A 144,179-nucleotide genomic window follows, 5' to 3' on the forward strand; every position below is an offset into this window, starting at 1 on the left:
ATACGCCATCCCATTTGGTTTTCGCTTAGTGGCACTATCATTTGTTTTTCAACAGGACAATTACCCAAAACACATCTCCAGGCTGTGTAAGGGCTATTTGACCAAGAAGTAGAGTGATGGAGTGCTACATCAGATAACCTGGCCTCCACAATCACCTGACCTCAACCCAATTGAAATGGTTTGGGATGAGTTTGGCCACAGAATGAAGAAAAAGCAGCCAACAAGTGCTCAGCATATGTGGGAACTCGTTCAAGACGGTTGGAAAAGCATTCCAGGTGAAGCTGGTTGGGAGAATGCCAAGAGTGTGCAACGCTGTCATCAAGGCAAAGGGTGGCTACTTTGAAGAATATCAAATATATTTTCATTTGTTGAACACTTTTTGGCTTACTACATGATTCCATATGTGTCATTTCATAGTGTTGATGTCTTCACTATTATTCTACAATGTAGAAAATAGTAAAAATAAAGAAAAACCCTTGAATGAGTAGGTGTGTCCAAAAGTGACTATGCATACATGATGAACAGAGAGTAGCAGCAGCGTAAAAGATGGGTTGGCGGGTGGTGGGTGGAGGGACACAATGCAGATAGCCCGGTTAGCCAATGTGCGGGAGCACTGGTTGGTCGGCCCAATTGAGGTAGTATGTACATGAATATATTTAGTTAAAGTGACTATGCATATGATAAACAGAGAGTAGCAGCAACGTAAAAAAGGGGTTTGGGGGGTTGGGGGCACACAATGCAAATTGTCCGGTGTTAAGGAGACTTAAGGCTTGGGGGTAAAAACTGTTGAGAAGCCTTTTTGTCCTAGACTTGGCACTCCGGTACCGCTTGCCATGCAGAGAGAACAGTCTATGACTGGGGTGGCATGGGTCTTTGACAATTTTTAGGGCCTTCTTCTGACACCGCCTGGTGTAGAGGTCCTGGATGGCAGGCAGCTTAGCCCCAGTGATGTACTGGGCCGTACGCACTACCCTCTGTAGTGCCTTGCGGTCAGAGGCCGAGCAATTGCTGTACCAGGCGGTGATGCAACCAGTCAGGATGCTCTCGATGTTGCAGCTGTAGAATATTTTGAGGATCTCAGGACCCATGCCAAATCTTTTTAGTTTCCTGAGGGGGAATAGGCTTTGTTGTGCCCTCTTCACGACTGTCTTGGTGTGTTTGGACCATTCTAGTTTGTTGTTGATGTGGACACCGAGGAACTTGAAGCTCTCAACCTGCTCCACTACAGCCCCGTCGATGAGAACGGGGGCGTGCTCGGTCCTCCTTTTCCTGTAGTCCATAATCATCTCCTTAGTCTTGGTTACGTTGAGGGATAGGTTGTTACTCTGGCACCACAAGGCCAGGTCTCTGACCTCCTCCCTATAGGCTGTCTCGTCGTTGTCTGTGATCAGACCTACCACTGTTGTGTCGTCTGCAAACTAATACAGTACAGTAATACAGTCCACACTCAAAAAGATTAGCTTGCAAGTGCTTGTTTAATTTACTTACCCAATGGAATGGAACATTTGTAAAATGCAGGGAAAATATTCACCCCTAATATGTAGCTTATTCTTTAGATGTTTGGGGCTGCTGGTGAACCATGATGTTTTGGGGCTGCTGGTGAACCATGATGTGCAGGCATAATCAAAGTGACACTGGACTAGCACACCTGCCACAGTCTTTAGGACGTCTATAGCTATGTTCCCATCAAATTGGCAACAGATTTTTACGTGAATATTCTAAAATCTGCATGTAAACAATATGCGCATTATGAGCAAAAAAATATATAGCTTGTATAAAGAAAGGAAGAGAAGCTTAGGCCTATCCCCAGAGAGATAGAGATATTCCAAGAGCATGCTACCACACTGACTGATATTGCAGCAATTAGCAACAAAGGCAAGTGCCTACCATACCCAACAAATGACAGAAATAGGCTAATGTTATTTATTTTACAACAGACCTACTTAAAACCTATTTTAAACTAAACATGGAGCACACAATTAAAAAGACAGAAGAAATGTAATTTAGCCAATGAAAATGTCTAAACAAAATTAAACAAAACCGGTTTTGCATATTTAAACTGGTTTCAATTAATAAATAGGCTTACAAGAATAACAATTATATACAGTAAAAATAATGCAAAAAAAATTATAAATAAATGTAATTCAAAATTGCATCCTTCCTGAATAGGGAGTTGCACAGTAGCCTGCATTTGGCCTGACCAACCTTCTCATCTTCCACTACAATATTAAAACATATTTTAAATTCCCCTTGTAAGCTATGATAGACAGCCTCTCATGGACAATTTGGCCCACTACACTTTTATTTATTTGCTTTTCATTTTTTTATCAGCCAAAAGCCAGAATTACTAAGGGAAACACTGGAGCATTTTCCAATCAGAGTTGTGTTCCCAATCAGAGTTTTGGTTTTGTTACAAAAAAAATGTTGCATAGGTTTAGAGAATGTGCCCACTCTGGTATTGTCACGGCCGTTTAAAGGAGAGGACCAAGGTGCAGCGTGGTGAGCGTACATTTTCTTTATTAAATCAAAATGACGCCAAACAAAAACAATAAACACTACAAAAACAAACCGTGAAGCTCAAAGGCAAAGTGCCCTAAACAAAGTTAACTTCCAACAAACACAGGTGGAAAAAAGAGCTACCTAAGTATGGTTCTCAATCAGAGACAACGATAGACAGCTGCCTCTGATTGAGAACCACACCCGGCCAAACACAAAGAAAAAGAAAACATAGAAATAAAGAAACTAGAATGCCCACCCTAGTCACACCCTGGCCAACCAAAATAGAGAATAAAAACCTCTGTATGGCCAAGGCGTGACAGGTCTTGGCACGTGTGCTCTAGCCAACAGCTTGCAGATACAGTGCAGGTATAGCCTACTACATGAATTGCTAGATTATTTTTAATTGTCAAATGGCAGCCAAGCATCGATCATCATGTCACCAGAATAAGACCAATTGAAAGGAGCATCAACCTCATCACTGCGCACTTTCACCACCCTCTGAAGTTCATCATCATTTATTTCATCTGTAGCCTAATAAATTCCATGCTTTTTCATGACATCTTGACATTTTCTATCCGACATGTAGGGTACTTTACTGCATAAAACGGTTGGATGGAAACCTGGTTAATGTCAAGCCATTTTGAGGATGCTGAAGTTATTTTTTGGATGAATGTGCGTATGCCTACAGGAGACTTTTGAAGTAGCCTAATCAGATTAAAACACCGTGACTGGTTGTGTTCATGTCACATATAAAAGGTAATACATTTTAAAAGTTAAATGATAAATATTTAGGCTATATTAAAGCATTAGGTTCTCAGTGCGCGAGGAATAGCCATTTGGATTGGAGAGGAGGCAGAGCACATGTTAAGCTTTCCTGAATAACTGGGCCTGCCAGGAGCATATGTGGCACATTACTATGGGAGGACTTGGGATAATGATGATCTGAAACAGACAGTGATTCTTCTGATACTTTTACTTCAGTATCAGAAGTAAAAATACAGTCTTACTGGCCTGCTATAGTGCCTTTCTAGAACTTATAAACGTTTGAGACTAGTCCCACAATTGATCCAAATCGAATTAAACAGACAAATCACACAACTTTTGCGCCATTATTCAAATGACATTTTCACTGCAGCCTAGAGTAGAATGTTGTACTCACTTGAAACAATAACGCAATTATTCATTGTATTGTGGTGTTGTATACTACTATCATAGTCTAGGTAGGATAATTGTATTGTTTCCAAACAAGATCAATAGGGGAGCTGTGTGTTACATGTCTTCACTGCTCTTTCATGCACAATGATGCACCTGGCCTGTCTGCTGCCTATCAGCTATTCCTATTGGTTCTTATCGATTCAAATTGATGCAGCTTTGAATGCTTTTATGTGTGGTATGATTGCTAGTCAGCCTATTGTCACTATGAATGGTGGATAGAGGGCAGGATAGACCTTAGACTGGTAGATTATACTGACCTGTAGTAAAAATTTGCACACAGAAAAGAGTAGTGCATAAGGGAAGTACCAAAACACCTTGATATAGGGGTGGCGCATGCAAGCAGGTGAGAAAATGTGGCTAGGATGGAAGAAATGCTGTAGTAAAACCTGCAAAAGAGCAAATGTTAACCAGGAAAAAAATAGGCACAACCCTCCTCAAAGCAAATAAACAAGTCTGACAACCCTCCCCTGGATCACTTCTCCCCCCGAATAAATTGTGATCTGTCCCTAATTTAGTTCAACCAAGACAGTTCCACGTATTTGACGGTTTTGCCTCTCTGTGACCATGCATTATTGGATCTGCATTCTTGCATGACTGATCTATTAAACATCCTGAGAGTGAGTTGCATAGGCTACGATTTAGCCTGCTTTGATTTATTATCTGCGCAACGACCAGTCAATTATAATCCACCCAGTGCACAAACGTGTGTGCGCGTGTACTTTATCTGCGAGCCTCGTTCTCGCCATGAAGCTGGCCTGAGAGGAAACAGTGCAGCGTCAGAGCCGTGCATCAACACTCCCTCATCCCCAAACTGGACGGTGCAAAAGGTCTCCCCTGAACTCCAACAGCCGCAGCGGCTGTCAACGTTTTCAAATTGGGGTTCGGTCCAATATGGCGACAGACGGATGGAAATACTGATGACAGTCCGAAAGATCGCCTCGATTTGTACGATGGTACGGTATTTTTTCTGTTTAAAATCCGTTATTTTCTATGCGACTAGCTAGTTTGCTAATGCTAGCTAACCTGTCGAACAGGACATGACTGAGGTTTTCCAGAAAGTTGGTTAGCTAGCTAGGCACATCTCTCTAGAGAAGCAAACATAGGTGGCTGTTATTGATGCGTTTAGTTGTTGGGTTTCAAGAAGTCAAAGTATCACTAGACTGCACGGTCTTTAGATATGGGTGGATCAACAGGGGTAGCTAACTTTAGCTAGTTAGCAAATAAGAGCCAGCTAACTAGTTAGCATATAACGTTAGCCTAGCCACAAGCTAATGCTAGTTTTATCAATACCACAAAGTGTTGACAGAGTTAGCTAAATTTGGCGTTACTTGTCTAGCTAACTAACTTAGGTAGTTATGTTGCTTTCTCCGTCATCTTAGGCGTTTTATTTGATAAAGTGTTTTATGCTACTAACATTATCTAGCGAAATCATATTGGTCAACCTTTCAACTTCAACTAGCTAGCTACATTAAGGTAACTAAAATATTAGCCAGCTAATGTTACTGAATAGATGTTTGCCAGCAACATTTATCTGGCAAGTTAGCTACCTACATAGTGAGTTAGCTGTGTTCTGCTAATCTCGCTCTATATGTATCGTTTTCATATACCTCAAGGCAGCAATGAAATGTGAAATCCGTTTCAGAGGTCAGTGCTTGTTAGCTAGCTAACGTTAGCTTGGGCTTCATTGGTTTGTTATGTAGCTATCAGCAGTAACTGAATTCTATGGATTGAAAGAACGCTGGCTGTGTCATTCAATAATTCCTGGAGAGATGCTCCACCTGAAATGCAACTCAACCAATTTCCTCACCTGTCCCTCTGCCAAAACATAAAAGATGCCAGGGAAAGTGCCACCCTGTGTGACATAATCTTACTCTCACGGATCCCCACATTGACAAGTGACAGGTTATCTACTCGCCTACCAGTCGCTGATAAAGAAGTGCATTATCCGGTGACAGATTAATTTTGAACACGCATTTCATCCCTCTGCCGCTGCACCAAGCTGTATCAGACCAACAGCTAGTTGAGATGAATGGCAGGGGTGTATTCATTACGGCGATTCTGTAACAAAGCATTTTGTCTGTTGCACAACCTTTTGCAACAGAGGCCTTTTACTCCAAACAGAGAACATTTTGCGAGTTTCTATTGGACAAATTCAGTTAGTTCTCTCCCAGTGATGTGCATATATACATCATTAGTTCCTCCCCGTTTCTTTCAATTTATACTCGGTTTGCAAGACGTAATGAATGCACCCCAGATGTCAGGGAGAAATCTTTCAAGCAGCCTTTTTTAAAATTAAGAGTGTGCTGAGTGTGTTTAAGCCCTGCTACTGCTAGTCATATTCATAACCTTTGGTTTTCATTCACAGGGGTTAGCTAGTCAGTTCACCGGCATCTTCTGTCTGCATCTTGTAGATCAGTTGTATCGTATGGAAACATCACACATATGAGACACACACACCTTTTTTAGTTATTTTAGTCAGCAGTGGTAATTGTTATATGATGACAGAGCACCATAATGAATTCATAAATGTGTAATCATGGATAAGGACTAGGAGGACCACGCCTTCTGTCCCAAGATGATACTGGACAGGTCTCAGGCAGACGGTGCACTTGATACCGTGTAAAATCATTACATTACGATACGTACCAGACCTAGGGGTCAAATGGGATTGGTGGGGATACAGTCCAAGCAGTGTGTTGGGCAGGCCTTCAGTCAATCTAACTAGGCTATATCACAATATTAATACTAGTAGACCTACTACATGATATGCTAGTAGCCAAGCATACGAAATAGTGAGGGCAGGCCTATAGCCAATCTAACTAGGCTATATCCCAATATTCATACTACATGAAAAGTTATTAGAGCATACTAAAAAGTATTCTAGTGTGGATATTATTGGCACTCTTGGCTAGAATACATGGCTGATGGTATGCACTCCCTTTGACTCTTACTGATTTGTAAGTCACTGGACAATAGATTGTCATTTAGCAGACACTATGTAAATGCAATACTTTACTTTCCAGGGCGCCAATGCCTCAGCTTTGGAGAAGGAGATCGGACCGGAACAGTTTCCAGTTAATGAACACTACTTTGGATTGGTCAACGTAAGTACCAACACAACAATATAAACCATAGCTGTTGGTCAATGTACAGTTGAAGTCGGAAGTTTACATACACCTTAGCCAAATACAGTTAAACTCATTTTTTCACAATTCCTGACATTTAATTCTAGTAAAAATTCCCTGTCTTAGGTCAGTTAGGATCACCACTTTATTTTAAGAATGTGAAATGTTAGAATAATAGTAGAGAGAATGATTTATTTCAGCATTTTTTTTTTTCATCACATTCCCAGTGGGTCAGAAGTTTACATATACTCAATTAGTATTTGGTAGCATTGCCTTTAAATTGTTTAACTCGGGTCAAATGTTTTGGGTAGCCTTCCACAAGCTTCCAACAATGTTGGGTGAATTTTGGCCCATTCCTCCTGACAGAGCCGGTGTAACTGAGTCAGGTTTGTAGGCATCCTTGCTTGTATGCTTGGGGTCATTGTCTATTTGGAAGACCCATTTGCGACCAAGCTTTAACTTCCTGACTGATGTCTTGAGATGTTGCTTCAATATATCCACACTTTTCCTCCCTCATGATGCCATCTATTTTGTGAAGTGCACCAGTCCCTCCTGCAGCAAAGCACCCCCACAACATGATGCTGCCACCCCCGTGCTTCACGGTTGGGATGGTGTTCTTCAGCTTGCAAGACTCCCCCTTTAAACATAACAATGGTCAGTATGGCCAAACAGTTCTATTTTTGTTTCATCAGACCAGAGGCCATTGCTCAAAAGTACCATCTTTGTCCCCATGTGCAGTTGCAAACCGTAGTCTGGCTTTTTTAAGGCGGTTTTGGAGCAGTGGCTTCTTCCTTGCTGAGCGGCGTTTCAGGTTATGTCGATATAGGACTCGTTTTACTGTGGATATAGATACTTTTGTACCTGCTACCTCCAGCATCTTCACAAGGTCCTTTGCTGCTGTTCTGGGATTGATTTGCACTTTTCGCACCAAATTACGTTCATCTCTAGGAGACAGAACGCATCTCCTGAGTGGTATGACGGCTGCGTGGTCCCATGGTGTTTATACTTGCGTACTATTGTTTGTATAGATGAACATTGTACCTTCAGACGTTTGGAAATTGCTCCCAAGGATGAACCAGACTTGTGGAGGTCTACAACTTTTTTCCCAGGTCTTGGCTGATTTCTTTTGATTTTCCCATGACGTCAAGCAAAGAGGCACTGAGTTTGAAGGTAGACCTTGAAATACATGTACACCTCCAATTGACTCAAATGATGTCAATTAGCCTATCAGAAGCTTCTAAAGCCATGACATAATTTTCTGGAATTTCCATCCCTTTAGCGGGATCATTTTCATCAACAACCGCTAAATTGCAGAGCGCCAAATAAATAAAAATTTGCAAAAAATATTTATATTCATGAAATCACAAGTGCAATATAGCAAAACACAGCTTAGCTTGTTGTTAATCCACCTGTCGTGTCAGATTTTGAAAATATGCTTTACAGCGAAAGCAATCCAAGCGTTTGTGAGTTTATCGATCACTAGGCATAACATTAAGAACACCTAGCAGGAGTGTAGATTAGTCACGAAAGCCAGAAAAGCAATACAATTAATCGCTTACCTTTGATCTTCGGATGTTTGCACTCACGAGACTCCCAGTTACACAATAAATGTTCCTTTTGTTCGATAAAGATTATTTTTATATTCAAAAACCTCCATTTGTTTGGCACGTTAGGTTCAGTATTCCACAGCCTTAGACAGGTCATCAAGGCTTGACGAAAATTCCAAAGAGTATCCGTAAAGTTCGTAGAAACATGTAAAACGTTTGTAATAATCAATCCTCAGGTTGTTTTTAACATCAATAAACGATAGTATTTCAACCGGACTGTAAACTATTCAATACTGGAGAGAAAGAAAATGTCGAGCAAACAGTGTCGAGCGCATCAACTAATGGAGGGACATCCGTGTATCCACTGACGCGTTTTGATAAATCTCACTCATTTTTCAAAATAAAAGCTTGAAACTATGTCTAAAGACTGTTCACACCCTGAGGAAGCCACAGGAAAAGGAATCTGGTTCATATCCCTTTAAATGGAGAAAAGGCAGGCAATGGAACAGGGATTTTTCAAAATAAGAGTCACTTCCGGGTTGGATTTCCTCAGGTTTTCGCCTGCAAAATCAGTTCTGTTATACGCACAGACAATATTTTGACAGTTTTGGAAACTTTAGAGTGTTTTCTATCCTACTCTGTCAATTATATGCATATTCTAGCATCTGGACCTGAGAAATAGGCAGCTTACAATGGGAACGTTATTTTTCCAAACATAAAAATTCTGCCCCCTAGCTCTAGAGGCACACTCAACCTAGTGTATGTAAACTTCTGATCCACTGGAATTGTGATACAGTGAAATAATCTGTCTGTAAACAATTGTTGGAAAAATTACTTGTGTCGTGCACAAAGTAGATGTCCTAACCGACTTGCCAAAACTATAGTTTGTTAACAATAAATTTGTGGAGTGGTTGAAAAACGAGTTTTAATGACTCCAACATAAGTGTATGTAAACTTCCGACTTCAACTGTAAGTTTCCCAGCATGCACCTGCACAAACACAATATATAACCATAGCTACAGTACCATGGATTTTAGTGTTAGTGTGTTTGCTTTTGAATTAAGATTGAATTACCTTTTTTCCAACTATCATAACACAAGACTTATCAAATGCTCTCACACTTCTACCTCTCTCTCCTCTCCTTTCGTCTCCTCCCTCTCTCCTCTTCTCTAGTTTGGAAACACCTGCTACTGTAACTCTGTGCTGCAGGCCCTCTACTTCTGCCGTCCTTTTAGGGAAAAGGTCTTGGCCTACAAGGTCCAGCCCAGACGTAAAGAGTCCCTGCTCACCTGTCTGTCTGACCTCTTCAACAGGTAAAGGGGAGAGAATGTGCACATGAACACATGAAATGGTTCTTGGAACCAAAAATAGATCAGAAATGGGGGGGGGGAGGAGAGAGTTACAATTGAAACTTTGTTACAATTTTCTTTAACATGGCAACATGTCCTGTTCAACAGCATCGCTACACAAAAGAAGAAGGTCGGCGTCATCCCTCCTAAGAAGTTCATCTCCCGTCTGAGGAAGGAGAATGGTGAGAAGGATGGGAGGGGTGCAAAAGAGAAAGAAAAGTTAATCTCGCTCCTGAAAAAGAAAGGATAGATGGAGATTGGAGAAAATGTAGCAACTTTAGACAGCTCATTACTCTTCCTTCATCCCCTCTTTCTCTATCCTCTTCTCTCTCCAGAGCTGTTTGACAACTACATGCAGCAAGATGCCCATGAGTTCCTCAACTACCTCCTCAACACTATCGCTGACCTGCTCCAGGAGGAGAAGGGCCAGGAGCGACAGCAGAACGGAAAACTGGTGCAGAACGGAGGAGGTGGGGGGAGCAGCGGGACAGGAGGAGGAGAGGGAGAGGAAGGGGAGAAGATACAGCAGACCTGGGTCCATGAGATCTTCCAGGGAACCCTGACCAATGAGACGCGTTGCCTCAACTGTGAAGCTGTAAGTGGAGGGAGATCCAAGATGGAGACTGTTAATGGGTTCATGAATAGGCCAGAGAGCAGTAATGGATGCCGGGCTGTGCTAGTTTCTCGACACTATTGTAATGGTAAGGGGAGATTCAAAATGGAGACTGTCATTGTTTTTTAAATGAAGGAGAGGAATGGGGCCAGGAGCTGTAATTTATGCCAGTTTCCTATTACTGAACAGTGTTTAAACAGAGGTAGATGTCACCAATGTTGTGCTTGTCCAGGTGAGCAGTAAAGATGAGGACTTCCTGGACCTGTCTGTCGACGTGGAGCAGAACACCTCCATCACGCACTGTCTTAGGTAGGTGTGTGTGTACTGCCAGAGAGAGAGAGAGCCACTGTGGGGATGGAGAAAGGGATAGAGGGGAAAATATAAATTAATGAATGGATGGAGGAAAAACCGAAGAGTTCAGTAGGCCCAAATAGGAGGAAGCGTTATGAAAAAGTCCAAGTCATACATATGCCAAATGACATCACTTTGTGGATGCTCCAGAACTCATCTGTGTGTGTGTGCATCTTCTTTTCTCTCCACAGGGGTTTCAGCAACACTGAGACACTATGTAGTGAATACAAGTACTACTGTGAACAGTGTCGGAGTAAACAGGAGGCACAGAAAAGGTGAGCTGGCTGGTCTCTGTGGAAAAACGTGGCCAAAAAGTGCATTTAAATGGCAGTTGGCGCAAACATACAGTAAGTAGGTGATTAGTAGACAGGATCGAAGCTTGCCGGTGATACACCTAAAGAGGTTTAAATACTAACATTAAAGGCCCAGTGCAGTCAAAAAAAAAACATGATTTCCTGTGTTTTAATGTTTCCCCACTGAGGTTGGAATAATACTTTGTGAAAGTTATAATAATGCCCTTTTTAGTTTAAGAGCTGTTCGAAAAGACCACCTGAAATTTCAGCCTGTTTTGGTGAGAGGGAGTTTTTCCATTCCATGTTGACATCACCATGTGGTAAATTAGTTAACAGACCAATAAGAAAGATTATACAACCCATTGTTTGGATGCTGATTGGACAAGCGGCGTTCCAAGCCGTGCTCTATTGGCCGTCACAGGCACGCTATGCCTGCTAACAGTTCCATCTGAAAATGATCACTCCGCCGCCATAAGAATCTCATGTTGCTGTCTGAACCATCTCTTGTGTTTATCACACATTATTTCCCCTTGCTTCCATCCTAGCATTTAGTTTGGTACAGCAAGGTTAATATACGTCTCCCTGTCTAGACTCGGAAACAATGCTTCACTTTTGAGTGTTCATCTCTGTACCATACATGGAGATTGAATGGTCCCCAGACAAGATGAGACAAAAAAAATTTGAGCCAGGCAAAATCACACATCGACATCATGATCATGGACATATCCAAGTAAATGACGCTGTCGCTTCGGGCCGAACAATGCCTTTTACCTTTGACTGTGTTCATGATACAGCACTGCCTCTTGTGCCTTATTGCTTAAGTGTTCCAAACCTCTCTGCCTATAAAAGCTAATTTTCTTTTACCCAGGAAGTGATTTGTTATTGAGATTAAAAAACGGTTGCGTTGGATCTTTAACCCTACTCCTTCCCTCTCCATATCATATATTATTATGTTCTTTATTATTATTAGGATGCGTGTGAAGAAGCTCCCTATGATCCTGGCGTTACACCTGAAGAGGTTTAAGTACATGGACCAGTTGCATCGCTACACCAAGTTGTCCTATCGCGTCGTCTTCCCCCTGGAGCTCCGCCTCTTCAACACCTCAGGAGACGCCACCAACCCCGACCGCATGTACGACCTGGTCGCCGTGGTCGTCCACTGTGGAAGGTAAAGGGAGAGAGAGAGACTATGTGTGGTCGCTCGCTCAGATTGTGCCAGATCTGTGTGTGTGTCTGTTTTTAGATTGTTTCTCTCTCGCTCTTCCCTTGTCTGTCACCTTTTCAATAGTTCTCTGTTTCTGTCCATCTCTCTTCTCTCCTGCTCAGCATAGACTTTTAGTTGTACCTCCTGTCTATAACGTGTATGTCTGTGTTCCTCTCTCTCCAGTGGTCCAAACCGTGGTCATTACATCACCATAGTGAAGAGTCATGGATTCTGGCTCTTGTTTGATGACGACATAGTAGAGGTAAGGAGAGCTTGTCTATACTCTATTATTTTCTAGTGATAACTCTTATCTCTTTATATTCTAAGGGTTGTTTTTCTTCAATGAGTATATTCCGTATGTTCAAAGAGAAGAGTGAGATGCTGATCGGCTGTGGTACATGGGACCCTCAAACACGCCAGCTGTGTTTTCAAAGACAGTTTTTAGTGGCATTACGGTATGAAAGCTGGAGACGGGCTAAACAGAAAGGCTAAATGAACTGTAGGTACTCGCAAATTCCCAATAAATGTCTCCAACGGCGCCTCCAATAACGACCTGTTGTCAACAAATGACACCATCTATTTTTATGGTATAAACTGTTAGTTTGATTCTACTCACTCATTCACAGCATCCATAGAGACCCATCAGAGACCTATTCCAAGCCGCATTCCAGTCCATCCCCCTACTACATACCAGACATGGGTTCAAATATGATTTGCAATCATTTTAAATATTTGTATCTGTGCTTAATTGAACTTGCCTGGCACAATATAACCAATAGAATACTCTGAAGGAGTCTAAACACCAACCATCTGGCACTCCAGGCAGACTAGAGCAAACGCTAAAAGTATTTGAACCCAGGTCTGATCCCTACTCGCTTCCAATGTTGTTTGGAATTCCATCCCTTGCTCCGCTTCGGTCGACCCAGATAGCTCCAGGTGGCTGTGTTAATAATGTGTTATCTTTATGAATAGGGAGCGGGAGACAGACTGGAAATACCAGTTTTAGAAAAGTTAGTAGGATGAGCCGAAGGGGGGAGATCTTTCTGTCCGTGTATGGTAGTCTAGCTTTCTCTGTCCTCTCTCTCACACTCACCATAATCAACCTGCTTTTCTCAGGAAATAAGAATGCATGTAAACATGGCATAGCACACACTATGAAATACTTGAAAGTCAAGTAGGCCTACTGCGTCTGTTGAAATGTTTTCAGTCCAGATCACATTCGGGGAATGAGTCCACACAGTAGTAATACATGGCTCTGTTTCAAATGTACCCACAGTGTAGAGGTATGTTATAGCAATCGAGGGGCCTGCTTTTTCCACTCCGGGTAGACACTTTCCATAGGCACAGACCTAGAATCAGCATACACTCAGTTTACCCAGTGTAACCATTAGAGTGGAACAATGCAAAACTGATCTTTGATCAGTGTCTAGGGTTTTTCCGCTATGGAAAGAGTCCCATTGTAACATCTGGTGGATGAGCAGAACCTGGCTGAGTGTTGACGTTTCCACTGGGCTTGGAAAGACACTGGTCTCAGATCAGCTGTGGGTTTACCGTCTAATGGTTAAAGGGATAGTTAGACGTTTTGGCAGTTAAGCCCTTTTTTCTACTTACCCATAGTCAGTCTAGATGTCCAGTCATGAGCTTATACTAGGTACAATGGCTCCAGAAACTACCTTGAAACTGCACGTGGAGACATTAAAAGGGTATCCATGAGATAATCTGACTCTGGGTAAGTAGAAAAATTGCCAAAATGGCAAATTATCCCTTTAACACTAGAACTGCTGGGCCTCGAGGGAGCCCCTTCAAGCTAATCATTCTGACTGCAACATTCTAACAGTATAATTAATACATTTAATTGGGGATGTGCATCTTTACCTTTCAAGACTATTTGATACGTATCTAGATACATCGGCTCCGATATGATATAGGAACGATATGTTTTACTTTGAAACGATTTGGTTTGATTGGAGAACGAACCGATGCGATACGATTTGATGCACGAACATTTCTCGCATAAGCACGTTAATTTTCCTTTCCTATACTGAAAAATATATATAAACGCAACATGCAACAATTTCAACAATTTTACCGAGTTACAGTTCATAGAAGGTAATCAGTCAATTGAAATACATTTATTAGACCACTAATCAATGGATTTCACATGACTGTGCAGGGTCACAGCCATGGGTGAGCCTGGGAAGGCATAGGTGCACCCACTTGGGAGCCAGGCCCAGTCAATCAGAATTAGTTTTTCCCCCCCAAAAAGGCTTTATTACGGACAGAAACACTTCTCAGTTTAATCAGCTGTTTGGGTGGCTGGTCTCAGACGATCCCGCAGGTGAAGAATCTGGATGTGGAGGTCTTGGGCTGCCTTGGTTACATGTGGTCTGCGGTTGTGAGGCCGGTTGGACGTACTGACAAATTCTCTTAAACAACGTTGGAGGCAGCTTATGGTAGAGAAATGAACATTCACTTCTCTGGCAACCGCTCTCAACATTCCTGCGGTCCGCATGTCAATTGTACGCTCTCTCAACTTGAGACATCTGCACATTTTAGAGTGGCCTTTTATTGTCCCTAGCACAAGGTGCACCTGTGTAATGATCGTGCTGTTTAATCAGCTTCTTGATATGCCACACCTATCAGGTGGATGGATTATCTTGGCAAAGGGGAAATGCTCACTAACAGGGATGTAAACAATTGTGTGCACAAAATCTATGAGAAATAAGCTTTTTGTGCGTATGGAACATTTCTGGGATCTTTCATTCCAGCTCACGAAACATGGGACCAACACTTTACATGTTGCATTTTCATATTTTTGTGCGGTGTAAATAAAAATCTGATGTAGCCCATGAGCTGGGCCTCTGAGCTGGATCTGTCTAACTATTTTGTGGATATGTCTGAGCTTGTTGAATTATGTATGCCTATGGTGTATGTACCATGTGGGAACCTGATGTGAGCCCTAGGGGAGACTAGGTAGGCATCTACCACCCCACTATAGTGTTATAGGGTATACTACCCTATCAAGCAAAAAGGCAGTAACTAATCATTTGGTCAAAAGTGCGCTATGTCATTTTTGCTACATTAAATACATGTATCCTGCCTCTATTGTGTTTTGGAGAAAATGGACGTCATGTTAGCAGTAACTGCATTAAGTTACTGTGAAACCAAGGTAAATAAAATACATTTTTCTCAGTTCCACGCTTATGAGCAGCAAATTTGACAAACTGACTTGTTGGGAAGGTGGCATCCTATGACGGTGCCATGTTGAAAGTCACCAAGCTCTTCAGTAAGGCTCTTCTTCCGCCAATGCTTGTCTATGGAGATTGTGTGCTCTATTTCATACACCTGTCAGCAACGGGTGTGGCTGAAATAGCCGAATCCACTAATTTGAAGGGTTGTCCACATAGTTTTTTGTATGTGTGTGTGTATATATATATATAGTGAATCGCCCCAAAAAACGTAGATTTCTATGCCATTTCCCCCAGCCCTACCTGCATTGTGCAATAATTGTCCGTTATTCTTTTTAAAATTCTTCAAGCTTTGTCAAGTTGGTTGTTGATCATTGATAGACAGCCATTTTCAAGATGATTTAAGTCAACTGTAATTAGGCCACTCAGGAACATTCAAAGTCGTCTTGGTAAGCAACTCCAGTATAGATTTGGCCTTGTGTTTTTAGGTTATTGTCCTGCAGAAAGATGAATGTGTCTGTTGGAAAGCAGACTAAACCAGGTTTTCCTCTAGGATTTTGTCTGTGGTTAGCTCCGTTCTGTTTCTTTTTATCCCCAAAAACTCCATAGTCCTTGCAGATGACAAGCATACCCATAACGTAATGCATCCACCACCGTGCTTGAAAATATGAACACAATAGTGTTTTCATTAGTTTGGTACTGTAGGCTATGTAAAAAATTATAAACCACAAACACATTCAAGGGCATATGTCTTGGAATGTGGTAACAGCTACAAAATGTAAACTAAACCATCCACCAAGATGCACGCTCAACAAGACGCACGGTCAAATAATAACGTCAGTAGCCTACACATCATTATAAGCGCCAAGTGAGCTTGATAAATAGTGAAAATCAGCACAAAGGCAATGATGGCATTCTATTTAATAGAAATGTCGAATTGACGGCAGTCCAAACTATTAAATTATTGTCAACTCGTGCTTTCATGTGTATACTAGGTTCACAAATCTCTGGGAAATTTCAAGAAATTTAGTTTTTCCCGAAATTCTGGTTGGAAGGTTTGCGGAATAGTTCCCGGAATTTTGCAACTGTAGCGTCTTCGTGCCACGCAATGGCATCAGTTGGAGCATATCCATGTCACATAAACAAACAAACAAAAAATGTGAGTGTGTTGCTGGTGTAGTTTTATTTTTTATTTTTATTATTTTTATTTTTTTTGCTTGATGTCGGGCTTGCTCTCTGTGGTAATCAACCTGTAGCACTGTCACCAGCTTGTTCTATCCAAATGGTGCCATCCCCTCTTCTGTCCCTGCCTCGCAGTTTCATGTGGTGGCATCAACGCCTGTTCAGTGCGCGTTTTTCTGCACTTGGGCCTCGGCGGTGTAGGTCAGGCTAAGGCTCAGAATCAGAAGAATAGTCATCAGAGATGTCATTTTCATTCAGATTTTGTAGCAACTTGAACGCGGCAGCATGTGCATCTGTTTGTCTTAGTCTTCCTGCCATTGTGAATGACGCACGCTCTCGCTGTGTACTCCCAAGTAGGCCGGTGTAGACAGAATCATGGAATCCAGACATTAAAGCGGAGTTCAAACAATATAAAGACATTTATTGAAGTTATTAGAACATTTTATTAATATGCCCAAATTTGATAAGACATTAACAAAATGCATCAGTGATTGACATTTTCCTTCAACTTTCTTTAGAGGCAATGCAGGAATGCCCGGGTCTCTGTGTGTGCGTTCGTCTAGCACTTTGTGTAGCGTCTTCTGGTAAATGGAAAGGCTTTCCTAAAAACCTTCTAATTTAAATGTTAACTACAAAGTAGCTAGTGCCTACTTGATATCATGATTGTTTGCGTCAATGCAGTGGCAATTTTGTTTAGCAAACTCTGCAATCACATGTATGCTACAGAAACCCCACTGATCAAAGAGTCTCTTGCTGCTTTTAACCAGGGCAAGGTGACCGGAAACATGACCGAATACAAACAGTGTAGCTATTCTCTCCGCAAGGCAATCAAACTAGCTAAGTCCCAGTATAGAGACAAAGTAGAGTCGCAATTCAACAGCTCAGACACAAGAGGTATGTGGCAGGGTCTACAGTCAATCACGGATTACAAAAAGAAAACCAGCCCCGTTGCGGACCAGGATGTCTTGCTCCCAGACAGACTAAATAACTTTTTTGCTCGCTTTGAGGACAATACAGTGCCACTGACACGGCCCGCTACCAAAACCTGCGGGCTCTCCTTCACTGCACCCGAGGTGAGTAAAACATTTAAACGTGTTAACCCTCGCAAGGCTGCAGGCCCAGATGGCATTCCCAGCCGCGTCCTCAGAGCATGCGCAGACCAGCTGGCTGGTGTGTTTAAGGACATATTCAATCAATCCTTATCCCAGTCTGCTGTTCCCACATGCTTCAAGAGGGCCACCATTGTTCCTGTTCCCAAGAAAGCTAAGGTAACTGAGCTAAACGACTACCGCCCCGTAGCACTCACTTCCGTCATCATGAAGTGCTTTGAGAGACTAGTCAAGGACCATATCACCTCCACCCTACCTGACACCCTAGACCCACTCCAATTTGCTTACCGACCCAATAGGTCCACAGACGACGCAATCGCAACCACACTGCACACTGCCCTAACCCATCTGGACAAGAGGAATACCTATGTGAGAATGCTGTTCATCGACTACAGCTCAGCATTTAACACCATAGTACCCTCCAAACTCGTCATCAAGCTCGAGACCCTGGGTCTCGAACCCGCCCTGTGCAACTGGGTCCTGGACTTCCTGACGGGCCGCCCCCAGGTGGTGAGGGTAGGTAACAACATCTCCACTCCGCTGATCCTCAACACCGGGGCCCCACAAGGGTGCGTTCTGAGCCCTCTCCTGTACTCCCTGTTCACCCACGACTGCGTGGCCATGCACGCCTCCAACTCAATCATCAAGTTTGCGGACGACACTACAGTGGTAGGCTTGATTACCAACAACGACGAGACGGCCTACAGGGAGGAGGTGAGGGCCCTCGGAGTGTGGTGTCAAGAAAATAACCTCGCACTCAACGTCAACAAAACAAAGGAGATGATTGTGGACTTCAGAAAACAGCAGAGGGAGCACCCCCCTATCCACATCGACGGGACAGTAGTGGAGAAGGTGGAAAGTTTTAAGTTCCTCGGTGTACACATCACGGACAAACTGAATTGGTCCACCCACACAGACAGCGTTGTGAAGAAGGCGCAGCAGCGCCTCTTCAACCTCAGGAGGCTGGAGAAATTTGGCTTGTCACCAAAAGCACTCACAAACTTCTACAGTTGCACAATCGAGAGCATCCTGTCGGGCTGTATCACCGCCTGGTACGGCAACTGCTCCGCCCACAACCGTAAGGCTCTCCAGAGGGTAGTGAGGTCTGCACAACGCATTACCGGGGGAAAACTACCCGCCCTCCAGGACACCTACACCACCCGATGTCACAGGAAGGCCATAAAGATCATCAAGGACAACAACCACCCAAGCCACTGCCTGTTCACCCCGCTATCATCCAGAAGGCGAGGTCAGTACAGGTGCATCAAAGCAGGGACCGAGAGACTGAAAAACAGCTTCTATCTCAAGGCCATCAGACTGTTAAACAGCCACCACTAACATTTAGTGGCCGCTGCCAACATACTGACTCAACTCCAGCCACTTTAATAATGGGAATTGATGGAAATTATGTAAAAATGTACCACTAGCCACTTTAAACAATGCCACTTAATATAATGTTTACATACCCTACATTACTCATCTCATATGTATATACTGTACTCTATACCATCTACTGCATCTTGCCTATGCCGTTCTGTACCATCACTCATTCATATCTTTATGTACATATTCTTTATCCCCTTACACTTGTGTGTATAAGGTAGTAGTTGTGGAATTGTTAGGTTAGATTACTTGTTGGTTATTACTGCATTGTCGGAACTAGAAGCACAAGCATTTCGCTACACTCGCATTAACATCTGCTAACCATGTGTATGTGACAAATAAAATTTGATTTGATTTGCTGGTGTGCAGTTAAATTAAAGGATATCTACACTCATAAATGAAAAGTTCTTCGATTTCTTTTCCAGACCTCAAGTGTTCTCCTTGTGTGGTTTAAGCGTTGTTGAGGACTTAAAACATCCAATTTGGTTGTTTTTCTATTACATTTTTTGGGGGGGCGAGAGCGTAAACCTAAAAAAAACCGGGAGAAACAGAAACCTGGCGAAAACAGCACTTTGGAAAAAATATATATGGAATTAGGCAAAAATACAACTGGGACCTAGATATAGCATATAATCGATTTTGAGATTATAATTAGAACAGATCAATACAAAAGAATGGGCCTCCCTCTTATTCATTCCCAATTGGTGTTTACATCATTTGGCATTGTTTGCTCCCCTCACTCATCAACTCACACATTCTCCTCCATCATACTTTAACTTAATTTATTTAATCTGTTATACTGTATGTGTAAAAAAAAAAAGTAGGTTAAGTTTCAAGGCAGTTATCAACTGGGCACCTTCAACTGTCGGGCGACGGGGGAAAACCATTCAAAAAAAAAAATGACATTCCCTCCTAAAACTGATTTATAACTCCAGTTCTGTTATTGACATTAAGATTCTAGCAACGACCATATGTTATATAGACTTATTTACGAAAAGTCAAGGAAGGAGGGGGCCATAACTTTAAAAATGGCAGTAATAATTTCTGCTGTAGCGGTTCTAGTGTTAAGGTTGGGGTTTTGAGAAGGTAAACTGATCCTAGATCTGTAGCTAAGGGGCAACTTGGAATGGGAGGGGATAGAAGAGTAGACATGGCTGCTGTGGGTTTGTTTGAAATTCTTCTCTTCCTCTTTTCCTCCTCTCGCACGCAGTCCACTCCAATTTCAGTTTCCAGGATAAAGGGAGAAGTACCTTTTTCTCCTGGAAACTGACATTGGAACTGCAAGTAAACGTTGTTGCCTCACTACTCTACCCTCACAACCGGTAGACGCACAACCAATTTATTCTCTCTTTCGTCTGAGGGGATCCACATTTGTTGTACCGCAGACGTATAGTCTTACAGATTTCCAAAATGTATATGACAAGTAACACAGAACACAGTAAAAAGATAGGGCTCTGGCCAAAAGTAGCACGCTATATGGTGAACTCTGTCGCTATATGTTTGTGTCGTGACAGACACAAACATTTGCGATTTAGTAGGATGGGAATAGTAGGATGTCATTTTGAGATTCGGCCTAACCTTTAACTCTTCTCCTTTATAGAAAATCGACGCCCAGGCGATCGAGGAGTTCTACGGTCTAACGTCTGACATTTCTAAGAACTCTGAGTCAGGTTACATCCTGTTCTACCAGTCCCGGGACTGAACCAGCAAATGGCAGCGGCCCAAGGCTGAAACGGGCCATTGGGATTGGGACTCAGCATAGAGGGGAGGGGCTTGGGCAGCCACAGGCCCTGCCTAGCCCACCACCTGTTTTAAATATTCAGGCTTTACAGCGGAAGCTGTGGAGCGCCGAGAGGATACAGGGAGGAGGATCTTCAGCAGACAGGAGCCAACGATGCCCGAGCAACTGATCAGTTGATATGACATCGTAGAACGAAGAGCAGGTACCGGGGATTGTTATGTTTCGTCATCCTCTCTCCTCCGTTTCATCATCATCGTACTGATTGTCTTTTTTGGGGATTTGACAGCAGATTAGCAATATATGGTGTGTTAGCTTGGCTAGCTCTCTGCTTACATGGTGTGCCGTTACTGATGTGGCACCATTTTACTGGTGTTTCATCAATTATTGGTGTCCTTGTCATATTTAGTGCCACTCAGAGGGGCTAAACAGGATTTGGGATTGGTGAAAAGTGGATCTGCCATTTCCTGAATGTTCTCAATACTTTGTTGCCAGTTGTTGTTAGTTTGGAGAGCGGGGTGGAGAGTTGAGTTTGGTCCCTTTGCAGCTCACCGGCCCAGATTTGGCAGTGTTTTATTATATCATGGTGCAGATGCTGAAAGCTGCACATCTATATTACCATCTGTTTTAAAGGGACACACGCATATATGCTCTCTAACTTCCCCCTCTGGCAACGACAGCAAACTACACCACCAACTACAAATAACCTGCCAACCAGATGTTTATCTTATATCTGTCTCCTAAGCAAGCAAGTATCTCACTGGTGTCAATGGCTGTGCTTCAAATGACAGCATGTTCCCTATGTACTGCACTCTATAAGTAGAGCACTATATATGGAGTAGGCTGTCATTTGGGACATAACCCAGCCATCCTCTTTGTGTCGTCTTTAACGCAGTATAAACCTGATTGGCTGCTGCAACATTTCGCTCCTCTTCCTGTCACCTGATATGAACCTTCCAATCAGAGCCTGAGGTATACACGCATTTCCTGTTAATTTTTTTTGACCGTAGAAGTAAACCAAACATAGCGGTTGTTTGGTTTATAATATTAAGTATGTGCTGCATTGCCATTTGGGGTAATAAACCTAACTTCACTCTTTTCAAAAGGCTTTGTCCCAATATCTATTCTAGCACAATACCAAGTATGCAAGTCCCAATACATTCTAAGTAATACGCTGGTGTAGGTATTGGAACAGAGCCTGTACTCTCAACAGAAAGATAAGTTGATTAAGGCCCACTATTCATAAAATGTCTCAGAGCAGGAGTGCTGACCTAGGATCAGTTTAGCCTTTTAAATCTGATCCTAGATCAGCACTCTTACTCTGAGAAGCTTTATGAATACAGGCCCTGATCCATAGCTCTGACACGGGAGGCGTTTATGTTAGCTAGGCCCAGAGTGGGACCTGTATTAAGTTGAATGTAAGACAGTCTGCCGTTTTTGAAATGTACAGTACGAAACTGGCTGCTTATTGGTTGGCCCATATTTAGGGCCTGGAGTTTTGACCAATCCTGACCAGTACTAGATATATAGGTTGTGCCTTAATGGCACCCGATTCTCTAACATATATTGCGCTATTTTTGACCAGGTCTCCTAGGGACTCAGCTGTAGTCTATGACTAGGGCCCAGAGTTTTCTTAAATCTCAAACACACCCCACCAGTTGGAGACCTAGGCACCCTATTCACTACATAGTGCACTACCTTTGTCCAGAGCCCTAGTGGGTATAGAGTGCCATTTTGTGTTTTTAGGCTATACTCTGCAACCATGTATTTTAATGCATAAACCATTCCTTTGTGAGCTCAAATCTAACTGTCTAAGACATGCTGCTTGTTTTTTAGGGTTAACTAATTACTAATATGAGGTTGACATTGGTGAAGGACTAAAACGAAACATTTTACGTTGTGTGTAGAGTTGCAGAACTCCGGTAACTTTCCCAAAATTCCAAGGTCTTCCGGGAAAATCCCGTCTGGAAGATTCGCAGAAATCAAGAAGAAATAAGCTGGAAATCTGGAATCCACCAACCAGGAATTCTGGTTTTGCAAACCATAACTAAACTGATATTGAAGGGGCAATTCAACCACATTTTCATTATCTTCAGCACAATACCATTGTCTACCTATGTGAAAAATGCGCATTTCTACATTTTGTAGGAAAAAATATAAAGTTAAGTTCTACCCAATGACATCATTTAAAAGTTAAAACTGTGATTTTGGCAAGGTAGCCTAGTGGTTAGAGCGTTGGACTAGTAACCGAGCTGACAAGGTGCAGATCTGTCGTTCTGCCCCTGAACAAGGCAGTTAACCCACTGTTCCTAGGCCGTCATTGAAAATAAAAATGTGTTCTTTAATGACTTGCCTAGTTAAATAAAGGTGAAATACATTTCCTAACTCATGAGATTTGCAGTGATGTGGGGAGCAAGAAAATACCCTCCCTCTGGCTAAATCAAAAATATTTGTAACATGCTTGTTTTCCGACAATGCAGAGAGGAGAAAAAGGAGAACCTGATAGAAGAGGAATATAAACACAATGAGTAACGATAACTTGGTACCAGCACCGAGGCTAGAAAGTCTTTGCAGGTTTTGAAAAAAAATGTTTTTGTACTTTAATCCTACCGTGTGATGTCACAGAAGTGTATTTTTCCCCCTTGTTTTTTTAACCAGAGATCATGGAAATGCGCTGTTTTCGCATATGTTGACACTAGTATGATGTTGGAGATATGAGGTTGAAAAGTGGAGGAATTGCCCTTTTTAAATGTTATATTGTGTGACTTGCTACTCTACTTAGAACGTGTTTGGATTGTGGGGGAGCTAAACTCATTAATGATTGAAGTTAGGCTATTACGATCTAGACAATTTACCTAGTACACTCTTCTAGCCTATAGGGTTCACTCTCACTGTGAGTCCCCAATGGAACACTGTATCTTTTGTAGTGCACTACTTTTCACCAGGGCACATAAGGAATAGGGTGCCATTTGGGACGCACACTCTGTCTACCCTGTCTGTCTGCGTCTCTGAACTCCCTAACTTTTGGTGTGTGTGTGTAGTAGGTGAGTGAAGTGAGGCGTCAATTATCACGCTTGGGTTGATTTGTGTTTGAAGTGAGTGATCGTGAGCACACGCCACAGGACACGCATGGCTGGACACAGTACAGAGAAACAGGTGTCACCCAGCTTTCCATAGTGTGCATTCCAGGCTAACTGACAGAGGGACATGTAATGTAGACTCAGTGAAATGATGTTGCCACGAACAGCACTGCCGATATTTGCGACGAGCGAGATGCAAGACATCGCTCCCACAGAGTCAGACGCAGTATTTGCGACTGTGCATGGGTTCGCTTCACGCTGAGATGTTTAGCCTCGCGCTTCAGCGCTCTTAGTTGCGGGAATTGACCCACTATGCTGTTTGCTTTGTGCACCTACGTCATATCCCTGAGTCTACCTTTTAGCAGCAGGAAATGGTGTTTATATCTAGCAGCTTCGTATGTAACTAACAAACTACACTGATCTGCAATGTGTCCCGTTTTGCTTCCTGGGTGCGTATCAATAGTCTTAACGTGGCTTCCTCGCCTCGTCTCCTTTCCTTCATCTATCTGCAGTGATGTGTAAAACCTGGGTAGGGGACAGCAACATTTTCTATCCATTTCTAGGTATTTGGTTTAACCACTCCAGTTCTTTTCACCTCGGTGTAGATCATTGGTAGTTACTAATATTTCAGAGGGAGACACTTTAGTAAAACAAAATCGCTGGGCGAGCCGCATTCCAATCAGAGAATGGGGGTAGGGGGTGGTCACAAAGTAAAATTGTACATTATATTAAATTGATCTACACATGATATTTAAGATACTATTAACAGACCATCAATCTATTTGATTATCTGATTCTCTATTTTTGGACACTTGGTGGTATCAGGAAGGTATTGGAAAGTTCAGGAAAACATCAGGGATGATCATCAAACAATGCTATAAGATCATTTGTGGCGAATCAATTCATTTCCCTCGGTTATTCTGTGCAGATTCATCACTCTCCCTTCTAACAAGCCCTGCACAGCTTTGTAGGTGGTAATCACTCTAACCGTTCAAAATCAACAGCAAAATTTGTAGGAACAACGATTTCAAGATGCGTTAGAAACTATTTTTGCATGTCCCAGCGGTTAATAAGGTTACTCACGCAACCAATGACTATGACCGGTTTAGGCGAAGGAAAGGACACGAGGAGAGATGATGGAGAGGAGGCTGTTCATTTTCTTCTAAAGAAATTCTGTGTATGTACTGACACATACCGGTTGTGTCCCAAATGGCACCCCATTCCCTATGTGTTGTACTACATAGGGAGGAGGGCACCATTTGGGATGCATACACCACCATACTTCCATAAACTTGATGAGGGGTAGTGATGGTTTAGGAGACACGGGTGGGAACAACACAAATTAAAACTAGGGTCTGAAGTTATTTTATTTTTAAGTATTATTATTCACTTTTTCCTAGATGTTCACTTTTTTTATATATATTTTACTAATTTAGACCTACCATTCTTGTGTAGGCAGCTGAGATGAATGGGGTTGTGATTTATTTAGGGTTATATTTGAGAGAACGTTTGTGTCCCAAATGTCACCCTATTCCCTATGTAGTGCACTACTTTTGACCAGGGCCGTCAAAAGTAGTGCACTATATAGGGAATAGGGTGCTGTTCAAAGGTAGTGCACTACATCGGGAATAGGGTGCCATTTGGGATGGAGACATTGAAAATGTGTAAATATAAAGATGTTGTTATTGGAGTATAATTAATTGCTTGCTTGAAATAAGAGGTCTGTACGATTGATCATATTCCATTATGACCAGGACGTTTTTCCTGATCGGGAAAAATCCCTGGTCCTAGAAACATTACCTGGGGTGGTAATTTCATTTCAATCCCAGTCAACTGAACTTGCCATGGGGGATTTGTCCACAGATGTTCATTTCACTTCTTAAACTCGCCAAGAATGTAATAAGAATTGAACCCGGCACTGCTCTTATGTGTAAAGTGATTTAAGTTGAAGTGCACTTTGAGAAGGAGGGGAGTGTTTATTGGGGTGCAGAGTGAGATGTCGTGGCCCGGACGCAGTGAAAATGTGTATGTTTTTGGGGGGGGAATGTTTGTCTAAACTTTCTCCAATAAATAACTGGTTTAAGATGGAAAAAGTGTCTGTCTTTCTCTCTGTGTGTGGTGGTTCTGGTTCTGTTACATTTTCTAAGTAGAACATTTACAGAACTGTACTGGTAAAGCTGATGCTTTTTGTCCATCAGGGGTTGCTGCTGTTCTACACGGCCATGTCTTTTCCATAAGTAGATGACCTTCCAAAAATACAGAACATTACACAAGGGATATACAAGTTTCTTCTTGCTTCAGTAAGCTATGAATCAACAACCCTGTTTTGTGTTGCTAAATCTGTTTTAGCCATACGGGTTTTTCCCCCACTGGATTCAATAAAGGATAACGAAGCAACAATTGTACATTTAATTCAGATCTCGTACATAGATACATTCCAAGAAACACCTGTAAGAAAATAGACAGTTTGAAATCTAGCTACACCTTGAGGGGATATTGCTTGCTTGTTTACAAAGTATAGAAAAGTATTGCCAAGAAAAAATGTCTATACTGTATATCTAATGGTACAAGAGTTAAGTAGAGATTCATATTTACAGGATAGCAAGCACCTCATGGAACAAGTCTTTTGTTGAAGATCAATACTGCAATTCAATAAGGTCCAGAACAAATACAGAGACTGGATGCACACAAGCCTACATATTTTTTATATACATACAAAAAACAGACAATACTGCATTTACATGGTAGGGACAGGTTGACTGTAAGAAGTTGTCTCAATCCTCAGACCAATTGAATTCTCATGTAGTTCTTTTAGTTATTGAATATATGGGCTCTCTATGGCCACATTGTCCCTGGTAGTTAATTAAAATAGTCCTGTGAAGCGTGATAAGTTCCAGACAGAAACGATGTGTGGTTAAACCCCCCCCCCCCCCATGGGGTGACCTTTTACCAGGAAGATGACGCAAACACATTGAACGATTATATACTTTTCTGTACATATGAAAAATGTCACCTTGTCATGGCAACCAATGTTTCAAACCCAAAATATATGAGATTCGAGAAAGCACTTGGGATTGAATTAATTTCCCGATTGAGCCGACATATGAAGCGGTTAACGTGAATGCAGTCTCCGCTAGCATGGCAACGTTGTCTTTAAATGTCAATCGGGCTACAACGCAGAACTTTACGAACTGAATCGAGCCCGTAGTCTTCACGGTTTAAAACACTGATGTATTTACAGAGTGTTGCCCGTCGTCTCCTTGGTCTTCAGCCGCATGAAACATTAAGTGTTCAGTTAGCCAACAGAGGGTTCAGAATATAGATAAAGGATACATCCACTGATGTTTTTTCCTTTCTGTTTGGATGGAGCTCAGCGTAGCATCACGAGAGATCATGGAAAAGTTGAGGGATAGAGGGGATATAGGCTCTATAGTAAAAAATATAAGTTCACACGTTACAACAATGTGTGTCTATGTTTGCACTCGTATGAACACTACTCTACACCAGTGTCCCTCAACATGGTCCAACCACCTCCCAGCCACCCAGAAATGACAATCGGGCAGACCAGACAAAGGCATGGTGGGCCAGTCCAACCATTCCAGTCCACCCCCAGTGTTCTATCCTGTCATACCATGGTCTCAGACCCTGAGCCCTTGCCTGTGAAGAAGTCCCAAAAATGACTTGTATGACTAGGAGAGGGTTTCTCTTTCTCCTCCTGGGGTGTCTGCCTCACCCAGATACTGTTTTCCCCCTGTCCTCCCAGGCTGGAGCATGAGGCAGCCCCCATGGTGAAGCTCAGACCTTCGCCCAGCGGAGCCCTCCGTTCCTGGGAATGGTGTTGGCTGTCCTCTGGGTGGACTCTGGAGCTACTGGAGGGCTGGGCCAGACTCAGTAGGTTGTGGTGGGAGTGGAACTGTCTCATCTGACCAATGGACTTGGACGGGGTCTCGTTGGAACCTGGTGAGGGAGAGGTTTTATTTTTATTAAGATCTCTTTTAGTCCTGAATTGGACTAATCTTCCAAGAGTCCTTAAACATTAAAATACAAGTTATAATACGATCACATTTTCACATAATACACTGTTACAGACATAATACACTGACATATTGACCAGATAAATACTCTAAACAGTCTGAAAATATAGATTGATTCCTTCATCTACCATAGTCCTGCACAACCTTCCAATTTATTATATTTGGGGGAAAAAATGTTTGAAAGTATTTATTGAAAGGTTTCTGGTTTGCTCAGATAAGTGATTCAATTTCTTTATTGAATCCAAATGTTATTTTGCCTATTTTTCTTTTATGTCTAACACAGATGGTGTACAATCTATTCCTAGCATTTACTGAATGACTGTCTCTTACCAACTGAATACTATTGTGAATGGAGTTTGGCTGTTTTAAATGGTGTACATTGTGAAATAAAATAAGCATTTTTTTTCCTCCAATTATCTTGTTGATTGATGACCAACCGAGAGCGTTGTGCACGACTACAACAGAATTACCATATCTCCACCTTAAAACAATCCTTGCTGCTTCTGTTCAGTCTGCATCCTCCTAATTTCACTTGCTGATGAATTTCCCCAGACCACAGAACAGTAGTTCACCTGACTCCCAATTAATGCCTGGGTTGTTTGCTTAAGAATCTTTCCCGGTAAATATTTAGCTATCCTTCTGATCATGCATGCAGTTGTAATATTTTTTTTTTTACATTGAGGTATTTGAGACGACCACGATAAGCAGGTGTCTAGCTGGACCCCTAGTAGTTTGGTTTCTGACACTCAATTTGTACACACTCCATACTTAATTGTATCACATTCTGTGTTGACCTTTTCCTGGTGGAACAGACCAACATAACCTTGGTTTTCTTGGTGTTCAAAACAAGTTTGTTCCAGCAAACCCACTCTCTGATATTTCCCAGATCTACTTGTAGAGCTTGGTGTACCTGTTGAACCGATTATCTTGCTGTATAAATTGTAGTTTCATCTGCAGATATAGTAGCTTGAGTTTCAGATAAGACATAAGGAAGGTCGTTGGTATATATTAAGTAAAGAAGTGGCCCAAGGCAGCTGCCCTGCGGTATTCCACAGTTTAAATCACGAGGGGAAGAAAACGACCCATTGATATAGGTGGACTGTTTCCCATCAGTTAGATATGATTGTACCCAATTCAATAATGCCTCCTTAAACCCATAATGAAATCATTTTGACAAAATTATTTCATGATCCACAAAATGAATTGTCTATTGTCTATAGCATAGAGCCTCTGGTCAGTCATGTCAACCAATTCAGTGGTAGTGGATTTTTTGTTGTTGCAATAAGCATGCTGATTGGCTGTGATCAGATCATTCTTTTCCATGTACTCCCATATGTGTCCACTCACAATACCGTCCAATATCTTACTGAATGAAGGGAGTAGACTAATTGGTCAACTATTGGCAGGAGTAATGGGATCTTTGCTGTCTTTCAGGGTTGTACACAGTTTAGCATGCTTCCATATATTTGGAAATGTCCCCTTTTCCAATGATCCAATTAAATATGTATTTCAAAGGAGCTGCAATCTGGGGAGCAGCATAGCGAAGTAAAAAATTGTCCATAAGATCATAACCAAATTTACCATTGGGTAATAACTTCAATAGGATGATTGGCAAAATCAGCTGGTTTTGTTATTGTTCTGCCCTCACCCTCCACACTAGATGGGCATGATGAGATAGATGTACCAAGTAAGCCTTTAACTGTATTCCATACCTTTTTAGAATCATTTTTACAATCAATAAAAGCATTGTTGTAAAATGTAAAAAAAAATCTTACGATTTAATTTAACTGCATAATTACGTAGTGTTCTACAATTCTGTTAATCAATTTCCAGTTTAGATTTGGCTGCTAAGACTTCTGCCATATTTTTGGAGAAAATGTCTCACCCAATCCATGGAAATGGACAAGCCCCAACTGTACTCTTTCTTACTGGGGCATGATGGTCCAATACCTCAGTGAGCAAATCAATAAAACATTCTGAAGCGTGATTTAAATCATCCTCTAGATAAATCAGCTCCCACGGTACAGCAGCCAAATCCTTTTGAAATAGATTATGATGAAATGTTTTAACATTTCTCTTGACCAAAATCCTTGGGGGTTTCTTTGGAACTGTGGTGTTCATGGTTATGGTCACAATATTATGGTCTGTCCAGCCCACTGGCATTGATCTGGCTCTTAAGATATCTGACCCTTTTTTTCAATTTTCGCCTAAAATGACATACCCAAATCTAAATGCCTGTAGCTCAGGCCCTGAAGCAAGGATATGCATTTTCTTGGTTAAGCATTGCAATGGTATATTACAGAAGATCAGATGAATGCACGTGTCCGAACGGTGACCTAACTTAGTTCATGATACTAATAGTATCATTCACCATTTGTTTCAAACCACAGCTCTCGGGATATCTCATTTTTTTTGTTCTATTTGAACTATTATGATCCTTCCAATTTATATTAATATCACCCAAGATAAATACATCTCTGTTACTATCTGTGGCCTGGTCAAACCCAGTGCATAAGTCATCCAGATGGGACACCTTAGAGCTAGGAGGTCTGTACACACATCCTACCAATATGGGTGCCTGGTGAGGCAGATGTACTTGAGCCCATAGTGCCTCTATTTGACATACATTAAGGTCATCCCTCCTCTTAAAAGGTATATGATTCTGAATGTACAGTGCTACACCCCCACCATTCCTAGTCCTGTCCCTTCTAAGTAGACTATATCCATTAATGTTTATTTGCCCATCATTTACAGATGCATCCTAATGCATTTCGGTCAAAGCTAAAATATGAATATTATTTATGTTGACCAAGTAAAAAAATTGAATGTATTTTGTTAGGAAGACTACATACATTAACCTGAGCTATATGCAGCCCTTTCCTTGTCAAGTGGAGATCAATAGATCATGTATTCGTTATAGTTGAAGTTGTCATGATACACTACAGCACACAAACATGAACATTGGATTAAAATAACCAGGGAGTTACTCTCGAGTCCCGAAACAGTTTCCCATTGATGTAAAGTTTATCCATCACCAAGGAAACGCATTGGTTCAGGCAACGCTTTTCTTTCATGATGGGATACAGTTTTTTTCTCTTTTCATTTATCTCCGGGGGGGAAGTGATCATTCATTCCAAAATCAGTCTTTCTGAGTTCTCTGCCGCTGCTCTTTGCCATTTCCTTAAAATTTTCAAAACCTGAAATAATAGCCTGTGGCCTTTTCCCAGAGGCCTCTGGGAAAAGGCTAAGGACTCTGGAGAGGACTCTGGAGAAAGTGGACATTTTAAGGACTCTGGAGAGGACTCTGGAGAAAGTGGACATTCTAAGGACTCTGGAGAAAGTGACATTATGCACGACATCTGTGGGCAGTTTCAGTTGAGTTAACATAAAGTCTCGGACAGTGTCCTCACAGCATCTGCTGTTGTCATTCTCCGGTCTCCCTGAAAAGATGAGATTGTCCCGCATTGATCGACACTGTACATCAAGCAAGGTTTCTTTAAGTTGTTTGTTCCCCCTTTGCACCACCTCCACCTTGCCATGAATAGAGTCCACAGTACCTTTCAGCACCGTGTTCTCCTTCCTTAGATCAATCTGACATTGGCTGAATTCTAGACTGGCACATAATGCATTGATGTCCTCTCGTAGTATATCCAATATATCAAGTTTGGCAAGCATTTCATTGATGGATTTCAACAAGTCAACATCCATATCTGTAAACCTCTCCCAACTCGCGCCCTTCTTGCTTGGGGATGGTTTGATGCCATCGTTGATACCGCTTGGCCAACTTGGCTTTGGTTTGTTTTGTTGATTGGGTTTGTTGTCCTTAACAGTGCTTGAATTCTCCAAAACCAGCGACATTGTATTATTAGAATGTTACTTTGTTATTACAATGTTATCACGCTCTTACTATACTGATCTTATTATTCTGTTAAGGCCCACCCCCCCACATAATTTTTTAAAATCATAATCATATCACAATCAACTTTTAACAGTTGAATGTACAGAAATATTTAAAAAATATATATATATATTTTATTAGAATATGCAAATTAGTCGATGTTAAGTAAATATGCCTCACCTCAGCTCAACCATAACCCTAACTTTAACCCTAGCTGGATGTTGCATACCAACAGAGCTCATAAAGGTGTAGTGACCCCATAAATATCGATGACTCCTGTCCCGCTAAGTACACTGAACAAAAATATAAATGCAACATGCAACAATTTCAACGATTTTACTGAGTTACAGTTCATATGAAATCAGTCAATTGAAGTAAATTCATTAGATGCTGATGGATTTCACGACTGGGAATACAGACATACATCTGTTGGTCACAGATACCAACAACAACATAAAAGGTAGGGCCATGGATCAGAAAACCAGTCGGTATCTGGTGTGACCACCATGTCTCAAGCAGCGCAACACATCTCCCTCGCAGAGACTTAATCAGGCTGTTGATTGTGGCCTGTGGAATGTTGTCCCACTCCTCTTTAACAGCTGTGCGAAGTTGCTGGATAATGAAGGGAAACAGAACACGCTCTCGTACACGTAGATCCAGAGCATCCCAAACATGCTCAATGGGTGACATGTCTGGTGAGTATGCAGGCCATGGAAGAACTGGGACATTTTCAGCTTCCAGGAATTGTGTACAGATCCTTGCGACATGGGGCCATGCATTATTATGCTGAAACATGGGGGTGATGTCGGCGGATGAATGGCACGACAATGGGCCCCAGAATCTCGTCACGTATCATTGTGCGTTCAAATTGCCATCGATAAAATCCAATTGTGTTCGTTATCCGTAGCTTATGCCTGCCCATACCATAACCCCACCGCTTGCCCACATGACGCCATACATGCCGTCTGCCCAGTACAGTTGAAACCGGGATTCTTCTCGAGCGTGAAGAGCACACTTCTCCAGCGTGCCAGTGGCCATTGATGGTGATCATTTGCCCACTAAAGTTGGTTACAATGCCAAACTGCTGTCAGGTCAAAACCCTGGTGAGAACGACAAGCACGCAGATGAGCTTCCCTGAGACGGTTTCTGAAAGTTTGTGCAGAAATTCTTCGGTTGTGCAAACTCATAGTTTCATCAGCTGTCCGTGTGGCTGGTCTCAGACGATCCCGCAGGTGAAGAAGCCGGATGTTGCGGACCTGGGCTGGCGTGGTTACACAAGGTCTGTAGTTGTGAGACCAAATTTGTACTGCCAAATTCTCTAAAATGACGTTGGAGGCAACTTATGGAAGTTAACATTAAATTCTCTGGCAACAGCTCTGGTGGACATTCCTGCAGTCAGCATGCCAATTGCACACTTCCTCAAAACTTGAGACATCTGTGGCATTGTGTTGTGTGACAAAACTGCACATTTTAGAGTTGCATTTTATTGTCCCCCAGCACAAGGTGCACCTGTGTAATGAACGTGCTGTTTAATCAGCTTCTTGATATGCCACACCTATCAGGTGGATGGATTATCTTGGCAAAGGAGAAATGCTCACTAACAGGGATGTAAACAATTGTGTGCACAAAATCTAAGAGAAATAAGCTTTTCGTGCGTATGGAACATTTCTGGGATCTTTCATTCCAGCTCACGAAACATGGGACCAACACTTTACATGTTGCGTTTATATTTTTGTTCAGTGTAGTATACCTGCTGATGGTATTGTAACTGAAATCCAACCCCTTTATATACCGTATGTGTGACTTAACTTTCCTGTTGTGGTTGTGTCTACCTGCTATGGGTGTAATAAAATAAGTGGGACCCTGTAAGAATAAGTAACTTCCTTTTCCTGTTGTGGTGGTGTCAGAAGACATCCAGGACGCTGTTTAAACCTAATCAAACCTGAACCTTAACCTTAACCTGATCTTAAACCTAAACTCGATGACTTACGTTTCTTGTTGTTATGGTGGCGTTGGAGGATGTCGAGGTTGAGGAACACCTCTGTGGTCAGCCTGCTGTCCCCGGGCTCGTCGGGGTTGAAGAGGGGCGAGGGGGGCTCCAGGGGTGACAGGCTACCACTAGACGCCCCTACAGAGTCCAGAGATGCCCCCGTGTCCCGCCGACTCCCAGCTGTGTCTACCGTCTCCACCGTCAGGTGACTGCCACTGTGGGAGGAGGAGAGTAGGGGAAAGAAAGGAGAGGAACGAGAGAGAGAGAAAAAAAGGGGAAGGAGAGCAAGCAGAGGGAGTAGAGATTAGAGTACTTTGTTATCCACGTTGCAAAAAGTCTTGCAGCGCCACAAATAGAGATATTGAAACACACTCAATAAACACACAACACTAAGACTCAGAGACAACTGAAGTGCTGATCCAGAATCAGTTTAGCCTTTTAGATCATAGTAAATAAGAATATATGGACAGGGGGGGACCTACTCCGAGACTGTATGTAAATATGGGCCCTGAAGTGTACACCTACCTGAGTTTCCTGCGGAGGAGATAGTCGATGATGTCAGGATCTGTCTGGATGAGACTCATCAGCACCTCCTGCTGGAGCTCTGCTGACACCTGGGGAGAGGAGGACAGGAGGGTGACACACACACGCTCGCGCATGCTAACACGCACAGTGGTGTAAAGTACTTTAAAGTGCTACTTAAGTCGATTGTTTTGTGGTATCTGTACTTTGCTATTTATATTTTTGGACAACCTTTACTCCACTACATTCCTAAAGAAAATAATGTACTTTTTACTCCATACATTTTCCCTGACACTCAAAAGTACTCGTTACATTTCGAATGCTTAGCAGGACAGGAAAATGGTCCAATTCACACACTTATCAAGGGAACATCCCTGGTCACCCCTACTTCCTCTGATCTGGCGGACTCACTAAACACAAATGCTTCGTTTGTGAAATATGTTGGAGTGTGCTCCTGGCTATCCGTACATAAAAATTAAAAAAAATGAAATCCCCCCCCCTCCCGACCCACACACTCCAACTACCGTGAACAGTCGCCTGTAGTTCTGTATAAGGTGAAGGGTGACGTTGATGATGGCAGTGCTGTCCTCAATGCCCATGGCGTGGGGACTCATCTCCCTGTCCCCTCCGCCCCTCTCCCCCTGCAGCAGGTTGGGACCAAAGATCACCGCCAGGTTGGTTGCTGTCATCTTATTGCCGGGGAACTGCAGGTAAAGAGAGGGATGAGATGGGGAAAGAGAAGGAGAGAGCGATAGAGAGAGAGAGGTTAGGGGAAAGACCGCATATTAGGTCTACCTACTGTGTAGGCTAGGCTAGTTAGTGTAGAGCTACAGAAAGAGAGAGGCGTTAGGAGACGGTATATAATATAGAAAGGGTCCGGTGAGACAGAGAAACCGAAACAGGAGAGAGAGAGGGTTAAGAAAACCCAAAATCTATTATGTGCTCTCCTCTTGAGAGAGAAGGTAACGTGTTGATGACGGACAGATGAAACAGACAAACTGACAGAAAAAAATATGGACAGATGAACAGAATGATAGACAGTTCCATGACACACAAACACGGACCCCCACTTCCCCCTCACCCCACATTGGGACTAACCTCCTGGTGCTGTGGTCCTGTGGTGTCCTGTGCGTGGCTCTGTACGGTGTGTAACAGGGTGAGGAGGCGGAGCAGGGTATCACAGTTACAGGGGGGTAACAGGTAGAGCAGCTGCTGGAGGTACAGGAGCTGGTCTGTCCCTCGCAGAACTGAGAGGAGAGAGAGAGAGAGAAGAGACCTTGTTGAGCACCGTGTGAATTTACCAGTAGAAAATGATAACGGTTGCATTCGTATGGCTAGTGTGTGTCGTATGGGTTACTGTGCGCGTGCGCCTTACGGTTGGCGTGTAGGAAGGCAGCGTAGAGCTCTCTTGGCAGTAGAGGGTCGGGCATGTCTCTGAGGAACTCCTTCAGTAATGCCGCTACATCGTGGACACTGTGCTCCTCATCCAAACACACGTCTGTCCCTATGTCAAAGTCCTCACGCAGCTAGGTGGGGCAAACACACATCAGCACCATATCAGAACACACACGCACGCACTCACACACACACACACACACTTAAAAGGCAGTGGCAACAGATACACACACAAGAACGCACAGTTCGAGGCAGCACCCATGTGAGAGTCAACACACACACACACACACACACACACACACACACACACACACACACACACACACACACACACACACACACACACACACACACACACACACACACACACATCAAAACCAGACACATACACAAATAAGTTCACATGCACCGGCCACACACACAGTATAAGGTCAGTTTCCCATGTGACGCATTTCTTTTTAAACAGGAAATGACAGGGATCAACGGCCCTGAGTACAAAGTACACAGCTGAAGAGAAGTACACCTGCCACAACATCAACACACTGGCTAGTACTACCGAGTAGGGATAAATGACTACTGTATGAAATGAAGGTAATGCACAATTCTGCTGTAGTTGGGCTAACGTTTGTGTAATATGGAGAGCAAATGTACATCGACACACTGGCTAGTAAATAGGTCTAAACCAGGGGAGAGCTAATTGTAATGTTGAAAACATGAACATTTATGCGTGGAGAGCAAAAAGACTCACCTGCCGAACTCTCTTTTTGGAGCTCCCAACACGAAAGATCCCCACAGTTTGTAGACCTGTGGAGAAGGAGAGAATGCCACTTCAGATTATTGTGAAAGAGCAAGATCTCTCAATATTCTATCCCATATATTTTACACTTTATAATTGTCAGAGAGATGGTTCAATGAACCACACTCGCATGGTGAGTGACCTTGCTTGAGACCGGAAGATTTACGTTGGTTCCCCTGAGCTAATGCCTAAGCTTTAGCTAGATGGGCTAACATAGTCACATCAGCAGACCTCTGTGTCTCACCGTGTCTCTCTATGTGGCAGCAGCACCTCTCCAACACACGGGGAACCTGTCTATAGATGGGGTTGAGGCTCAACTTGGTCTGGGTCCGCCCCCCGGCACCTGCTGCAGTCTTCTTCAGCTCCAGCTCTGCAGGGTGGGACAGCTGCAGCGCCTCCAACAGGCGGGACTGACTCTCGACAAGATCTGAGATGGAGTCCACTGACAGGCCACCCTGTCGGAGGGAGAAGGGGAAGGCAGGAGGAGAGGGAGGGAGAGATTAAGCATTTCAAGTTCAAGTTTCAAAACCTTTAGGAGTTGATTAAAAGGGAGAGTGAAAAACAGAGGTGAGGGGAAAAAGGGTGAGAAAAGAGTAGGAGAGAAACGATAGTAGGAACGAAGAGAGGGAGACAGAAGAGAGTGAGGAGCAGAGGGAAGAGATGAGAGACAGAGGGAAGGAGAGTGGAACATTAGGGAAGTATGGATGAGAAGGAAGGAGAGGGAGTGAAGGAACAGAAGAACGAGGGAGTGAGAGGATAAACAGAAGGGTGATGGAGAAGGGGGTACAAGTAAAGGGAAAGCAAAATGATTTCAACAATATTTTTCCTGGCTTTCAAAAAAGATTTCCATTAGTTGATCATGTAACAAAATTCTGCCAGTTGCTGTGAAAACTTTCTTGCAAAACTATCCAGTTAATCTTGGGATGAGTATGACATTTTTCCTGGGTAACATAATGAGGTAGATTTTATTTTAAGAGAAATTATATAAATGGAGTTTTAAGTTTTCATTTTTGGGCAAAATGTTCTGGTTTTTTTCAGGATAGTTTTCTCATGACTAATTATATGATTTATTTAGTGCATTAGGTCTTTATTACTCCAGTATGAGCACAGAACAATACTTGTCAGTAGAGCGGAGAAAAAGCCTCCCCAACCCAAAACATCTTCCCGCGGACATGATCTCAATAATCCAAAGCAGTTTCCTCTCTACTTCCCTTCCTCTGTTTTGATTTGAAGTTTTTTCAGTTTTCCAAGTAAATCTGAATAAGACGTGTAAAAAGCGTCGCAACACCAAATTATTATTCAACTCAACTTTCTTGTCTCTATCTCTTAGACGTAGAAATTACAATCACACACAAATCTCCCATCAACATCAATAAATCATTTATTACACATAATTCAAGTTATGCATGAGTAACCTGGTCCCAGATTTATGTGTGCTGTCTCTTATTGTCTTTGTCACGTTTGGCAGCACATGCAGTAAATTGCTTATGTTAGGTTCAGGCCCTAATTAATGGGTGCATCTCAAACATGCCTTCTTCCACTAGTCTCCATCCCTTCATTCTGTTCTGACGTGGAATGACTACAGACAAACACTCAGTGAAAACAAATACAGTATCAGGTCCCGCTAACCCTGGCTAGTAATGACAGTGTGTTGGAGCCACCAGCAGAGATGGTGTCTGAGCTCTCACCCAGCAGGACCGCAGGTTAGAGCGCAGCACGATACAGACATTAACACAGCAGGGGCTCAACTTAAATACACACACACGGACTACGCCCCAAATGCATGCACGAACGTGCACACCGTTTTTGCTCTGCTAATATTTTTACTGCGCTGCTGCAGCAAACAACGGTCTGACTCCATACCAGGAAAATGAATTGATTGTGCGAATGATTGTGAATGGAGAGACAGCCAGACAGAGGGCAGACAAATTTAACTGAATGTTCCCTTCGTTCGTGTGTCTCCCGTGGCACCAGATTCCCTATATTGTGCACTACTTTTGCACGATACGGAGCCATTTGGAATGCAGACCTTTTTTTCATTTCCCAATATCAACGTTGATTACCAGGGTCGAGGTTCTGAGAGAGTAACACCGATAGTCATCGTTGAACTTCTACACCCCAGATTTCTGTTGAAGTTGGCTATATTGTTATCGTGTTCAAATAAAACAACTCAAGATGTATTTTTGAACGGATATGTTCGGATCCGTTTCACCTACGTCACAGTATTTCACAGTTCTCAGGGCTGAGGTATGTGCTGGCTAGTACGTTCAAGTGCCAAATGCATACAATAGAAATGTTTGATTGTCTTGGAGGAGATATGCCAGCGTGGTCATGCTTTGAAACCGTAGTTTGAAGTCGACAAGTCATGGTTGACAAATGTTTGTTGGATGTTCGACTGCTCTTTTGATAGCCGAAGAGAGGTCCGCATATTTCAGACCAGAGTAAAGCCCAGACATAGAGACAAGCATCTACATCTACTTGTCTCTATGTGTGTGTGTGTCTCTGTGTCTGTATGTGTGTGTGTGTGTGTGCGTGTCTGCGCTCTCCAACTCACCCGTCTCTGCACTCTAGCTTTCTTATCCAGGAACCTGGGTGAGAGTGGCTTGCTGTGCAACGCCAGTGCTGCCGATGATGATGAGGATGTAGCACCGCTGAAGGGTGATGAAGACGTGCTACAGAGGGGTTTATTCCCGTTGCTCTGCTGTTGTTTCTCAGCCCGGAACCTCAGGACGCTGGCCTCGAGATCAAGGCAGTCTCTCCGACTCTCCTTCAGAGCAAATCAAATCTAACTTTATTTAAAGTGCTTTTATAGTCAATCACAACACACTTTATAGGAAATAGACCTAAAGTAAAAGTGTATTTTCTAGTGTGCGGTTTTTACACTTGTATTTGGATACATGTTGTTTTCTGTATTTTTTTTTTAATACACTTCACAGTAAAAGAATCTAATGAAGTAGATGAACAAAAAAAACCTTCAGAGCATCCTGACGCTGCTTGTATGCCCGGTCGTTGGCTATCGCCTGCGAAAGAGGGATGCCAAACGCCTTGGCGGCTGTCTCTGTGGGATGATGGAAAAGGTAAAAAGAGGTATGGATGGAGGAAAAGAGATTGGGATAGATAGGGAAGGAAAGAGGGAGGAACAGATATTTCATTTCAGTAGCATTTCAACTATCTACTAACCCTAACCCTAACCCTAACCTTAACCCTTATCCTAACTCCAAACTTCAAAATAGACATTTATGACCCATCTACACACAATACCCCATCATGACAAAGTGAAAACATGTTTTTAGAAATGTTTGCAAATTTATTGAAAATTAAATATCTCATTTACATACACATTCACACCCATGAGTCAGTACTTTGTAGAAGCACCTTTAGCGGCGATTACAGCTTTGAGTTTTTGCTTTGCACAATCTGGATTTTCTCCCATTCTTCCTTGCAGATTTTCTCAAGCTCGGTTAACTTAGATGGGGAGCGGCAGTGAACAGGAATCTTCAACTCTTTCCACAGATTTTCAATGGGATTCAAGCCTGGGCTTTGGCTGGGCCACTCAAGGACTTTCACATTCTTGTTCTGAAGCCATTCCAGCGTTGCTTTGGCAGTATACCTTTGGTCATTGTCATGTTGGAATGCAAATCTTTGCCCCAGTCTAAGGTCATTTGCACTCTGAAGCAGGTTCTCAACAAGGATTTGGCTATATTTGGCTCCATCCATTGTTCCCTCTATCCTTACAAGTCTCCAAGTCTCTGCCACTGAAAAGCATCCCCATAGCATGATGCTGCCACCACCATGCTTCATGGTAGGGATGGTGTTAGACAGGTGATGAGCTGTGCCTGGTTTTCTCCATACATATCGCTTTGCATTCAGGCCAGAGAGTTACATTTTTGTCTCATCAGACCACAGCATCTTTTGAATTATGCTCTCAGAGTCTTTTATGTGCCTTTTTGCAAACTTCAGGCGTGCAGTCATGTGCCTTTTTCTCACGAGTGGCTTATGTCTGGCCACTCTCTCCTAAAGCCCAGATTGGTGAAGTGCCGTAGAGACTGTTATTTGGCAGCTTCTCCCATTTCAGCCAAGGAACTCTGTAGTTCTGCCAGAGTGGTCATTGGGTTCTTGTTCACCTCCCTGACCGAGGTCTTCCTTGCCCAGTTGCTCAGTTTGGTCGGATGGCCAGGTCTAGGCAGAGTCTGGGTAGTTCTATATTTTTTCAATTTCCCAATGATGGAGATCACTGTGCTCTTGGAAACTTTCAACACTCTAGACAATGTTTTATACCCTTCCCTAGATATATGCCTCAACACAATTCTATCCCAGAGATCTATGTCCAGTTCCTTGGACTTCATGGTATAGTTTCTGCTCTTATACATGTTATAATCACCTTTGGCAGTGATTACAGCTCACAGAGTCTTTTGGCCAAGTCTCTAAGAGCTCTGCACACCTGGATTGTACAATATATGCCCATTACTCTTTTTAAAGTTCTTCAAGCTCTATCAAGTTGGTTGTTGATCATTGCTAGAAGGCTATTTTCAAAACTAGATATAGATTTTCAAGCCGATTTAACTCATGACTGCAACTAGGCCACTCAGGAACATTGCATGTCATCTTGGCAAGCAACTCCAGTGTAGATTTGGCCTTGTGTTTTAGGTTATTGTCCTGCTGAAAGGTGAATTTGTCTCCCAGTGTGTGTTAGAAAAAAGACTGAAGCAGGTTTTCTTCTAGGATTTTACCTGTGCTTAGCTATATTCCATTGCTTTTTATCCTGAAAAACTCCCTAGTCCTTGCCAATGACAAGCATACCCATTACATGATGCAGTCACCATGCTTTAAAATATGAAGAATGGTACTCAGTGATGTGCTGTGTTGGATTTGCCCCAAACATTACACTTTGTATTCAGGACAAAACATATATTTTTTTGCAGTACTACTAAAGTTCCTGGTTGCAAACAGGATGCGTGTTTTGAAATATTTGTTATTCTGTACAGTCTTCCTTCTTTTCACTCTGTCATTTAGGTTAGTATTGTAGAGTAACTAGAATGTTGTTGATCCATCCTCCGTTCTCATATCACAACCATTAAACTCTGTAACTGTTTTAAAATCACCATTGGCCTCATGGTGAAATCGGTGAGCATATTTCTTCTTCTCTGGCAACTGAGTTAGGAAGGATGCCTGTGTCTTTGTAGTGACTGGGTGTATTAATACACCATCCAAAGCCTTCACCATGCTCAAAGGGATATTCAGAGGGATATTTGTTACACATCTACCAATCGGTTCCCTTCTTTGCAAGGCATTGGATAAACCTCCCTGTTCTTTGTGGTTAGATCTGTGCTTGAAATTCACTACTCAATTAGAGACCTTACAGATAATTGTATGTGTGGGGTATAGAGATGGGGTAGTCATTCAAAAATCAATTATTGAACACAGAATGAGTTCATGCAACTTATTATGTGATTTGTTAAGCATATTTTACTCCTGAACTTATTTAGGCTTGGCATAACAAAGGGGTTGAATAATTATTGACTCAATATATTTCAGCTTTTCATTATTATTTGTTTTTTAATTTCAACAAACAAAATTCCCCTTTGACATTATGGAATATTGTGTGTAGATTGGTGACAAGAAATCTCAATTTAGTCCATTTTAAATTCAAGCTGTCACACAATAAAATGTGGGAAAAAATAAAGGCATATGAATACTTTATGAAAGCACTGTACATGTAAACAGGGGTAATGGTGACCAGTAGCAGTATAAATAGATAGATATAATGGTAATGGAAATCAATAATCAATGAACAGCAGTGTAATGGTAGTAATAAATTGAATCAATGATCATCAGCAGCGTAGCTGTGAGGGGTTGTGTGTGTGTGGGTGTAAGTTTGTGGCGTCAGCAATGAGTGTGTGAGTGAGGATGTATGTGAGTCTGTGTATGTGAGTATGTGTGTGCGAGTAAGAGTGACAGTGAGGGTGTGTGTGTTTGAGTGGGTAGAGAGCTGTGGATGAGCATAGAGCCAGTGTGTGTAGTCTGTGGGAGAGGGAGAGCAGTAGCCATTTAACAGTCTGACGGCCAGGGGATGGAAGCTGTTTAGGAGTCTGTTTGTCTGAGCTTTGATGCACCGGTATTGTCTGCTGGACGGGAGCATGGAGAACAATTTGTCAGTCTTTCTCAGATACCGCCTAGCATGTGCATATGGCTGGGAGCTCACCACCAGGGATGCGCTGACCTGTCCGCACCACCCTCTGTAGGGCCTTCCTGTCGGTGATACAACCAGTCAGAATGCTCTCGATGGTGTAGCTGTAAAGATTCTTGAGGATCTTAGGGGCCATGCTAAATAGTTTCAGCCTCCTGAGGGAGAAGAGGCAATGGTGTGCCTTCTTTGCGACTCTGTTGGTGTGAGAGGACCATGTTAAGTCCTCAGTGATGTGGACACCACGGAACTTGAAGCTCTTGACCCTCCCCATTGCGGCCTACCACCGTCATGTCGTCAGCAAACATGATGATGGAGTTGGAGTTGTGTGTGGCCACACAGTTGTGGGTAAACAGGGAGTACAGGAGGGGGCTGAGCACACACCCCTGGGGGCCCCAGTGTGGAGGTTGAGGGTCAGCGTGGCGGAGGTGTTGTTGCCTACTCTCACCACCTGGGGTAGGCCGGTCAGGAAGTCCAGAATCCAGTTGCAGAGGAAGGTGTTCAGTCCCAGGATCCTGAGCTTTTCCAACAGTCTGACTGTGAACATTTGTACGAAAACCAAATTAAGGAAGACACGCTATTAAAAACAACTGAAATGGCAATATGAAAATAAATGGGTGAAGGAGATTAATCACAATCCCAAATTGAGAACCTTTTGTTTGATTAAGAGTGCATTTGTGTGTGAGAGATATATTATGTGCAACCTACCAAAAGCAAAAGAAAGATCGCTATGTGCACCGGTAAGATCAGCGATATTGCCCCTGCTATTGAAACAGATCGGTATTGTGGTGAAATGGAAGAGGAAAGACTATGTAACTATTGTGACCTCGGAGAGATAGAGAATGATATTCATTTTATCCTCTATTGCCGTTTTTACCACAATATACGCTTGTCCTTATTCCAGAAAGCCCATCAGATATACCCTGGCATTATGTGGCTGAGCGATGAAGGGACAGACATGTTTTTTTTGTCCATTGTGTATTTCCGTTTGCTGAATTTTTTGATAAAGCCCGGAATAAAAGAAAAAGGGCGACCTATAACTATAGTGAACAAAAATATAAACGCCACATGCAACAAACTCAAAGATTTTACTGAGTTACAGTTCATAAAAAGAAATCAGTCAATTGAAATAAATTAGCCTTAATCTATGGATTTCACATGACTGAGCAGTAGCACAGCCAGGGGGGAGCAAGGCCCAGCCAATCCCAATGAGTTGAGGAAGCCGGATGTGGTGGTCCTGGGCTGGCGTGGTTTCACGTGGTCTGCGGTTGGGAGGCCGGTTGGACGTACTGCCAAATTCTCTTAAACGATGTTTGGCAATTTATGGTAGAAAAATGAATATTCAATTCTCTGGCAATATCTCTGGTGGACATTTCTGCTGTCAGCATGCCAATTAGACACTACATCAAAACTTGAGACATTGTGGCATTGCGTTGTGTGACAAAACTGCACATTTTAAAGTGATCTCTTATTGTCCGCAGCACAAGGTGTACCTTTGTAATGATCATGCTGTTTAAACAGCTTATTGATATGCCACACCTGTCAGGTGGATGGATTATCTTGGCAAAGGAGAAATGTTTATTAACAGGGATGTAAACTAATTTGTGCACAAAATTTGAGAGAAATAAGCTTTCTGTGCGTCTGGAAAATTTCTGGGATCTTTTATTTCAGCTCATGAAACATGGGACCAACACTTGACATGTTGCATTCATATTTTTGTTCACCATAAATTATAAAAATATTTATCTCCAGACATAGGCATATGTACACTGAGTATACCAAACATTAGGAACACCTTCCTAATATTGAGTTGCACCCCCTTTTGGCCTCAGAACAGCAATTCGTCGGGACATGGACTCTACATTCCACAGGGATGCTGGCCCATGTTGACTCCAATGCTTCCCACAGTTATGTTAAGTTGGCTGGATATCCTTTGGGTGGTGGACCATTCTTGATACACATAGGAAACTGTTGAGTGTAAAACCCCAGCAGCGTTGCAGTTCTTGACACAAACCAGTGTGCCTGTCACCTACTACCATATCCCGTTCAAAGGTACTTAAATATTTTGTCTTGCCCATTCACCCTCTGAAGGGCACACACACACAATCCATGTCTCAATTGTCTCAAGGCTTAAAAATCATTTTTTAACCTGTCTCCTCCCATTCATTTACAATGATTGAAGAAGATTTAACAAGTCACATCAATAAGGGATCATAGCTTTCACCTGGATTAACCTTGTCAGTCTACGTCATGGAAAGAACAGGTGTTCTTAATGTTTGTATACTCAGTGTATATAAATTGTGTGTGGGCCTACAATATATCTCTCTCACTTGAATCTTCTCTTTGTGACAGACCAGGGTTAAATGCCTTCCATTTCATTTTTATGTATTTATTTATCTGTATTTTAATTGTATTTTTTAAATTATTATTGCTTGGGTAACCTTTTCTACTATTATGTATTTATTTATTTTTCATTCTTTATGCGGTGCCCACTATGCAGAACACCGGAATAATTATCACTGTGTTATCACATTGTTGTCACGTTCTGACCATATTTCTTTTGGTTTTTCTTTGTTTTAGTGTGGTCAGGGCGTGAGTTGGGGTGGGCAGTCTATGTTTTCTGTTTTTATGTGGGGTTTCTTGTTTGGCCTGATATGGTTCTCAATCAGAGGCAGGTGTTAGTCATTGTCTCTGATTGGGAACCATATTTAGGTAGCCTGTTTTCTGTTGGGTTTTGTGGGTGATTGTTCCTGTTCGTGTGTTCCTGTTTTTTCTGTGTTCACTAGTTCGGGACTGTAGCTTCATTGGTTTTCGTCAGTTTATTGTTTTGTTCATTCTTGAAAAGTATTCTAATAAATATGGATACGTACCACACTGCGCATTGGTCCTCCGATCCTTCAAACTTCTCCTCCTCTGACGAGGAGGAAGACGACAGCCGTTACAATTGTAATGTTTGTTTATGTGTCAATTAATCCCGTAAGGAATGGGTTGCCAACTGGCAATTTGACAAAACAATTTTTGTTAATGAATTAATTCATATAAAACACACAAGCACACACACACATCCGCACACACTCCTGCTGTGAAGAGGCCTTAAGACCTAAAGCTGGTCAGACATGGGAGACTGGCAGAGTGCCAAGAGGTAAAGCTCTAAGGATAGGTGGATTGAAACTGAAATACCTCTTAAACCTGAAATACACCTCTCTCTTTCTCTGTCTCTGTCTCTGTTGTTTTGACCCTCCCAGTCTCTCTCTCCGTCTCTCTCTCTCGTCTTTACGCTCTCTCTTTCTCTCCCTCTTTCTTTTTCATCTCTCTTTTAACTCTCTATCTCTCAAACCCTCCTCGCTCTCCTCTATCGTTCTCTCTCTATCCACCACTATTCTCTCTCTCTTGCTAGGTTTCCACCCAATTGGCGTCAGGTTTTCATGCAAATATAAAAAAAATCAGCATAAATAAAATATGTACATTTTCCCACCAGTGACGTTTCCACCAAACTGACTTGTTGTGGATGAAAATCAGTGTGTGATGGCATAGTGCACAATGTTAATTGTGTTTCCATTGCATTTTCAACTCAACCGATAGTTTTGTCACAAAAACTGCTGCTTTAATAGCAAATGTGTCTACTCTGGTCTTGGCACCTGCTCTCTAGCTAACATATCGTAGATACAATGTGGGTAGGCTCTGCGGGTAGGTAAGTCTATATGATGAGATTATTATGGATCAGAGAGATAATATTTTTATTTGTCAAACGGCAGTCAAGCATCGATCATCATGTCACCAGAATAAGACCCTCGACATTTATTGGAAAGGAGCATCAAGCTCATCACTGCACTTTCACCACCCTGTGAAGTTTGTCATAATTTATTTCATCTGTAGCCTAATAAACTGCATGCTTTCCCAAGTCGTTATGGGAGGATCACACACCATGTCATCGCGTGACTCCAAGTTTACTTCGATATGATGGCAGTGGTGTAAAGTACTTAAGTAAAAATACTTTAAAGTACTACTTAATTAAGTCATTTTTTGGGGAATCAGTAATTTACTTTACGATTCATATTTTTGACAACTTTTACTTTTACTTTTACTTCACTACATTCCTAAAGAGAATTATGTACTTTATACTCCATACGTTTTCCCTGACACCCAAAAGTACTCGTTTTGAATGCTTAGCAAGACCGAAAAATTGTCTAATTCACACACGCATCAAGAGAACATCCCTGGTCATCCCTACTGCCTCTGAAAATAAATAAATAAAAAACTACAACATGTGGCCATCTGCTTTGCTTAATATAAGGAATTTGAAATGATCTGTACTTTTACTTTTGATACTTAAGTACATTTTAGCAATTACATTTTCTTTTGATACTTAAGTATATTTAAAACCAAATACTTTTATACTTTTACTCAAGTTGTGTTTTACTTGGTAACTCACTTTTACTTGAGTCATTTCGTATTAAGGTATCTTCACTTTTACTCAAGTATGACAATTGGATACTTTTTCCACCACTGTATGCTGGTTATTATATCAATATTTGCGCATAAAGGCTTCTCCACCACCATTTCTCGCATACTAAATTTTACCGACACAAAAAGACCCCAACATGTCGGGATTTCTAAAATTGTATTGAAACTTCCTGTTTCGGTCACAGCTGTCAAGAATTTGTTTTATACTGTATGACATTACTCACATAAAAACTGTGGATGGGAATGGGGTTTCTGTCTCCCTTTTTCATTCTCTCTCTCGCTCTCTCACCCTCTCCCTCTCCCTCCCTTCTCTCTCACCCCGCCTCTCCCTGTCTCTCAAACCTTCCTTCTCTCTTTCTCCCCCACCCTCTCTCTCTTCCCTTTACTCCTCTTCTTATCCTTTCCTTGAGGCTGGTTCAAGGTACACGAAAGCCGTGGACACGTGTATGTAGGTACATCAACTGACTAAATCCTCCCGCAGATGCCACTGTTTGGTTGCAGGCCAGTGGCTAGCTACAGTAGCTAACAGGCTAACTAGTTAATAGGCTTACTGGCTAATTAGCAAGCATGTAGCTAGCCGACTAGCGTGCTAATAAGCTATATAGTGACCAGCGGACTAAGGTTTAAGAGGTACACTACACTACTAGACCATGTGTGTTGTGGTTTTTCATTATGAGCTCAAGGGGTTTAGTAGGGTAAAGTAGGCCTACACTTTGTCATTGCAGAGCGAGAAGTCAATATTGCATTATGTGAGTATAAATTACTATGTTTCTGGTCACTTAACCCAAAATATTGTGGGACATGGACCATCATGAGAATACATTGTAAACAACTACCATGCTTTCATGTTTCACTAGTATCACTACATGTTGCTAGTACAAAACCATGGTATTATCATGGTATTTTGGTCACTAAAATGGCAGGAAAATACAATAGTAATGCTGCAAATGCCATGGTATTTTCTTGCCATGGTAGTACAATTTAAAAAATTCTATGGTACTATCATGGTGTTTTAGTCACTAGCGTGGGTTGAAAATACCATGGTATTTGCAACAGTACCATGGTATTTTCCTTCCATGGTAGTAACCAAAAAAACACGATAGTACCACAGTATTGTTTTCATTGTACTACCATGGCAGGAAAATACCATGATACATTTTCTTTAAGGATCCTGCACACTTTCTGACTACCATCAGGCGACAAATACAGTTAGCATGAATAAACGATAGAAAGTACACAACAAGACAATTAGCAGAAACACCTGAGTGTTAATGTTATTGCGATTAACAACCATCTAAATGCATTTGCTCCAGATTAGGCTACCCATACCACTTTACCCACTGTGCTACCTTCACAGATAAGAGGCTGAAGCCTTAAAGGAACAAGCACAACTGGCATCCATCCATCCATGGTTGTAGTGGAGGGTAAACAGACACGTAAACACAGTATACACAAACTTTTATTTTGTGAAATGTGCTTTTACACACCCGAATGGTTTGGCCTACAAACTATTATGGAAGGAGGAGACTCTCACGAACACGATGCTGTTCTCCGTTTTGCTCGACGACCCCCACCAGTCGTCTTGGGACTTGTCTGAAGTCGGTATAGCCGATCTTCCAACTTCTGTCTGTAGCGTCCAAACAGTTTAGGCTAGACACTTATATGACCACTCTGTGTAAAGGTGAGACTCCCACAGGCCTCACGTCTGAATGTCCCTCGGTACCAGTCAAAAACATTTACGGAAGTATATTTGGAGACTGTTTACTGACAAAATAAGGGTTTAAATACATGTAAAAAATATGTATATATATTGGATAAATACTTCAGAACAAGCTTCCTTTAGATTTTTTCTGGGGGACTATCTGTTGTTCCATGTAGTGAATCTGTTATTCAATGCAATTATATGGGCTAATATCAGTAATTTTTCATCAAATACAGTGCATTCGAAAAGTATTCAGACCCCTTGACTTTTTCCACATTTTGCTATGTTACAGCCTTATTCTAAATTTGATTTTAGTTGTTTTTTTCATAAATCTACACACAATAACCCTTAATGACAAATTCAAAACTGGTTTTTAGAAATGTTAGCAAATATATATATATATTTTTTAAATAAAACATAAATAAATATACAGTTGAAGTCCGAAGTTTACATACTCTTAGGTTGAAGTCATTAAAACTTGTTTTTCAACCACTCCACACATTTCTTGTTAACAAACTATAGTTTTGGCAAGTTGGTTAGGACATCTACTTTGAGTATGACACAGGTCATTTTTCCAACAATTGTTTACAGACAGATTATTTCACTTACAATTCACTGTATCACAATTCCAGTGGGTCAGAAGTTTACATACACTAAGTTGACTGTGCCTTTAAACAGCTTGAAAAATTCCAGAAAATGATGTCATGGCTTTAGAAGCTTCTGATAGGCTAATTGACATCATTTGAGTCAATTGGAGGTGTACCTGTGGATGTATTTCAAGGCCTACCTTCAAACTCAGTACCTCTTTGCTTGACATCATGGGAAAATCTAAAGAAATCAGCCAAGACCTCAGAAAATAAATTGTAGACCTCCACAAGTCTGGTTCATCCTTGGGAGCAATTTCCAAATGCCTGAAGGTACCATGTTCATCTGTACTAACAATAGTACGCAGGTATAAACACCATGGGAACACGCAGCCACCATAACGCTCAGGAAGGAAACGCGTTCTGTCTCCTAGAGATGAATGTACTTTGGTGCGAAAAGTGCAAATCAATCCCAGAACAACAGCAAAGAACCTTGTGAAGATGCTAGAGGAAACAGGTACAGAAGTGTCTATATCCACAGTAAAACGAGTCCTATATCGACATAACCTGAAAGGCCGCTTAGCAAGGAAGAAGCCAATGCTCCATAAAAAAAGCCAGACTACGGTTTGCAACTGCACATGTGGACAAAGACCGTGCTTTTTGGAGAAATGTCCTCTGGTCTGATGAAACTGTTTGGCCATAATGACCATTGTTATGTTTGGAGGGAAAAGGGGGAGGCTTGCAAGCCAAAGAACACCATCCCAACCATGAAGCACGGGGGTGGCAGCATCATGTTGTTGTGGGGGTGCTTTGCTTCAGGAGGAACTGGTGCACTTCACAAAATAGATGGCATCATGAGGGAGGAAAATTATGTGGATATATTGAAGCAACATCTCAAGACATCAGTCAGGAAGTTAAAGCTTGGTCGCAAAGGGGTCTTCCAAATGGACAATGACCCCAAGCATACTTCCAAAGTTGTGGCAAAATGGCTTAAGGACAACAAAGTCAAGGTATTGAAGTGGCCATCACAAAGCCCTGACCTCAATCCTATAGAAAATTTGTGGGCAGAACTGAAAAAACGTGTGCAAGCAAGGAGGCCTACAAACCTGACTCAGTTACACCAGCTTTGTCAGGAGGAATGGGCCAAAATTGGTGTCACAGGAAGGCCAAAAAGATCATCAAGGACAACAACCACACAAGCCACTGCCTTTTCACCCCGCTATCATCCAGAAGGCGAGGTCAGTACAGGTGCATCAAAGCGGGGACCGAGAGACTGAAAAACAGCTTCTATCTCAAGGCCATCAGACTGTTAAACAGCCATCACTAACAGTGAGTGGCTGCTGCCAACATACTGACTCATCTCTATCCACTTTAATAATGAAAAAAGTTATGTAATAAATGTATCACAAGCCCTGACCTCAATCCCATAGAAAATTTGTGGGCAGAACTGAAAAGCGTGTGCAAGCAAGAAGGCCTACAAACCTGGCTCAGTTACACCAGCTCTGTCAGGAGGAATGGGCCAAAATTCACCAACTGTATTGTTGGAAGCTTGTGGAAGGCTACCTGAAACATTTGACCCAAGTTAAACAATTTAAAGGCAATGCTACCAAATACTAATTGAGTGTATGTAAACTTCTGACCCACTGGGAATGTGATGAAAGAAATAAAAGCTGAAATAAATCATTCTCTCTACTATTATTCTGACATTTTACATTCTTAAAATAAAGTGGGGATCCTAACTGACCTATGACAAGGGGATTTCTACTAGGATTAAATGTCAGGAATTGTGAAAAACTGAGTTTAAATGTATTTGTCTAAAGTGTATGTAAACTTCCGACTTCAACTGTATATGTATTATATTTACATAAATATTCAGACCCTTTTCTCAGTATTTTGTTGAAGCACCTTTGGCAGCGATTACAGCCTCACATTTTCTTGGGTATGATGCTACAAGCTAGGCACACTTGTATTTGGGGAATTTCTCCCACTCTTCTCTGCAGATCCTCTCAAGCTTTGTCAGGTTGGATGGGGAGCGTCACTGCATAGCTGTTTTCAAGTCTCTCCAGAGATGTTTGATCAGGTTCAACTCCAGGCTCTGACTGGGCCACTGAAGGACATTCAGAGACTCGTCCCGAAGCCACTCCTGCGTTCTCTCGGCTGAGTGCTTAGGGTCGTTGTCTTGTTGGAAAGTGAACCTTTGCCCCTGTCTGAGGTCCTGAGCACTCTGGGGCAGGTTTTCATCAAGGATCTCATGTAGTTTTCTCCATTCATCTTTCCCTCGATCCTGACTAGTCTCCCAGTCCCTGCCACTGAAAAACATCCCCCCCAGTATGATGCTGCCACCACCATGCTTCACCGTAGGGATGGTGCCAAGTTTCCTCCAGATAAGACGCTTGGCATTCAGGCAAAAGAGTTCAATCTTTGTTTCAACTGACCAGAGAATATTGTTTCTCATGGTCTGAGAGTCCTTTAGGTGCCTTTTGGCAATCTCCAAGAGGGCTGTCATGTGCCTTTTACTGAGGAGTGGCTTCCATCTGGCCACTCTACCATAAAGGCCTGATTGGTGGAGTGCTGCAGAGATGGTTGTTCTTCTGAAAGGTTCTCCCATCCCCACAGAGGAACTCTGGAGCTCTGTCAGGGTAACCATCGGGTCCTTGGTCACCTCCCTGACAAGGCCCTTCTCCACCGATTGCTCAGTTTGGCCAGGTGGCCAAGTCTAGGAAGAGTCTTGGTGGTTCCAAACTTATTCCATTTAAGAATGATGGAGGCCACTGTGTTCTTGGGGACCTTCAATGCTATATAAGTGTTTTCTTACCCTTCCCCAGATCTGTGCCTCGATACAATCCTGTCTTGGCGCTGTACGGTCAATTCCTTCTACATCATGGCTTGGTTTTTGCTCTGACATGCACTGTCAACTGTGGGACCTTATGTAGACAGGTGTGTGTCTTTCCAAATCATGTCCAATCAATTGATTGTACCACAGGTGGAATCCAATCAAGTTGTTGACACATCTCAAGGATGATCAATGGAAACAGGATGCACTTGAGCTCAAACCTATTTTCGCTTGTCATTGTGCGGTATTGTATGTAGATTGATGAGGATTTTTATTGATTCCATTTTAGAATAAGGCTGTAACGTAACAAATTGTGGAAAAAGTCAAGGGGTCTGAATATTTCTGAAGGCAGTGAATATACAGTATATACCAGTCAAAAGTTTGGACACACCGACTCATTCAAGGGTTATTCTTTATTTTCACTATTTTCTACATTGTGCAATAATAGTGAAGACATCAAAACTATGAAATAACACATATGGAATCATGTAGTAAGCAAAACAGTGTTAAACAAATCAAAATATATTTTATATTTGAGATTCTTCAAATTAGCCACCCTTTGCCTTGATGACAGCTTTGCACACTGTTATTTCATCGTTTTGATGTCTTCACTATTATTATACAATGTAGAAAATAATAAAATAAAGAAAAACCCTTGAATGAGTAGGTGTGTTTTGTCTGGTACTGTATATATTTATCTCTTATAGGCTTCAAGGGGTCATAAAATCCAAAATAAAATAGAAAAATTATCATTGGTATGACCATCTTAAAACAATACCATATAGCTTAGTAGCACCCCCCCCCCCCCCCCCCCCCCTGTCTTAGACAGGGCTTAGAGTCTTATGGGTTAATTAGCATTTGTTGGCATTAGCGTTAGTGACGCTACTCGCCTCTGATCACTTGAGCGTTCGTTTACCCTCGTTTGTTTTCGACCACTCCATCCCTTCATCCATTCATCCATCCCTGCCAAACCCCTAATGTTCTGACTGAGCATTAAGTACTATCATCTTAGGAGATTTACCCAGACACAGACCTGAGAGCACCAAAGGACAGACAGGCAGGCAGGCTGGCCACTGCCCTTCGTCCCACAACAGGCTCTCTAGCTGGCCCTCATGACAGACAGGCTTCCCTAGGTATTGTCCTAGCTTGGCTAGTAGCTAGCTTAATCAACAGGCAGGTTGCCTAACCCCAACCCTAGATAAAACAGCAGGCCTGCTGGTCACTGGCCTAGGTAACAGGCTGGCTAGCTGGCCATAATGCTAACAGGTTGGCCGCTGGCCTGGGTAAAACGTTTGCTAGCTGTTCATAATGCTAACACGTTGGCCAATGGCCTAGGTAACAGGCTAGCTTGCTGGCCATAATTCTAACAAGTTGTCCATTGGCTTGGGTAACAGGGTGGCTAGCTGGCCGTAATGCTAACAAGTAGATTGGCTGGCCACTGTTCTGGGGTAGGCCTAATACAACAGACTGGCTAGCAGACCCTGTCCTGTCACGGGTAGTCTAATCAACCCTAACCCTGGTAAGACAACAGGCTGGCTAGATGGCCCTGCCCTGAAGGCAACCAGCTGGAGGAGAAAGAGAACATCTCTTTATTCTCCCTGATCACACCTCCACATGGTCAGCACTGGGCCAAGGAGAGGATAACAGAGTGTGTGTGTGGGGGGGGGGGGGGGGAGAGACTGTGTACACGTGTGTGCATGTGCCTTTTCGTTATTTGTCAGTGTGTGTGAGAAGGAGAAAAGCGACTGTGAAGTGACTGTGTACGCATATACTTCCGTCAGAGTGTGCGTGCGCATGCCTTTATTTTCTGGGTCAGTTCGTGTGCGCGTGTGAATGTTTATGAGAGTGTATCAGTGTGTACACTCAGGAGGCAGTGTTGAAACCTTCTACAACAGACAACAGTTGCAAAAATGAGTCATCTGCAGTATAAAGAGGCCCTTGCCTCTTGGGGTTGAAACCGAGCTCACTGTCGTGAACACAATGATTTCACAGCCATTAAGCAGCTTTAGTCCCCGTTAAACAATGAAGAGGTAGAAAAGCTACTGGCCTGTAGGTCAACAGTGCTTGATGATTTGACAAGCATTAGTCACTTAATTGTCATTACGGAATAGAGAAGGAGCCCTGGAGCTACTGTACTGTACGTCAACAGTGGTTGATCATTTCACAGGCATTAGTCAATTAGTCAAGAAGGAGTAGAAGCTCCTGTAGACCTACGTCAATAGCGGTTAGTCTGTCTCAGAGCTGTGTATCTAAGTACATGACTCTGGTCTGTCTGACCTTCTGAGGTATGGTATTTGGTCTCCGGTTTTAACAAAGAGTACTGAGTCATAGGTGTGCATCCTTAACAGCACCCTATTCCCTACATAGTGCACTATATAGGGTGCCATTTTGGAAGTGAAAGATTTCGCTTCCAAAATGTGAAAGATTTCGCCCCCACAGTGAAAGATTTCGACACTTCATCATCTAGTTTATGGGGGGGGGGGGGGGGGGGGGGCTTACCTCGCTCTTTCTCTTTCTTTTCTTTGGAGAAGGAGTCAAACTTCCTCCTGAGCGATTTTCTCCTCTTACGGATTTCTGGAAAAAAGTGGACAAAAAAAATAGGTAGTTAATTAAAAAAAGACAAAAAGACAAAAAGAGGTTGTTTGTTCATGAGAGTGAAGAGTAATGTAACGTTTGCCTGGTGACGTTTTAACTGGCTTCTTTATAATCTGCGTCTCACTTGCAGTTTATTTGAATTCACAACCCAAATGACACCCTATTCCCTATATACAGTATAGCGCACTACGCCCTATCGGCCCTGGTCAAAACTCCCCAACCCTGTTCCTGAAGAGCTACGCTCTTGTAGCTTTTTGCTCCAACCCCTGATTCAGATGATCAAACAGCTAATTATTAGAATCAGGTGCACTAGATTAGGTTTGGAGTGAAAACCTACAGGACGGTAGCTCTCCAGGAACAGGGTTGGAGAGCCCTGATACAGGGGATAGGGCGTCATTTGGCACACATCCTCGGTAATGTTGGGTTTTCTCCTACTCCTCCCACCATATCGTCTCCTTGTAAAAAAAGGAACCATAAACGATGCTAAACAAACATACACACATGTAAACCGGGATCGAATATTAGCACAAAATCTCCACCCGTGTGAAGACCAAACAAGAGAAGAAGAAAACACATGTCCGCCCGCACGCCCCGCCAACGCACCGCGGCAAGTTGCTTTCCTGAGAATGACATCTATTCCTCAATTCAGGCGGTACTAAGAATAGACCTTTTTACAACATCAAGTCTTTGCGTGTGTGTTTGTATAGGCCACAGCCTCCTGTACTGCCTTTGTAGCCTTTAGCCAGAGGGTGACACCAGAGAAACTACATGCAGATCAAGGATGTGATTTTACAACCTAAACATCCTCTGACGAGCTTTATCTGGAAGACATCACTGTTTGGGTTTCGGGGCTTTAAAGATCACAGTCGTGTGTACAGTCTGCGTGTGTGTGTGTTTGTAAGGTAGCACGCCTTTGCTGTTTAGGACTGGTTTGTTGCAGAATCCTTGATCTTCCATGACTACAATGTATTTTTCTTCATTTCTCTCAACATGATTGGGCCTGGGCACAGATCTAGGATCAGCTTAAACTCACGGAATCCCAATCCTCACCACTAATGGGGAAACAACAGAACTGACTCCACACCAGTGTCTAGATGCAACTTCATCCTTAAGTGCTGACCGGATAGGAGTTTTGAAGGCCTCGAAATGTAAATGATCCGAGCAGTCAAATCCCCATGTGAAGAGGTTTGTTTGTGTGTGTGTATGTGTGTGCGTGTGTGTGTGTGTGTCAAGGGTTTAAAGGGGGTCAAATTCCCATGACTACAGGAAATTAAAGTTTATTTCCACGGCAATCGTCTCCTCCCACTCGGCACATGCCAGAGCAAGGGTTAATCTTTGAGCAAACTCAACGCTCCGTGTGTGTGTATTCCCACATGCAATGTACTAAGTATGTGTGTGTGTGTGTTTGACAATGGAGTGCACACTTAAGGTTTGGGGATGTGTGTGTGTGTGTGTGTGTGTTTGCCAATGGCTTGCACACTTTAAGATTAGAGGACTGACACACACACACAGAGTGGTGAGAGATAGATTTAGGCAAAGCAAAAAATCTGAAAGAAAGGCCCAATTGGGGCTGAGAGAGAAAGAAACAGAAGGACAGAAATAGCATGCAAGAGAAATAAAGGAAGTAAGAAAATAACGACAGACCCTGTGGGATTGCTTCCTATATCCATGAGAAAATGAGACATAAAAAGTCAGTCTCTAGAGTTGCCAAATAAGCACCACTCTGACTGCTAAGAACAGAGATTTCAGAAAGAATCCATCCATCAAGCGTAGCCAAGGCGTTGCCAGGAAACCAACAACAAACAAACACACACGCATGCACACACACACACACACTGTAAAAATAAACCAGAGGTTCTGGAATTGGCTCAAACAGCGGGATCAGAATAGAAACCTATGGCGACCTCCCTCCATCCCTCAAGCAGATAGCTCCCATAATATGAGTCTTCAGTGTGTGTGGACGTGTTTAACTACCAATAGTAAACAAACAAAAATTTGACCAACTCGGGACATTTTGTTATTCCCCACGAGGACAAATGCTATTTCTAGGGGGTTTAGGGTTAAGGTTAGAATTAGTGTTAGGGTTATAATTACGTTAAGGGTTAGGGTTAGGAGCTAGGGTTAGTTTTAGGGTCAGGAGCTAGGGTTAGGTTTAGGGTTAAGGTTAGGTTTTTGGGTTAAGGTTAGGGTTAGGTTTAAGAGGGTTTATGTTTACGTTGGTATCAAACTTTCCACGGGCCTATTGGAACTTTCTGCCCTGTTTCTGTGTTGGAGAGGTCTGGAGAGGGTGGGAGAACATGAGAGGCCGAGAGCTCCAAGGGGTCACCCACAACAGTTCAAATACAGGAGGAAGATAATTATCAATAAAATCTTGAAAGTAAAAAGGTTTAATCTTAAACCAAATTTCACATAAAATCACAATAAAACATGCATACTGGAATAATTCAATAAATAAATAAATAATTAAGTAAGTACTTAATTGGAAATCCCCCCAAAAAGGATGAAGGGATTACGTGCTATGTTAAAGTGCATAATATAATAAAAATTCAATGCAAAATATAAAAAAGACAAAACCAGATTAAGCAATTAAATACATTATTTTTTTATTGAACTTCCTCCTTGTGTCGGGGGCCCCTCCAGCTCTCTTAATTAGGCCCTCTCTAACTCCCACTATCAGTACTTTATACTACTCCTTAACATTCATACCAAGTGGAGCCAAGGACTTAAGTTTGGATATCCACCTTGATTCAGCTGCTCTTCTCTGGCCTATGGTCCAGGAGGCTTTCATCTCCCGACCGGTAATGCAGAGGGAGGTTGTAGGGTGGATTTGAAAGTGTTTCACCAGGTGTGTTTGTAATGTGTTTTTTTCAATTGTGTAGAGGTGCTGTTTGAGGCGTGTCAAGACTGTGTGACCGGTTTCTCCTCTATAAATGTTGTGGCATAATGTGCATATTATGGCATAAACAGTGTTGGTGCTCTGAATGGTCATGAGTTGTGGGATAGGACTGGAGGTTTGTGCATGTGGATTTTGAACGTGTTGAAGTTGTCTATGGTACTGTTGTTCAATAGGTGGTTTTGGAGTGGGCTTATTGGAACATTTGACAAAAATGAAGAGATCCCTTAGGTTGGGGTTTCTGCGAACAGCTGATAAAGGTCTGAATTCCTGGAGTGGGGGAAATGTACGTCGTGTTTGGGTGAAAGCGACTTTGAGTCTAGAATGAAGGAGACTGTTTATGTCTGAGAAGGTGCTGGTGATGGATATAATCTGGGGTTCTGTATCTGTTGGGGGGATAGGAACAGGGGGTCTGGGAAAGGTCTGAGGGTGGAGGACAGGGATAGGATGGGGGGGATAGGGATACGGACCCAGAATCGGGAAAGGGATAAGAATAGGTGTGGGCTGTTCTCCCAGGTCAGGAGTCAGTGCCTGGTCCAGAGTTCTGCAGGAAGAGTTATGGAGGTTAGGGTTAAGATTAGGGTTAAGGTTAGGGTTAAGGTTAAGGTTAGAGTTAAGGTTAGGGTTAAGGTTAGGGTTAAGGTTAAGGTTAGAGTTAAGGTTAGGGTTAAGGTTAGGGGGGATCAAGCATTCTGTTCTGGGTGAGGCCTGCCAGTGTGTTTGCCTTTATGTACCTCAATGACCGCTTTGAGTATCCCCTCTTCCCCAGTGCACTAAATGGGGTCTGTGTGGCTGAATGAAAGTCTTTCTGTTGTGTACATAGTCTACGGAATCAAATGAGTTGTGATTTGACAATGCCAGTGAATGTATGTTTTGGGTGATAACGGGACTTGTGAAGTAGGGCGTGTGTGTCTGTGTCCTTGAAATATACTTTTGTTTGTGAAGAGACTGTGTGTGTGTGTCAGTCTCTTGAAAAAATTAGTTGTTTCCAAGAAGTTGATTGTTTGTGGGTGGATGACATATTTAACTGTTATGGTAGGATGATGGTTATTGAGTATTTCAATGAATGTTGTGAAATGTACCAGATCGTGTTCCCACACTCCGAAGATATCATCCAGGTATCGTCTATAAAACACGGGATGCAATGGGCATTTATCCATGGCTGTCAATTCCCAGTCTGCCATATAGATATATAGGCTGGGGCAAATGTTTGCTCATCGCCGTCCCATGAATCTGTAAGTAGTGTTTATTATTACATGTGAAATCATTGATTCTTAATCCAAGTTCTAGAAGCTGTAGGAGGTGTGAGTCTGGTCTATCTGAATCTGGATTGCAGATTTCACCGCTGCTAAACCTGACAAAATATCTATGTTGGTGTAGAGAGAATCTACAGTATATCTATAGTGAATAGGTATGCATGTGCTGGGACTGAAATGTTGTGAAGTGTGTCTATGAAATGATATGCATCCTTAAGGTAGTAGCTAGGGTGCCTTTGTGAGATGGGATTGAGGAAGTAGTCAATAAATTTGGCTGCTGGCGAGGACTCGCTCCCACAGATGGAGGTTAGGGTTAAGGTTAGGGTTAAGGTTAAGGTTAGGTTAAGGTTAGGTTAAGGTTAAGGTTAGGTTTGGGGTTAGGTTTGGGGTTAAGGGGATCAGGCAATCTGTTCTGGGTGAGGCCTGGTTAGGATAGGGTTAGGGTTAAGGTTAGGGTTAGGGTAAGGTTAAGAGTACGGGTTAAGGTAAGGTTTAGGGTTAGGGTTAGGGAACATAGAATTTTGAATGGGACTGAATTGTGTGTCTCCACAAGATTAGCTGTACGAGACTGTGTGTGTGTGTGTGTGTGTGTGTGTGTGTGTGTGTGTGTGTGTGTGTGTGTGTGTGTGTGTGTGTGTGTGTGTGTGTGTGTGTGTGTGTGTGTGTGCATGAGTGTGTGCATGCACGCGCGTGCATGTACTGTGCTTTCTCAGACATCAGCTCGCTCCCATATTTTGTACATAAGCCATCACTGAAACAGTAGTGGGCCTGATACACCAGGGGAGTTGGGTGGCTAACTAGTGGAGGTTGTGTCCAAAATGGCAGCCTACTCCCTTTATAGTGCACTACTTTTGATAAGAGCCCTATGGACTTTGGTCAAAAGTAGTGCGCTATAAAATAAATAGGGTGTCATTTGGGACAAAGACACAGCAGTAACACACATGGGAGGTGGCTGGCTAGCTAACAGAGACTCTGTATGAGGTCTCCACCCCAGGGAGAGGGACAGGAATATTCCCAAACATTACGGACTCTGACTGATCCCCCTTCCCTGTGACAGTTATAAACACTGGCCCCCTCCGTTTTATATTTGTATGTGTTTTATTTATTTATACAGTATATTGTATATCGAGTCATGCTGCTATAGAGTTATCTGACCCTGACTGACTGATTTAACTGTTTTCTATTTACGTATTCTGCAGCTCAACAGAGAATGAAATGCAGTAAAAAAAAAAATCTATTTTAGTCTTAATAATATAGTGTTGTCCAATAACTTTGACAATATTTGATTTCAAGATTCTGTAAGGAATGAATTGTTGACATATAATTAGAATGTACTGGAACAGATTAGGTGAAAACTGATTTGAAATGTTTGACAGATTTTCTTTGTTCCATCCATGACTGGTTACATGCTGTAACGGTAACACATTTGAATGCTCTACAATGTACAGTATGGTTGTATAGCAACTGTGTGACAGCGACTATGCCTTACTGAGGGGCAACAAAATAGTGATCAAATTAAGATCCCACATCTGTATTATAGTCTATTCTAATAGACCTCCATTCCTAACAACTGTGAGTGAACCGTTACACTTTTGAACACATGTTTAATTTGTACATTTATACAGTGTGTGGGAGTCCATTCTCCTGTTTTACTTCAGGATAAAAAGTCACCAATGGAGGCAAAAGGAATGGATGAGCTGGATAAAGTACAGTAGGTCTTGATGAAGGTCTTTGTGAGCAAAATGTTGCACTTTCCAATTAGTTTAATTTGTGAGTCGACTCGACACTATTCCTTCTTCTATTTTAGTTCAAGGTAAAAAAATATATATATAATCACACAATAAATCAATAAAAATAGATGTTTTATAATGTCTAAATGTCATCCTCTTGTTTTGACCAATGGACTTGTCAGTCTGCTTATCTTAGGTAGCGTACACTACATAGCACTGACTAGAGAGTGGTCAGGGGTCAAAGGTTGAAAAGTTTGAGAGGTTAACGGTATGAACGTAGACCAAAGATGGTGGATAAATGAAGAGAGTTCACTCAGGCCGTTTACCATGGAAAACATTTGTCAGTTCGGGTCTACTTAATGGGGTGGGTCCCCCATAGACACCAATGCAATAGCAGCTGGGTCTGGTCTCCTTAGTTCATTGACTTTTATTGAACCAGAAAAAAAACAACGAGTGGGGTGACTCGCTTCCTCTTCTGTCTCTGCGTAGACTACATGGAGAAGCACTGAGATCAGACTAATGCCTCTTATGTAACCCAGGGTGACACGAGAGAGGAATGTCGCATGCTAAGACCCCTCAGAATCAGAAGCTTCTTACTCCTACAGTACTCTTCTTACTCTGGGGCGGCAGGTAGTCTAGTGGTTAGAGCGTTGGACTAGTAACTGAAAGGTTGCAAGATCGAATCCCTGAGCTGACAAGATAGAAATCTGTTGTTCTACCCCTGAACAAGGCAGTTAACCCACTGTTCCTTGGCCATCATTGAAAATAAGGATCTGTTCTTACTAACTGACTTGCCTAGTAAAATAAAAAACTCCTACAATACTATTTGTACTCTTCTTACTCCCAAGCTTCTTACTCTTACTATTTTTACTCCTATAGTACTCTTCTTACTCTTACTATTTTTACTCCTATAGCACTCTTCTTACTCTTACTATTTTTACTCCTTTAGTACTCTTCTTACTCCTACTCATCTTACTCCTACTCTTCTTACCCTTCTTACTCCTACTATTGTTGCTTTTAAACTTAAACTTTTATCTTAATGTTGTATCTAATCTTCTGACTCCTACTCTTTCAGCTTAAGTTGTAAGACTATATCTGAGCTGTACTGTAAAATTCACTCAGACTTATTGAGGTAATACAGTCTGGGAGTGGTGGTGGAATGAGCAGAAAACATGTAGTGGGTTTCTATATCATATACAGTTGAAGTTGTAAGTTTACATACACCTTAGCCAAATACATTTAAACTCAGTTTTTCACAATTCCTGACATTTAATCCTAGTAAAAATTCCCTGTCTTAGGTCAGTTAGGATCACCACTTTATGTTAAGAATGTGAAATGTCAGAATAATAGTAGAGAGAATGATTTATTTCAGCTTTTATTTATTTCATCACCTTCCCAGTGGGTCAGAAGTTTACATAGACTCAATTAGTATTTGGTAGCATTGCCTTTAAATTGTTTAACGTGGGTCAAACTTTTTGGGTAGCCTTCCACAAGATTCTCACAAAAAAGTTGGGTGAATTTTGGCACATTCCTCCTGACAAAGCTGGTGTATCCGAGTCAGGTTTGTAGGCCTCCTTGCTCGCACACGCTTTTACAGTTCTGCCCACAAATTTTCGATAGGTTTGAGGTCAGGGCTTTGTGATGGCCACTCCAATATCTTGACTTTGTTGTTCTTAAGCCATTTTGCCACAACTTTGGAAGTATGCTTGGGGTCATTGTCCATTTGGAAGAGCCCTTTGCGACCAAGCTTTAACTTCCTGACGGATGTCTTGAGATGTTGCTTCAATATATCCACATAATTTCCCTGCCTCATGATGCCATCTATTTTGTGAAGTGCACCAGTCCCTCCTGCAGCAAAGCACCCCCACAACATGATGCTGCCACCCCCGTGCTTCAGAGTTGGGATGGTGTTCTTCGGCTTTCTCCAAAAAGTACGACCTTTGTCCCAATGTGCAGTTGCAAACCGTAGTCTGGCTTTTTCATGGCAGTTTTGGAGCAGTGGCTTCTGCCTTGTTGAGCGGCCTTTCAGGTTATGTTGATAAAGGACTCGTTTTACTGTGGATATACATACTTTTGTACCTGTTTCCTCCAGCATCTTCACAAGGTCCTTTGCTGTTGTTCTGGGATTGATTTGCACTTTTCGCACCAAAGTACATTAATCTCTAGGAGAGAACGCGTCTCCATCCTGAGCGGTGTGACGGCTGCGTGGTCCCATGGTGTTTAAACTTGTGTATTATTGTTTGTACAGATGAACGTGGTACCTTCAGGCATTTGGAAATTGCTCCCAAGGATGAACCAGACTTGTGGAGGTCAATTTTTCTTTTCTGAGGTCTTGGCTGATTTATTTAAATTTTCCCATGATGTCAAGCAAAGAGGCACTGAGTTTGAAGGTAGGCATTGAAATACATCCAAAGGTACACCTCCAATTGACTGTAATCTGTAAACAATTGTTGGAAAAATTACTTGAGTCATGCACAAAGTAGATGTCCTAACCGACTTGCAAAAACTATAGTTTGTTAACAAGAAATGTGTGGAGTGGTTGAAAAACGAGTTTTAATGACTCCAACCTAAGTGTATGTAAACTTCGGACTTCAACTGTATCATGTCCCTATTGCTATCATTCTTCACCTTGTTCAATGCCATGTACTGCATAGTGAAGAGCTCTACAATCTAGACCAGGAGGAGCAAAATGTAATAATTTCAGGAATTTTATAAAAAGTGTTATGTTTAAGAAATTAAAGTCACCAAGAAGAGAGATACAATACTTTTTCAGGACGCCGACTATATATTTCAGTCCGTCCTTTCTAACACGGCCATAGTAAATTCTCCTCACTTGCATACCTTTGGGGACTTCAATGTCGTATAGCACTACATATCTATGTCCTTTCTACCATGGCCATACAGTAACTACTACTACTACTTCCTCCATACCTCTGGGGATGCTGATGTTGAATTCGAGGGCCCTCTCCTCCAGATACAAACCCCGATTGAGCTTTGAAGAGCTTTACAATCTAGACAGAGCCCAGCACTGTATACATATCTCTGTCGTCCTTTCTGGCCTGGCCATATAGCAACTAAGTCCTTGTGTACCTCTGGGGATGCTGATGTTGAAGTCAAGGTCCCGCTCCCCGAGATGGTAGCAGGCCACCTCTTGCAGCCTGGCTCTCTCCAGTTCAGATAGGCTCTGGATAGGCACCGGCTGCAGACGCACACTCTGGCCCAGCATGGTCGCCCACGTATGGTCCCCCTGGAGGGAGGGAGGGAGGGAGGGAGGGAGGGAGGGAGGGAGGGAGGGAGGGAGGGAGGGAGGGAGGGAGGGAGGGAGGAGAGAATGGTTAATGTGCTATTACTTGGAGGCATTACACATAGTACCAATCACAGCTAAGAACTGAATTACTTGATATCATTTACAATGTACTCCTAGAAGGGGGAGGGGCCAGAGAGAGAAAAGGGCATGTGGGAGATGAGAGGGAGAGACGGGAAAGAAGGGAGATGAAAGGAGAGAAAGATAGGAAAAGAGATGACTTAAACATGAAAAGGCAATCATAGAAAACATTGCTGAGTAAGTTAAAACATTTCCACAATCAAGACCCTCGTACCCAAACGACATTTGAATTACTATGATGTTTTCTTTAATAGGTTTCCTCAAACCATACAATTTACTGTAGCTAAGTATCAAATGAAGAGTAAACCATGAAGGCGGCTATTTTTATGGAAATCATTATCGCTGGCTTCAACCCATCTCCACGAGGTTACTGCTGTCCTTGGCATGTCCCTACCCTTAACCCTAATCCTAACCCTAACCTCTACCCTACCCTAACCTTAACCCATACCTAACCCTAACCTCCTTAGATTTAATCTTCCATGGAGTAGCGACGTCCCAAGGATCCCAGAAGGACTACCTCAACTATTAACCAACCATCAAATAATCTTTGACTAGGATCTACTCTACAGGGTGCGTCCCAAATGGCACCCTATTCGCTACATAGTTTCCTACTTTACATAGTTTCCTACTTTTGACCACAGCCCATAGGGCTGTGGTCAAAAGTGCACTATAGGAATAGAGTGCCATTTGGGACGCATACATAGCCAAAGGTTAGGCCTACCGAGAGCTTAAAAACATCTTTACTGAATGTCCCTTTCCCAACAACTTGATTATAATTATGCTGTAGCTTGATAGGAATGATGATAGGGAAATTGCCTTGTCCTCTGCAGGTGGTCATTTGAGTTTTCTCTGAGAGTTGAATGGGTCAGACAAATACACACGGGATTGTATGTGCACACTCACATACACACATTTCTTACGGAAAAAGAACCATCCATCTGTTTTCTTTCTATTTTGTTTTGTTTTGTTTTAGTCAGAAGACAAGCTTTCTTTCGACTGCTCAGGGCTATGTCTAGGGGGCCAAAGTCAGGCCATTCTATGTCTGAACAATAGAAGAAGAGAGTTCGCAACCGAAGGACACTGTTTGAGGCCCTTTCCCTCTGGGTTAACACTGGACCCACAAAGCTTGGGAAACAATCATAAAGTGCGTCTCAAATGACACCCTATTCCCTATAGGCCCTGGTCAAATGTAGAAGAACTGTAGGTCTCAGAAAACAGACATAGACTTTGAATGTATCATCTTGCTGTGGGAAGATGCAAGCCATGCTGCCTGTTTACGCTGTTGCCAAACGCTTCATGTTCTTGCCAAACCCCATTTCTGTCGTTGTCACAACAAACATGACAAGTCCATTAGGAGTTGGCAAGGAACAAGAAAGAAACTGGAAGAAAGAGTACCAGACTAGGAAGATGCTGTCCTGAAATCAGAATCAGCTGGTATAGAACCTTAGCCCATACTCCTGCAGTATATATTGATGTTCTGGAATCAGTATCAGCTGCTGCTCTAGAACATTAGAGTAACACATGCTGTTCTAGAATCCTTTATACACTAGAAAAACAGTCTAGGGTACAGTATATTCATATGAAGTAATTTTGTGGAATTTGATGTAATATACTGTAGCTGTACTTAGCCTAATCCTTTGACACTGTAAAGGAATGGATGGAATGGTATGAACATGGTAAAGGGGGGAAGAGAGAAGGACAGATTTAAGTGTTCAGATGGAATCCATTCCTACCTGGTTACAATTTCATTCCTGGGTGATTACCAGGAAGCTAGAACCTTATAAACAACCTCATGTCATTGGAATGGGCACAGGATGAAGGGAATTAAAGAGGTCTAGAATAACAAATGAAAACCAGAAACAAGAAAAAAAAGAGGGAGTAAGAGGAGAGAGAGAGAAAGAAAGAAAAAAAGAGGGAGTAAGATGAGAAAGAAAATGGAGGGAGTAAGAGGTGTTTTCTTTCATGTTGGATTAAGGTGACAACATGGTAAGTAAAAAACAAATACGGTGCTGGGATGAACCCCATCCGTGGTGGTCCACTTTGACGACCCCGTACCCTACTGGCAACAAGGGAATATATGTGTGTATATGTATGTGTGTACGTGTTCTAGAGTCCTGCATCTGGTTGGATATCCGCGGTTCTCCATGGATGACCTGCACATTTTTTAAAACATTTTTTCAACCCGCGGTTAGGTTCTCGGTTTCCGAAGATTTCTTACAAACTCAGGAGCTTGTTGTGTTGTATTCTGTTGCGAATTCCACTCTGTGAACGGTGAGGCAGACAGAAGACCAGCCATGCACCCAGTGGATCAGGGAACTGTTTGTTATTTGTGGGGTGTTGAAACATTTATGTTTCGTCCTCCCACGTGAGAATACGTTGCCAAGTGTACTTTTCCTGGCTAGCCTAGCTCACTCAAAAATGACTAACGTAGGCCTAGGCCTAACCGGAGAAATAAAAATAAAGGTTATGAAATACACCATCATGGAAACAGGTGCTGCGCGAGTTAAATCCCCCGGTTTGGTTTGGAAGGATTTTGGAGGTCATTGTGGACAAGGACAACAACCTGGTAGATGGATACCCAGCCTGCAAAAAGTGCAAGCAGGTATTTGTTTATGATAGGCTGATTCAGTTTGTTATCAGTTAATTATTCCGTTAATTCAGGCTTTTGTTCATTTAGACCATACACAGGCCATATCAAGTTTAAACCGGTGCGGCTGGTAAAAGTTTGAGTAGGCTATAGTCTACTAAAAACATTTATTTTTGCAGCCTATATTCGATTCTGGGAATTGTTTATTTAAGTTTAAATTAAACTATTTGATTATCTAAACAATATTGAATGTAAAGGTCTTGTTTTGTTTTGTCGGCTATAGGCTTTCACTAGAAGGACTTTTTTTTCCAGAGCGATTTGAATTGTCAATGTGCCGCATCTCATTGTGAAAATAAAAAAATGAATGGCATGGTTTATCCAAGTGTTGAATATACCTGCAGACAACCTAACCTAAAGATAGCCTATGCTACTACTCTGGAGTCTGAAAAACAATGAAATAAATAGATGTTTCTTGGCGGGTCACGGATCAATTCTATGCAGGTGGGTCAGGTTGCAAAGAAAAATCCGTCCTTATATCGGGCATCGGGTGGGGCTCGGAATTGATGTGGTCGGCGTGGGGTGGGTGCGGCTCCAAACAACTGACCCATACAGGACTAGTGGGTTGGGACAAAAGCTCATCGAAACCCCCCACTCTACTCTGGTGGTCCATTTTGACAAATCCTTACCCAGACTGGAGCTGAGGAATGTGTGTGTTTATAATGTGTGTGTGTGTGTGTGTGTGTGTGTGTGTGTGTGTGTGTGTGTGTGTGTGTGTGTGTGTGTGTGTGTGTGTGTGTGTGTGTGTGTGTGTGTGTGTGTGTGTGTGTGTACAGTCAGGTCCAAAATTATTGGCACTCCTGATGAAGACTATATGAAATAAATAACACAGATACTGAGCCACAGTATATTGTATGCTGACATTTTTTGAACCCCCCCCCCCCCCCAAAACAATGGCTCAAAGAAAGTTTAAAAAAAATCTAATAAAGATAGGGGTCAAAATGATTGGTACCCCTGTTTTCAGTACCTTTCAATACCTCACCTTGTGAGGATAATGGCACTTTGCCTTTTCTAATATTTTATGAGATTGAAGAACACATTGGGAGGGATATTGCAGATAGATTGTGGCTTTCATGAAAGTTATTGTCTAAATAATTTCCAATCCCCCATATATATATTTTTTAAACAAACAAAACATAACTTTTAAAATACACTGTCCGTAAAATGTATATTGTACGCCTGTGCTGGAAGTAGAAGCCTACGTGTTGTTGTCAATTAGTTTACTCAAATTAGGGTAGGAGTGGTAGTGTTAGGGGTAAATAAAGGAACATATATTTTTTTAAGAATAATAAAAAAAAATATTGTGAAATATATATTATCATTTTGTATTATTATTTTTAAAATATATTTTTCTTTATTATTTTCTCCTAACCCTACCACCCCTCCCCTAATTGGAGGTAACTAATGGAGAATGCCAAGACTCTGTTAAGCTGTCATCAAGGCAACTTTGAAGAATCTCAAATATAAAATATATGTTGGTTTGTTGAACTCTTTTTTGGTCACTACATGATTCCATATGTGTTATTTCATAGTTTTGATGTCTACGCTATTATTCTACAATGTAGAAAATAGTAAAAATAAAGAAAAACTCTTGAATGAGTAGGTGTGTCCAAACTTTTTACTGGTACTGTATGTGTGAAATTAGTTTTGATATACAGTGCATTTGGAAAGTTTTCAGACCCCTTCCGTTTGTCCACATTTTGTCATGTTACTGCCTTATTCTAAAATTGATTAAATAAAACATGTTCCTCATCAATCTACACACAATACACCATAATGGCAAAGCGAAAACAGGTTTGAAAAAAAGAAAATAAATAAATACCATACTTATTTAAGTATTCAGACACTTTGCTATGAGACTTCCATTGACTTCCTTGAGATGTTTCTACAACTTGATTGGAGTCCACCTGTGGTAAATTCAATTGATTGGACATGATTTGGAAAGGCACACACCTGTCTACATAAGGTCCCACAGTTGACAGTGCATGTCAGAGCAAAAACCAAGCCATGATGTTGAAGGAATTGTCCGTAGAGCTCAAAGACAGGATTGTGTTGAGACACAGATCTGGGGAAGGGTACCAAAAAAATTCTGCAACATTGAAGGTCCTCAAGAACACAGTGGCCTCCATCATTCTTAAATGGAAGAAGTTTGAGTGGCCCAGCCAGAGCCCAGACTTGAACCCAATCAATTTTTTGGGGATAGACCTGAAAATAGCTGTGCAGCAACGCTCCCCATCCAATCTGACAGAGTTTGAGAGGATCTGCAGAGAATAATGGGAGAAACTCCCCAAATACAGTTGTGTCAAGCTTGTAGCGTCATACCAAAGAAGACTTGAGGCTTTAATCGCTGCCAAAGGTCCTTCAACAAAGTACTGAGTAAAGGGTCTGATTACTTATGTAAATGTGATATTTCAGTTATCTACACTGCTCCAAAAAATAAAAGGAACACTTAAACAACACAATGTAACTCCAAGTCAATCACACTTCTGTGAAATCAAACTGTCCACTTAAGAAGCAACACTGATTGACAATAAATTTCACATGCTGTTGTGCAAATGGAATAGACAACAGGTGGAAATGATAGGCAATTAGCAAGACACCCCCAATAAAGGAGTGGTTCTGCAGGTGGTGACCACAGACCACTTCTCAGTTCCTATGCTTCCTGGCTGATGTTTTGGTCACTTTTGAATGCTGGCGGTGCTTTCACTCTAGTGGTAGCATGAGACGGAGTCTACAACCCACACAAGTGGCTCAGGTAGTGCAGCTCATCCAGGATGGCACATCAATGCGAGCTGTGGCAAGAAGGTTTGCTGTGTCTGTCAGCGTAGTGTCCAGAGCATGGAGGCGCTACCAGGATACAGGCCAGTACATCAGGAGACGTGGAGGAGGCCGTAGGAGGGCAACAACCCAGCAGCAGGACCGCTACCTCCGCCTTTGTGCAAGGAGGGGCACTGCCAGAGCCCTGCAAAATGACCTCCAGCAGGCCACAAATGTGCATGTGTCTGCTCAAACGGTCAGAAACAGACTCCATGAGGGTGGTATGAGGGCCCGACGTCCACAGGTGGGGGTTGTGCTTACAGCCCAACACCGTGCAGGACGTTTGGCATTTGCCAGAGAACACCAAGATTGGCAAATTCGCCACTGGCGCCCTGTGCTCTTCACAGATGAAAGCAGGTTCACACTGAGCACATGAGCACATGTGACAGAGTCTGGAGACGCCATGGAGAACGTTCTGCTGCCTGCAACATCCTCCAGCATGACCGGTTTGGCGGTGGGTCAGTCATGGTGTGGGGTGGCATTTCTTTGGGGGGCCGCACAGCCCTCCATGTGCTCGCCAGAGGTAGCCTGACTGCCATTAGGTACTGAGATGAGATCCTCAGACCCCTTGTGAGACCATATGCTGGTGCGGTTGGCCCTGGGTTCCTCCTAATGCAAGACAATGCTAGACCTCATGTGGCTGGAGTGTGTCAGCAGTTCCTGCAAGAGGAAGGCATTGATGCTATGGACTGGCCCGCCCGTTCCCCAGACCTGAATCCAATTGAGCACATCTGGGACATCATGTCTCGCTCCATCCACCAACGCCACGTTGCACCACAGACTGTCCAGGAGTTGGCGGATGCTTTAGTCCAGGTCTGGGAGGAGATCCCTCAGGAGACCATCCGCCACCTCATCAGGAGCATGCCCAGGCGTTGTAGGGAGGTCATACAGGCACGTGGAGGCCACACACACTACTGAGCCTCGTTTTGACTTGTTTTAAGGACATTACATCAAAGTTGGATCAGCCTGTAGTGTGGTTTTCCACTTTCATTTTGAGTGTGACTCCAAATCCAGACCTCCATGGGTTGATAAATTTGATTTCCATTGATAATTTTTGTGTGATTTTGTTGTCAGCACATTCAACTATGTAAAGAAAAAAGTATTTAATAAGAATATTTCATTCATTCAGATCTAGGATGTGTTATTTTAGTGTTCCCTTTATTGTTTTGAGCAGTGTATATATTTTTTGTAAAATTTCTAAAAACCTTTTTTTTCTCTGACATTATGTGGTATTGTGTGTAGATTGATGAGAAGAAAAAAACGATTTCATCCATTTTAGAATAAGGCTGTAATGTCACAAAATCTGACTAGTTTCAGGAATCTAAACATATGTCGCGCATCAATACTTCACAGGAGCCATTTGAACATCAACTTTTTTTAAAAATCAAAATGCGTTTTTTGGCAGAAATGCCTTCTGGAAAATGTGAACTTTCATGTACCTTAATAACAAACTTTTATGCCATCTGTAATTACAAGATGGCATTTAGCCACAGAAAAAGCGAGCAACTTTCCCACTAGCCATGATTGGCTGAGATCATGAGTGGGCAGGACATGCCGGGAGATGAGTTCAGATTGGTCTGCCATGTAACACGTTTCTGTCTATTTGAGCTGGTCAGTATGTGTAGGTAATCCTGTCTAACGCAGCTTTAAAAAAAATATTATATCGGAGGTAGAACTGCATAAATGTTGCCCTCCACTTTCTGGAGGGCCGAGTTTTGAAATCAGTGGAATTAGAGTATAATAGCTAAGAGATGGAAAAAACACCTGTCTCTGGATTACATCTTCAAACTAAGCAAGGCTAACCATGGCATCCTCGACAGGGAGAAGTGTCCATTCCATGTATACGGGTAAGAGAGTCGAGCTAGCTACATTTTCAGATATTATATGTTTCTAATTTTGACAGAAAGTCATTTTCATTTCATGTTATAGTGTACTGAATTCGGAGGGCAGAAATTATTACATGTTAAAGCATTAGACCTCTCACTAAAGGCATCAGTCATACAAAAGTTATACTTAAATCTGAACTTGTTCTCTAGCAAATTAGTAAGAATGTCTCACCCCATGTTCAAGAATGGCCTTTTTCACATTATTCAGATTTCGGTTATTTGAAAATGAAATCATCTCCAAAATTGTCACACGCTGATCTGTTTCACCTGTCTTTGTGCTTGTCTCCACCCCCCTCCAGGTGGAGGCCCATCTTCCCCATTATCCCCAGTGTATTTATACCTGTGTTCTCTGTTTGTCTGTTGCCAGTTCGTTTTGTTAGTCAAAATTACCAGTGTTTTTCCCCTTGCCCCTGTCTTCTTCTAGTTCCTGTTTTCTAGTGTTCCCGGTTTTGACCATTCTGCCTGCCCTGACCCTGAGCCTGCCTGCCGTTCTGTACCTTATGGACTCTGATCTGGGTTACTAACCTCTGCTTGTCCTTGACCTGTCATTTTGCCTGCCCCCTGTTCTAGTAATAAACTTGTGTTACTTCAACACTGTCTGCATCTGGGTCTTCTCCTGAAACGTGATAAAAATATAATTATTTTTTTAACAAGTCATAGAAACTTGGTTGCAATTTCAGTTTAATCCACCAGAAAAGACAGAACAAATAATACAACAAATATTGTGGTTAAACTATATCATCTAGTTGATGATCCCTAGCGTAGAGCATCTCAAATAGAACCAAGTTCTATTTTAGGGTTTGGCAACGCAGATACTGGCCGATCTGGTTTCCCTGTTAGGGTAAGTTTGGGGCCGCAGGTACCCTAGTGGTTAGAGCATTGGGCCAGTAACCGAAAGGTTGTTAGATCGAATTCCTGAGCTGACAAGGTAAAAATCTGTCGTTCTAACCCCTGAACAAGGCAGTTAACCCACTGTTCCTAGGCCGTCATTGTAAATAAGAATTTGTTCTTAACTGACTTGCCTAGTTAAATAAAGGTGATATAAAAAGTGTAGAAAGAAAAACAAAGAGCAGTGAGGATTCTGGAACTGTCACGACTTCTGCCGAAGTCGGTCCCTCTCCTTGGTCGACGTCACCGATCTTCTAGCCATCACTGATCCATTTTTCATTTTCCATTGGTTTTGTCTTGTCTTCCTTCACACCTGATTCCAATCCCATCAATTACGTGTTGTGTATTTAACCCTCTGTTTCCCATCATGTCCTTGTCGGAGATTGTTTGTTTGTATGTTCGTGTATTATGTATTGGTGCGCGACGGGTTCTTGTACCCACTTTTATTTATTTTGTAAATTTGGTTTTGGAGTTTTATTAAAGTCTATTAAACGACTCCATTTATACCAAGTTCGATTCTCCTGCGCCTGACTTCCCTGCCACCTACACACACGCTATTGCAGGAACATTTACTATGACTCTAAAAAGGTTGAATACATTCTCATATGATAATATGGTTGCTGTTCTGTTGCAAGAATACACCATGATCAGGGCCAGGAGTTTTTCCTGTCCTCGTGACCTGATGAATCATTGTACACATGACTGGTCGGATATGAATCCTCTAATCTCCATCCCTATGACGCCCGTTCCGTTTATTCTTTCCATTTCATTTATATTTCCCGTTTGTCATGTCCGCACTGGGACAGCTTTCCACTGGAGTCATCATTACTCCATACTGTACATGCCTGACCAGGTCGGGAATCAAAGGTTGAACAGGTCATGTCCTGTTCAAACTATATCAGGACACGATCAAGAGAACATGGTGATACAGACCGCATCAAACTGCATCACCGTCACACTTGTTTTATATGATGGCTGTTTACAGTGTGTGAAAAACGTACCAGAAAATGATTTATGAAAGGGCAGGGAAGGGGGATCTCCTGTCAAATGTTACATCACACTGCTCTTTTGCTATACAGCGTACATACACACACAAACACACACACACACACACACTAGCTGGGATTCAATCAGAGGTGTCAATCAGAGACAATGGGATTCGATCACAGACTTGTTGTCGTCAGACGATTTCCTTGACAATCTAGAAAATCACATTGCGCACGGTTATATGCACACAATAATACAATTGTGGATAGTCAGATGAATATAATAGTTTGTTTATAATGTTTACATGCTTTGCAAGAATAACGATTTCCCTAATAATCCTGTTTACATGGACACATCGGAAATCAGGTTACCTGATGGGACTTTTGATAAATGCAGAAAATCACCAATCAAAATACACAGTGCATTTTCCTCATTTACATAAGTATTCAGACTCTTTACTCAGTACTTTGTTGAAGGACCTTTGGCAGGAATTACAGCCTCAAGTCTTCCTGGGTATGACGCTACAAGCTTAGCACAGCTGTATTTGGGGAGTTTCTTCCATTCTTCTCTGCAGATCCTCTCAAGCTGTCAGGTTGGATGGGGAGTGTCACTGCACAGCTATTTTCAGATCTCTCAGAGATGTTCAATCGGGACTCTGGCTGTGCCACTCAAGGACATTCAAAGACATGTCCCGAAGCCACTCCTTCATTGTCTTTTTTTAAATGTATTTTAATTTGATATTTTTAAATATTTTTTTCTCCTTTATTACCTTCCAACCCTACCACCCCTCCCCCAATTGGAGCAAACTAGTGAACAACAACTCTTAGGCGTGTATTTCCAGCTCATACTGTACATACTATATACATTTTATGGACACAGTCTATTTTACAATAGTTTTATTTTGTTTGTTTTTAACTTGTCCTCCTTCTACCCTCAACCTTTCCCATATATTTATGATGTCCATCCGATTTGATTTCTATGTCTTTCAACTGTGCTCTTTCAAAAAAGTTCCTAACCTGTATATACGTTTTACGGGCACAGTATGTTTTACATTAGTTATCTTGTGGTTATTAGTTGTTATTAGTCCCAACGTTCAGCTCCATTCAGCCCCTCCCATCTGTCTCTTAACACCATCTTAACACGTAAAAAAACTAAATACTGCATAGTTTCCTAGGAACGCGAAGCGAGGCGGCCATCTCTGTCGGCGCCGGAAGAAGGCGCAGCAGCGCCTCTTCAACCTCAGGAGGCTGAAGAAATTCGGCTTGTCACCAAAAGCACTCACAAACTTCTACAGATGCACAATCGAGAGCATCCTGTCGGGCTGTATCACCGCCTGGTACGGCAACTGCTCCGCCCACAACCGTAAGGCTCTCCAGAGGGTAGTGAGGTCTGCACAACGCATCACCGGGGGAAAACTACCTGCCCTCCAGGACACCTACACCACCCGATGTCACAGGAAGGCCATAAAGATCATCAAGGACAACAACCACCCGAGCCACTGCCTGTTCACCCCGCTATCATCCAGAAGGCGAGGTCAGTACAGGTGCATCAAAGCAGGGACCGAGAGACTGAAAAACAGCTTCTATCTCAAGGCCATCAGACTGTTAAACAGCCACCACTAACATTAAATGTAACATTAAAAGGAATGAATAAGAATATGTACATAAAAATATATGAATGTGCGATGGCCGAGCGGCATAGGCAAGATGCAGTAGATGGTGTAGAGTACAGTATATACATATGAGATGAGTAATGCAGGGTATTTTAACATTATATAAAGTGGCATTGTTTAAAGTGGCTAGTGATGCATTTGTTACATACATTTTTTCATTATTAAAGTGGCTAGAGATGAGTCAGTATGTTGGCAGCAGCCACTCAATGTTAGTGATGGCTGTTTAACAGTCTGATGGCCTTGAGATAGAAACTGTTTTTCAGTCTCTCGGTCCCCGCTTTGATGCACCTGTACTGACCTCGCCTTCTGGATGATAGCGGGGTGATTGTTGTCCTTGATGATCTTTTTGGCCTTCCTATGACACCAATATTGGCCCATTCCTCCTGACAGAGCTGGTGTAACGGAGTTAGGTTTGTAGGCCTAGCTTGCACACGCTTTTTCAGTTCTGCCCACAAATTTTCTATAGTATTGAAGTCAGGGCTTTGTGACGGCCACTTCAATACCTTGACTTTGTTGTCCTTAAACCATTTTGCCACAACTTTGGAAGTATGCTTGGGGTCATTGTCCATTTGGAAGACCCCTTTGCGACCAAGCTTTAACTTCTTGACTGATGTCTTGAGATGTTGCTTCAATATATCCACATAATTTTCCTCCCTCATGATGCCATCTATTTTGTGACGTGCACCAGTCCCTCCTGCAGCAAAGCACCCCCACAAGATGATGCTGCCACCCCCGTGCTTCACGGTTGGGATGGTGTTCTTCGGCTTGCAAGCGTCCCCCTTTTTCCTCCAAACAACAATGGCCATTATGGCCAAACAGTTCTATTTTTGTTTCATCAGACCAGAGGACATTTCTCCAAAAAGTACGATCTTTGTCCCCATGTGCAGTTGCAAACCGTAGTCTGGCTTTTTTTATGGCGGTTTTGAAGCAGTGGATTCTTCCTTGCTGAGCGGCCTTTCAGGTTATGTTGATATAGGACTCATTTTACTGTGGATATAGACACTTTTGTACCTGTTTCCTCCAGCATCTTCACAAGGTCCTTTGCTGTTGTTCTGGGATTGATTTGGACTTTTCGCACTAAAGTACGTTCATCTCTAGGAGACAGAACGCGTCTCCTTCCTGAGCGGTATGACGGCTGCGTGGTCCCATGGTGTTTATACTTGCGTACTATTGTTTGTACAGATGAACGTGGTACCTTCAGGCATTTGGAAATTGCTCCCAAGGATGAACCAGACTTGTGGAGGTCTACAATTTATTTTCTGAGGTCTTGGCTGATTTCTTTTGATTTTCCCATGATGTCAAGCAAAGAGGCACTGAGTTTGAAGGTAGGCCTTGACATACATCAACAGGTACATCTCCAATTGACTCAAATGATGTGAATTAGCCTATCAGAAGCTTCTAAAGCCATAACATAATTTTATGGAATTGTCCAAGGTGTTTAAAGGCACAGTCAAATTAGTGTATGTAAACTTCTGACCCACTGGAATTGTGATACAGTGAATTATAAGTGAAATAATCTGTCTGTAAACAATTGTTGGAAAGATTACTTGTGTCATGCACGAAGTAGATGTTCTGTATTATGTATTACTAGCTTGAAGTGAAAGATAAAATTGGTGCACTCCACAGATCATATGGGAACCATGGACAAGAAGTCAGTCCGTATCAGTGTGTGTGTGTGTGTGTGTGTGTGTGTGTGTGTGTGTGCGTGCGTGCGTGCGTGCGTGCGTGCGTGCGTGCGTGCGTGCGTGCGTGCGTGCGTGCGTGCGTGCGTGCGTGCGTGCGTCCATATAATCAGCAGCAGTTACACTACCACAACAGCCCTATTGAGTTTCAGTGTAATAATGAGTTGTGTTGGCATCATTCCTGATCCCTAGGGTATACTTGTTTATCATCAGGCTTGATTAAATAACAGACACATGAAAAGCTGTCCTGATCACTTCAAATGTCACCAGAAGGGGAAAGAAGCCAAAGGAAAGTAGCCATTTTGAATAGAATAACTCAAATAATCCAACCTGCATTGTCCCAGATTTGTTTGTACTTTAGCAATCTTGTCTGACTATCATTGTTAGGCCATGTAAGACAACAACAGTCAGGAGTTAGATCAGAGGGGTAAGATCAATGCAATACAAAGAGGAGGAAATGAAAGAGAACATTTTAAATAGAAAAACACCTCAGAACCCAGTTTGTTCTTTAGCCAACTACTCTGACTGTAGTTGTTATGCCATACTCCCGATTATTGCCCTAGCTATATCTGTTGTTTTTATCTGTGCCTGAAACAAAAAATGAAAAGTGTTATGGCAATAGTCATGTTAGGAATTAGATCAAGTTCACACAGATCTGGAACCAGGCTACCAGAGTGTGTGTGTTCCAATGATAAAAAATGATGTAAATGTTCTAAACTGACACTTTTTAGAGGTACCGGAGGAGAGCACAGGCAATGTTTTATAGGTTTATGCACTACGCTTGGTGGAAGAAAAACAAACTAACATACTAATTGATTAAAAAAAACATTATTTTAAAAGAAGTTTTCAAAAGTTATCTTTTGAATTATATCATGAATAGGACTGGTGGAGTTATGTCACACATGCAGCTAACACAAATATATGGAAAAGCTGCTCTACCCAAAATTACAACCAACTAATTGCAGCATTACCACAAAAATGGAAGAGGCAAGTAGAAGGGGGAAAAAGTAAGGAACTTGTCTGTCGGCCCTGCATTAAAGATCAAAATTGGTTAAAGAAAATTGTGCTAAATATAAAAGTATACCAGTTTCATTTAAGGTACAAAAAATTGACAGCTGTGCCATATATATTGCAAAAATATTGCAGTCCGGGAATGGTTGAAGAAGTGCAACATTTACCTGGACCTAACTCTGTAAATAGCACTATTGGGTGATTTGAAAAGTCATAGTCAGTCGATCAATAATATAATACTTTTAGCAAAAATATGTAATTTACAATCTATAGAAACTATGAGCATAGACAGGTTCAGAACTTTTGTGAAACATAACAGTACAGTTGAAAAATATATATATTTTGATTTAACCTTTATTTAACTAGGCAAGTCAGTTAAGAACAAATTCTTATTTACAATGACGGCCTAGGAACACTGGGTTAACTGCCTTGTTCAGGGGCAGAATGACAGATTTATACCTTGTAAACTCATGGATTTGATCCACCAACCTTTCAATTACTGGCCCAACACTCTAACCACTAGGCTACCTCATAATCAATGTCAAAAATGGATGGTGTTAAGAGACAGATGGGAGGGGTTGATGGTAGCTGAAGGGTGAGATTAAAAACAAACAAAATATAACTATTGTAAAATACCTTGTGTCCGTAAAATGAATATAGAATGTATAAGCTGGAAGTAGAAGCCTAAGTGTTGTTGTCCATTAGTTTACTCCAATTAGGGGTAAAATACATATATTTTACCCCTAATAGTACATATAAAAATACATATATTTTTAAATATAGGTATATATACAGTAGATATTTACAAAAATAAATATGGGGGATTGGAAATGATGCAGACAATTACAGTGATGGAAGCTACAATCTATCTGCAATATTAAAGCTGATCTACCCCCTAAAAAAATGTAATACAAAAATACAAACATCTGATCACTAAAATAAATGGAGGTTACTAACTTGAGAAAGTAAGTAAGTATTTAAGTAAGTTTCTACTACTTTAGTCTGTATTTTAGGGTGTTTTCACACTTGGTACCTTTCAGACAATTCTTGTGAACTCAGTGCAGTTCGCTTAATTGCTTGAACACGCCAAAGGGACTCACAGCCCTCAAAAGAGACCCAGAAGCGAACTAAACTGAGATCATCTAGAGAGTTTGGTTCGCTTGAATTCCGCTGTCCGGTTCCCTTTGTTTAGGGCAATGTGAAGACGAAGCTCAGCAGGTTTTGCTTGACCCTTTTCCCGTAGTACACACTAGACTATTGCAACACCGTTTCCCCAGCCATAACCCCTGACATTGGTGCCACAAAAGAGAAAAGATGATGATGTCCAGGTTGGTGGAAAAAACGTTTGCTGTTTTTAGATATTGATTAGCCATTGTCAAGGATGCACAGAAATGCCAAAATATGAGTTTTGTACCCTGTAGAAGTTGACATTTAAAATGGCTAAGGTAAGGGTTAAAGTTAGGGTTAAGGTTAGGTAAGGTTTATGGTTTATGGTTAAGGTTAGGGTTAGGCTAGGGGTTGAGTTTAGGATTTAGGGTAGGGACAACACAAAGATTCCGGATAGCGCTAACCACAAAAGCGATGCTAACACTTAAAGGGCCAGTATCCTACATTTAGGGTCTCATCTATTACAGCATTATTTAATCTGCAGTATTCTTCTGCTATTTATTCTGTTACCAATAATATTTAGATGTTAATATTGTCTACTGATTATAATTATTAGGTCTCATCTTTTAACAAAATGCAATATAGTAACTTCCAAAATGTAAGTAGGTATATCTTGCTGTTGATAACACAATCTGATGGAATGGCTTGTACTGCTCTTTGTGAAAACCCAGAGTTCATTGAGTAAATTTTGGAAAAAGATCTTGGTTCCTTTCTAAACATGGCAATGTGAATGCAAAGAGGACTCCGACCACAAAATAGGTTAAGTGAAATGGCAAAAGAGTTGGGGTCCTCATTCAAAGGCATGGGCAGTGTGAATACAAAGAGAACTGAGTTATTTTGCTTTTCTTTTACCCAAGAGTTCACTTTAAAGAGGACTGAGATCGGTTATTTTGAAGAGGACTATATGTGAAAATAGTCACACGCAGGAGTATTTGCTTTGCACAAAGTAAAATCATTTTCCATATGTGCATTTTACTTTATTCGTTTCATCTATTGTTGAAGAAGTCAGATTGAATTCAGACTATAAATGCAACCCTTGACAATACACATTCACAGAAGGCACACATTCACAGAAGGCACAAATTCACAGAAGGCACACGTTCCGATTGTTCAAGCGGATTGATTGAATACTTCACAGATAAATGACAGCAACCAGAGCAGAGCACTTAAGGAGACTGAGAGAACCTACTGTACAACACATGCATTGAAACACACACACATTATCTAGCTTTATTCAATACTTGACAGAGCAAGCCTTGAGACATAGCGCACATTCTCTGTGGCACTCCAAGATATGGAGACAGTAGCAAACGCACAATACCTTTTGACGACAAATACCTATTGAACACAAACACACTCGCTACCGGACAGAACTTATCGACACAACAAGAGTCTCAACAATTGTCACACTTTGTGACTAACAAACCGTTCTAGAGACAGTAGCAACAAACTCACACCTATTGAAGACTTAGAGAGACCACAAACGCACATTATTAAGCACACATTGACTGACTTGCCTGGTTAAATAAAGGTTGAATAAAATGTTTCAAAAACAATCTATACCTGTACGTAGGGAGTCAGCTGTAGACGAATAAAGGCCTTTATGCAGTGAGTGAGTCCACTCAGATAAGTCCTGTAGTCTGCACAGCCACTTCTCACGCTCACACTCAAACTCACACACTCACAGCAGAGACGCAGACCAGGCTTGTGTGCCCAGTCCAAATGGGGCATGAGGGAACACACTCGGGTGTAAGGAGAGCGAGACAGAGCGAGCAACAGAAGGAGAGAGAGAGATCTGCTCCCTCCATCTGCTGGTGTAAATCAGTGAGCTGAGTCTCGCTGCCAAGAGATCACTTCACGTAAACACTGGGATGGAAGGGGGGGGGGGGGGGGGGGGGGGCTGAATCTGTGAGGGGAGGGGAGAAGGGGGATAGAAGGGAAAGAGGAGGAAATAAGCGTGGATGAAAGGGTTGGAAACGGGAGAGATGTAGGGGAGAGAACTGAAAGGGAGAGAATGAGAGGAAGGGAGGGGGGAAGTGGGATGTAAGATGAACAGGGGATGAAAGGGAAGGTGGGGGGATAAGTCTGAACTAACTAAGCTGTCCTGGCTTGATTTAATAAGTGATTTTCACTATCCCCTCCTCCCTCTCCTTTCTCTCTGCTCTTCTCCTCTCTCCCTCTCTTTTCTTTCTATCACACACTTCTCTCTGATCTGCTCTTCCCCTCTCCCTCTCTTTTCTTTCTATCAAGTACTTCTCTCTGATCTGCTCAGAGAGAGAAAAAAGAGAGGGAGAGGAGAAGGGGGATAGAAGGGAAAGAGAAGGAAATAAGCGTGGATGAATGGGTTGGAAACTGGAGCGATGCATGGGGAGAGAACTGAAAGGGAGAGAATGAGAGGAAGGGAGGGGGAAGTGGGATGTAAGATGAACAGGGGATGAAAGGGAAGGAGGGGGGGATAAGTCTGTGAACTAACTAAGCTGTCCTGGCTTGATTTAATAAGTGATTTTCCCTATCCCCTCCTCCCTCTCCTTTCTCTCTGCTCTTCTCCTCTCTCCCTCTCTTTTTTCCTCTCTATCACATACTTCTCTCCGATCTGCCCTTCTCCCCTCCCTCTCTTTTCTCTCTGGCCTTATCCTCTCACTCTCTTTCCTGTATATCAGTACTTCACTTTCTCCCACTCTCATCCTCTACCCCTGGCTTTATTCCCCTTCAGCACAGAAAAGAGAATCACAGGGAGATCTAGCTCAGCTATTTCTTCTAACGCCGTCCCTCCTTTAAAGGAGAAATAGGATAATAGGTATTTCTAGACTTTCTGCACTCTCTGGTTGTTGGAATGTATTTTACTGTGTAAATAACTCATTTGGAAGCGTGTTCGAGTCTCTTTTACTCCTTTCTTGGTTCAATTATCTGTGGCTGATTGCACAATTAGAACCAAGTGCATGTTGAGTAAGAAAATATCCAACTACCAACAACTAAATCACTCATGATAAGTGCAATTATACTTGTACTGTTTTGCCTTTCTTTAACCAGGCAAGTCATTCAGAACATATAGTATTATTTTATGAAAAATGACTATTTTAGAGCTATCTGGCTAAATCTGGCGCATTTATAGAAATGTTGATTGATGTGCTCTATCCCTGTCAAATAATTGTAATGGAAACAGTTAATGCAAAGGAAGTGAAACCAGTTGGTTCAGGGTGGAAGGTGTTTTTGGAGACTGACATATGATTCAACTGAGCTAGTTCAGGGATACAACAAAAATGTGAAACGTCCGGGGGAGTCCCAGAGGATACGTTTGAAACCCACTGAACGAACCCCCTGTGAAAACCAACATTGTGAAGAAGAAATGTTTCCTAAACCGCATCCTGTACAGGTCCTAAACTCAAACGCATGGCGAACACTACATAGTGTATCTCCTTACATTTTTACATTTACATTTTAGTCATTTAGCAGACGCTCTTATTCAGAGCGACTTACAGTAGTGAGTACATTTTAATACTTTTTTCGTACTGGTTCCCCGCATTGTTCGTACTGGTACTTGGTGTATCTCTTAGTACTAAGATACTAATACTTACTAGTACTAATACTCTTAGTACTTGGTACTAAGAGATGTATCTCTTAGTAGTATTTGTTGTGTGTTAGTATGATTATTGTGGCATCAGTAGCCTCTGAAACATTAGAAAACTGTACACCCATCTGAGACCACACTGGTCCCCTACACAAGCATATGATTTAAACCATACGTGCAAGTACATGACTTAAAATATGTTTCCTGTATTCTCTTAAGATGTAGTGTGAGTATGTAGGAAAAACTCAAAATGAGAAACAAACCTTCTGAGCCTGAGCTAGAGGTGTTTTTGTAAGTGTCACAAAAACGCAACATTGGGCTACAAACATATATTGATGGACACGTTTTAAAGTTAGGGAAAGATTGAAATGTACATGGGGGAGGGGTGGTCCAAGATAGGGGAGGGTTATCAAACTTTTGATTTTGCTTTGGGGAGGGTTGTGTGGTTTTTTATTGGGCACGGGGAGGGTACTGCACACTTGCTCTTCTGCTCATATTTTCTCAATAAACAATGGCTTGACTTACTTCTAATATTACCCTAATAAAGTTTAGAAACTTCTGTGAAGATTAGGTATGGCGTGGTTATTATTAAGTGTGGAAGGACCACCAGGGGGCAGGCTGGTCCCACGGATAGTAGCCCAGCCCGGCATGTGAGTAAAGGCGATCAGAGGGAGTTAAGCACAGCTGACGGTACTAATCACCTATTTTCTTCCCCCTACAAGAGAGAGGAGGGAACCGGCAGTGGGGGAGACTGGAGGTGAAAAAAGTGATTGATTCACCAAAGGAGAGGATTTACCTGACGAAAGGGAGAAGAAGAGGATAAACTACCTCTGGGAAGGGCAACCACGGATCCGCACCACCTCCCGAAAGGAGCTCTCCACGAACGGATATTTGAGGCAGTGACACACCCGTGATTTATGTCACAGTTAAAAGTTACTCACCTTGTGTTCCTTATCCCTGTAAAGAATACGATTTGTGTTATCCTTGTGAGATCATCCTTGATTGTGTAAGATTGTTTAACTTCTTGCGAATATAGGGGGTGCTGTTTCGACTTAGCATTAATTGGTCTCCAGATTAAACTGCCTAGTACTCAATTCTTGCTCGTACAATATGCATATTATTATTATTATTGGATAGAAAACACTCTCTAGTTTCTATAGCCGTTGGAATTATGTCTCTGAGTGAAACAGAACTCCTTCTACAGCACTTTTCATGACAGGGAGTGAGATTTCAGAAATCTTGGCCCCTGTTCCCAGGTCAGTTGTAATGTCCCTGTAAATGCTATGGGGAAACAAACACTGCCTACGTCTTCCTCTAGATGTCAGTAAGTGGTGACGCTTTGAATGGAGTCGATTGCACAATCAGGGCCTGTATAAAAGACCAATGACCGGAAGTAGCTTTCTTTTCGTCTCTGCGCCTGACGCACGATGGACGTCGGACTTGCCTCCTTCCAAGCTGTTGTTTAGCCAGTAATATTTCTCCGGTCATGTTTTTACTCGTTATAGGTGTTAAAAACATCATAAGGTAGTTAATTTAAACCGTTTTATAGCAATTTATATCCGTTTAGGGCGATTTTATGGCATTTCTGTGTGAAGCACCTCGAGGAGCTGGGCACTTTTCGAGTGCATGGTGAACGTTAGTGGCCATTTCAACGGGACAAGAGGACATCTTTCGACCAAAAGACGATTAGACCGGAGAAAGGATTCATTGCCCAAGATTCTGATGGAAGAACAGCTCATAGTAAGAACTATTTATGATGATAAATCGTGTTTCTGTCGAAAAATGTTAAACGCTTATGCCGCCATTTTCTTTGGTGTAGCTTCGCTTTGGCGCAACCTGTATTGAAAAGTAAGGATAATTTTAAAAATGTAATTCAGCGATTGCATTAAGAACTAAATTGTCTATCAATCGCTGTCCACCCTGTATTTTTTAGTCAAGTTTATGAGTATTTATGTATAAGACTAGATCACTGTCTAATATGGCGCCCGACATTTTCTGACCAGCTTGGCTACTAAACTCATTGTATAACCACGATTTTGGTGGCTAAATATCCACATTTTCGAACAAACTCTATATGTATGTTGTAATATGATGTTACAGGAGTGTCATCTGAAGAATTCTGAGAAGGTTAGTGAAAAAATTAATACATTTTGGTGGTGATAATGCTATCGCTCTTTTTGCCGTGAATCAATGCTGGGGTAATGTTTGCACATGTGCTATGCTAATATAACGATTTATTGTGTTTTCGCTGTAAGACACTTAGAAAATCTGAAATATTGTCTGGATTCACAGGATCTGTGTCTTTCAATTAGTGTACGCTGTGTATTTTTAAGAAATGTTTTATGATTAGTAATTAGGTAATACACGTTGCTCTCTGTATTTATTCTAGTCGAGTTGTGATGGTGGGTGCAATTGTAAACTATGATTTCTACCTGAAATATGCACATTTTTCTAACAAAACCTATCCTATACAATACATATGTTATCAGACTGTCATCTGATGAGGTTTTTTCTTGGTTAGTGGCTATCAATATCTTTATTTGGCCGAATTGGTGATAGCTACTGATGCAGTAAGAAAATGGTGGAGTAAGAAAATTGTTGTCTTTTGCTAACAGTGGTTAGCTAATAGATTTACATATTGTGTCTTCCCTGTAAAACATTTTACAAATCAGAGATGATGGCTTGAATCACAAGATCTGTATCTTTCATTTGGTGTCTTGGACTTGTGATTTCATGAACATTTTATTTTATGATATCCCTGTAACTTTAGGCTAGGCTATGCTAGTCAGCTTTTGTGTTGGGGGGATCCCGGATCCGGGTTAGGGAGGCGTTAGAGGTTAAGAAGAAAAAAAAATACATCAATAGAGAACTTTGTTCAATGTAAGAATACCTGCTCCTGACTCGTTTATTCTACCTTCCCGCTGTAGAGCAACCTAAAAATACTTGGTCCGCTCACATTGGTAGAGAATGTGGGCATTAGGTGGATGAGTTACCCAAGGATAAGTAAGGAAAAGGAAAATCTACCTGTAGACACAGAGGAACCATACAAGAAGGATGGATAACGCTCTCCTACAACAGTTGATCACGGCACAGCAGACCACCGTAGAACTCATGCAACAAGAGCTGAGCCCGGCGAGAAGAACCGAGAGTGAAGCCGAGAGCGGCTGCTCACGCCGTCTTACCTCGCCTCTCAAAGGAGGATGATATTGAGGCTTTTATCATGCCTTTCGAAAGGACGGCCACCTTGGAAGAGTGGCCCCCAACAGAATGGGCGAGCGCGTTAGCCCCTCTTTTGACCAGGATAACCCAGGAAGCCTACTATGACCTGCACCCTCGCAAAGCTGCTGACTATGGGCGACTAAAAACCGAGATTCTGTCCCGGTACCAGCTGACTGCCCGAGATAGAGCCGGTAAGTTCCATCAATGGACCTATATGGCCAGCGAACCCGTGCGGGCCCAGATCTTCGCACCCATACGACTAACAAAACAGTGGCTGGAACCCAGAAAGGGAGTACGACATGTTGTAGAGACTCTCGTAGTGGACACGATTTTAAGGGAAATACCTATGGACTTAAAAAGGGTTGTGGGGCAAACAAACCCCTCGTCAGCAGACGACATAGCCCAGGCCGTGGAAACGTACCGATCTACATGGGAGTTGTTAAAAGGGGACAAGGAGGACCAGAAGGACTCTGCCAAGACCTTTCCCCGGTTAACCACGGCACGACCGAACCCGCTCCGGATGTGAAGAGAAGTCATCACCCACACAACAGGGTTGGTGCTATAAATGCCAGTCGCTGGACCATTACGCCCCACAAGGTCCCAGAAAGGACGAGTCCATGGCCACCGAGTCATCGCTGCCCGTCCCCACACATCCCTGTTCGAGAGGGCAGGATTGCCCCTGTTGGTTAGCAGAAATAGCCCCAGCCCCAGAGATTCATGTTCGAATAGAAGGACAAGACGTGGTAGCCATTCTCGATTCCGGAAGTATGGTCAAATTAGTGGAGGAGCAGATGGTGACCACAGCGACACTGCTACCAGACAAAGTAGCCGTATCCTGTATCCATGGAGACACCCACTATTACCCCACCGTGAGTCTGTCCATTCTCACCCCGAAAGGAAGGTGTACAGTCAGGGCAGGGAAAGTACCCCAGCTGAAGGTGCCATTATTGATCGGGAGAGCCTGTCCCCTGTATAAGGAGCTTCGGCAGACAACTTTACGCACCGAACAAAGGGGATCAGGTCTCTCTATCACACGCCAAGGTCCGGCCCACCACAGGGGGGCAGGAAAGCAGAGAAAGAAAAAACCCAAGTCCAAGCCCGAGGTAGTAGCTCTACAAGGAAACGTAGCCTCGGCCTCTACCTCTGGAGCAGAGGAAGAAATACAGACCCAACGCCTCCGACAGCTATTCCAGGAAACATCAGATGAAGACACCTGCGAAGGGTTGTACATGACAGAGGAAGGAAGGCGCGACCAGAGGCTACAGGATATGTTTGAAGCCCAGTCAGAGGAGGGAACATGGAAGGGATTCTCCTCGGGCACCCCCAACAGGGATGGGGAACAACCTCCACACCCTTCTACAGAGGTCGACTTGCCCCAAGAATTAAAGGGACAGTTCTCCACAGCTCAGCATAGAGACCCAGACTTACGGGACGCCATGAGGAAGGTGAAGGTGATCGACAGGAGAAATGTCGACGGGTCAGGTGAGCCCTCTCTTCCCTACTATGCAGTCAGGCATGCTCTTGTATTGGGTCGTGCAATGAAGGGGGAAAACAGGAATTACTAATGGTGCGTAGACCATACAGTACAGAGATACTGTCCTACAGCTAGCCCATTCCCATGTCCTAGGAGGACACCTGGCAAGGGACAAAATGATCGACAGAATGATGCAGAGGTTCTATTGGCCCCGTGTCACCCGAGATGTGGCCAGGTATTGTAGGACGTGTGATCAATGTCAGTGTATTGCCCCACGGCCACACCGGCGTAATCCTTTGATTCCTCTTCCCATTATAGAGACCTGCTTCGAACGCATAGCTATGGACCTCGTGGGACCCCTTCCGGGGTGGGACCCCTCGCTGGTCGACGATAGAACATGTTATCCTGATGCGGGACCGACTGTCGGCAGTCTGGCCCATAGTAAAGGAGCATATGGAGAAGGCGCAACAGACTCAAGGTCGGGCCTACAATAAGTCAGCGACACCCAGGGAGTTCACCGTGAGAGAGAAAGTTATGGTACTCGTGCCCATGGCCGAATACCAATTGCTGGCACAGTGGAGGGGGCCCTACGGAGTAACGGAGAGGGTCTCACCGGTCACTTACCGCATCAAGCAACCTGACAGGAGGAAGAAGGTCCAACTCTATCATATCAATCTGCTGAAGAAGTACAAGAGAGGAGGGTGTGGCTTTGATGGCAGTGGAGGACAAGGAAAAAGAGGAGGCCCCGCTACAGGTACGCCGTGGCCGAACTCTCCTGCAGGAGCAGTCGAGACAGCTAGACAAGCTGATGATGCAATTCGGCAGGGTATTCTCTCCCTTCCCAGGACAAACAGATGTCCTGTTTCACCATATCCACACCGAACCAGGCAAGAAGGTGCATACCTGGCCTTTCTGGATTCCTGAGGCACGCCGAGTCATCGCTAAGAACGAGGTAAGGGAGATGCTGAGGATGAGGGTGATCGAGCCATCTACGAGTGAGTGGTCCAGTTCCATAGTCCTGGTCCCCAAACCTGATGGTAGTATGAGGCTCTGCAACGACTTTAGGGGCGTAAACGCCATCTCTACATTCGACTTTCCAACGCCTCATGGATGCCATTCTACTGCCCCATCAAGAGTACGCAGCAGCGTATATAGACGATGTGGTCATCCACTGCAAAGACTGGGATAGCCACTGCGGGCGGTGCTTGTGGGCTTGGAGGCTACAGGGCTGACAGTCAATCCCCAAAAATGCTGCCTGGGCCTGTCTGAAGCGCAATACCTGGGATGCACTGTGGGGAATGGAAAAATATGTCCACAGGCAGAAAAGACCTGGTCAATTCGGGACTGGCCTCAGCCCCAGACGAAGCGGGACGTCCGACCCTTCTTGGGAATAACAGGGTATTATCGCAGTTTCATCCCTGGATATGCAACCATTGCCACCCCCTCACAAATCTCACCAAGAAAAACCTGCCAAACCGTATAGAGTGGAAGGAAGAGACGGAAGACGCCTTCCAGCCTGTGCTTTGATCCCGTCCTGCAGGCTCCCGACTTCTCCCAAGAGTTCATTGTGCAGCTAGACGCCTCAGATACAGGGCTCGGGGCCGTCCTAGCTCAGGATGAAGGTGAAGCAGAGAGGCCTATTCTCTTCATAAATAGGAAGCTCTGTGATTGGGAACAGAGATATGCTACCGTAGAGAAAGAGGCCCTAGCCATTAAGTGGGCCCTCGATTACTACCTACTCTGGCATAGGTTTGCCCTCGTTACTGACCATGCTCCCCTCACGTGGATGGCCGGTAAGAGAAACAATAACAACAGAATAGCCAGATGGTTTCTTGCATTACAACCATTCTCTTTCCATGTCATCCACAGGGCCAGAACGAGGAATGGGAATTACGGACACGCTGTCCCAACGCGACCAAGACGGCGCGTCTGGCGCCCGGCCCTCCGGTCCAGTCCTGAGGGGTGAGGTATGTGGAAGGACCACCAGGGGGCAGGCTGGTCCCACGGATAGTAGCCCAGCCCGGCATGTGAGTAAAGGTGATCAGAGGCAGTTAAGCACAGCTTACGCTACTAATCACCTATTTTCTTCCCCCTACAAGAGAGAGGAGGGAACCGGCAGTGGGGGAGACATTGTGTTCCTTATCCCTGTAAAGAAGAAGATTTGTGTTATCCTTGTGAGATCATCCTTGATTGTGTGGGATTGTTTGAGAAGAAAAACATTTCTCAATAAAGAACTTTGTTCAATGTAAGAAAACCTGCTCCTGACTCGTTTATTCTACCTTTCCGCTGTAGAGCAACCTAAAAATACTTGATCCGCTCACATAAGCTTTAGCTACTACAGGCCTATGATATAACGGCAGTGCACCTTTATATCTATCAATCTATCAACTGCATCTGACAGTTGAACTTGAGGTGAGGAAGGCCTACCAGATTTACTCCCATAATCTAACATTATACTGCTTATCTTTATACAAAATATTCTGATTGAAAATGTACAAATTAGCCTCCTATACGTCTACATCTGTATAACAGACGCAGTAGCCATCTGACATAAAGAAATGCATGTCGGTGTCGTAGCATGCCACTGGCATATCACTATCTCTCTGCTTCTCTTCTTTTATATAGGCTATATGTATTTATTAAATCGTTAATATCATACAGTGGACACCTAAGCTATAGGCCTATGCATGCAATAATCTGATCCATTTAGTGATCAAATCTCTGACAGCTGAACCGTGAGGTGGACAATTGTTGCTTTAAAAAAGTAGCCTAAAAACCAATACAAAAATTGGCTATAAAGTTTTGCATATGCTACACATTGAAGGAATAGTGTTTTTGTAATTTGTTATAGGCTGTTTTTAAGGATGGAAATGTGTGTTTAGCCAATATTGAGAGGAAACTTCTTCAAAGGGAATTTCTCCTCTTGGCCTTAATGAGGATTTTGACTTGAAACCTTTTTTATAGTTTCAATATGTCTAAATTGTTTTTAAAAATCCTAATTGAATATTGTACGTCTATTACTGATCACATTCCCTGTTTATGATCATATATTTTGATACATTGAATGTTAATATTGTGAAACTATGTTAGAAATGAAAAATGTTTACCTTCTGTTTCAGGAAGTGATGTCACTGAGTACTGTCCCTATATATAGGACCTTCCACCCCCACCTGGCACATGGATGCCTGATGAACGAGTCGAATATCCCTTGTTTATTGATGGCGCTGGCTGTGCCAGGTCGGATCTGAATGCATATGGATTTCCATAAAATGTCTTAAATGTCCGGTAATTTAAAATCTTGCCTGTCATGTTGTCCAAAACCAAATTTTCCTAAAGGAAACTCTGTAATGGCATATTGTTATAATGAAGATTTTTTAATATTCACACTAAAATGTGTCACCAAATGGATGGAAACCTAGCTAGTGCTCTGGTCCAGTGTCACTTTGATTATGCATGCACATCATGGTTCACCAGCAGCCCCAAACATCTAAATAATAAGCTACCAGCCAAACAAGCTTGTAAGAATTGTACTTAAACTCACCCCTCATACTCATAGCATTTTTTCATCTCTATCTCGGTAATGTGTCTGTATCTATGTAATTGTACATGTATTTATGTAAAAAAATAAAAAATAGGGACCACAATGGAAATAAGTTCTCAACCTTATTGCGCAATCCCAGTCACTTTAAAACATTTTTAATTTTTTTAATTTACTGACAAATAAAATCTATCAATCCAAACTGTGCAGCGGCCAATTGATGAATGGAAAGATACATCTTCTACAAAACACCAAATCGTTTAACGACATTCGGAGATTGTCAAGCCAAGCCTTCTGTACTGGGTAAACCTACAAGAAGGTAGGGAGGGATGTATTTTCTGTATGTTGAGATTGATATAGTCTATTATTGTTGTGTTGAAAATGCAAACCATGATATCGAAGTGCCTGAAGTCTGTATGCTTTGTTTATTGGTTGTGTGGTGCATTGGCACAGAAACCTGTTGGTGGAAAATGTGTTGCATATATTTGATCAATTTTAAATATGGCATCAAAAAACAGGTAGGGAGAGTGAGCTCCTCCGTGGTGGTCGGCGAACCCACAACCTTCTGGCCCGTAGCCCTGCGTGGCATCGACAGTGCCACAAATGCATGCCGAAGTGTCAAAGTCGATATCCACCTTTACGAACGCAGCGTCGCTACGGTTATTGTTATTTGTGATCGTAACATTATTTTGAGTTAATTCTATGAGGGGGAGGGTGTTACATTTATTTTACTGTGCAAGGGGGGGACAGATAGAAATTTACTGGGGGGAGCGTCATGTGAAAATATTTCTAACATTAGGGAGGGGAGTTTTTTTTTTCAATGACACCTTAAGTTGGACCAGCCCCTCCAGTACATGTTGATCTGTCCCTTAATTTTCGGCAATTCTACATATTTGCCATGGGGCATAGAGAAAATGTTGCAATTTTAAAGCAAGTTTTCTGCAATTCTAAACATTTTGTCATTGGGTGGAGAGGATTTAAAAAAAAAATGTATAACACATTTTATGCAATTCTACTGACGTTGACATTGGGCAGAGAAAATGTTTTTCTTCAGTTTTACAGCTAATTTCCTGCAATTCTATCCATTTTGCCATGGGTTTGAGATACATTTTTGCAGTTTCAAAGTCAATTTCCTGCAATTCTACACATCTTGCCATGACTTATTATGCCATGTTAATATGATATCTGAGTGAGAATGACAAAAAGCTTCCGCATGCTTCCCAGACGAAACATTTCGGAACAGACGACATTTTATGATGTTTCTGTTCTCTTTTAGTCTTCGGCATGTTTTTTCTGTTGTTCATGAACACAAAACATTTTCTTGAAGCAAGCCGACGTTTGTAGCCAAGGTCTACGCCACTTCGTCAGTTATTTGGTCAACAGTAGGGATTCTCAATAAAGTGTTTGTTTTCATTCAGTAAAAGACTAATCGTGTTTGTACTTGGGAAATACTGCACCAGACATCCTAGTTAGATGTAAAATTGCACGACTAAGATCTCCTATGCAAAAACATAAACTAAGTTACAATTTCTTGATTTGTCTTAGATGAATTCAGACTATTTTGAGGCAGTCTCAAGATGGACAAACAGTACTATTGTCGTTTCTCAAGCAAAGGTCTTGTGAGGGAGTATGCGAGCACACTCATACGGTTTGCCTAGCCAAGTTTGGCTAGGCTCCAGCTGAAGCGAAGCCTGCTGACGCCTTAACAAAATCAATGGGGGACACCTGGAGGTTAGTGCCCTTGGCACATGCCCTGCCCGGTCAGTATACGGTCATGATTACTACAAGTTTAGAAAACTGGATAGACTAACTACAATTTAAAATTCTTAGCTGACATGTCAGTGACTGACATAACAAGAGAAAAACTAAAGAACTATGCAGAACCAAATTTTCAAATTGCTAAATTTAAAAATTAGACTATTCTTAATCTCAATAGTAAGTTGAGACCCCTAAAAAATACACTGAGTGCACAAAACATTAGGAACACCTTCTCTTTCCATGACAACGACTGACCAGGTGAATCTAGGTGAAAGCTATGAATGGGCAAGACAAAAGATTTACAGTTGAAGTCGGAAGTTTACAAACACTTAGGTTGGAGTCATTAAAACTAGTTTTTAAACCACTCCACAAATTTCCTGTTATCAAACTACAGTTTTGGAAAGTCGGTTAGAACATCTACTTTGTGCATAACACAAGTAATTTTTCCAACAATTGTTTACAGACAGATTATTTCACTTATAATTCACTGTATCACAATTCCAGTGGGTCAGAAGTTTACATACACTAAGTTGACTGTGCCTTTAAACAGCTTGTAAAATTCCAGAAAATGATGTCATGACTTTAGAAACTTCTGATAGGCTAATTGATATCATTTGAGTCAATTGGAGGTGTACCTGTGGATGTATTTCAGTGCCTCTTTGATTGACATCATGGGAAAATCAAAAGAAATCAGCCAAGACCTCAGAAAAACAATTGTAGACCTCCACAAGTTTGGTTCATCCTTGGGAGCAATTTCCAAACGCCTGAAGGTACCACGTTCATCTGTACAAACAATAGTACGCAAGTATAAACACCATGGGACCACGCAGCCGTCATACCGCTCAGGAAGGAGACACGTTCTGTCTCCTAGAGATGAATGTACTTTGGTGCGAAAAGTGCAAATCAATCCCAGAACAACAGCAAAGGACCTTGTGAAGATGCTGGAGGAAACAGGTAGCAAAGTATCTATATCCACAGGTAAAGGAGTCCTATATCGACATAACCTGAAAGGCCGTTCAGCAAGGAAGAAGCCACTGCTCCAAAACCGCCATAAAAAAGCCAGACTACGGTTTGCAACTGCACAAGGGGACAAAGATCGTACTTTTTGAAGAAATGTCCTCTGGTGTGATGAAACAAAAATAAAACTGTTTGGCCATAATGACCATTGTTATGTTTGGAGGAAAAAGGGGGAGGATTGCAAGCCAAAGAACACCATCCCAACTCTGAAGCACGGGGGTGGCAGCATCATGTTGTGGGGGTGCTTTGCTGCATGAGGGACTGGTGCACTTCACAAAATAGATGGCATCTTTAGGATGGAAAATTATGTGGATATATTGAAGCAACATCTCAAGACATCAGTCAGGAAGTTAAAGCTTGGTCGCAAATGGGTCTTCCAAATGGACAATGACCCCAAGCATACTTCCAAAGTTGTGGCAAAATGGCTTAAGGACAACAAAGTCAAGGTATTGGAGTGGCCATCACAAAGACCTGACCTCAATCCCATAGAAAATTTTTGGGCAGGACTGAAAAAGGAGGCCTACAAACCTTACTCAGTTACACCAGCTTTGTCAGGAGGAATGGGCCAAAATTCACCCATCTTATTGTGGGAAGCTTGTGCAAGGCTACCCAAAACATTTGACCCAAGTTAAACAATTTAAAGGCAATGCTACCAAATACTAATTGAGAGTATGTAAACTTCTGACCCACTGGGAATGTGATGAAATAAATAAAAGCTGAAATAAATCATTCTCTCTACTATTATTCTGACATTTCACATTCTTAAAATAAAGTGGTGATCTTATCGTACCTAAAACAGGGCATTTTTACTGGGATTAAATGTCAGGAATTGTGAAAAACTGTGTTTATATGTATTTGGCAAAAGTGTATGTAAACTTCCGACTTCAACTGTAAGTGCCTTTGAACGGGGTAGGTGGTAGGTGCCAGGCGCATCGGTTTGTGTCAAGAACTGCAACGCTGCTGAGTTTTTCATGCTCAACAGTTTTCCATGTGTATCAAGAATGGTCCATCCAGCCAACTTGACACAACTATGGAACACTTTAGACACCATGACCGACGAATTGAGGCTGTTCAGAGGGCAAAAGGGGGTGCAACTCAATATGGTGTTCATAATGTTTTGTACACAAAGTATACGTGTATACAGTGCATTCGGGAAAGTATTCAGACCCCTTCCCTTTTTCAAAATGTTTGTTACATTACAGCCCTATCTAAAATTGATTAAATAAATAAAAATTATAATCAATCTATACACAATACCCCATAATGACAAAGAGAAAACAGGTTTTCAGAATGTTTGTAAATGATTTAAAAATGAAAAAACGAATTATGTTATTTTATTCAGACCATTTGCTATGAGACTCGAAATTGAGCTCACGTCCATCATGTTTCCGTTGATCAACCTTGAGATGTTTCTACAACTTGATTGGAGGCCACCTGTGGTAAATTCAATTCATTGGAAAGGCACACATCTGTCTATATAAAGTCCCACCGTTGAGAGTGCATGTCAGAGCAAAAACTAATCCATGAGGTCGAAGGAATTGTCCGTGGAGCTTCGAGGCAGGATTGTGTCGAGGCACAGATCTGGGGAAGGGTACCAAAAGAATTCTACAGCATTGAAGGTCCCCAAGAACACTGGGACAGTGCATGATACCCAACACCAACACAATCATTTGTATATTATGTTATAAATGGTTAAACCAAATACATACATTTTCCTGAATGAACTTGAACACATTTTTTGGGGAAAAAACAAGATGCTGTCGATTACTGCAGCAGTCAAAAAGAGAAGCAGCAGGGATTTTTTTTTCTTGCACAAAGCTTTTGGAGGCCACCAAAAAAATCCTTCCTGGAAAAAAACTCCAGCCCCCAACTTCCCATTCCCATGTTCAGATGCTTTGAGTCGGAGCGCCGGGTTGAAGTTGGAAAGTCACCGTCAGCAGTGTGTGTGTGTGTGTGTGTGTGTGTGTGTGTGTGTGTGTGTGTGTGTGTGTGTGTGTGTGTGTGTGTGTGTGTGTGTGTGTGTGTGTGTGTGTGTGTCAGCAGTGCAGCTAGACTGAGTGAGAAGCAGATTAAACAAAACAAAAATATATTACCTTTGACCCTTAGAATTGACCTCTGGAGTGGCCAGATTCCACCAGGTTCCATGAATCCTGTCGTCTCAAAATAATATTTTAGGGAGAAGTTGTTTTCCCGGCAACACACAGACAGGTCACTGACCTCCTTCCTGTAGACTGTCTCATCTTCTTCGTGTCATCAGCAAACTTGATGATGGTGTTGGTGTCCTGTGTGGCCACGCAGTCGAAGGTGAACAGGGAGTACAGGAGGGGACTAAGCACAAACCCCTTGTGGGGCCCCCGTCAACTTCTTGTCAATAGGGGGGCGCTGTTTTCACTTTGGAAAAAATCGTGCCCAATTTAAACGGCCTCGTACTCTGTTCTAGATCATACAATATGCATATTATTATTACTATTGGATAGAAAACACTCAGAAGTTTCTAAAACTGTTTAATTATATCTGTGAGTAAAACAGAACTCATTTGGCAGCAAACTTCCATACAGGAAGTGAAAAATCTGAAAACGAGGCTCTGTTTCAGGGCCTGCCTATTCAACTGGCTTTTATTTATCGATATGTATGCACTTCATACGCCTTCCACTAGATGTCAACAGGCAGTAGAAGGTTGAATGGGGTGTCTAGCTTGATCTGAGACCGAATGAGAGCTTTTGGAGTGACAGGTCCGGTATTTTGTCACTTTTCCACGGCGCGCGGGGGATCTCGACATTGTCTTCTGAAAAGCGTTCGGTATACACGGCGAATTGCTCTGGCTCTGATTTTATTTGATACATATGAGAAAAACATCATAAAGTAGGATTTTTCAACCGAGATTGATCAGTTTATTCAACGTTTATTGGGACTTTTGGAATTTTCCGTTCTTTGCGCCAAGAGTTGATGGGCATGTTCGCGCCACATGTCTGTGGAATATGTTGACTCCAACAGGGCGGAGAATATGTGAGCGCTGTCTCACAATAATACATTTTGTATGTTGTAGTAAAGTTATTTTTAAAAATCTAACACAGCGGTTGCATTAAGAACCAGTGTATCTTTCATTTGCTGTACAACATGTATTTTTTTGTAAAGTTTATGATGAGTTCTTTGATTAGATTAGGTGACTGTCCAAAATATCTCCGGAGATTTTGGTGAATTGTTGCTACATATTCACAATGTATAACCACGATTTGCAGCTCTAAATATGCAAATTTTCGAACAAAACATAAATGTATTGTATAACATAATGTTATAAGACTGTTATCTGATGAAGTTGTCCAAAGGTTAGTGATTAATTTGATCTATATTGCTGTTTTTGTGAAATCTATGCTGGCGGTGGATAAATAGCTTTGTTTGTTTGGCTATTGTGATGAGCTAATATAAATCTATATTGTGTTTTCGCTGTAAAACACTTAAAAAAATCGGAAATATTGGCTGGATTCACAAGATGTTTATCTTTCATTTGCTGTACACCGTGTATTTTTCATAAATGTTTTATGATGAGTATTTATGTATTTCACGTTGCTCTCTGTAATTATTCTGTCTGCTTTGGTGCTATTTGTGATGGTGGCTGCAATGTAAAACCAGGATTTGTAGCTATAAATATGCACATTTTTGAACAAAACATAAATGTATTGTATAACATGATGTTATAAGACTGTCATCTGATGAAGTTGTTCAAGGTTAGTGATTAATTATATCTCTATTTGTGGGTTTTGTGAAAGCTACCTATGCGGTGGAAACATGGTGAAAATATGCTGTTGTGTGTTTGGCTATTGTAGTTAGCTAATATAAATACATATTGTGTTTTCGCTGTAAAACATTTTAAAAATCGGAAATGATGGCTGAATTCACAAGATGTTTATCGTTCATTTTCTGTATTGGACTTGTGATTTCATGAAATTATATTATATGATATCCCTGTCCCGTTAGGTTAGGCTATGCTAGTCAGCTTTTTTGATGAGGATGTTCCCGGATCCGGTATGGGTATGAAGTAAAGGTTAAGGATCAGCGTGACAGAGGGGATGTTGCCTACCCTCACTATCTGGGGTCGGCCCATCAGGAACTCTAGGATCCAGTCGCAGATGGAGGTGTTCAGTCCCAGGATTCTAAACTGGGTGACGAGCTTGGAGGGGGACAATGTTGTTGAACGCTGAGCTATAGTCAATGACCAGCATTCTCACATAGGTATTCCTCTTATCTAGGTGGGTGAGGGAAGTGTGGAGTGCAATTGAGATTGCGTCGTCTATGGATCTGTTGGGACGCTAAGCAAAATGCCTGTGTTTGTGTTCAGGCCTCCCAAGGGTCCTCTCCATCTCTATCATAGTAAAAAAAACTCTCCAGATGCAAAGCATCACATCTGGCTATGTGGCTCCCAGTTACACTGCTCACGTTACTGCTGGTGCCACTAGGCTTAAAACCGTCTGCCTGTCACCAACCAAGCTTTCTCATTCTGCGATCCAGCAAAGAACACAGACACCTTCTCTCCAACCTGACCAACATGTCTCTCAGAAGCGTTCCAATCCTCAATCCAGCCAGGAATAAATACACCCTTTGGATTATGCGATGACTCACAAACGGCTGACACGTCAACCCTCACTGAACTGAGAGATTCTGAAAGGGAACTGTTAGAACGTTCTAATCTAAAACAGATTAATGAATGAGCAAACAAACGGATGACTCTTCACTCAAATATTTGCATCTCTGTCTCCAATACTTTTCCCACTGTGCCTGTTTATACAGTACTACAGTACTAGAGTACTACAGTACTACAGGGATTATTGATGATTGTGCAATAACTTGACCCACATAAAAACTATTGCATTTCATTCTTTACGCTGTGGCCATCATCCTGTCAGGAACAACTGTGTCGGTCCGGAACAACAGCACAGTGAGGAACCAATTTGGGCACAAAAGCCTTCGTTATGTAAGAGATACATGTGCTGGGTACAGGAGGAGAGGAGAAGTGAGTGTGTGTGTGTGTGTGTGTGTGTGTGTGTGTGTGTGTGTGTGTGTGTGTGTGTGTGTGTGTGTGTGTGTGTGTGTGTGTGTGTGTGTGTGTGTGTTTGTGTGTGTGTGTGTGTGTGTGTGTGTGTGTGTGGTAAAGGAGAATAGAAGAAGGACAGGAGTTGACCTTGTCCCTGTGGTGAAGGAGAGGACAGCAGGGCATGATGAACACACACACAAGGCTTTCCTTTCTTTCTGCTGTATCTGTTAGGAACAACAATTTGGGAACATAGGCTTTTGTTACGTGACAGAAACATGTACTGCAGGAAGACAGGAGAACAGACATGGGACAGTGGTTGACCTGTGTGTGTGTGTGTGTGTGTGTGTGTGTGTGTGTGTGTGTGTGTGTGTGTGTGTGTGTGTGTGTGTGTGTGTGTGTGTGTGTGTGTGTGTGTGTGTGTGTGTGTGTGTGTGTGTGTGTGTGTGTGTGTGCGTGTGTGTACGTGTGTGTACGTATGTGTGTGTGTGTGTACGTGTGTGTGTGTACGTGTGTGTGTGTGTGTACATGAGTTGACATGGTCCCTGTAGAGAAGGAGAGGACAGGAGGTCATGATGTGCACACACACATATATTTTCTTTCTTTTTGTCTGTCAGGAACAACCGAATAGCAGGGGAAAAGCCTTTGTCACATAACAGATAAATGAGCTGGGGACAGAATAACAGAAGAAATGACAGACACACACACACACACACACACACGTCTATCCTGTTTTCGCCAGTAGAGTAGTGGAACATTGGTAGATATAGCATGACTCTATGACCTGGATATAAAGTGCCTTCGGAAAGTATTCAGACCCCTTGACTTTTTCCACATTTTGTTAGGATACAGCCTTATTCTAAAATTCATTAAATTGTTTTTTTCCCCTCATCAATCGACACACAATATCCCATAACAACAAAGCAAAAACAGGTTTTTAGACATATTTGCTCATTTACATATAACAAAAAAATATATATCACATTTACATAAGTATTGAGACCCTTTACTCAGTACTTTGTTGAAGCACCTTTGGCAGCAATTACAGCCTTGAGTCTTCTTGGGTATGACTCTACAAGCTTAGTACACCTGTATTTGGGTAGTTTCTCCCATTCTTCTCTACAGATCCTCTCAAGCTCTGTCAGGTTGGATGGGGAGCGTTGATGCACAGCTATTTTCAAACCTCTCCAGAGATGTTCGATTGGGTTCAAGGCCGGGCTCTGGCTTGACCACTCAAGAACATTCAGAGACTTGTCCCGAAGCCACTCCTGCGTTGTCTTGGCTGTGTGCTTAGGGTCGTTGTCCTGTTGGAAGGTGAACCTTCACCCCAGTATGAGGTCCCAAGCGCTCTGGAGCAGGTTTCCATCAAGGATCTCCCTGTACTTTGCTCCATTCATCTTTGCCTCGATCCTGACTAGTCCCCCAGTCTCTATTGAAAACACCCCCATGGCATCATGCTGCCACCACCATGCTTCACCGTAGGGATGGTGCCAGGTTTCCTCCAGACGTGATACTAGGCATTTAGGCCAAAGAGTTGAATCTTAGTTTCATCAGACCAGAAAATCTTGTTTCTCATGGTCTGAGAGTCTTTAGGTGCCTTTTGGCAAACTCCAAGCAGGCTGTCATGTGCCTTTTACTGAGGAGTGGCTTCCATCTGGCCACTTTACCATAAAGGCCTGATTGGTGGAGTGCTGCAGAGATGGTTGTCTTTCTGGAAGGTTCTCCCATTTCCACAGAGGAACTCTATAGCACTGTCCGAGAGACCATCGGGTTCTTGGTCACCTCCGACCAAGGCTCTTCTCCCCCGATTGCTCTGTTTGGCTAGGTGGCCAGCTCTAGCAAGAGGCTTGGTTGTTCCAAACGTCTTCCATTTAAGAATGAATGAGGCCACTGTGTTCTTGGGGACCTTCAATGCTGCAAACATTTTTTGGTACACTTCCCCAGATCTTTGCCTCGACACAATCCAGTATCGGAGCTCTATGGACACTCCCTTCGACCTTATGGCTTGGTTTTTGCTCTGACATGCACTGTCAACTGTGGAACCTTCTATAGACAGGTGTGTGCCTTTCCAAATCATGTCCAATCAATTTAATCTACCACATGTGGATTCCAATCAAGTTGTAGAAACATCTCAAGGATGATCAATGGAAACAAGATGCACCTGAGCTCAATTTCTAGTCTCATTGCAAAGGGTCTGAATACTTACAGGACCTGTCAAAAGTTTGGACACACCTACTCATTCAAGGAATTTGATTTATTTTTTACTTTTTTCTACACTGTAGAATAACAGTGAATACATCAAAACTATGAAATAACACATGTAGTAAGCAAAAAAGTGTTAAACAAATCAAAATATATTTTATATTTGAGATTCTTCAAAGTAGCCACCCTTAGCCTTGATGACAACTTTGCACACTCTTGGCATTCTCTCAACCAGCTTCACCTGGAATACTTTTCCAACAGTCTTGAACAAGTTCCCACATATGCTTAGCACTTGTTGGCTGCTTTTCCTTCACTCTGCAGTCCAACTCATCCCAAACCATCTCAATATTTTTTTTTATTTTACCTTTATTTAACTAGGCAAGTCAGTTAAGAACAAATTCTTATTTTCAATGATGGCCCTTGTTCAGGGGCAGGAGGGGCTTCCGCCTCTTGTTCAGGGGTAGAACAACAGATTTTTACCTTGTCAGCTCGGGGATTCAATCTTGCAACCTTTCGGTTACTAGTACAACGCTCTAACCACTAGGCTACCTGCCGCCCCAATTGGGTTGAGGTCGGGTGATTCTGGAGGCCAGGTCATCTGATGCAGCACTCCTCCTTGGCCAAATAGCCCTTACACAGCCTGGAGGTGTGTTGGGTCATTGTCATGTTGAAAAACAAATGATAGTCCCACTATGTGCAAACCAGATGGGATGGCGTACTCGCCGTATGTAAATTATATTTCATTTTTTCACATTTCTAAACTTGTTTTCACTTTGCCATCGTGGGGTATTGTGTGCAGATTGCTGAGGATTCTTTTTATTTAATCAATTTTAGAATAAGGCTGTAACTTAACAAAATGTGGAAAAGGTCAAGGGGTCTGAACACTTTCCGAAGGCACTGTAGAAGGAGAGATGAGAGGCGGCGAGAGAGACAGAGAAAGACAAAGAGAGACTTCCCATCCACTTCCTTCATCAGCATGTCTCAGAGAGAAGCTGCCAAAGCGTCCTCGTTCCCTCAACTGACCGCACAATTAGTGATATGCATAAATACCAGTCATGTGTATATACCACCTAAAGCGAGACCGATTCAAGTCCAAGACCGGAGCAAATCGAGTCCGAGTCAAGACCAAGACCAAAGGGGGTCAGAGACCGAGTCAAGACCGAGACAAGATCATGATTGTAATTTTGTAAAATCACCACCACAAAATATCCAGTATTTCTATGTTCATATTTCAGAACAACATATGGATTCAGAATAGCGAAAAAATCTATGCTGAGGGAAAATAGAGCTACTCTACAAATTATTACTAACCCAAACACAGTGGGGAACAATCAGGTTTCTACGCCTCCAGAGAAGGGCTAAGTATTTATAAAATAATGATAGATATATATTATTATAATAATATAAAAATAATAATTATTATTATAGATATTATAATATATATATTATATTATATATACAGTGGGGAGAACAAGTATTTGATACACTGCCGATTTTGCAGGTTTTCCTACTTACAAAGCATGTAGAGGTCTGTAATTTTTATCATAGGTACACTTCAACTGTGAGAGACGGAATCAAGAACTACACAAAATGTATGATCTCTGTAATTGCAAACAAAGGTTTCTGTACCAAATATTAAGTTCTGCTTTTCTGATGCAAATTAATTACTTCAAAATCATACATTGTGATTTTCTGGATTTTTGTTTTAGATTCCGTCTCTGAATTCGTTTTTTGTATACGGCTTATACCTGCGTATACCCACCACTACACCACTGGCCCTTTGTGTTTTACAAAAAGTGCACTCTCCTGCATGAGTGCGCTAATACTATGGTTGCTGTCCTTCCGGAATCACAAACCTGTCACACACTGAAGGCCTATAGGTTCGCCACTGCGCAAACATGTCTATAATAGATATAAAGGCTGTCAAGATATTAATGTTTCAAGAAAGGAGTGTATATATTTGGCCTGCTGAAGAGGTTTTATGCGCTGACTGAATGGAAGCTGATAATTAGGAGTTTTTTACTCTGCTGGTCTCGGCCGAGACCGATTCAAGACCGAGTACAAATGTATCTGACATGGAGACAACACCGAGACACTCAATATGTGATCTTGAGACCGAACTCGAGACCGGTACTACAACACTGATAAATACCGACACTCACTCCCTCACACAAACTGAAGGGTCTCTGAGGATCAAAGATCAATAGGTGGATCAAAGATTAATCTGGTAAATCAGAAAGTGAGTGTGTTAGCAGCTTTGATTGGAATACAGGCATAAAGGACCATTTTTTATATATTTACTCAACCTTTATTTAACCAGGAAGTCCCATGTACTTGAAGAGGTCAATAACAGGTCAACGAGAGGTCAGAGGAGGCGAGCAGAGGTAAGTCACCGGATATCCTAACATGTGTTTGTCCTGTCATATAACAAGTACCTGACCTTTGTAAGAACACTATGAACCTATAAAAAAAGACTCACCCTCCCTCCCTCCCTCCCTCCCTCCCTCCCTCCCTCCCTCCCTCCCTCCCTCCCTCCCTCCCTCCCTCCCTCCCTCCCTCCCTCACATCATTATAGTCTAATGTATTTGTCCTGTCATATAACAAGTGAAGGCACCTGACCACTGTGGAACAATTAGGAAGCCAGCAATGGTACATTTGGCTTGAACCAGAACAGTGTGGCTTATGAGCAGCAATAGAACCAAGTATGAGCATAGAATGGCATAGCAAATAATAAATATACTCTATGTACTGTATTGTTGAAACATCAATCCCATATGAATGTGCCTCATGAGGTCCTCCTATCCAAACTACCCTCCCTTAACCTGTTTGGGCTGCAGGGGCAGTATTGAGTAGCCAGATAAAAGGTGCCCATTTCAAACGGCCTCGTACTCAATTCTTGCTCGTACAATATGCATATTATTATTACTATTGGATAGAAAACACTCTCTAGTTTCTAAAACTGTTTGAATTATATCTGTGAGTCAAACAGAACTCATTTGGCACAAACTTCCTGACCAGGAAGTGGAAAGTCTGAAATCGATGCTCTGTTCTACTTCCTGCCTATAAATGGGCATGATACGTATGAGTATACATGCACGTCATACACCTTCCCCTGGATGTCAAGAGGCGGTGAGAGAAGAAATTTAGTGTTTATCTTGGTCTGAAGTGGAATACAAGCTCTTTGTATGACGTGTCCCCCATTTCCGGTTTTCTGGAGAGCGCGAGGTGGTACCTGGATTTGCCTTCTGTTTAGCTGCCGTTATAGGCGACTACTATCTCCGGCTTTGATTTTATTTGATACATGTGACCATATCATCGTAAAGTATGTTTTTTCAATATAGTTTAATCAGATTATTGAAATTTTTTCGGGAGTTTTGCCGTGTTCCGTTCTCTGACTTTGTTGACGATGGAGCGATTCGTGCCACTTGGCTAGTGCGCTTGCTAAATCGAGAGGGAACGTGGCCGTTCTAAATCCAAACAACGACTGTTCTGGACAAAGGACCCCTTGTCCAACATTCTGATGAAAGATCAGCAAAAGTAAGAAACATTTTATGATGCTATTTCATATATCTGTCGTGCATGTGAACTAGTCGTCGGCGCCCAACGTTTGGGTACTCTAGCTATACCGAAGCTGGATGTCGTAATGAAGTTATTTTTTAGAATTCTAACACTGCGATTTCATTAAGAACTAATGGATCTATCATTTCCTATACAACATGTATTTTTTAGTTATGTTTATGAATAGCTATTTGGTCAGAATATGTGTGTCATAAAAAGTGTCCGAAAAATATCCGAACGTTGTGGGAAATAGTAGCTACGTTAGCAGAATGTATAACCACTGATTTCAGCTCTAAATATGCACATTTTCGAACAAAACATAAGTGTATGTATAACCTGATGTTATAGGACTGTCATCTGATGAAGAATATCAAGGTTAGTCAAAAATTATATATCTTTTGCTTGTTTGTTACGATCGCTAACCTTTTGCTACTGGGAAATGGCATGTGTTTCTGGCTATTGTGGTAAGCTAATATAACGCTATATTGTGTTTTCACTGTAAAACACTTAATAAATCGGAAATATTGGCTGGAATCACAAGATGCCTGTCTTTCATTTGCTGTACACTATGTATTTTTCAGAAATGTTTTATGATGAGTAATTAGGTATTTGACGTTGGTGTCTGTAATTATTATGGCTGCTTTCGGTGCAATTTCTGATTGTAGCTGCAATGTAAACTATGATTTATACCTGAAATATGCACATTTTTCGAACAAAACATAGATTTATTGAATAACATGTTATAAGACTGTCATCTGATGAAGTTGTTTGTTGGTTAGTTTGGTTGGTTCTTGGTTAGTTAGGTTGGCTTTGTGCATGCTACCTGTGCTGTGAAAAATGTCTGTCCTTTTTTGTATTTGGTGGTGAGCTAACATAAATATACGTGCTGTTTTCGCTGTAAAACATTTTAAAAATCAGACATGTTGGATGGATTCACAAGATGTGTACCTTTCATTTGCTGTATTGGACTTGTTAATGTGTGAAAGTTAAATATTTAAAAAAAATATCTTTTGAATTTCGCGCCCTGCACTTGAAGTGGCTGTTGTCATAAGTGTACCGACGCCGGGCTGCAGCCATAAGAAGTTAATGTGTCCACTGAAGTTATTAGTTGGATGTATTCCTATCTGACAAACAGAAGTCAAAGGGTTCATTTGGGTGACACTCAGTCGGACTCTCTTTACTATAACATTGGGGTCCCACAAGGGTCAATATTAGGCTCCCTTCTGTTTACCATCTATATACATGATCTCCCACTTGCTTGCCCACAAGTTAACATGCAGATGTACGCAGACGATACAGTTCTGTAAGTACACTCAAAAAACAGACATCTAGATGTTAACAAGTTAACTGAAGCTATGGTATATGTTTCTAAGTGGATGACTAATTCTTGCCTGCATTTAAATATCAAGACTGTTTGTATCTACTTCTCGAAGAAATCCTCTAATTCTTCCCAAAGAGCTGTTCTTGTCAATGGGGAGAATCTGAAAGTTGTGTCTAACTTAAGGAATCTCGGCGTCATTTGGACTCCAACTTGACATTTAAGAAACACGTGACTGTGGATAACACGGTCAAGTTTGGATTACCTAACTTTAGGCCTCTGTGGGCCGCCAAACCATACATGCAGGCTATGATCTTCGCACATCTGAAATATTGCCTCACATGCTGGTCACAAGCAGGAGCTACAGTACTATTCTGAAGCCAATTGAATCACTCTACAAACAAACACTTATTGATAACAAATCAAACAGTTACCACCATTGTCATATCATTTACAAACGTAATTGATTTAGTCTGGATAGCTTTAAGCACTAAGTAGATGCAAGCCTTGTCTTTAAGATCCTTCATGATCTTGCCCCTCCACCCCTTTGTCGGCAGATCAGGCTCTAGGAAAGCACCTCCAGGATAACAAGGGCAGTAACTAGAGGGGATTGCGTTGTCCCTTCTCGACACAGTATAATCGGCCAATCGTCCTTCTCTGTTAGAGCTACAAATGTCCATGGACTTGAGAAGCTGCACTGATTATTGTACTTTAAAAAAAATGTAATTGAAAACATGGCTCAAATCCATCCAAACCGGTACACACGAGTTATCTCTCGTTCCTCATCTGTAAGACGATAGTTGAGGTTAGTGTTGTTGTTAGAATGATATATTATTGTATGTAATGTATTTGTATTTAGTATTTTGTACTGCACTGGGACTACTGGTGCATATTAGCTTTTGGCTAACCCCGGCACATGTATATGGATGTTGCATTATGTTAATATTGATGGTGATTAATTGGCATTGTCCCCTATAAATAAATACATAAAAAAATATATAGCAAAAGGCCAACTAATTATTAGAATTACAATAAAATACAGAGACAAGGATAGGGGGAAAAGGGGGGAGAGGAGAGGCCAGTGTTGATGTATAGTCTAGCGCTCTGGAGGTCTCCGTAAAGATTGAGGAGGTGAAACTTGTTTATTTGTTCAGGAAATTCCTGATCAGTTTTGGAGCTGATTACTATGAGAAACACACACACACACGCACACATGCACACGCGCAAGCACACACACACACACACACACACACACGCACACACACGCACACACACGCACACCTTCACAACTACAATGACCAAATAACCACATGTCCAACTCAACTCAACTTCAAACCAAGGAAAGCCATTGACTCTACTGCCACCCTTAGTCTAAGCTTGCAACCACAAGTCACTGAGACTGTGAAACGGGTCACATGTATCAACCTTCTGAGAAAAACACTTCAAATACAGAAGCCAAACATCGCAGTATCAATCAACGAAAAATGTAAAGCTGCCAATGTAAATAGCAACCTTACACAGTGGGCCGCCATACTGCATGTAATGTCATTAAAAAGTACGTTGATGGTTGAACTTTTCTGTCCAGACTTGTGAGCAGGTGACAGTTAGTAATCGCCAATAAAAACACATTACTCAACCTCTCCTCCACTCACCCTTATAGCTATACGACCAACTCAGGTGAGCTGAGAGGGAAACACACAAGCGCACACATACACACCAGAGGGGGCTGGTGGGAGGAGCTATAGGAGGATGGGCTCATTATAATGGCTGTGATGTATTACATGGAACGGAGTCAAACATGTGGTTTCCACGTGTTTGATACCTTTCAAATAATTCCATCCCATCCATTACAATGAGCCCGTCCTCCTATAGCTCCCCCCACCAGCCTCCTCTGACACACACACACACTCTCTAACGTCACAGTGGTAGAGGTAATGTACCGTGTTGGTTTTACGTTACCACAGATACCCAGACAGTAAGTGTGTTGGCCTTCTTTCTCACACCTCCGTGACTGAAGGACTGGCCAAGTCAGTGTTGTGTTGTGCATGGAGATAACAGACAAGAAATCACCTAATAGGGTGTCAAAACTTACCAACAGCACAAAAAAGGTGAGCAGCGTGGTAGCAGCAAAGTAAGGGCTAGGTTTAGGTTTGAACCAGGAAGTGGACATGAAGCCAGGGTTAGGACAGCTGCTTTTAGCGACGCTAGTGTTAAAAGTCGGTTTAGTTTATGTCCTATTAGATGTTTTCCCCTCGGCATGAGGACCAACCCTACGGACAATCGGCAGAGTGAGTTGAAATGTAATTTCATTTAACTTCTGGCTTCTGGCGGACTATTCCATTTTTTTGCAAGCCAATTCCCAGTAACGCTAGTGAGTAAAGGGTTAGGCTAGGGTTAGGTTTAGGTTTAGGGTTGGTTAGGTTTAGGATTGGTTAGGTTTAGGGTTGGTTAGGTTTAGGGTTGGTTAGGTTAGGTTAGGTTTAGGATTGGTTAGGTTTAGGGTTGGTTAAGTTTAGGGTTGGTTAGGTTTAGGCTAGGGTTAGGTTTAGGGTTGGTTAGGACTAGGGCAAAGGTTACTCCAATTCCAGAGATACATTTATCAGCTGAAATAAGATTCCAGAGAGAGACTTAGCAGCTAATTCATTTCAGTTGATCTTGTTCCCAGACCATAATAATCTCTGTGCCATCGTAATTCTAACACCCTAATCTCAATCTTTCACACGGGGACATCACTTCCTTTTAGCGAAATGGTATGTAGTTAGTTCATTGGGAATCCAATAATAACCCATCTTTGGGACTCAAAAGGCAAGATTCTTTGCTTGAAAGTCCAAGTAATGAAATTAGAATCTAGCAATGAATTAGATTTACTATACAAGGTCTCAAAGTAACTCGCTCTACACATTGCAACCATAGGATACACTCTTTTGAAGTAGCTAACCCTATACAACACATAGGTCAATAATGTTTATAGAGGATGATTAGCATCAATATAATGTTTCTGAGAAGAGAAGTCTAGTGCTTCTAAGTAGCTGGATCACTTCACAGTGCCTTATATAACGCTAGATTAGGAGCATCACATTGGAAAATCCTGATTTATCATTGTATCTATCTTAAGATCCTAGAACCAAGCCTGGCTCAACTCCCGACCTAGTCTAGATGGCTAGGACACTGGGGTTATTGTGTGTGTCTATTTGAGAGCGAGGTATGTGAAAAAAACAATAAATTAATTGTCATAGTCAAGATCAGGGGTATTCAAATCTTACCCTACGAGGTCCAGAATATTGCTGTTTTTCTGTTCCAGCTGATAATTAATTGTGCACACCACCATTTTTTTTTTTACTCTGCTCGTGGGAAACATTTCATGGTAAAGTCTACACCCGTGGTATTCGGCGCATGTGACAAATACATTTTAATTGTATTTTAAAATCTCTCTCTCTCTCTCTCTCTCTCTCTCTCTCTCTCTCTCTCTCTCTCTCTCTCTCTCTCTCTCTCTCTCTCTCTCTCTCTCTCTCTCTCTCTCTCTCTCTCTCTCTCTCTCTCTCTCTCTCTCTCTCTCTCTCTCTCTCTCTCTCTCTCTCTCTCTCTCTCTCTCTCTCTCTCAGATTAGAATGTCAAATTTTATGTTCCTTTTAATGGCGTAGAAGGCCCTTCTTGCCTTGTCTCGCAGATTGTTCACATCTTTGTGGAAGTTACCTGTGGTGCTGATGTTTAGGTCGGAGTAGATATAGATTTTTGGGTGCTCTAGGGCAACAATGTCTAGGTGGAATTTGTATTTGTGTTCCTGGCAACTGGACCTTTTTTGGAACACAATTATTTTTGTCGAACTGAGATGAACTGTCAGGGCCTACAAAAATAACAAAAGCAGACTGGATTTCTCTCTCTGTATTTCTCTCTCTCTCACTCTCACTCTCTCTCTCGCTCTCTCTCTCGCTCTACTCTCTCACTCTCTCTCCAACTCTGTCTCTCTCTACTCTCTCTCACTCTGTCATCCTGCTGTTCTATCACTCTATCCCCAGAGGTCTCTGAGAGGAAGTGCCAGAGGGAGAGAAAGATCCAGCGAGGAGGATGCCAGGATACCAGGGCTTCTCTAAACAGGACATACTCTAACTAACCCCACCCATCACCCGTCAGAGAACAACCCGCTGATCTGTTGGCTGATCAACTCGGTAGTATTTCATCAAAACATGCTTTGCGAAAGGTAACCCACCACCACCACCACTCATTGTCTATGGAAGCTTGGAACCGATGCATTTGAATGTTATGAAAACTCTTGCACCTATACATTTGACCCAACAGGTTCATTTCCACGATACCAGCGTTTCTCTAAACAGGACATACTCTAACATAACCCACCCATCATCTCCTAACATTGCCCCTCTCCTCTGCCACTGATGCCTTCTGGGTACAGTTTTTCTCCTGTGCTGTGCTTATTTAGTCGGATGTTATGCTAGATAACACTGTTGGCGTACAGACTCTGTCAAGTGCCAATGGTAAGCTTCGGTACGATAGACTCCAAAATGGTGGTTGGTGTCCTTCACTCTGTCCCCGGTTGCCAGCTTAAACAGATTAAATTGTTGACTCTAGTTCCAAATAGTGGTTGCATATCAAGTCCTAGTTCAAAATATCAGTTCAAAATCAAGTCCAAATATCCAAATAGTCGTGTCCACACAGCACTGGCATATACAGTATACACCGAGTATACAAAACATTAAAAAGACCTGCTCTTTCCATGACATAGACTGACCAGGTGAATCCAGTTGAAAGCTATGATACCTTATTGATGTCACTTGTTAAATCCACTTCAATCAGTCTAGATGAAGGGGAGGAGACAGGTTAAAGAAGGATTTTTAATCCTTCAGACAATTGAGACATTGATTGTGTACGTATGCCATTCAGAGGGTGAATGGGCAAGACAAAATAATGAATTGCCTTTGAACGGAGGATGGTAGGTAGTAGGTTCCAGGCGCACCGGTTTGTGTCAACAACTGCAACGCTGCTGGGTTTTTCAACAGTTTCCCGTGTGTATCAAGAATGGTCCACCATCCAAAGGGCATCCAGCAAACTTGACACAACTGTGGGAAGCATTGGAGTCCACATTGGCCAGCATCCCTGTGGAACACTTTCGACATCTTGTAGAGTTCATGACCGATGAATTGAGGCTGTGCTGAGGGCAAAAGGGGACCTAATGTTTGGTACACTCAGTGTATATGAAGGCTTCACAGAACCTACAGTGGTATTGTCATAGATTACTGTGCACGAAAACACAGTATTTTTGTTACCCTTATTATTATTATATATTGTTTTATGGGGTAGATCAGCTTTAATAGTGCAGAAATATTGTAGCTTCCATCAATTTAATTGTCTGCATCCTTTCCAATCACCCATATATTTTGTGTGTATATATATATATATATTTTTTTTTTATTATTATTATTTTTTAAATATATTTTTCTTTATTATTTTTCTCTAACCCTACCACCCCTCCCCTAATTGGAGTAAACTAATGGACAACAACACTTAGCCTTCTACTTCCAGCTTATACATACTATATACATTTTATGGGCACAGTGTATTTTACAATAGTTATCTTTAGTTTGTTTTTAATCCCATCCTTCAGCTACCCTCAACCCCTCCCATCTATTTCTAAAGACCATCCAGTTGGATTTCTGTTTGCCATATATTTTTAACTGTGCTGTTTCACAAAAGTTCTGAACCTATTCTGCAATTTATCCGGTACGCCAATTTAAATTGAATTTGAATTGTAACTTCTATTTACCACCACAAAGATGGCCGCCTGTCCACCCACTGTTGAACGTCAACTTAAATGATCATGTCTATTCTATTATCTATGTCTCTATGATTCCAGTCAGTTGCCTACGGAGGACGGACAGTGTCATTTAAAACAACAGATGTTCCCATTCAAGTCAACATTCTCTGAAGTCTGGACCTCCAAACATCTTTATAGTAACATTTGAAAGTTGAAATTTCAATTGAATTCCAATGTTAGTACATTTATCAGCCAAACATGACAACCACCCCTGTATTCAAGAGAATTTGTCTTCAAGAGAACACAAAAACCTCAGATGATGTAAAATATATGCAACATATGCGAATATGAAGAAAAAAAAGAAGTTTATACGTTTTTAGATAATTTATGTTAATGGTAAAACAATATATATGTATTAAATAAATCAATCTCACCCATTTTTTTTCTTCCAGTAATGAAGAAATGTATGTCTCATGGTAGGGTGGAGTATGGAAAAGGGATACATTTTTATGTGTGTGTGTGTGTGTGTGTGTGTGTGTGTGTGTGTGTGTGTGTGTGTGTGTGTGTGTGTGTGTGTGTGTGTGTGTGTGTGTGTGTGTGTGTGTGTGTGTGTGTGTGTGTGTGTGTGTGTGTGTGTGTGTGTGTGTGTGTGTGTGCCCTCTCTGATAGAGGGTCATGACCGAGGTGTATATATTCAGAGAAAACATTATGGAATAAGATCAATTATGATCGCTTAACCTCTAAAAGAAACCGGTATTTATATGAATATTCATTGAATAGATCATGTGTAGTAATCTAGTCATAGTCAGAGGTCTCCTTACAGTTAGATTGACTGGACACTAAAGAGAATGACTTATTCATACATCTTCTTAGAATATGTCTTTAGCTGCTCTGTGTATGTCTGTGTCTGTGTGTGTGTGTCTGTGTCTGTGTCTGTGTCTGTGTCTGTGTCTGTGTCTGTGTGTGTGTGTGTGTGTGTGTGTGTGTGTGTGTGTGTGTGTGTGTGTGTGTGTGTGTGCATGTCTGTTTGTGTGGGTGTGTGGATTTCAGACAAATGTATTTAATTCTGTCTGATGAAGTTGGCTCTATCAAAGTGTTCTACGTTCAACTTGGAATTCAATTATCCTGTCCTAATCTTAATACCAGACCAAAGAACAGTATTAAAGCTACAGTCTGCAATTCGAAAATTCAACAAATGGGTAAAATGGGTAAAGAACTGAATTGACCATTGAACAGATTCCCAACCAGATCACAGACTGTAGCTTTAAGCTCATTCCATGCTCACAATAAAACAACCCCTGACCTCAGAGCAGCAGCTCTTTTTGACTTAGAAAAGAGTAGGGAGCGAGAGAAAGAAAAAGTCTAAATAATTCTCTAAGAAGATTATCCAATTATAATTTATCCAATTATAATAGTTAGGGCACAGAGAGACTTGTTTTCACTTCTCTTATACACTCTTAGAAAAAATGGTTCTCAAATGATTCTTTAAGGAGGCTTTTACATGGAAGGCTGGTAGAGAGTGATAATAGAAAACATTCCATTTATAATTGAGCAAGTGGCTCAGTTAGTTGGGTGGGTTTGATTCAAAAGCATAGTCTTCTAGTCGACCATGCTCTACACCTACAGTACCTATCAATGATTTATGAATGACAATGACTAGAGACCAATGCAGACTATATAATCAGACCATAGGGCAGGTTCATAGCTTCAAGTTCAATGGTGTCCACATCACCAACAAACTAGAATTGTCCAAACACACCAAGACAGTCGTGAAGAGGGCATGACAAACCGTATTCCCCCTCAGGAGACTGAAAAAATTTGGCATGGGTCCTCAGATCCTCAAAGGGTTCTACAGCTGCAACGTCGAGAGCATCCTGACTGGTTGCATCACTGCCTGGTACGGCAACTGCTCGGCTTCCGACCGCAAGGCACTACAGAGGGTAGTGTGTACGGCCCAGTACGTCACTGGGGCTAAGCTGCCTGCCATCCAGGACCTCTACACCAGGCGGTGTCAGAGGAAGGCCCTAAAAATTGTCAAAGACCCCAGCCACCCCAGTCATAGACTGTTCTCTCTGCTACCGCATGGCAAGCGGTACCGGAGCGCCAAGTCGAGGACCAAAAGACTTCTCAACAGCTTTTACCCCCAAGCCATAAGACTCCTGAACAGGTAATCAAATGGCTACCCGGACTATTTGCATTGTGTCCCGCCACATAATCATTTCAAACCATGCTTACATTTGTATACGATCATAAGTTTCTCTCTATTATGCGTGAGAATACTTGGGAACAGATTTCTTAAATTAAAATCAATTGGAGCTGATTTCCTAGTGTTTTTAGTCTTTTATTGTCATGCCCTGACCATAGAGAGCCCTTGGGGTGCAATTGGTCAGAGCGTGACTAGGGGGTGTTCTAGTCTTGAATTTCTATGTTGGTGTGAGTATGGTTCCCAATTGGAGGCAGCTGATGATCATTGCCTCTAATTGGGGATCATACTTAGTGTGGTCCTTTTCCCACCTGCGTTTGTGGGATATTGTTTTGTTTTGGTTTAGTGCTATGTGCGCTACGAACTGCACGTTTGTTTATTCTTTGTTGTTTTTTGAAGGTTCACTTTAATAAATATGTGGAACTCTACTCACACTGCGCCTTGGTCCGCTAATTATGTATACGACGAACGTGACATTTATGTCCAACAACAAAAAATATATATCTACTTGGGGGGCCAAATAAAACCACATGCGGGCCAAATTTGGCCTGTGGTCCGCCGTACAATGAGTGACGGACAGGAACAGGAAGAGACAGGTAGAGGTCAAAGGTAAAGAGGAAGTGGTCATCAGAGGCAGACCAAATATTGTCTATTATATTGACAAGATATTCAAGTGACCGCTCTAACATTGGAAATACATTTCCTCAAAGATGGAAGGCAGGCTGGAGGAGGTGTGACCATTCTAGCCAATGAGATGGCAGATACGCGTGTGAACAACAAGTTATAGAGCTAGATAGAGGACTCATCTTTGTATCTGTGTCATTATAACATATGTGACAGCATGGGCATCGCCATTAAGGTTATCTTCATTTTAAAGTAGTCCATTTTCAATTCCAATGAGTTGCTCCCAACTCATTGGAATCCCCACCCAGTTGACTACTTTAAAATGGTGGAAGCCCTCAATGGCAATGTCCATGCTAAAACCAGTTAAATCCATGATAAGTCCTTTATCTATCTCTATGAAAACAGGCACAACACCGATATGAAGTCTTTTTTTTCAAAGTTGCCGAAATGCCATGTGCGTCCACTTACATCAGTGCATTCGTAACCACCTAAGCGTTACATACTTCTATTCAATCAAATAAGCCTCACGTAGCAAATTAGCAATTACATTTTTTGTTGACCAAATTCGACACTCTCCATACAAAAATTCCTCACTTCGTAGGCTTATTTTCGCCTCTTCCTCTATGGTGCCACAGGCCCGGATGGCCATCCATCTCATGATAAAAGCTACAGAGACGGGCGCTATTTTGTGTCCAGTGTGAATTCCTCCATTGGGAATAGAGAGGAAATGGGAAAACTGACGGAGATGGGACTTTGATGTTGAGCCTGCTGACTGTGGGCGTCTAAACAGGTCTTAAGTAAAGTACAGCGCGTGAAGTATTTGTACTTGGACATTGTGAGTCAGAAACCGTCAATAATTGAGTTGCTCTGCACCTCTCAGGACCAAAGAAATGCTTCTGGGTGGCTCACCATCCAACCAAGAACAACAACAAATGATTGAGCAAAGAGATACTCAACCTCTGATGATAATAGAAGTCCAATACAAGGATGCTTCTTCAAAACTCCTGTCTCAGGACAAAGACTAAATTAAATACAATATTTACCTTAGCAACAAACCGTTTATAAGTATTACTAGATGCACTCTCAAAAAAAGTGTTATCTAGAACCTAAAAGGGTTCTTCTACTGTCCCCATAGGAGTAATCTTTGAAGAACCATTTTTGGTTCCAGGTAAAACCCTGGGTCAAGATAGAACCATTTTGGGTTCCATATACAACCCTTTCCACAGGGTTGTAGGGAACGTCAAAGACCAATTTCGGAGTGTATGGGACACTATCTCACGCTACAGAGACACTGGCACTAAGTGTTCAGAAGACAGAGACTCATCGCTCACACACACACACACACACTAACACACCCACACTGGGACTGAGTGTTCAGAAGACAGAGACTCATCGCTCACACACACACACACACACACACACACACACACACACACACACACACACACACACACACACACACACACACACACACACACACACACACACACACACACACACACACACACACACACACACACAAACACTAACACACCCACACTGGGACTGAGTGTTCAGAAGGCAGAGAGACACTGGAAGAACGTACAGCACTGTAGCCCGCTGTGATGCTGTGTTAGCGTGTATGTGCAGATCCGTGTGTGTGTGCTTGCGTGCATATGTGTGTGTATTTTTCTCTGTGTGTGTGTGTGTGTCTGTGTGTGTACGGGTCTCTCTCGGTGTGTCTGTATGTCTGCACACCTCTCTGGGTGTTGTTTGTGTGTCCTGGGACAAACTCCTTCAGATAAATCTAGAGAGGGGTGAGTAAAGCAAACACAAGGAGATATGTACCCAAGACGTTTTCCACAGTAGCACTCCAGAAGAGTAACGTCTCTGTTGGGGTGTGTGTGTGTGTGTGCATGTGTTTGTGTTTGTGTGTGTGTGTGTGTGCGCGCACGGGTGTGTTAGCACTAAATCAAGAAGAGGTATCCAGCCCAGTAGAGTCGTAAATTTGAGTAGACGATTGATTTATTGACGTTAGCTGGTAGAAATATTTTTCGAACCTCAACTTTTCCTACCTCTTGAGAGATTCCTCCGTCTCTTTCTCCCTCCGGCTCATTGCCACTTCTCTCAGGATTACAGGAAAAGGTAGATTTACAATCATTTCAATTTGACAAAGTATTCAGTGGGATGACTATAGACAACTAAAAGAGACGTTACAGTAATATGCTTTGAGTTTTCTTCTGAGACCATAAATACAGTTGGAAGAGAGCAGTGAATACAGAAAATACTGTTCCAAGAGACCACCTGGTTTGATTAGTATGTCCACTTCAGTAGGAGGGCAATCAATATTATGTTGCATTATGTCAATATAATTGTAGGCCTATTATGTTGGCAACACTGAAAAACATTACATAGGTATTAAATAGCGAGAGAGGTTATCACGTAACATAATTAGAAAACAACTGATTGTTGTTGAGAGAATGAACACAGTGAACAGCGTAAGAAGCAGAAGAAACAGGAAGTAAGATGGTTGTTGTCCATCCATTAAACGAGTAGGATTGCAATCACGCTAATGAAGGGATGCATACGGTACAGTGTCCTTCTCTCTCTTCTTCCTTGCATAATGCCACTCCCCCTCTTTCCATCCTCCCCTCCGCCTCACTCCCTTCAATCCGGCATCTCCGCCTGTCCCTTCTTCCATCACTCCCTCCATCCCACCATCCCTCCATCGCGCACTCCCTTCACCCCACCCCATCCCACCTCTCTCTCTCTCTCTTTCTCTCTCTCACTCACTCTCTCCCTCTGTCTCCTTCCCTCCACCTCTCTCCTACTCTCTCCATTCTTCCCTCCCTCCCCACTTCCCTCCATTAGCATATGGTGCTCATTATACGGTTGAGCATCCAAGACGTTAGGCAATATCCTGACCACCAGCAACAGACGTCAAATATTGCCACACACACACACACACACACACACACACACAATTCCATATCGAATGTTTGAGTGCATACCAATAAAAACAGCAGATTATTGCAGAGTGAAAAAAATACTCCATTTTGAAGGATTTAGCTATGGTAGATTACTGGTTAATCTAGAAACAACATGTCTCAGCGGTAAATGATCTGTCTGTCTGTCTGCCAGGAAGAATACTATGTGTTTTGTAATCCCCGGGTTAAATTACGCTCTAAGACAGATGCTCCAGACACGAATCTAAAAAGAACCCTTACAAAAGAAGATTGCAGTCAGCGTGCAGTCCAAAACAAAAACAAAAATGTTTCACTGCAGTAATTTTGCAGTGTAATTGCAGTTACAGTGCAGTATAACTGCAGTTTAACTGCAGTTATTCTGCTATTACTGTGTCCAAAATACCACAGTCGACTGCAGTTACTGCAAAAAAAGAAGATGGCAATGTATGTCAATGGTGGAAGGTTGAGGGTTAGACAAACACACATAAACTCTTGAAGAAAGTCAAGGGACGTCACGAGTCAGGAGTGAGCTACATGTGACGATGCGAGCGGATTCCTTTCGTAAGGGGCATCGTTTCATCCCCTCTCCAGGGCAAGCGGCGGCATGCGTTCATTCCCTTCACTGAACCATAAATACATGAATGAGTTCATATCAGTGGCACTCCCTCAGGGACGATCTGAGGTTGTTAAAACACTAGTAAACACAAACTACTATGCATCCCATAAAGCCTATTACATATACAGTTGAAGTCGGGAGTTTACATACACTTAGGTTGGAGTCATTAAAACTCGTTTTTCAACCACTCCACAAATGTCTTGTTAGCAAACTATAGTTTTGGCAAGTCGGTTAGGACATCTACTTTGTGCATGACACAAGTCATTTTTCCAACAATTGTTTACAGACAGATTATTTAACTATTAGTTCACCTTATCACAATTCCAGTGGGTCAGAAGTTTACATACACTCAGTTGACTGTGCCTTTAAACAGCTTGGGAAATTCCACAAAATGATGTCATGGCTTTAGAAGCTTCTGATAGGCTAATTGACATCATTTGAGTCAATTGGAGGTGTACCTGTGGATGTATTTCAAGGCTTATCTTCAAACTCAGTGCCTCTTTGCTTGACATCATGGGAAAATCAAAAGAAATCAGCCAAGACCTCAGAAAATAAATTGTAGACCTCCACAAGTCTGGTTCATAATGACCATTGTTATGTTTGGAGGAAAAAGGGAGAGGCTTGCAAGCCGAAGAACACCATCCCAACCGTGAAGCACGGGGGTGGCAGCATCATGTTGTGGGGGTGCTTTGCTGCAGGAGGGACTGGTGCACTTCACAAAATAGATGGCATCATGAGGGAGGAAAAGTATGTGGATATATTGAAGCAACATCTCAAGACATCAGCCAGGAAGTTAAAGCTTGGTCACAAATGGGTCTTCCAGATGGACAATGACCCCAAGCATACTTCCAAAGTTGTGGCAAAATGGCTTAAGGACAACGAAGTCAAATGGAGTGGCCATCACAAAGCCCTGACCTCAATCCCATAGAAAATGTGTGGGCAGAACTGAAAGAGCGTGTGGGAGCAAGGAGGCATACAAACCTGACTCAGGTACACCAGCTCTGTCAGCAGGAATGGGCCAAAATTCACCCAATTCACCAATTCACCCAAGCTTGTGGAAGGCTACCTGAAACATTTGACCCAAGTTAAACAATTTTAAGGCAATGCTACCAAATACTAATTGATTGTATGTAAACTTCTGACCCACTGGGAATGTGATGAAAGAAATAAAAGCTGAAATAAATCATTCTCTCTACTATTATTCTGACATTTCACATTCTTAAAATAAAGTGGTGATCCTAAATGACCTAAGACAGGTAATGTTTACTAGGATTAAATGTCAGGAATTGTGAAAAACTGAGTTTAAATGTATTTGGCTAAGGTGTATGTAAACTTCCGACTTCAACTGTATATATATATAAATACATGAACCTTAATGTAAAAGTACTTTAGTTACTGTATATTTCACTGTATTGATATAGTAATATAAAACCACTTGTCCTACTTCTAAAATCACACTAAACACACAAACACAAGTTGCAAAAGGGGTTTTCTCCTTTCAATATCACTGTAACATGGCGGTTAGCACTAACGCACAATGTAAGAGTGACGGTGAGAAGTTCATTCATTCACAATTGCCAGCAATCTAGTAATATTGTTCCAAAGGTCGACTAAAGTGCCCCTGAAGTTTGACTTTATTGAACGAAGAGCCATAAGGAAACTAGGTCAAAGGGAAACATGATCAAGGTCTGCTGAATGGAGTGTACTGAGTAAGGAGGACAAACATCGCTTTATTCCAAATGGCACCTTATTCTCTATGTAGTGCACTACTTTTGGTTGAAATTGTGGCACGCACACACACAGAAACACATCCACGCGCAATGCACCCGCACGCACACACATAGACTTACCATGTAGTAGAACTGCATGTCCTGCCGCACAGGCTGCTCCATCTGCATCACTGAAGAAGATATTCCATCAGAGACTAAAAACAGAAAAATTAAGTCTCTTTTCTTCTCCTCAGAGAGGGGACCAAGGTAGGCATCTCTTCTCTTTGGCTCTCCTCTCTTTTCTATCCTCTCCTTCTCTCAATGCTTAGACAGTAAGAGTTTCCTCTCTCTCCTTCTCGTCTGTGAAAACAACTCCAACGACAGCAACTGTTGATGTGTAGAGTTGTCCATCAGTCAAGAGACAGCTTGAGCCCAGTATGAGCTTGTTGTTGTGTGGTCCCCCCACCCCCCTCTTTCTCTCTCTCGCTCTCTCTCACACACACTCCCTCTCTATCTCTCTGAAGATAGCGCTCAGTTCTTCCTGTGCCGGCTGCTGCTGCGGCCGCTGGATGTGTGTGTGAGAGAGAAAGAGTGTGTGTGTGTGTGTGTGTTCTGTGACAGATAACGCACTGTGCGCTCTTTGCTGTCAGAAACAGGAAACGTGGAGTTTGGCAGTTTAGCCCTGATGCGTGCGTTCTTGTCAGTCTGTCCTACTGTCCGTGTGTGTGTGTGTGTGTGTGTGTGTGTGTGTGTGTGTGTGTGTGTGTGTGTGTGTGTGTGTGTGTGTGTGTGTGTGTGTGTGTGTGTGTGTGTGTGCGAGAGCAAGACGGAGTTGGTTGAGTTAGTTAGTTAGCCTACTGAACCCTGATAAATAGTAACACACACACTATAAATCATAATAATTTGGTGGGTGCTTGCATTTGTCCTATTTCACACATGTACAAGTGTTTTTTGCATATCCTATTGTGGGGAGTGGGGTCACGGCCAGGGTCTGCCATTCAATAGTGACCCTGGAACAATTAGGGTTAAGTGCCTTGCTGAAGACCAAATCGGCACATTTTTCACCTTGTCGGCTTGAGGATTCGGTTACTGGACCAACGCTCTAACCACTAGGCTACCTGCCACTATGGTTATGTATAACATATCTTTTTTAATTTTGACTGAGAACACTTTGATCATACAGGAGGTATTTTCAACATTCAACATTCCAACTGCTGCCAATTCCATGGAATTCGAATTCTAGGATCAGGACTGCATCAATAAATCCGTAGTAACTTTTAGATCCAGTGTGATGTCATTGAGTGATATTTCCACTAGGTGGCGACAGACTCCGGTAGGTTCTTACAGCAAGAGCCATTGTCCTCAGATGCATGTGTGTCCCAAATGGTACCATTTTCCCTATGTGGTGCACTACTTTTGACCTGAGCCCATAGGATTCTGGTCAAAAGTAGTGCCCTATGTAGGGAATAGGGTGCCATTTGGGATGAAAACTATGTTACATAAGTTTGTTTTGGATTTTAATAATGAACTGTCTCTGTGGAACTCAGTTTATTAAAGAAATACCCTCCCTCTAGGTAGACATTATAATCTGAGAGAAATGCAGACTACCACCACTACACAGTCTGAAATACAGACACACTACCACCACTACACAGTCTGAAATACAGACACACTACCACCACTACACAGTCTGAAATACAGACACACTACCACCACTACACAGCAGTGGAGGCTGCTGAGGGGAGGGTGAATCATAGTAATGCCTGGAATGGAGTCAATGGGATGGTATCAAGCACATAAGAACCACATGTTCGATACCATTCCATTGACTCGATTCCAGCCATTATTATGAGCCGTCGTCCCCTCAGCAGCTTCCACTGCTACAGAGTCTGAAATACAGACACACTACACAGTCTGAATACAGACACACTCCCACCACTACACAAGACTACACAGTCTGAAATAAAGACACACTACCACCATAACAAGACTACACCATTTGAAATACAGGCACACTACCACCACTACACAAGACTATACAGACACACTACCACCAATACACAAGACTACACAGTTTGAAATACAGACTACCACCACTACACAAGTCTGAAATACAGACACACTACCACCACTACAGAAGACTACACCGTCTGAGGCAGACTCTGCTCACTACAGAGGGAAGAAAGCATAGCTACCGTTTAAACATTGCAAGGAATCTATGAATGTAAATGATATATGTAATGTATGAATACATTGGATGTAGGAAAAACTACAATGAAACCTAGGCTATATATATATTGACATATGGATAACGTCTCTAGTCTATCATCTTGAGACTGGAGAGGTTTAACGACACAGTATGAAGCAGACCGGAGAGGTTTAACTACACAGTATGAAGCAGACCAGTGAGGTTTAACTACACAGTATGAAGCAGACTAGTGAGGTTTAACTACACAGTCTGAAACAGACTAGAGAGGTTTAACTACACAGTCTGAAACAGACTGGAGAGGTTTAACTACACAGTATGAAGCAGACTGGAGAGGTTTAACTACACAGTATGAAGCAGACTGGAGAGGTTTAACTACACAGTCTGAAACAGACTGGAGAGGTTTAACTACACAGTATGAAGCAGACTGGAGAGGTTTAACTACACAGTATGAAACAGACTGGAGAAGAAAGTGAACACACCCAAACACAGAAGGGTTATATGAATGTAAATCGTTTTTTTTCTGCTATCACCAGCAATGTTCTTTCATTCAGGAAACACAGATATGATAACAGGGTCGTTTGTATTCTCTCGGAACTAAATGAATCAAACGACTGAAATGAGGAGGGACTAACCTGAACTTGTCCAATAAGAGACATTCATTTTCATTGCAAAACGTTTTCCATGGCAAAAACGCTTTGCTACCATTTTGCCATGGTGGGCACTAATGAATACACCCCAGGTCAGAAAAAATTCAAAAGGACATCCATAGACAAATCAGTGTTAAGCAAGAAAAATAATTTATTTGAATGATATAATAATTTTAATCACATTGGCAAGACATACATAGCTGCATGTGTTCAAACCAACAGCTACATGAACCACACTGCTGGATCTGAAAACTGAGGTTATTGATAATTATCATAATAATAATCATATATGCAGTAGAGTTTTAAATATGTCCTTCCAATGAGAAATAACAAAAATAGAATAATTCCAAGAACGCTCTCTCTCTTTATTTAAGTAGCCTAACCCAACAAACTTCATCTTGTTTCGTGGGTGTTTTTGTGTGTGTCTTTTAACTTAAAGCTGTATTATTGTCCTGGTCCTATACATACAGAGAGTACTGTGAGCAGTTTAACTGATGTACAACTAATTATCGGTTATACTCATTATACTTAGGGACAGGAGTTTTTCCTGACCACATGACTTGACCGGGAAACACTCTGGGCCAGAGTTATATACTATTTGTTTCTTATAGCCTATAACTAGGACCCTGAGTTTTTCCTGCATGGTTAGGTAATGTGGTGAGGGGAAATTATGGGGCCAGATTTCTGTAAGAATGTTGTGAGAAAAAAAAAAAAACATATTTTGACAGAAAAATAACTCCTGTCCCTAATCATACTATCATCTCTATATTTAATCTGAATAAGGGTAATCTAATGGTACTTACATTGTATATACAGATTAACACTTTAACATAGCTTGAAAGGGTGCGATCAAATCTCATATGATACCCTTTCAAGTGTTAGACCAGAATAGTGCACTAGATAGGGAGTAGGGTGTGATTTGAGACAAAGGCTAAGATTAATATGTCTGTTTGCTTGTTTAGCGTCATGACAACCAGGTGGTTGTTACGCTGCTGTTAGATGTCGATGCAGAAACAAGATAGAAAACACACACTGACTAAAGGACGTATTTTTCTGTCATCCCCCCTCTCCCTCTCTCTTCTTCTCTCCCTCTCTCTAGACTTGTATTGTTCCGTGGGGAGTTTTGGGAAAGCTTTAAGAGTTGTCCTTATGAGTCACAGAATAAAGAAGGGAAGGAAAGAAAGAAAGAAAGGAGGAGAGAGGAAATCGATGGACAGAACTTGTATTAACCCAACCGTGATCCCCTCTTTCAGAGGAGTGAAATATCCACTCGTGAAATGTTACCCACCTTCTCTCCCTCGCCCCCCCCCCCCCCCCCCCCCCCTATCCTCATACCTCTTTCTCTTCTGCTCCCATACTCTGTAATACTCTACCACATTCCTAGACATGGTTGATTGGAGAGTGGAACCCACTATAATAAATCACTGTATGTGCCAACTGTAGGCTACTGAACAAATCTGTATTTCTTCCTGTGTGTGTGTGTGTGTGTGTGTGTGTGTGTGTGTGTGTGTGTGTGTGTGTGTGTGTGTGTGTGTGTGTGTGTGTGTGTGTGTGTGTGTGTGTGTGTGTGTGTGTGTGTGTAGCGCTGCGCAACCATTTCTGTGGCTAGAGCTGGAATCTCCAACTGGAGTTACAGTATTTAGTGAGTATTTAGCCTCGGTGTGTGAAAATGTGTTTCTGCCTCATCCTCGGTCTTGGGCTATTGCTTACATTTTTTTCAACTCTTTCTCTCTCCCTCTTTCTTTCTCTCTATCGTTGCATCTGTGTTTTATGAACAGTATAAGGGTACAGCCAAGAGTAGTAATAGTAGGAATAGTGACGACCACTACTGTAACAGCCATAGTATATGACAGTAGTAACCATATTATACAGTATTACCGTAATAACCACAGTATATGACTGTAGTAACCATAGTATACAGCATTACCTTAGTAACCATAATAACTACAGTACTTCAGAACAGAAAGAGTAACAACTCTGCATACCTCAAAGGGAGTGTAATATCAAGGTAGCTGAAAACCATAGAATATAATCAGTAGAATGGGCATAGAACCTCTGACCATAGGAAGTTGACATTATGGCCCCATTGCCTTAAATAGGGGTGTCCATTCTAGTAATTATATTTCTACGTCAAAAACACAGAAGGTTAAACATCACGCCAGACTACAAGGCAAACTAACACTGAGCTTTGTCATAGTTCTTTTTTTGTTGTAGTTCCATTCACTAAATATTTAAAACAAGCGTCACTTGACTATTTATTAATAACGTGTTCATTTACATAGTTTTTTTTCTTCTTCTTTTCATTGTCTTCATAAGTTGTTGTAGTTGTTGTTCTGGTTTCCTGAATGACCGATATAACAAAAAGAGCATCCAGATATTAATCTGGAGTCGCTGCGTCTCTGCGTCGTTGCTGGAGGGACAGAGCAGTAGTCTTACAGGGTGTGCTCCCTCTCGTCATCCATAGGGGGGCGCTGTAGCTCAATAGCACCAGGGTTTGCACGGCCCCAATGTAATGGTTCTGGAAAAGTGTGGCGAAAGGAGGATGGGTTAAGATCAGTGTTCACAGTCTGAGCGGGTCCAGAAGTCCACTATCCGTTCCTTTAAGTACACATCCAGACATTCACACGCACTGTCCCTTTTCCATCCGTCTCTGTGTGTTCTTTCACACAATCCACCCTCCTGTTTCCCTTGTAACATGGATGGTTAGTTTGGTCTGGATATAGGGACCGATGCACAATGCAGCAGAAGGATAAAAACTAAAAAAACATTTGTATTTTTGACAGAGAGGGGTGGATTGAAAGATGAATTTGAACATAGCACTCTTGAACACAATATCAACGCGGTGTCCTTTTTCCCCTTCCTTCCATTGACATTCAGGCTGTGTCGTCTGCGAACGTGAAGCTCAGATGCACAGAAAGAATGGGAGGGGTACGGAGGGAGGGATGAGGGGAGGACGAAGAAATGAGGAGAGGAGGGGGCTACTCTATGGGCAGAGAGAGACAGATGGAGCATGTGTTCCTGCCAGGAAGGAGGACGAGAAGAGAGGGAGAGTGGACGAGAGGAAAAGGCTCTGCACAAAACGGACAGTTTGAGAAAAAAAACATGTGGAGAGGGCAAAAAGAAGAGGGTGCTGCATTTTTCAATATGGCCGATGGATGGTTAGCTGTATTCCTGGACTGTCTCTGTTTGTTTTGTGATGGTTGTTAGAAAAGTGGGTTCTAATCACAGTTCCGGAACCCCCTCAGATCCAGAATCCCCTCTCAGTTCCAAAACGTCACGGAAAACTCCAAAGACTACAGCCACATGATTCAGACCACTTAATCCTCTCCTTAGGGCGGATAAATGAAGCCCTTGTCTCCACACACACACACACACACACACACACACACACACACACACACACACACACACACACACACACACACACACACACACACACACACACACACACACACACACACACACACACACACACACGTCTCCACTTGTCTGTTTATGGCAGTCCTTTGGTCCTAACAGAAACCAGTCTAAACCCTGTTAAATAAACCCAACCCTGTATCATACTCTCTGTTAAGAAAGATTCACAGGGTTCAATTCTGTGCCCTCCATCTTTCACACATCCCTTGCTGTGTTTGGTTATCATTTCCTGTATACACACACACACACGCAAGTACACACATACTGGCGGCAGTGTGGGGAGATCCGTGGGTAAGGGTTCGTGGGCTTGTGTTCCATGGCGTTGCTCCTTCAGTTCAGTTGGTTTGATCCTGTTGTGTGCTGTGAGGTGTATCACATAGTAGATTACTACTGTTAGTACTACTGTAGTACTATTACTGTTAGTACTACTGTTGTAGTACTGTAGTAGTACTGTACTACTACTGTTAGTACTACTGTAGTACTTCTGTCCTATTACTGTTAGTACTACTGTTAGTACTACTGTAGTACTATTGTACTACTACTGTTAGTAGTACTACTGTACACTGTGGCTCTCCATAGTCTGTTAGAACAGTTCAAGCGGATATATTTCAGTTTATACGGTATGTATGTATATCTTTGTACAGGTTAAATACAATCTGAGAAAACATTTATATGGCCTTCTATCTCGTATGAAAAGAGAAACATAAACAAACGAATAACAGGGATGACACAGGCATTGTTGTTTTCCTCGTTGTTGTAAGCTACCTCTGTATGCAGTCGCCAAAGTGCTTTGATTCAAACATAAAGGGGCGGGGGCTTGGTACCATGTCCAACTGTCAATCTTCCCGTGGAATGTTTTCGATTGAAACCGTTTTAGTTTTTTTTGTGTGTGTGAGGGACCGAAAATACGACACACACTCACACCATGTCTTCAAAAGACTAGTGTGGCATCCGTCACCATCAAGCATAGGCCTGCGATGTACCCAGTCTATTCAGTAGGCCTGTAATCTGTCTGTTTAGATATTGATGATTCTTTGCATGGACCATATACGGTATATACTACTGGTGGTGTTTCCATGGATATTTCAGATTCATTAATTTCCACAAAGATCATTGAGAGTCATACAGTCAAACTCCCAGATCGGCTATTATCCAATCAATCTTTCCCTAGTATAGTTTCTCTCGCTCTCTCTCTCCTCCACTGTCAGTCACACAGCAAAGTAAAAAACACGAGCGAAAAAATGTGTTTAAGCATGACATTAAAACTGCTCATTTTCTCCTTTAGACTGAAGGAGACCTCCAAAAATAATACCCCTTAATGATGGAATGGACGGCGTTAAAAACAAAACTCCTTTGATGACCATCGTGACCAGCCATTGAGCAGTTAATAAACGTTCATGAAAAGGTCAATCAGTGGTTGAGTGGTCTGGTTGGACGTTCCTTCTTCCATCAATAGTCCGATCGAAAAGGGGTTATCTATAACTAGATTCAACCTCTACTTTCTCAGGAGATCTCTTAGTCGTGGTAAGGCTACAGTAAGTATATGTGAGAGAGAGAGAGAGAGAGAGAGAGAGAGAGAGAGAGAGAGAGAGAGAGAGAGAGAGAGAGAGAGAGAGAGAGAGAGAGAGAAGAGAGAGAGAGAAGAGAGAGAGAGAAGAGAGAGAGAGAAGAGAGAGAGAGAGAGAGAGAGAGAGAGAGAGAGAAGAGAGAGAGAGAAGAGAGAGAGAGAGAGAGAGAGAGAGAGAGAGAGAGAGAGAGAGAGAGAGAGAGAGAGAGAGAGAGAGAGAGAGAGAGAGAGAGAGAGAGAGAGAGAGAGAGAGAGAGAGAGAGAGAGAGAGAGAGAGAGAGAGAGAGAATGACCTGGGACAAGTGGTTTAAAAACATTCAATGGTTCAGACTCTCATTGGTCCTGAGGCAGTCTGGTTCCATGATTCCCGGTGGTCATATCCCCTCCGTCCGCTGAGGTCGAGAATTCTGTGACGCGTCGCGCGAGGGGGTTTGTGCTCTTGAGGAGTTCCATGGCAGAGACTCTGGCCCCTCCCGTGCTGGACTTGCTGCCCTTCTTTTGGAGCAGGGCCATGAAGTTGTCGTTCCGCGAGGTGGAGCGCGGGGTCGAGCCCAGGGTCAGGGTTCGGAGGTCACCACCACTGGTGCTGTGCTTCACCGGGGAGACCAGACTCTGGCGGCTGCCGAACGAGTCCCCTGGTTCCTTACGGCCCAGGACTTTCCTTTTTGACCTGTAGGGAGGAGAGAAGAGAAGAAAAGAGGAGAGATGTTAAACGCATTAGAATTTTTTGATTTAGCGTAACTGTCCTTGGTGTTTGTGGCGTTTGGTTTTACTTTCCTTGTGGGAAACAGAAGTCCTGACATGGATAGCAAAACAAGTAACATTCGGACCAGTGGGGACATTTCACCGGTCCCCACAAGGTTTAGTGTTAGAATTAGGGTTATATTTATATTTAGGGTTAAGTTTAGTTTTAGGGTGAGGGTTAAGGTTAGGTTAAGGCTTAGGGAAAATATTTTTTTTTAATGGGAATTAATTGTTTGGTCCCCATAAGGATAGTAAAACCAATGTGTGTGTGTGTGTGTATTGGCACACCTGTGTATTTTGGTGAACAGGTCCTCTGTGGTGTGTGTGGTAGGTGTGTGTCCTCTGACATCATCATCCATTTCCTCTGTGATGTGGAGCTCCGTCTTGTCACTAACGACCGAACTGCTCTCCTCAACGCTCTCCGCGTCATCACCTGGAAACAATATGATTGGCCAGTTACTCTCTAACGACTGACCAATGAAAACAAGAAACATTTCTATCAATGAATAATCAGTCAATAAATTAAGAAAACAATTAACAATGACCAATCAAAACAATACGGGTAGTTATGGTTTTTCAATTGCGATGGTAACCACTTACATTTCAACTACGATTGAAGTGAAACTGGAAAGGAAGTTTTACACTGTGACACTTTCACTCCTGACAGGATCTGAATTCCAGCTAAATTGATTTTCATTGATTAATTCTCCACCGTAACATTGTAAACATACTTCTGCCTGTCTCTGTAATGCTGAGCCTCCCCTCCGCATCTGTAAAAGAAGAGTCCTGTAATGAAGACTCCATGGAGCTTTCCTCATCCGTTCCTATTCCCAGGTAATTTTCCTGGTTTTCCTCTTTCCCGGGAATCTCTTCTGGTGGGAACGCTCCAACGGGAGAGCGGAGAGCGGCAGGGCTGTCTGTCTGTGTTCCCTGTCTGTCGGTGGTACCGTTGGAGGGGAGAAGCAGGACGTTGGGCTTCTTTGGAACCGGCGGAGGAACCTTGGGGAGAGATTTGTTATTAGTAGTGTACATGATAACCAAAGGACAATGTGCTATGTAGCAAGTAAATACATGCAGACAATATACTGTAGAGAGAGAGAGAGAGAGAGAGAGAGAGAGAGAGAGAGAGAGAGAGAGAGAGAGAGAGAGAGAGAGAGAGAGAGAGAGAGAGAGAGAGAGAGAGAGAGAGAGAGAGAGAGAGAGCGAGAGAGCGAGAGAGAGAGAGAGAGATAGAGAGATAGAGAGATAGAGAGATAGAGATAGATAGATAGAGAGAATTGACTAACTGACCACAGTACAAAAGCATGGCATTCATTGAACCCTAACCCATTCAGCTGGCCTACCTTGGGTTTCTTCTTGTCCAATTCAGCCAGACAGGATATGGTCATCCTGCTAGGTAGAGACGTGCTCTTATCCTGAGTCTCCAACACTTCCTGGTTACTGCAGGGAGAGGGGAGAGACCCTCCATCCTCAGGCCCAAGACGGAGCTCCAAGTCAGGGTTGAACTCCGGCTCCATGGAGGGGTCCTCCAGGAGGGGCTGGGGCAGGGGGAGAGGAGGCAGATCGTACAGGGACTGGGTGTGGGGGAAGGAGGGGGCATCGTAGAGGCTCTGGGGGTAGTGGAGGGGGAAGGTTTGGGGATGTTCCTGGGGTCTAAAGGGACTGGTGGGGGTGTGAGGGAAGGCTTTCTTCAGCTTGGGCTTCCTACCTACTACCATGTAGATGCTGGGGTTAGGCATGGGCCGGGGAGGGTTAACAGGGGAGGCAGGGGGGGAGTCGGAAGCGACGGGGGAGGAGGAGGGGGACTTGAGGAGGATGTTGAGGGGGCGTTTGGGTAATGGGGGCTTGAAGGCCACAGGGGGTTTGGGTTTGGGGGCAACGAGGGGGCCGGGAGTGCAACCTGGGGTGACAGGCGGGGGGGAAAGGTCGCGACCCTGCTCCTCCTCAATGATGTCATTAGAGGCTCCATCGAGGCAGTCCTCCAGGTCGGTACGGGAGACAGAACGCAGGCGGATGTTCCGGAGCTCGTTCGTGTTCACCACTGGGAGTGTTGATTGGCTGCCGGCACTCAGTTTACCGGGCTTAGTGGCGGTGGACGTGTCAGAATGGCGCCGGCTGGCCTTCTGTTTTGGTTTGATGGAGGACAAATCCAGATGAGCGTTAACCGGCATCTCGAAGGACAGCCTCGATCGGGCAGCAGGGTCCCGTGGTGATGTAGCTGGCAACGAAGACTTCCTCTCTGGGATTTTGGGGCGCATCTTACACCCCAACGTGCAGGCGGGCCCTGTTGGTGTTCCTGCCACCTGGTTGGAGGGGGTGATGGGCGTCGGAGTTTCTGACTGGCTAGAGTAGCCACTGGAGGGGGACATGAGTCCTGGTGGCTTGAAGGGGGAGGAAGCTTTGGTCGACTCTGCCTCAATGGAGAGCAGGGAGGGGGAGGTGGCTCTGGAGGTGGAGGGGGAGTCCAGGAGAGACTCGGAGCTGCCCCGAACCTTAGATTAGATTCAATTAAACATGATTAGATTAAATGTATTAGACATGAATGGTTAAAAACATGAAAATCATCTTCCTGGTCGTACATCAGAAAAAATCTTACATTTAACCAGGGCTGCCCAACTCTCTTTCTAGAGATCTGGTGTACAGTAGGTTTTCAGTCCACTTATTAGCTGCTCACCAAGGCCTTAACTAGATGAATCGGGTATGTTAGGTTAGGGTTGGACTGAAAACCTACAGGACTGTAGATTTTCAGGAAGAGGTTTGGGCAAGGCTGCATTACACAATATAGACCAGGCCTGGGTAATTATTTTACATTTACATTTACATTTAAGTCATTTAGCAGACGCTCTTATCCAGAGCGACTTACAAATTGGAAAGTTCATACATATTCATCCTGGTCCCCCCGTGGGGAATGAACCCACAACCCTGGCGTTGCAAGCGCCATGCTCTACCAACTGAGCCACACGGGACCATTTTACATGGAGGTCCACATAAGAATATGTTGGGCCAGAATCATAATACAGGATTATACATCATGTGTATGACTGTGTTGACAAATATATATAGACTGTAAATCACAACCAGATATGCTACTTATTTAACATGCACAGAAATAAACCACATCCATGTTCTCCTTTTGGTAGGTATTTTCATTATTAAACAGGCAATGAACTACACGGAGGGAAAAGTACACTGTGCATTCAGCACCACGGACAGAGCTCTTGTTAACAGGTATGCACAAAAACACAAGAAAGAGAGAGAGCTCAACATTACATGTAAACTACTCAATCAGTGTGAGGAGTGAAGTCTCTGATGGGCATTGACTAGAGCAGTGAAGTCAGGTATAGTTTCTGACGTCGCTATGCGCAGGATTGCTGAGAGGTGAGAGTCAGTAAGAGATGATCTGTGCCTTGACTTGTTATATTTCATCACTGAAAATGTCTGTTCACATACATAGGTTGACCCAAGCAGTACAAACATCTTCTGAGCATGATTCCTAATCTTTGGAAAGTTTTGTTCATCGAGAGGTGCGTAGAACCTCGTCAGTGACATTGTTTTGAATAGTTCTCCAATCACAGCATCAGACTGAAGATCGATAAGCTCAAGTTGCAGGTCAGTGGGAGCGTTATCCACATTGAAGGTGAAAGGATGCATGTTATTTTCCAACACTTTGAAATCCTCAAAACGACGAGAAAACTCACAAAACAAGAAAAAAACTAACCGTTCAAAGCACGCAGCAGCGATGTATACTTCTCCCGCTGGTCATCTGATATTGAACAGACTAGTAGTGTCGGAAGGTGGGTGAGATTGTTGGCTTCTACTTGACGGGTCAGGAGGAGTCATTTTCTCTTGAAGGCTTTGACAAGGCTGTACATCTGATCTGATCTGATCTGATCTAATCTGTACATTTGGAATTCAGTTCATTCATGAGGGCGATGATGTCTACGGTGAAGGAAAAATCAGCCAACCATTCTTTATCTTGCAGTTGAGGTAAATCCACATATTTTCCTTTCATTTGCAAAACAAATGGTTCCATACCCTTTTAAGTACCTTCCTCAAACTCAGCCATCTCACGTTTGTGTGGTAGGGGAGATCTGCATGACCCGACTGTCTCCCAACAGTGAGACAAACCGACTGTGTTTTAAAGATTTTGCTCTTATGAAGTTTACCACTTTAGTGACTGTATCCACAACACAGCTAATTTTCAGAACACATTTACAGAGCACCTCCTGATGAATAACGCAATGCAGGAAAATAATTTTCTGATCTGGGTCCGCTCAGCTACTTGATCCTGTATCCTTTTCAAAAGGCCAACGTTTTTTCCTGTCAAGTTTGGGCACCCATCAGTGGTCACACTGGATAACTTTTCAAAACTCAGCTTTGTCACACACTTACTAACCTCCTCCAATAAAACGTTCCCTTTGGTTGTGGTCTTCATTGACTGCACTGAAGCAAGCTCCCCTGTCATTTCAAAGTCTGAGGTTATGCCTCGTAAGAATATCAACAACTGTGCCGTGTCACGTGCATCACTGCTCTCATCCAGGGGCCAAGGAGAAATAGGTGAAATCCTTTACCTTGTCTTTCAACTGTTGTTCCATATTCTCTGCGGTGTCCTCAACCCGCCGTACCACTGTTCGTCTTGACAGGGAAACATTTTCAAACAGCTCTTCCTTGTCGGGGCAAAGTATTGCTGCAGATCCAATTAAACACTCTTTAATGAATTCGCCCTCAGCGAATGGCTTGCTATGTTCAGCACTTTCGTGGGACAGTACATAGCGAGCTCTCGCGATACCGTCGAATGCAGTTTTGTGAAAAGTCCGTGCTGCTTTCGCAACTGAGAAAGCAACTCTTTCGATGTACTTGCCCTCTGCTCAGAAGACATATACCTATATTTCTCTGCATGCTTTGTCTGGGAAGTGTCGGGACAAGTTGTAGTCTTTCAAGACAGCAATGCTCTCTTTGAACACAAAGCACACAGCTTTCCCTGATACCTCGATAAATAACTATTTTGATATCCACTCTTGCTGGAACACCCTACATTCATTGTCTACAAAAACTAATTTCTGAGCAATTTCTAGCTAGCTACTATTTGTAACTGTGACGTGTGTGGCAGCCTGTCAGTCACTGTCTGTCCGCGTGCAGTTATTTATACGTGCCTTCAAAATAAATGTCCCACAAGCGGTGGGAGTTAAATCATTACACAAAGGCGAGTATTCATTGGGCATTTTAATTTGAATAACAAATACGTTTTTCAAAACTTTACAAAATCGCAAATTCTTTATGTGATCTGAGCATGATTCCGCGGGCCGTATTGAATCAGGTCGCGGGCCGCATACGGCTCCCCGGGACACCCTTTGCACAGGCCTAATATAGACAGTACAAACAGTAAAATACCAAAAACCTGTGACTAAGGGAAGTGCTAATGGCCCTATTCACACTTGAGATAAGTAGACTTAACTTTTTATGGCTGCAGGGGCAGTATTGAGTAGCTCTGATTAAAGGTGCCCATTTCAAACGGCCTCGTACTCAATTCTTGCTCGTACAATATGCATATTATTGTTATTATTGGATAGAAAACTCTCTCTAGTTTCTATAGCCGTTTGAATTATGTCTCTGAGTGGAACAGAACTCATTCTACAGCACTTTTCCTGACAGGGAGTGAGATTTCAGAAATCTTGGCCTCTGGTCCCATGTCAGTTTTAATGTCCCTGTAAATGCTATGAGGATACAAACACTGCCCACGCCTTCCTCTAGATGTCAGTAAGTGGTGACAATTTGAATGGAGTCGATTGCGCAATCAGGGCCTGTATAAAAGGCCAAAGACCGGATGTACCGTTCTTTTGCTCCCTGCGCCTGACGCACGATGGACGTCGGACCTGCTCTCTTTCCAAGCTGTTGTTTAGCCAGTAATATATCGCCGGTCATGTTTTTACTCGTTATAGGTGTTAAAAACATCATAAGGTAGTTAATTTAAACCGTTTTATAGCAATTTATATCCGTTTAGTGCGATTTTGAGGCATTGCTTTGTGATGCACTTTGAAGCGCCGGGCACGTTTCGGGGTCCCGGTCGAACGTTAGTGGGCATTTCGACGGACAAGAGGACATCTTTCGACCAAAAGAAGATTAGACCCGAGAAAGGATACATTGCCCAAGATTCTGATGGAAGATCACCTCATAGTAAGAAATATTTAAGATGATAAATCGTTGTTCTGTCGAAAAATTTTAAACGCATATTCCGCCATTTTTTTTGGTATAGCTTCGCTTGGCGAACCCTGTATTGCACAGTAAGGATAATTTTAGAAATGTAATTCAGCGATTGCATTAAGAACTAATTTGTCTTTCGATAGCTGTCCAACTTATATTTTTTTAGTCAAGTTTATGAATAGTTATTCATGAGACAAGATCACTGTGAAAGATGGCGCCCGACATTTTCAGGCTAGTTTTGCTAGTATTGTCATTGTATAACCACGTTTTTTTGTGGCTAAATATGCACATTTTCGAACAAACTCTATATGTATGTTGTAATATGATGTTACAGGAGTGTCATCGGAAGAATTCTGAGAAGGTTAGTGAAAAAATTAATATATTTTGGCGATGATTACGTTATCGCTCTCTTTGGCTTGAATCAATGCTCGGGTAACGTTTGCACATGTGGTATGCTAATATAACGATTTATTGTGTTTTCGCTGTAAAACACTTAGAAAATCTGAAATGTTGTCTGAATTCACAAGATCTGTGTCTTTCCATTGCTATGCGCTGTCTATTTTTAAGAAATGTTTTATGATGAGTAAATTGGTAATACACGTTGCTCTCTGTAGTAATTCTAGTCGCTTTGGTGAGATTTGTGATGGTGGCTGCAATGGCAAACTATGATTTATACCTGAAATATGCACATTTTTCTAACAAAACCTATGCTATACAATAAATATGTTATCAGACTATCATCTGATGAAGTTTTTTCTTGCTTAGTGGCTATTTCTATCTTTATTTGGTCGAATTGGTGATAGCACCTGATGGAGTAAGAAACTGATGGAGTTAGAAAAGTGGTGTCTTTTGCTAACGTGGTTAGCTAATAGATTTACATATTTTGTCTTCCCTGTAAAACATTTAAAAAATCGGACATGTTGGCTTGATTCACAAGATGTGTACCTTTCATATGCTGTATTGGACTTGTTAATGTGTGAAAGTTAAATATTTAAAAAAAAAAAAAAATTGAATTTCGCGCCCTGCACTTTGAGCTGGATGTTGTCATAGGTGTACCGACCTCGGGCTTGCAGCCATAATTAACATGGACTTAAGTCAACATTTGACTTCATGTTAGTCAACGTATCTCAAGCCTGAATAGGGCCCTTTGTGTATAGGAGACTCTCTTACCTTCATGCACTCTATAACAGTCGTCCCCGTGGCTGTACTAGACCCAGACAACGACCTGTAGGGGTCAGAAGCTTTCCACTCCTCCAGCTGCCAGTGGGCTGGGAAGGACAGCTCTGTTGTGTCTGGTCCGTGGACCTCGAGGCTAGGGGGTCCGTCCACGCCGCCGTGGCCCAGCTCAGGCTCCTCCAGATCGGGCTTGGAGAGGGAGGAGGAGGAGGAGGGTAGGAGGAAGTCTGGCTGGAAGTCCTGGAGGTGGTCCCGTGGGATGTGGAGGGATTTGGGGCGCCCGTCCCGGTAGTGCCCTCCGTTGTGGCCATGCACGCGTCCCTCGGCGCCCCCTAAATTCTTCACGAGCGAGACGCTCCGGACGGGCGGAGGGGGTTTGCGTTTGGACTTCTTCAGCGAGATGGAGCGAGAACGTAACCGTAGGCGACCTCCCGGGGGGAAGTTGCCGTCAGTTACGGAGACGTTGTCAATGCTGTTGCTCCCATCCTCGGAGCTCCCACTGGGGTAGAAGAGGGCGTAGCTCTCGCCCCTCTCACCCCCCTCGCCGCCAGGGTAATGGTGGTGGGGGTGGTGCATCTCTGTTAAAATGCTGCCACCGTTCCCGTTTGTCCCATTACCGGCTCCAGGTAGTCCACCGACGCCGTACATCCCGCCGCAGATGTTATCCGTGGAGCAGAACGAGCCGGAATCCGTCGGCGTGGAAAGAGAACGCTCACGGAACTTAAATGCATTGGCGGCGGCGACAGAACGCGCCGACCTTTCCCTTCTCTCTCCTCCTCCTCCCATCCCTCTCTCCGAACCGCTCCGTTCGTCAGTGGGGCTAGATGCCGCCCCCTCTGTCTCGCTCCGCCTCCCCATCATCATCCCTATGGTGCCTGGGTGCCTGTGTCCGGAAGGTTCTGATATTGACGTGAACGAACTAGAGTGAGACTGCGACCCCGAGCTCACGGAGAGTCCCAAACTGGTCTGAGAGGGGCACATCAACTCCCCACCCTGCCCCCCAACCATCCTTGGTCCCTTGGGCAGGGTCGCCGGTCCCTTCCCCAGCGGACTTGGAGCTAAACTATAACTATAGGCCTCGTTCCAGGCTCCCGGGGAGAAGGTGGAGCCCTTGGGGCCGTTCCAGGACTGAGAGGGGGAGTTGGAGCAGAGGAGGGCGGCAGAGTGATCCATGGTGCCCAGGGTAGGAGGGGGGTTCCTGGGGGACTGGGGAAGGCTGAGGCTGGGGTCCAGGTCACTATGGGTCTTCCTCAGGGGTATGTGCTGGACAGGGGTGTCTGTGACAGGCTCCAGAGACCGGGGCTGGCCTCCTCCACCACAGCCCAGGGACGGAGAACAGGATCCCTGGAGGAGGTCTACGCCCAAGAGTTTACCCTCACCGAGAGAGAGAGAGAGAGGAGAGAGAGAGGAGAGAGGAGAGAGGAGAGAGGAGAGAGGAGAGAGGAGAGAGGAGAGAGGAGAGAGAGAGAGAGAGAGAGAGAGAGAGAGAGAGAGAGAGAGAGAGAGAGAGAGAGAGAGAGAGAGAGAGACTATTGAGTTACTCCTGGACAAAAAGAGAGGTTGTCTCGTTGATAATGAGGAAGCATACTGACTCACTTAACATCAGAATAATGTTTTCCTGCGCTTGCCTACATTAAGAATGAAACCATATTTGAAGTTTAAAGACACTGGGTAACTCATTACCTTCTACACAGTCATCTCAGGTCTCGTCTGCTTTCTTTACATTCATTCATGAAAATAGTGCAAGGGGGAGAAAAACAACTCTCTCTGTGATATATATTCCACTCTACCAATTTCTCTCCTTCCCTCACTCTTTCGCCATCTCTCTTTTTCTCCCTTTCCCTCTCCCTCTGCAGCTTTTTTCGGATAGAGGAGTGGAATGAAGGAAGAGCTGGGCATTGCCATGGCAACAGCTACCTGTTCTGTCATTGGGGCAATGGCAAGATGATGAGAGAGAGAGGGTGCAGCAGAAAACATACATGGATACAGTGCATCTAACTGGAAATCAGGTGCCCACCTAAAATACACAACACACCTAACCTTACCAAGCTAGTCTCAACACACCTAACCTTACCAAGCTAGTCTCAACACACCTAACTCAAAGACACACACACAGAGAGAGACACAGAGAGAGAGAGACACAGAGAGAGAGAGACACAGAGAGAGAGAGACACAGAGAGAGAGAGACACAGAGAGAGAGAGAGAGAGAGAGAGAGAGAGAGAGAGAGAGAGAGACAGAGACAGAGAGAGACACAGAGAGACAGAGAGAGAGAGACAGAGAGATGCAGGGAGAATGATGGAGCGAGAGAGAGAGAGATGCAGGGAGAATGATGGAGCGAGAGAGAGATGCAGGGAGAATGATGGAGCGAGAGAGAGAGATGCAGGGAGAATGATGGAGCGAGAGAGAGAGATGCAGGGAGAATGATGGAGCGAGAGAGAGAGAGATGCAGGGAGAATGATGGAGCGAGAGAGAGATGCAGGGAGAATGATGGAGCGAGAGAGAGAGATGCAGGGAGAATGATGGAGCGAGAGAGAGATGCATGGAGAATGATGGAGCGAGAGAGATGCATGGAGAATGATGGAGCGAGAGAGATGCAGGGAGAATGATGGAGCGAGACAGAGATGCATGGAGAATGATGGAGTGAGAGAGAGATGCAGGGAGAATGATGGAGTGAGAGAGAGATGCAGGGAGAATGATGGAGTGAGAGAGAGATGCAGGGAGAATGATGGAGCAAAATAAAGATTCTGGGAAAATGAGAGTGAGGGGAGAAAAGAGAGAGAGAGCAAGGGAAGAATAAAAAATAGATTGAGAGAGAGAGAGAGATGCAGTGAGAGAGAGAGAGTTCTGAAAGAGAGTGAGATACTCTACTGTTGATGGATGAGAATTAACAGGAAAGGGAGGATGGGAAAGGAGGGGGAGAGGAGGCATCCAATGACAAAGCAGTTGCTATGCCAAAACCAGGAGGATGTTTGGAGGGTGAGTGTCAGAATGCTGCAGCTATGATGACCAGAGCATACTACCAAAAACGCACGCACGCACGCACACACACACGCACACACACGCACAAAACATAAATAGATGACAGAAAATAGAGTAGATAGAATGTAACCAAATAGATAGGATAAACAATTCAGATTCTGTACGCAGTGATGCTTACATACGCACACTTACGCACCCCTAGGTGTGTTGGTAAAGGTTAGGTGTGTTGTGTATTTTAGGTGGGCACCTGATTTCCACTTAGATGCACTGTATCCATGTGTGTTTTCTGCTGCACCCTCTCTCTCATCATCTCACCATTGCCATTGCCCCAATGACAGAACAGGTAGCTTAAATAAAAGTAGTTGAATAAAGGTTAATTTTAAATTAAATACAAATAAAAACACAAGCACACACCCACACACACACACACACACACACACACACACACACACACACACACACACACACACACACACACACACACTACCCACTCTCCTACCTGTGATGTCGAGGGATAGCAGGTGAGCGGGGGTGCGTCGTCCCAGGTGCCAACGAGGTTTCTCTGCCACGGGGGGTCCCAGGGAGGTGCTGCTCCACCCCACTAGAGGGCGATCTGACCCACAGGGGGACGGGGAGGGAGAGGGGGACGGGTCCGTACCCCTACTGATACTTACTGAGGAGGTCTCATCCTCCTCACACACCTGCCCCTTAGACGCCGGCTGAAGAGGAGGAGGGAGGAGAGGTGATGGAGGAGGGGTGACGGGAAGGAAGGAGTTACACGTAGATTCCTAGACTAGAGACTATTTGTGTTGCGACGTTTCCAATTGACATGAAACTCTCATTTTCTGTTTGACATCAAGCAGTCAACTTCAAATCGTAGCAATGGAAAAGATGGATTTCCATTCTCAAACAATATGCTAGCATATCCAGATACATAGACCCCAGCACCTAAAAATCAGCTGTAGAACATTTGTAGAATAACTACAACTTGTACAAGAACGAAATACAGGTCATTAAAGGTCCATTAAAGTACAAGTTAAATCAAATAAAGGTGTTCATATTTACCAGGAAGATGAAGTCAGGTCTCTTGTTGTTGAGGGAGACAGGGGAGCGACTGAGGGTGGTGGACGTGTCGTCAGAACTCTGGGAGGAAGCTGTTGGGTGGCGGAACGTCTGGCCTGTTAGCTTTGTGTCATACAGCTGCTCTTCAAAGTCTGGTAGAAACGCATACACATACGTATGGTGTCAGACACACATCGTACCAGACACACACAGGTACACGCATGCACGCACACACACGGCAACAGACACGGGCGCGCACATAAACACACACACATACAAGACACAACAACCTCGGAGTTAGTCAAGTTGCAGAGCATCCATCCCATTAGCTGCTTCTTGAAGTCTGACCGGAGCAGAACACTAGTTAGCCACATGCTAAGTGGAGGCTTGGAGGAGTGGACACAAGAGAACAAAATGTGGAGTCCATCTCTTGCAATTATTCTTTAGCACTCACTGATTCACTACTCTTTCCCGTTTCCCTCTATTTTTCTCACACTTTCTTTGGCAATGTTGCTCTCCACCTGCTGTCTCTACTTCCTCCTGCCTTTCTTTCTTGTCCCTTGTTGCTTCCTCACTCCATCCTCCTCTCCTCCTGTTTCTCTCGAAGCTGCAGGACTCCACCTCAGGCCATTGTAAATATACTGATTACCATTCCACAACCCACCCCCCTTAAAACTCACCAAACACAACCCCCTAGCCATTCATTTCCCCCAAAACACACTCCTCCACTCCCCTAAACCTCCACTCACCCCAGCAGCCCCATATCCCTCCAAGCCCCCCCCCCCCAAACCCTGTCCCACCCCCAAACTCCTTCTGACAGTATTTGGGGGCGGGGGGTGTGAGGGGGTGTGATTGAACTTGCTCTCTGGGACATTATGGATGCCTTCCTCCTGGTGTAGGGTTGCCTAGCAATGCGTCGCCTGGGGATAATGGAATACCACTTCAATCATCAATGGCCCCCAGCAAATCCCCCTTAACAGAAGAGGGAAGACCTGCCCACTGATTATAGTTAACCAACTTACTGGGAGCCTGTGGTTGTCAGGTCTGCTTCTGGTTTGGCTATAGCAACACAGATCTGGCAACTTGGCCATCTAACATCAAACGTAACATCCCCAGTTAACTTAGGACTATTCAAGGTGAACCGGTCATAACCTTCCAGTGAATGTGGAATGAGTGAGAGTTTAAGTAAGAACTTATTCAGGACTTCCTTGATTGCATCACTTCACTTGTTTCGCTGTATTTGCTGCAACGTCATGAAATCAAATCAAATGTTATTTGTCACATGCACCGAATACACAGGTGTAGACCTTGCCATGAAATGCTTACTTACCAGCCCTTAACCAACAATGCAGTTTCAAGAAAAATAAGAGTTAATAAAAAATATTTACTAAATAAAGTAAAGTAAAAAATAAAAGAGCAACAATAAAATAATAATAACGAGGCTATATACAGGGGGTACCGGTCAATCCTGGGTAGCCATTTGATTAGCTGTTCAGCATACGCACAAGAAACCTCGTTGGCACCTGGGACGACGCACCCCCGCTCACCTGCTATCCCTCGACATCACAGGTAGGAGAGTGGGTAGTGTGTGTGTGTATGTGCGGGTGTGTGCTTGTGTTTTTATTTTTATTTTATTTAAAATTAAACTTTATTTAACTACTTTTATTTAAGCTACCTGTTCTGTCATTGGGGCAATGGCAATGGTGAGATGATGAGAGAGAGGGTGCAGCAGAAAACACACATGGATACAGTGCATCTAAGTGGAAAGCAGGTGCCCACCTAAAATACACAACACACCTAACCTTACCAAAACACCTAGGGGTGTGCGTATGTAGAAGCTGTTCAGAAGCCTTTTGGACCTAGACTTGGCAGGTAATTTGCCCCCGTTGATGCGTTATGCAGAACGCACTACCCTCTGGAGAGCCTTACGGTTGAGGGTGGAGCAGTTGCCGTACCAGGCTGTGATACAGCTCGACAGGACGCTCTCAATTGTGCATCTGTAAAAGTTTGTGAGTGTTTTTGGTAACAAGCCAAATTTCTTCAGCCTCCTGAGGTTGAAGAGGCGCTGTTCGCCTTCTTCACCACGCTGTCTGTGTGGCTGGACCATTTCAGTTTGTCCATGATGTGTACGCCGAGGAACTTAAAACGTTCCACCTTCTCCACTACTGTCCCGTCGATGTGGATAGGGGGGTGCTCCTTCTGCTGTTTCCGGAAGTCCACGATCATCTCCTTTGTTTTGTTGATGTTGAGTGAGAGGTTATTTTCCTGACATCACACTCCGAGGGCCCTCACTTCCTCCCTGTAGGCCGTCTCGTCGTTGTTGGTAATCAAGCCTACCACTGTAGTGTCTGCAAACTTGATTGAGTTGGAGGCGTGCATGGCCACGCAGTCATGAGTGAACAGGGAGTACAGGAGAGGGCTGAGAACGCACACTTGTGGGGCCCCAGTGTTGAGGATCAGCGGGGTGGAGATGTTGTTTCCTACCCTCACCACCTGGGGGCGGCCCGTCAGAAATTCCAGGACCCAGTTGCACAGGGCGGTGCGAGACCCAGGGTCTCGAGATTAATGACATGTTTGGAGGGTACTACGGTGTTAAATGCTGAGCTATAGTCGATGAACAGCATTCCTACATAGGTATTCCTCTTGTCCAGATGGGATAGGATAGTGTGCAGTGTGATTGAGATTGTGTCGTTTGTGGACCTATTGGGTCGGTAAGCAAATTGGAGTGGGTCTCGAGTATCAGGTAGGGTGGAGGTGATATGATCCTCTACTAGTCTCTCCAAGCACTTCATGATGACAGATTGTCGTTTAGCTTAGTTAGCTTTCTTGGGAACAGGAACAATGGTGGCCCTCTTGAAGCATGTGTGCACAGCAAAATTGGATAGGGATTGATTAAATATGTTCGTAAACACACCAGTCAGCTGGTCTGCGCATGCTCTGAGGACACGGCTCGGTATGCCGTCTGGGCTGGCAGCCTTGTGAGGGTTAACACATTTAAATGTTTTACTCACGTTGGCCACGGTGAAGGAGAGCACACAGGTTTTGGTAGCGGGCCGTGTCAGTGGCACTGTATTGTCCTCAAAGCGAGCAAAGAAGTTGTTTAATTTGTCTGGGGGCAAGACGTCGGTGTCCGCGACAGGGCTGGTTTTCTTTTTGTAATCCGTGATTGACTGTAGACCCTGCCACATACGTCTCGTGTTTGAGCCGTTGAATTGCAACTCTACTTTGTCTCTATACTGACGCTTAGCTTGTTTGATTGCCTTGCGGAGGGAATAGCTACACTGTTTGTATTCGGTCATGTTCCGGTCGCCTTGCCATGCTTAAAAGCAGTGGTTTGCGCTTTCAGTTTTGCGCGAATGCTGCCATCAATCCACGGTTTCTGGTTAGGGAAGGTTTTAATAGTCACCGTGGGTACAACATCACCGATGCACTTGCTAATAAACTCGCTCACCGAGTCAGCGTATACATCAATGTTGTTGCCTGAGGCTATCCGGAACATATCCGAGTCCACCTGATCGAAGCAATCTTGAAGCGTGGAATCCGATTGGTCAGACCAGCATTGAACAGACCTGACCACGGACGTTTCCTGTTTTAGTTTCTGTCTATAGGCAGGGAGTAACAAAATGGAGTCGTGGTCAGATTTGCCGAAAGGAGGGCGGGGGAGGGCTTTGTATGCGTCGCGGAAGTTAGAGTAGCAATGATCCAGAATGCTGCCAGCTTGAGTCGCGCATTCGAAATGTTGATAAAATGTAGGGCCTTCCTCTGACACTGCCTGCTATAGAGATCCTGGATGGCAGGGAGCTTGGCCCCAGTGATGTTCTGGGCTGTACACACTACCCTCTTTAGCACCTTGCGATCGGAGGCTGAGCAGTTGCCATACCAGGCAGTGATGGAACCAGTCAGGATGCTCTTGATGGTGCAGCTGTTGAGGAAGCTTGTCAGTGAAGCTTGTCAGTGAAGACACTTGCCAGTTGGTCAGCGCATGCTCGGAGTTCACGTCCTGGTAAACTGTCTGTTGACCTGTTTAAAGGTCTTACATCAGCTACGGCGAGGGTGATCACACAGTCGTCTGGAACAGCTGGTGCTCTCAGGCATGCTTCAGTGTTGCTTGCCTTGAAGCGCGCATAGAAGGAATTTAGTTTGTCTGGTAGGCTTGTTTCACTGGGCAGCTTGCGCCTGGGCTTCCATAATAGTTTGCAAGCCCTGCTACATCCGACAAGCATCAAAGACAGTGTAGTAGGATTCAATCTTAGTCCTGTATTTATGCCTTGCCTGTTTGATGGTTCGTCTGAGGGCATATCAGGATTTTTTTATAAACGTCTGGGTTAGTGGCAGCTCCTTGAAAGTGGCAGCTCTACCCTTTAGCTCAGTGCCGATGTTGCCTGTAATCCATGGCTTCTGGTTGGGGTATGTACGTACTTTCACAGTGGGGACAACCTCATCGATGCACTTATTGATGAAGCTGGTGACTGATGTGGTACACTCCTCAATGCCATCGGATGAGTCCCTGAACATATTTCTAGTCTGTGCTAGCAAAACAGTCCTGTAGCTTAGCATTTGCGTCATCAGACCACTTCCGTACTGACCGAGTCACTGGTAATTCCTACTTTAGTTATTGCTTGTAAGCAGGAATCAGAAGCATAGAATTATGGTCAGACTTGCCAAATGCAGGGCGAGGGAGAGCTTGGCATGCGTCTCTGTGTGTGGAGTAAATGTGGTCTAGAAAATGTTTTCTTCTCTTGT

General features: G+C 42.8%; 3 protein-coding genes across 4 annotated transcripts; 1 reads left to right on the forward strand and 2 right to left on the reverse strand.

The window, feature by feature from the left end:
* Positions 1–4,507: 4,507 nt before the first annotated feature.
* usp12b (ubiquitin specific peptidase 12b) lies at positions 4,508–21,787 on the forward strand. Its single transcript, XM_038996253.1, has 10 exons — positions 4,508–4,667; positions 6,738–6,818; positions 9,560–9,699; positions 9,844–9,917; positions 10,071–10,330; positions 10,581–10,657; positions 10,891–10,974; positions 11,963–12,160; positions 12,380–12,458; positions 20,659–21,787. The coding sequence occupies exons 1-10, from the start codon at positions 4,620–4,622 to the stop codon at positions 20,758–20,760; spliced, it is 1,143 nt and encodes a 380-aa protein (XP_038852181.1). The 5' UTR covers positions 4,508–4,619; the 3' UTR covers positions 20,761–21,787.
* Positions 21,788–26,271: 4,484 nt separating this feature from the next.
* Positions 26,272–119,835, reverse strand: arhgap36 (Rho GTPase activating protein 36). Of its 2 annotated transcripts, none has more exons than XM_038996255.1 (13): positions 119,575–119,835; positions 63,843–63,999; positions 54,778–54,852; positions 39,484–39,569; positions 39,066–39,278; positions 36,756–36,966; positions 36,464–36,519; positions 35,696–35,846; positions 35,419–35,567; positions 34,845–35,024; positions 34,324–34,412; positions 33,799–34,013; positions 26,272–27,833 (listed from the first exon to the last, which is right to left on the reverse strand). In XM_038996255.1, exons 1-13 carry the CDS (start codon positions 119,620–119,622, stop codon positions 27,502–27,504), a joined length of 1,962 nt encoding a protein of 653 aa, XP_038852183.1. In that variant the 5' UTR covers positions 119,623–119,835; the 3' UTR covers positions 26,272–27,501. The 2 variants fall into 2 exon arrangements, with proteins under 2 accessions (XP_038852183.1, XP_038852182.1); XM_038996254.1 differs by lacking the exon at positions 119,575–119,835 and adding an exon at positions 80,455–80,626.
* Positions 119,836–127,513: 7,678 nt separating this feature from the next.
* nhsl2 (NHS-like 2) lies at positions 127,514–136,811 on the reverse strand. The gene is made up of 5 exons (XM_038996256.1): positions 135,389–136,811; positions 129,361–130,509; positions 128,749–129,016; positions 128,306–128,450; positions 127,514–127,943 (listed from the first exon to the last, which is right to left on the reverse strand). The coding sequence occupies exons 1-5, from the start codon at positions 136,565–136,567 to the stop codon at positions 127,607–127,609; spliced, it is 3,078 nt and encodes a 1,025-aa protein (XP_038852184.1). The 5' UTR covers positions 136,568–136,811; the 3' UTR covers positions 127,514–127,606.
* Positions 136,812–144,179: the final 7,368 nt, after the last annotated feature.

The sequence above is a fragment of the Salvelinus namaycush genome, chromosome 6 (genome assembly GCF_016432855.1).
Source record: "Salvelinus namaycush isolate Seneca chromosome 6, SaNama_1.0, whole genome shotgun sequence".
NCBI classification, from domain to species: Eukaryota; Metazoa; Chordata; class Actinopteri; order Salmoniformes; family Salmonidae; genus Salvelinus; species Salvelinus namaycush.

Coding starts and splice junctions, on each gene's coding strand:
- usp12b (XM_038996253.1), top strand. CDS start 4,620: ATGGAAATACTGATGACAGTCCGAAAGATCGCCTCGATTTGTACGATG. Junction 10,658..10,890: donor TCCATCACGCACTGTCTTAG/GTAGGTGTGTGT, acceptor TTCTCTCCACAG/GGGTTTCAGCAACACTGAGA. Junction 12,459..20,658: donor TTGATGACGACATAGTAGAG/GTAAGGAGAGCT, acceptor TCTCCTTTATAG/AAAATCGACGCCCAGGCGAT.
- arhgap36 (XM_038996254.1), bottom strand. CDS start 80,622: ATGCCCCATTTGGACTGGGCACACAAGCCTGGTCTGCGTCTCTGCTGT. Junction 36,967..39,065: donor AAGCTAGAGTGCAGAGACGG/GTGAGTTGGAGA, acceptor TCCCTCCGACAG/GGTGGCCTGTCAGTGGACTC. Junction 27,834..33,798: donor CCACCATAACAACAAGAAAC/GTAAGTCATCGA, acceptor CTCCCTCACCAG/GTTCCAACGAGACCCCGTCC.
- nhsl2 (XM_038996256.1), bottom strand. CDS start 136,567: ATGGATCACTCTGCCGCCCTCCTCTGCTCCAACTCCCCCTCTCAGTCC. Junction 128,451..128,748: donor CATTACAGAGACAGGCAGAA/GTATGTTTACAA, acceptor TATTGTTTCCAG/GTGATGACGCGGAGAGCGTT. Junction 127,944..128,305: donor CTGTTCACCAAAATACACAG/GTGTGCCAATAC, acceptor TCCTCCCTACAG/GTCAAAAAGGAAAGTCCTGG.